Source organism: Gouania willdenowi, chromosome 22 (genome assembly GCF_900634775.1).
Source record: "Gouania willdenowi chromosome 22, fGouWil2.1, whole genome shotgun sequence".
Taxonomy (NCBI): Eukaryota; Metazoa; Chordata; class Actinopteri; order Blenniiformes; family Gobiesocidae; genus Gouania; species Gouania willdenowi.
Window position 1 is genome coordinate 9,728,430 of NC_041065.1, and position 144,179 is coordinate 9,872,608.

The 144,179-nt window shown below is 37.6% G+C and overlaps 8 protein-coding genes and 1 long non-coding RNA gene across 32 annotated transcripts in view; 4 read left to right on the plus strand and 5 right to left on the minus strand.

Moving 5' to 3' along the window:
• Positions 1-998: 998 nt before the first annotated feature.
• Positions 999-10,397, minus strand: LOC114456384 (enhancer of rudimentary homolog). The gene is made up of 4 exons (XM_028438104.1): positions 10,268-10,397; positions 9,699-9,786; positions 3,617-3,737; positions 999-1,279 (listed from the first exon to the last, which is right to left on the minus strand). Exons 1-4 carry the CDS (start codon positions 10,268-10,270, stop codon positions 1,177-1,179), a joined length of 315 nt encoding a protein of 104 aa, XP_028293905.1. The 5' UTR covers positions 10,271-10,397; the 3' UTR covers positions 999-1,176.
• Positions 10,398-15,831: 5,434 nt separating this feature from the next.
• Positions 15,832-18,904, plus strand: LOC114456317 (homeodomain-interacting protein kinase 3-like). Its single transcript, XM_028437983.1, has 7 exons — positions 15,832-15,939; positions 17,138-17,313; positions 17,426-17,617; positions 17,768-17,949; positions 18,312-18,435; positions 18,581-18,700; positions 18,788-18,904. Exons 1-7 carry the CDS (start codon positions 15,927-15,929, stop codon positions 18,902-18,904), a joined length of 924 nt encoding a protein of 307 aa, XP_028293784.1. The 5' UTR covers positions 15,832-15,926.
• A 12,994-nt stretch (positions 18,905-31,898) lies between these two features.
• On the minus strand, positions 31,899-34,300 carry msmbl (microseminoprotein, beta-like). Its single transcript, XM_028437984.1, has 4 exons — positions 34,280-34,300; positions 32,335-32,416; positions 32,112-32,217; positions 31,899-32,028 (listed from the first exon to the last, which is right to left on the minus strand). Exons 1-4 carry the CDS (start codon positions 34,298-34,300, stop codon positions 31,899-31,901), a joined length of 339 nt encoding a protein of 112 aa, XP_028293785.1.
• A 370-nt stretch (positions 34,301-34,670) lies between these two features.
• On the plus strand, positions 34,671-68,167 carry ahi1 (Abelson helper integration site 1). Of its 2 annotated transcripts, none has more exons than XM_028438534.1 (27): positions 34,671-34,842; positions 35,065-35,139; positions 37,873-37,991; positions 38,150-38,691; positions 38,790-38,878; positions 39,537-39,723; positions 41,201-41,393; positions 41,474-41,569; positions 46,774-46,959; positions 47,058-47,210; positions 48,512-48,644; positions 48,728-48,851; positions 51,147-51,376; positions 53,351-53,457; positions 53,560-53,678; positions 53,770-53,900; positions 55,529-55,669; positions 55,746-55,939; positions 56,026-56,068; positions 56,636-56,679; positions 59,785-59,899; positions 63,567-63,625; positions 63,695-63,757; positions 63,843-64,005; positions 64,098-64,183; positions 65,851-65,939; positions 67,891-68,167. In XM_028438534.1, the coding sequence occupies exons 2-27, from the start codon at positions 35,109-35,111 to the stop codon at positions 68,081-68,083; spliced, it is 3,630 nt and encodes a 1,209-aa protein (XP_028294335.1). In that variant the 5' UTR covers positions 34,671-34,842; positions 35,065-35,108; the 3' UTR covers positions 68,084-68,167. The 2 variants fall into 2 exon arrangements, with proteins under 2 accessions (XP_028294335.1, XP_028294336.1); XM_028438535.1 differs by having other exon boundaries at positions 35,065-35,143; positions 67,891-68,166.
• A 235-nt stretch (positions 68,168-68,402) lies between these two features.
• Positions 68,403-89,047, minus strand: slc18b1 (solute carrier family 18 member B1). Of its 2 annotated transcripts, none has more exons than XM_028437903.1 (14): positions 88,860-89,047; positions 88,550-88,662; positions 82,590-82,685; positions 82,434-82,507; positions 80,101-80,248; positions 77,788-77,944; positions 77,561-77,697; positions 77,373-77,474; positions 73,997-74,088; positions 71,784-71,879; positions 71,624-71,698; positions 71,462-71,555; positions 70,725-70,768; positions 68,403-68,996 (listed from the first exon to the last, which is right to left on the minus strand). In XM_028437903.1, the coding sequence occupies exons 1-14, from the start codon at positions 88,927-88,929 to the stop codon at positions 68,954-68,956; spliced, it is 1,341 nt and encodes a 446-aa protein (XP_028293704.1). In that variant the 5' UTR covers positions 88,930-89,047; the 3' UTR covers positions 68,403-68,953. The 2 variants fall into 2 exon arrangements, with proteins under 2 accessions (XP_028293704.1, XP_028293703.1); XM_028437902.1 differs by having other exon boundaries at positions 88,550-88,665.
• On the plus strand, positions 80,447-90,720 carry LOC114456257 (uncharacterized). Its single transcript, XR_003672815.1, has 3 exons — positions 80,447-80,634; positions 86,589-86,592; positions 90,710-90,720. It is a non-coding gene; the product is annotated as an uncharacterized LOC114456257 (long non-coding RNA).
• Positions 90,721-91,236: 516 nt separating this feature from the next.
• On the minus strand, positions 91,237-118,602 carry tulp4b (TUB like protein 4b). The gene is made up of 16 exons (XM_028437472.1): positions 118,458-118,602; positions 117,718-117,976; positions 114,858-115,127; positions 113,805-113,933; positions 112,015-112,176; positions 111,762-111,942; positions 111,575-111,682; positions 109,994-110,154; positions 106,619-106,843; positions 106,262-106,496; positions 99,544-99,667; positions 99,133-99,277; positions 98,387-98,480; positions 97,769-97,912; positions 94,329-97,690; positions 91,237-92,870 (listed from the first exon to the last, which is right to left on the minus strand). Exons 2-16 carry the CDS (start codon positions 117,733-117,735, stop codon positions 92,754-92,756), a joined length of 5,475 nt encoding a protein of 1,824 aa, XP_028293273.1. The 5' UTR covers positions 117,736-117,976; positions 118,458-118,602; the 3' UTR covers positions 91,237-92,753.
• A 1,729-nt stretch (positions 118,603-120,331) lies between these two features.
• Positions 120,332-122,586, minus strand: myct1b (myc target 1b). Its single transcript, XM_028438702.1, has 2 exons — positions 122,400-122,586; positions 120,332-120,962 (listed from the first exon to the last, which is right to left on the minus strand). Exons 1-2 carry the CDS (start codon positions 122,452-122,454, stop codon positions 120,460-120,462), a joined length of 558 nt encoding a protein of 185 aa, XP_028294503.1. The 5' UTR covers positions 122,455-122,586; the 3' UTR covers positions 120,332-120,459.
• A 6,289-nt stretch (positions 122,587-128,875) lies between these two features.
• syne1b (spectrin repeat containing, nuclear envelope 1b) overlaps positions 128,876-144,179 on the plus strand; it is a 157,034-nt gene continuing 141,730 nt past the window's right edge. For 21 of the 22 annotated variants that reach the window (XM_028437995.1, XM_028438007.1, XM_028438011.1 and 18 more), the window contains exons 1-2: positions 139,058-139,552; positions 140,287-140,348. In XM_028437995.1, coding sequence (XP_028293796.1) covers positions 139,477-139,552; positions 140,287-140,348 — 138 coding nt within the window. In that variant the 5' untranslated portion in view covers positions 139,058-139,476. Of the gene's footprint in view, positions 129,004-139,057; positions 139,553-140,286; positions 140,349-144,179 lie in introns of those variants that run through there. The other variant, XM_028437996.1, reaches the window with a different exon arrangement.

Here is a 144,179-nt window from a genome sequence, read left to right on the forward strand (position 1 = left end):
AACATTGACCCACAGTGTTGGGATAACAAATAATGTATAACTTGTTTTTTTTAAATTATGTTAGAAATACAATACAAAACAACATTGACCCACAGTGTTGGGATAACAAATAATGTATAACTTTTTTTTTTTTTTTACATAGTACATTTACTTTAAAAAAAAAAAAAAAAACTCATTAAAATCAGTTTTAAGCACTAGACTTGCACCATACACTGTCAACCTTAAAGTTACCAGAGTCTGGAACATTTAGATATGAGATAAACTAAATACTTCTGTCATTATTCTTAACATTAGCTTAAATTTTGACAATGTTTTCACAATGTTTACGTTTTCATTAAGTGTAAAATTCAAGTATTGATATTTTTATTGATGTATATATACATATTTGAATTTGAATAATAGTTATATTGACTTGGTTTCATCCAATAATTGCTTTATAGCCTTTGGTAGTGAGAAAATCTTAATCAAAGAAACCTAATTACAAATTGGCAGCTTTTCAAAAAATGTGCAAAAAAATATAAATAAATTTTTAAGAAAGCAAAATACCAAAACAAAGCATTAATATTTTCATGTTTTTTTTAGTATCATGGAATGCTGTGAGATTGTCCTTCCATAACATCCAACAGTGCTCCACTTTAAGGAAAAAAAGTAAATTTAAGGCATGAACAACTTTAAACTAAACTATATCAGGTGCTGTTCCGCTAATCTTCAGCAGTCAATGTCTGTAGTTTCTTCTCTTTAGGCATTTCCCTTTACTTTTGTCTTGTGGATGTAAAATTCAAGCTCAGATGGATTTCGGTGAAGTGATTTATTAAATATTGAATCAAATGGTTAATTTAGTTAATGTTCTCGTGGAGGGATGACTTTCTTCACCAACACCATTCAATTAAAAAATTTAAAATATTACATAAAAGGCAGAATTGAACTGAAACAAATGACTATTGAGATAATGATGTACAAATCAGCAGAAATATCCAGACAATAATGAAAAAATTGTATTTCTTTTTAAAAAGGGAATTTTATTAATAACTCAAACAATAAAATACAAAATTCACCACCTCCTGCATGAAAAAAAGGATCAAAACTTTAACGCAAGAACAACATACTCCAAACAACTTTTCCAAGTGACTGAGGGTAAAAATAATCCCCAGTCTTCCCTGGATCCCTTTAGAAGCTTCATTTCCCAGACTGTTGAGCCTGACGACGGAGCAGCACGTAGATCTTCTCCTTGATCCAGTCCTTGTTGTACGGCTGGTACGTCTGCGTGTCGGCTCTATACCTGAGAGTTAAACATTAGGAACTATTATCTGTGATTGTTTGAGCCGTTTCACATACAAACACATTCACCAGGTAACAAGCTAACCTTCTACTGACATCTAACTCACACTGAAGTTTTTGCCCAAGAACACTTAAACAAATGAATAATTTCAGACAAGAATAGTTTGAAATCCACCAACCATCAAACTCTTCATTGGTAGACAATTAATCTGCTACTACAGATTCAAAGAGTCATCAAAACTGGATTATAATCATAAACCACAATAAGTTGTAGAGTGAAATAAATATTGTTGATCTACAGATTTTAAAGCTGTAGCAGTAATACTAGAAGCAGTTTTATAAAACATTTCCTTCAGTTATGTTTTATCATTTACATTTATTCATGTCCAAACGCTGGCTCTCCTGCATTGCTTAGTTTACCCATTTTCTCATCATTTCATTGCCTTTGTCTGATCAGATATTATTCAATCAATCAATCAATCAATCAATCAATCAATCAATCTTTATTTGTATAGCGCCAAATCATAACCAATGGTATCTCAAGGCACTTTACAGTAGAGCAGTCTTAAGGACGGACTCTTCATTTTATGGATACACACATATGCATATATACGTATATACACATACATATGTATCCCACACCCAACATGAATTCATCATGGCGGCAAGGAAAACCTTCTGTTAATTATTACAGTCTTCCCCCAAATTGTGCCAAACATGCTTTATATGGTTAATGGAGTTAACTGTTAATAACTTCCTGTCTGTCTGTTAGCTAAAGTTGCTACACATTAGGCCACTCCTTTGCCAGTGAAAAATTACATGTTGATGCCTGATAGTGTCCCAAAATATGTTAGTGAGGGTTTAGGTTGACAGTCATTTCCACTTTAGAAGATGAAATCTGTCATATTGTGTCGTTTTACACCATATTTTACATGAGACTTGACATTTTTGTCTCTCTGACCACCGTTCGATGAAAGATTGTGTAATTGTGTGATATTGTCCCAAAAACCTGCATGTAAATTCCATGTCATATTGCAATTTCTTCTCGACTGAGTTTAAATAAATAAAATAATAATTACAGTTTTGCAATTTCTGTATGATTTTTCCCTATCAGTTTTCTGCAATCACGTAACATTGGAGGCTGAATGAATCCACGACGCACAGAGATCCACTTTTAATATTGGTGTTAAAAACATTTGAAACACGCAGGACTGCAGCACTCCATGAATGAAGCTAGACGTGTTTATGATGCTATCATCCTTCCAGCGGACTGTACGACTTTAACGATAAGTTGATCTTATGCTACACTGTGAGCCATCCATCATTTAACTATGATAAGATGTCAGGTTTCACATGTTGAGAATATACAGGGTCAGCCTCAACTGAAACAGAGCTAGAAAAGCCTGGATCCATAAAAGTTATTCTGCTGAGTCACATGTGAGCATTAGTTAATAGTGAAGCCAACTGTGACCAAGAGACAGGCTGAATGAATCTTATAGAACAGTGTTTCTCAAATGGGGCTATGTGTACCCGTAGGGGTACGCGATGGCACTACAGGGGGTACTTGAGAGACAGAGTGGAAAATTAACATATGAAAGCATTAAAAACGTGCTTTTATAATGTTTATATGTAGTTAAAATGATAATCATTATAATGACGATAGAAATGATCTTAATTAGAAAAGGAACTAAAAATTCAAAGGTCAGTCTTGATCCCACACAAGGCAGGAGATGATAAAAACTATAGAAATAAATCTATAGCAGGCACTAAATACTGTTTTTCTACTTGTTAGATTCTTTAAAATGTGTCTTAACATTCATTTATTTCATTCATTTTGCTCTATAGGTGTTTTTTCATAGTTGTAAAATGTTGTTGGATGAAAGAGGGTACATGGATTCAGAAACAAGACAAAGGGGGTACTTGGGGCCATAAAGTTTGAGAACCACTGGTACAGAACATTAGCTTAACACTCAAACAGAAATATTATTTTTAAATCGTGACAAAATTAACATTAACATCAATTTTTACATTATCCAATGTGTTATTTTCAAATGAATCAGTATGAGAAAATTTTGATCTAAATTTTGAAAAAAAAAAAGCCCCATGACAAGTGGAGATATATGATCAAAAACATGATTACAGTTCTATTGAGACTATCCTAGCAGCAATGCACATAATTCAACTGTAATGACTCAAACATTCACATTTTCTGCTGCACAAAAAGCCCAATCATATGAATATTTTATATACTGACTATTTTAATGTGTATCTGTATCATGACGACAATATAAAAACTGTTACTGTGGCTGAATGCATTTCCAGCTGTTGTCACACTTACACCAAACAGCTGAGGTCAGCCAAGTCATCGATGAAATCAAACAGCTGGCTGATGTCGTAGGTTATGGACGGACTGTTGGGATTCATCCTCTTCAAATGTTCTTCGTACATCTTACACACGCCTGTGCAGCAGAAAGGAAGTACAATAAGCCACAAACTTCACTTTAAAGCAATTTTATCTGCTGAGGACATGGAACAGAGAACAGTGTGAATAAGCAGGACGAGCCTATTAAGGAATGAGTGTGGAGGTGGTGACAGGTGAACACAGACTCCATGATGGAGGTAGTACTACTGTATGAGGGCCTGGGCTTCCACAGGGTCTATGATGACATTTCTCCTAAAGAGCACATGCATCCTAAGGTAAAACATTTAGGAGCATGAAAAAATATTTATTCATAGACACAAAAATATGCTAACCTGGCAAGAGCCAGATTGGTCTAACTTGAGTTCTCCACATCGATCTGGGGCTACGTCCAAATAGTCCCTCCTATCTCCCTTCCTATGTACTGTTCCTTCACCCCCAGAAGTGTTTAAGTGGTGGCCATGATAAAGAGCGTCAGAGTTCTCTTTAAGCTCAGGAAAATAGGCTCAATGCTTCCTTTTTTATCTCCATTAACCTAGGAAACACTGATGCATCCTTTCTACCAAAGGAGACAAACTAGTGTTGACTCACAATTCCTTGCGGTGACAACATTTAAAGGGAAACACACACCCAAAGGCTCACAGAAACTCACTATAAGTAGATTATTACGTCACAGAGTTGAAGTGCGTCTGATTGTCAGAACAAACGCGTCTCCTAACACCTTTCCTTTACCCTGTGATGTCATCTACGGGGTTATGGAAAAGTGGATAGGAAAGGAGATAGGAGGGACTATTTGGCCTCAGTCTGTGTCTAGCAAATTCTTTCGGAACCAGCGTGGGACATGAGCAGAATGCTTGAAGCTAATTGGGCGAAGCGCAGGTCCGACGTGATTTGTTTTAGCCAATCACACGGTAACAAATGATGTCGTCATGGGCATGCGCCGCAAAGACGCTGCAAACAACAAGGGTCCGTTGGCAAAAACTTTATTTTGGGATAGTAATGCTTCATTATGTCGTTGAGTTATTTTTGCCGTTTTTGCAACATGAGTATGCGCGTTAAGGGCACATAAACCATCCTCCTGCGTCAACATCTTTCTGTTTTGATTCAGAGTTATGCTAATAGCGTAACTGCGCATGCTCCAGTTTTGCTTCGGTGCTTCTTCTTCGTCGCACCCGGATATCCCGCCCTAAACCACAACACTGCCTCATGATTGGTTCGGGTTCGAAAGGCAAAGGCGGCAACAGTACACAATGTGTTCTGGTGTTTGTGAACACCAGGAGAATCCATCTGGCAGACAAGGTTCAAAATATGCAGCAACTCATGCATTTTTTTCCAAAATTTACATCTAATTTATTTCATCTGTGAAGTAAACACAAAGGTAGTCGTTTTTAGTCGTGGTTAATCAGCCCAATTTTCCGATTCATATCTGATTATTGAAGTGTCAATTGGATTAAAACCAATTATAAATAATTATCAATTCAATCTTGGATTATTGCTGATTATTGATCTTCCATGTAACATCAACCAGCTTCTGATCTATTTTACTTCCATTTGAGTAACACCTCACAGCACCTTCAGTATTGTTCAGTATATCATGATTCATTGATTCTTTTTCACCAGTTGGCCAACTGCTTTAGTGTGTTGGAATAGGGCTGGGCGATATATCGAATATACTCGATATATCGCAGCTTGTAGTCTGTGCGGTGTTGAAAATGACCATACCGTTAAACTCGCGGACTTTTTTTTTTGATTTTTTTTTTTTTTTTTTTTTTTTTGAAATGTCATTGTAACCCACGTCATAAAGAAATGTATTATATTTATATTATTTAATTATATTATATTTAGCAGAAGTAAATTTATTATAACATCTACTCTTCAGTTATTTATATACAATATTATTTCACCGCACTAATAGACTGCACTGACGTCACTCATCCACACGCACACACGCCAGCCAATCACAGACCAGTATCCTAGTATAAACAGGAAGCATGAGATACGGGAGGAGAAGGCTTGAATACGGGAAACGATCAAGCAGCAGCTGAAAACGCAGCATATGAACGGTAGCACGCACACCCGGTGCTCAGCAGACAGCACTTTACTAACTGTGCAGACCAGCGGTTGTGCCTTGCACCTGACAAAAGGAGCGATCGGCAGCAGAACGGAGGACTTTGTATAGGCGACTCAGATTGCATCGGCCAGGTTTTTTAAACCCCCCATGGATCTAAAGATGGTGAACTACCCACGGAGATGACATAGTGGACGGTGAACTGCAGGTCTACCAGAGCGGTAGGACCGCCGCACCGATCCTCTTACCAGGAACGCATGAACTTCAATCCTACCAGGGTGGTAGGATCAACTTTATTTAATTAGGTTCTCTTCCAGTTGACCAACCCAACGAACTTCAGTCCTACCAGGGTGGTAGGACTGACTTCATTTTTTGTTTGAGTGGAACTATTTTTTTTCCCCCAGGCTGTGACGCCTTATGAACTGAGCTAAATCCCAGCGGGTGAACTGGAGTCTGTTTTGAGACCACTTTTGTTTATTATTATTTTCTGTAATATAATAAATCCATGGTACTTATTTTCTATAAACAACAAATTGTCTGTCTATTCTCTGCACATCTTAGTAATCATTCCCAACTCACACTTGAACCTAGAAACTAATCTCAGAGAAAAAATTTATTAACCAACAGTAAATGTACAATTGGCTACATCATCTTAATGACAACATGCACAAAAGGGCACTATTTGTTTTAAAATATTGTAGTGGCATTATGTACAAAAAGTGCACTTTAATTTTGTGTTTTGAAATGCCATGTGAGTTGCATCCTGCACTAATGTCTTGTTTTGAAATGTCTCTGTGACAATTTTGCACAGAACGTGCACTTTCTGTTGACAATTTTATGTTTGAGCCACTCACTGTTTAATAAATACAGTTATGTCAACTTTGACTTAGTTGTGATATCCCCTTTTTTGCATGAAAGTTTAAAATTGGCATATATTAATGCAGTATGATCAAGAATGTTTTAATGTAGACATATAGAATCATCATACTGGTGTGATTTTGTGCATCAAAGTGTTAATTCAAGGGTAATGCAAAATATCGAGATATATATCGTGTATCGTGACATGGCCTAAAAATATCGCGGTATTTATAAAAGGCCATATCGCCCAGCCCTATGTTGGAACATTTAAAAGTCAGCCAGTGTTCCACCGCAACGTTTAAAACAAACACCTCCACAGTGGGACCCTCCATGCGGATCCTTATTAACCAAATATAGGACTATTAAAGGTTGTTTTTAGCTATTGTACACCAAATAGCTTGATGCACACAGGGATTTACATTAACTTCCAAAGGTCACTTGTCAAGATGTGATTTTGTTTAAAAAAAACAACACAAAAACCAAACAGACATATAGGCCTACTACTAATGGATATGTTAACTATTCAGTTATTAGTAAGTGTGTAACGTGTATGTGTTATCGTTGGAAGCTCATAACTTGTTTGTTTTACCATCAAAGACAAACAAAGTGTATCAATATTTAAGTTTTTTTTTTCAGTTTATATATAGCTTTGTCACATTCACCTCAACTCTATCGAGTGTCTGCAGCTACTAAGAACGTAATCATTTATTGATGATTATGTTTTGGTATAAAGAAAATAGATTTAATAAAAGATTATGGTGTCCTCGTGCACCTTATGTGGAATAGATTATAAAATGAATAGTAAAAGATATATTAATCATTAGAAATCAAATGAACTAATACATTTATAAATGTTTTCCTTACTTTTTAACTTATTTATGTATTATTGGCTGCAGACAGAGGGTAACCAAGAGCTGACAGAGGGTAATCAATTTTGAATTTTAAAACTAACACTGATACATTTTCTCAAGTTAGAAACAAATCTATAAAAAACTGTAAAAATAAAACTTTTTGCCCCTTCTAAAAGATTTATGTCTATTTTAATCAGACAAATTATTCAGCAGACAAAAATATGACTGAACTTTTACAAGATCATGTTTTCATTTAGCAGAAGCTTTTATCCAATGTGACGTACAACACAAGCAGTTAGGGTTCAAGGACTTGATCAACATCCCACAGTGATGTTGGATTCAAACCGGTGACCCTCTGATAACAAGCCTGCTTCCATAACCATTACACCACCACCTATGGGTGAAAGTCAGTTCAGAGGTTCCCCACCACAGGTCCTGGATCAGTACCAGGCTGTGCACCCACTGAACCCCACAGTCCCTGCAAAAAATGGCCACTTTGATAATTCTTTGATGGTTCCCCACAAGTTCTCTCATAAGGAAAACATCAAAATCGGAGCACTACACAAACTTTTTTAGTGGTGGCACAGAATAAATAGTTGACTTAAAGGTGCAGTCCGCTACTTTTATGAAATTACTTTTTTGTCATTTTATACAAAGCTGTCACTATGTAAGAACAGCTTTACATCAAACTAGTAGTTTGTGTGAAAAAAACCCCAGACTCATTGAGTCTCCCCTGCTGCTCCTGCAGCCTTTGGCAGATTGCCAGAATGCACCGTGAACAGGCAAAAAGAACCAATCAGGGCCAGGGTTGTGTTTGATGGGCTGTCTGAAAGCTGTTCCTCAGTCCCCGCCCCTTTCCGGGTGCTAGAGCGCCGTCTTTTTTACAGTGTATGGTCTGGAGGAGTAGACGATGGAATTGGTGACTTTTCTGCTTGAAAGGTAATTAATGCTGCTTGATTTATAATTGTTACACTAGAACTCTGTGGTGCATGAGTTATTTGTGTGCGCGCAGCAGCCTCTGTGTGAGCTGCTGTAAATGACAGTTTTTTTGTTGCTGCTGCTGAGGTTTGTGCACATTGAGAAAGAGAAGCGCTGCAGTTTTATGCTTTTAACAGAGCATGTTATATTACTGCGATGTTGCTGTCGGACAAACGTTAGCTTATTAGCTCCTCTGAGGGAGGGACTTTGGAAAGTTTGGAGGCAGGGCAGGAGAGCAGCGGGGAGGGAGGGATCTGAGCGTTGCGGACTGCACCTTTAACTGACGCACCGTAGTTTAGGAGTACAGATTGACAGTGACTCAAGATAGATTTGCAAAATGTTTTATATATGCGTGTTTTCAATAGTTATTTTTGAAAAACTGAATTTAGTTAGCTGAGTTTTAAAATAATGTGGGTCCCAGGGTGAGACCAGTAGAGAACCCCTATTTTACATCATCTGTGTGTGTGTACTTTGACTCTCATTTGTAGTTTTACTGCCCCTCTCTCTCTCTCCTCATTTTGTTTTTTATAATAATCTGTGATGGACCCTTTCATTTTGAAATAGCAAAACGTTTGTTTTTCTGAAGTTTGTCCAGCTTTACTGTGGAAATGTGTATGCGCTGCACATGTACGCTCTATCACTCTGCTCAGCGCGTTCTTCTCCGCCCCTGTCCCAGGTGCAATAACCGTATCCCACATGCACTCCGTCACTCTGCTCGGTGCGCTCGAACAGTTCTACCCCACCCCACATCCGCTAGGCTCGCCCTCCATGCGCTCTGTAGCTACGCGTGGCCGGACACCTCAGCACGTAACTTCCCAATTTCCTTCTTTTGGATTTTCAAAATAAGGTCACCCTACGCACTCGCACAGATGGGACCAGAAGACATTTTCACTCGCACACACTGAAAAATTTACTTGCATATACGACCGACTTGGTCCCAGTCTCGAGCCTTGTCAAAGCGAGGTATTTCTGGGCATTGCCAACCAGAGAGTTCGAAGAGAACTCGTGGGGATAAATTAAAGAAAATCACCTCTGAGGAAGACTGGCAGTTGACAGTCAAAACATGTCAGGAGATAACATTTCCTGAAAAACCTTGTCTGAATAAACAAAACTTCAACATATATTTAAAAAAAGCGGATTTTCTGAGTGAATGTCCAGGTGAAGAAGAAATATGAGTAGATGAAATAACTACAAGACTTCACAGAGAGATATTGGGTTAGTATGTCATTGGTGGTCTTCAGCTTACCTTCCATGCATTCATTGACTGATTCATAGTCAGCATATGTCCTTCCCTCTGGCCTCTTGGTGGGCTGCACCAGCAGAATGGTGTGAGACTGAAAACAAGACACCATCACACTAAAAAAAACTACCAATTCAATTGATATTGGAAAACATCATCAAACCAAGCAAGTTAAAATATAATTGAGGTATACTTTAGACTAACTTGTATTTAATGATGTTTTAATCTTATTAAAACGGTATATGTTATCACTATCGAACTAGGTTTCATGTTTCTCAACGAACTGAAAAGTTCACAAGTTCAATATTGACTAAAGCAGTAATTAAAATTAAAATCAACATCTATATATAAATTAAAATAAAATGTCGATTTAGAAATGTTGCAAATCCGTGGATGAGGTTTGTTATCACAGCTGCTTAACGACAAGTAGCACTAATGCTAACTCTAGCGGCGAGATATCAGTGATTCTATATAGCTTACGGTGTTAATACAAACACGCCACGTGGAGAACAAGTATCGTTCTGATGAAATTATGCAAATAAACAAATCATCATCATTTAAAAAACTGCACTAACCATTATTTCAGTGCCGTTTGACTCGGTTTGGATGGATTCACTCGTCGAGGACCTTCGGGACGTAGTTACCAGTGACACCGGAAGAACAACGCTGTTTCTTCTTCTTCTTCGGTGGTGGTTTTAATGGCGGATGGCACCATAGACATTATAACACGTATATAATGTCTATGGTTGGGACCACTTTGATGGAGCATTACCGCCACTCACTGGGTTTGTTGGAGCATTTGCACACACAACATAGATAGATGAAGAAAAACAATATCTATTAATGGAATAATTTTTGTTTGATATTCATAAATGAATCGAAAACAATATATGTCTATTTCCAGGTCATATTTCCGAAAATATGATAACATTTAGACTCTAATTGCAAAATAAAAATTATGAATTACTCAGTAAAGTAATGCTATGAATGGAAAAGTTTTTTTTAATGAATACAAATTCGTTTTAAAATCATTTCCATACCTTCAATTCCTTTTAAATGACTTTAAACTTTATTGCAATTTACAAAAAATTGATTCAAACTGCTAAAGCACAGAACTTATACACAATGTCTAAAACATTCCAAACGATTTAGGCCCCATTTGTGCGTAAAAACACAATTTTGATATAGATTTAATAAACCAAGTTTTGTTTTAATTTCATATGCTACTAAAATTGCTTTTTGAAATCAACTTATTTAATTACAAAAACATAAAATAACAACAAAAACACCTCAAATGAGAGGAAAATGTACAAAAGTTTTACAAATACACAAAAATGTTTCCAAAAAAGACATAAAATTTTTTTTAAAAAAAAACACAAACGAGAAAAATATTTTGGTGATTTTTAAAATCCCATTTTACCACCTTTTCCACCATTTTTTTTATAAGTTTTAACAAATTTTATCTGTAATTAAAACAAGGAATGAGGCTACATCTTTAGGATGAATATATACTATGACACAAATAATAATATTTGTAATTTTTCTTGGACACTGATGTCATGTTTTTGCTTAGAAAGCCAACCCTCCTATATCTGACCATAAAGAAACAGATAAACTCTTTTGTAGACACATCTTTGTCTCTGTAAAACATGTTCCCTCAGGATCCTGAATAAATCCACACAAAGACATATTATTGTCATCCACTCATTTTTATTTCATCACACATATCATTTTTCCACCTAAGAAGCATGAATATGAAGATTTTTAGAGAGTAGTACTCTTTAAAAAAGTATAAAACAGTTTAAATAACACATCACAATTTTAATACTGAATATTTGATTTGATAAAAGGGATATGAGGATTATATACATGATATATTTACACTACAAGTGTTCACAGGTTGAGCATTCTCTGAGCTGGAGGATCGTCTGTAATTTGGCCTAAAAACAGAATCAAGGTTTTGTTGGGGGTTAAACATTGTGTTCCTCAGCTTCAGTAACAGTTTGTCTCTGCAGAGGGAAGCCATCAGCCACACATCCAGATAAGTCAGAAATAGGGCTGTAGAGGAATAGGTTTCCAACAATGTCAGAGACATGAGCTGCATTAGGATCAGTGGAAGCAAAGCTGAGCTGGTTTGGAGAGCAAATGCTTTCAGTGACCTCAGGAGGTTGGCTCATGCTGCCAGGCAAGATGTGTTGTAGATCCCACAGATGGCCTCCTTCCTCCCCGGTGTGGGTACCACCACAACCTGGTTCAGAGATGGGCGGTCCATACATTGAAAATACAGGCCGTGGTCGCCTGCAGGACTGCCAGTCCATTGTAAAATCAGTGCAGGCCTGGGCGTAAAGGTACGGATGGTGACGCATCTGACTCGCATTCCTTAGGAAATTGAGAACAATGACAGTCCTCATCGAAGCTGAAAGACACAAGATACAGTGAGTTCATTATTATCACTAAACTTCTAAAGCAGTGGTTCACAACCTTTTTTTTGTTTTTGTCGTGTCCCCATTTTTATTTTACCCAAAAAACTTTTTTTTTTTTCTCTAAAATGTTTGTTATATTGTGTTACATTTACAAGTACATAGTATCCAGGATTAGTGCAGAAAGTAACAAGAAGCACCGACTCAGATATTTCTATATTGCATTTTATTTGAACTAAATTTATATTTGAGAAAGTGAAAATATAGAATACTGTTGTTGGAGATTGTGTGTGGTGTTTTATTTTGAAAAACAATAGTAAATTCAAAAATATAAAAAAATATCAGTTTAATCAGTAATTTTTTTTTTCAATTTAATTTTATTATTTACTATTTAGGAGGCACTAGAAATAAAAATACAACAAATTACCCCATTTAAGCAAAGACACTGATATTTCTATTGATAAGACTATCACAGGCCAAATGTATAAAAAACTAAACAACAAAAAAGACAAACGTAAATTGTTGCTGATGAAGTAGGCTACCTAGAGAGAAAATCTAATAGTGCCTTTAAAAGTTTAAATCAAAGTAAAGTTTTAACCTATAAAGCTTAGAATCTGAAGAAGCTATTAAATAAAATGCCCTCTGATTGAGAGGTTGGGGGTTCGATCCCTGTCTATACCGGTCTGTGTGTCTAAGTGTCCTTGTTCCCAGTGGTTGACTAGCACCCTGCATGGTAGCTCTGTTCCAGTGGTGTGTGAATATGAATATGAATGTGAATGAGCTGATATGTAAAACACTTTGTTACCTCTGTCTGTGAAAGGTGCTATAGAAATAAACCTTACTTACTAAAGCAACAATCAGTCACCAATTTATAGAAAACAGGAAGTAAACAAGTTTTTAAATCGAGGCTACTTACGTGTTTGGAATAGTTTGTCCATCGTTTGTTTAGCAGAAGTATAAATGTTGTTATTTCTGTCCAAAGCGCAGGTAAACGTGCTCTTATTCACAGGAATATTAGAGACTGAACAAGTTTCCACTTTCAAGATGAAAGAACAAGTTTTTAACGCTCGAGTGACGCACGTCTGTCTGTTAACGCTGAAGACACGCCCACTAAGGCATACTCCTCAATGATTGGTCCACCAATGATGCGTTCTTGACAACCCGGAAATTTATTAATTTGTGATTAAAACTATAATTATTCATGACAGAAAATAATGTATTAGACCAATAATAAGGCAAGGCAACATTATGTAGTACATTTTATCAGCAAGGTATTCAAAGTGATTCATTTTAGGATTTTAAAAATGACAAATGACGTATTAACATTTTTAAGAAAACAGCTGTTTTAGATTAAATTTATAATATGAAAGCATCATTTTAAATCAAAAGGAAATAACATTACACAATATCTGTAAATAATCTGCAGAGGTAACAAGTAATTAACAAAGTACACATACTTTGTCATCCATGAAAAAGCTACTTAACCTCCACTATTCTATAGTAATACATACTTCCCACGGGCACTGTACTAGTAGACTGACTGAATAAGGATGTTTGACGAGTATAGTTACTTTTTTACTTCAGATTGTGAAAGTCTGACAGCATGTGGTCAACGACTGCAAGTACAACAATGTAAACACAGCTGTAAAACTTGTCTTTTATTCACTATTGATTATTTCCATGCAACTAAGGCGTAAACTTTAAAGCATTAAGAAGATAAATATTTGGAACCAAAAAAATGTATTTTACTGGTCAATACTTTGTCTGTAGTCTTTCACTCTGCAAAATCATTTTGTGAGCAAAATTGACCTTAAATATTTTGTCATTTCTCACATCAAAAACAGTAAAATTAGTATTATGTACCATAGTTTAAAGTTTTTGACTGTTAGACGAATTATTAAACACACCAAGACAGTCAACAACCTTTATTAATCCATATACAGTATGTGCCACTCAGAAACTGGGAAAAGGTGTTACAAGTTGACCTCTAAAGGGAAGGTCTATATGGATCTTTCATTATTTGCTCTCTACAATGGGTTCATTGACAAAACACAGGGAGAGAAAAAAATAGATAATATGTTTGTAACAGTGTAAAACATATTAAACATACAATGTTGGGCAAGTTAGAATGAACAGAAGACTTCTGAAAAATAACTCAAATAACAGCTCAGCATATATTTCTACATAGCATTGTTTATTTATTCTCTGCTGCTCCACTTCAGTCATGTGCTGACCCAACCTGTCATTCTCTCCCAGGTCTCTTAAAAGAAGTAGAAAAACATAATAATCTAAAAGCATGATCAACTAAGGTAAACAAGAATTATACTAAGAAAATGACAAAAAAAATCTGTTAAAATTAGTATGTATCCCTTCAGAGATTACATTAATCTATAATGTTAAATATTTAAAATATAAATCACAGCATGATCTTAATAACTATGTGATAAATGCATTAAAAAGATGGCTGTTGCTGTTTTAAACCAGGTTAATTTTGAAATAATAAAACAGCTAAAGTAGCATTGAAACTCTGTTAGCCTGGTTTAAAGATGTAAATTCTTGTTTCAATCACAAATAATTTTTTTTTAAAGTGAACAAAAATGGTAGAAGAGGTGATGAAATGGGAATTTAAAAACCAAAGAATTTGATTAAAAGTGGCCAAAAACAGACAGAAAAAGTGGTAAAAATGGTTCAAAGTGTCAGTGATAGAATCCAATGGGATGAGGCAATCTAACCAACGACCACAAAGCCACAAAAAACTAAATGAAATAAAAATGTTATTATCTTTGTTAGACTTAAACTTTGTTTTTTAAGGAAAATAAAACAAAGTTATTCTGAACTTTAACATAATGATCAAAACAAGTGCAAATATTCAAACCTGGGACTTTACACAAACTGTTATTCTAGTTTCAACCCTATTATCACATCATTTTGATAAAAAAAAATACTTAGAAATGCATTTCTTAGCTCAAAAAGTTTTGACCTTTTGACCTTATAAAAGTTTAGGTGATCATGTGCATTATGTATTAGAACAGTGGTTCTCAAACTGGTGTACGAGTACCCCTGGGGTTACTTGAACACCTCTCAGGAGGTACACAGAATCATTTGTCAGTTTATTTTTTAATCATTGAAGATTTTTTTTATTTTTTTTACATGCACACATACTTTTTCCTCCTCCATCAATAATAATTTGTGGCACATTTTTAAAATACACCAAAAGATGAAGTTCAAGTACCAAAATTTGCAAAACATCAGAAATACATGAATAAAAAAGGCCTAAATTCAAGGTTAATGTTGGACGAGCCTACAGACAATAATAAATAATGTAAAACGTGAGCTATGGGGTACTTGTGATAATAAATACAGACTACGGGGTACATGGGGCAATAAAGTTTGGGAAACACTGTCATAATATACAAAGTTTATGGTATATAATATCAGCGATTTGAATAAGTTCTTAAAATGTTTCGAGTCAAATCCACTTGTCTAATTAATTTAATGGTGAAGTAAAAAAAAAAAAAATTAAAAAAAGTAAAGTACAGATACTCAAAATTACTTTAAGTACAGTACACAAATGTATTTACCTAATTTATCAACACTGAATGTATACACTGACAATACAGTTTGATGGCAGCTTTCAAGTTTGGTTGCCATGGCTGCAAGATGAAAGAGAACCAAACAAAGCCATAACTCCAGTAGCTTGTCTGAGTGGTTGTGGTTCAGTTGGACAAACTCTCTCTTGATCTAAGTGTTGAGAAGTTAAATAAGCAATATTTGTGTATTTTCAAAGTTTAAATTGTGAAGACCTGATTGAGAAATGGCTGCTGTAGGTAAGAGACTTTATAGACAAAATATGAGGATGAACTTTGATCTGCTAAGATGAAAGAAAACTTTAGTAAATCAGTAGATTTACTTAAAACATGTTACAAATGATCATTAGAAAATTACTTTAATCTGGTTTTAATATATTACAAATAATTTCCTTTAATATTTTATGGATATAATACTGTTTAGTACAGTTAGAGAGTCTTTCAGAGCCAAATATGTGTGTACTTACAATATTCATTTATTTATATCTATTATCCAAAATGAAGCAATGACAAAAAAAAAAAAAAAACTAAGCTGACAGGAGAAAAAACGTACTGAGCAACAAGAGCATCAATAGAAATGTAGATTAGATAAGATCTTTATTTATTGAATATATATCAAAACTAAAAAGCAAAAAAGAGCAAAATAATATTAGTAATAATAATTATATGCACATTTAATAATCATTTCATTAAATATATTCCTGTTCAAAAGGGGTAAGAAGAAGTTTAAAACTTTTCTAGTCCTACCTCCTTATATTATTATTTCAATAGTGGAATAAAGGTACTAAAAGTATACTACCTATGTATATTTATTTCATTTATCAACACTGAATGTATGCATTTACAATACAGTTTGATGGCAGCTTTCAAGTTTGGTTGCCATGGCTGCAAGATGAAAGAAAACCAAACAAAGCCATAACTCCAGTAGCTTGTCTGAGTGGTTGTGGTTCAGTTGGACAAACTCTCTCTCTTGATCTAAGTGTTGAGAAGTGAAATAAGCAATATTTGTGTATTTTCAAGAGTTTAAATTGTGAAGACCTGATTGAGAAATGGCTGCTGTAGGTAAGAGACTTTACAGACAAAATATGAGGATTAACTCTGATCTGCTAAGATGAAAGAAAACTTTAGTAAATCAGTAGATTTACTTAAAATATGTTACAAATGATCATTAGAAAATTACTTTAATCTGGTTTTAATATATTGAAAATAATATTTCTTAAAAATAAAAAAAAACTGTTCAATTATTTATGTAGATAATACTGTTTAGAGTGTGCCAACAGAAAATGCAACACATGCAATAAATGCAAAGACAGGACTTCACATATGAAGTGGATTTGTTCTTCAAAATTATAAGACAGGACAAAATGTCCTTGTTTATGTGAGTCTTACTGTTGAAATACTGAATACTAACCTTGTGCCCTGTCTATCACTTTGACAGAGTCTCAACTCATTTTAGGGCAGGTTCTGCAGAGCAGCTCAACTCAATATACAATCATTGAGTTCATCGGAGAAGGTGCCTTCGGTAAAGTGGCCAAGTGCCAGGTTAATTCCACCAGCGAATTAGTGGCAGTAAAAATATTGAAGGACACGTTTGTGCAAGACATGGAGGAGGAGGTGAGTGTTTGGATCTCTCCTAGTTTTGGTGCCTCCAACAGGTCTTTAACTATGAACTGTTTAGAGAATAGTGATATAAAGATGATCTAATTATGCTTTTATTCCCCTCCAGCTGTCTATGTTGAGTAAAATCAACCTACTGGATCCAGACCAGTTTAACTTGGTCAAGTTCCATGAGAGGTTTGAGTACTCCAGCTATACCTGCCTCGTCTTTGAGTTGCTGGAGATGAACTTATTACAGTTCCTCAAAACTAAACTGGGTTCTTCAATGTATGTGAACCAAATCCGCCCCATTGCCAAGCAGGTATGATCCTTTCTTATTGTTTGACTAAAATCCTATCTATGATGATGCTTGTTAATCCATTAATAAAGCTTTGAGTTAAAAGCTGATCTTAAACAGCTCCATAAGAGGAACTCCATTATAATTCTGTCTTTTCTCATCGTGTCCCTGCAGATGTTGGTAGCACTACAGAGACTCCAATCTCTGGGGATCACCCACAATGACATCAAGCCTGACAATGTGATGCTGGTAAACACTGAGGAGGATACATTACAAGTCAAGCTCATTGACTTTGGACTGGCTCATCCATCCTCCTCCACCACGCACGGGAAATGGCTTCAGCCCATGGGCTACAGGTATGAGGGTGTCAGCCTGAATGACTTCTGTGGTTTTGTAACAAACCTGTGTCATTATTAGGGGTGTAACGATTCAAATATGCTATTGGTTCATTCAGAACGATTTGATCAGAAATGATTCAGTGACTTAAAATCGATTCAGTAACTTTTTAGCCAAAAATAATAATTCAACCACTGTGACTGAAATAAATCCCTGAATAATGGACAGTACAGGTGAGGTTTTATCGATTTCTGATTTTTCATCCATTCTATCGATTAATCGATTGAATGAATGAATTGATACACCCTTAGTCATTATAGTGTTGGTACTTAGTGGTAAGCAACAGATTTCTAAAGCGTATTTCATTCATTTTGCTTCACAGGGCCCCAGAGGTGTGTCTTGGCCTTCCGTTCACAGAGGCCATTGACATGTGGGGACTGGGCTATATGCTGGCCAACCTGTACCTGAATACCAACCTCTTCCCTGTCAGCTGTGAATATCTCATGGTAGGTCATCTTGTTTTATCCACCATCCCTCCATCCATTTAATGACCCACGTGCTCTTTCTAAGGGTTGCAGCTGTTTTATACACATGTATATAAAGTCTTGAAGAACTGCCCCTAATGTGTGTAATTGTGTGTCATTTCTGCAGATGAAAGCCATGGTGGAGTATCTTGGTATGCCGTCAGAAGACCAGCTTCTATTTGGCATGCATACCAAGAGATTCTTCTGTCAGGAGGCAGATGAGTTTGGCTTGGGATGGAGGCTCCTGGTAAAACATAGTTTTTATTGTTGTTGAACCTTGACTGTTGCCTTAAACGTATCCTAATCCATTATTATTGTCATTGTGTTTCCTCAGACACCAGAAGAATACTCAGAAATTAATAGGGTGAAAGCTAAGGAATGGCCCCCATGGCGCCCCCATTTCTTCTCATTGGATGACCTTCTCTATGTAAGTATTCTCTACAATATTTGAGTTCAAATACTTAGCAGCGGTCGCTTCTTTAAAATGTAACCTACTTTATACATGCGTTTATCACCTGAAATTACTCATGGTTGATTTTTTTGTAACACTTTTCAAATGTTTTGAGCGAGAGAGGTTTGAACTTCTTCTAGGATCTACAGTAACTCCTTATTTTCTTTTTAAAAATCCAGATCTACGAAGAAGAGGATGCTGAGGAGTTTAAGGACAGGACTGAGTTCATAGACTTCCTAAAGCACCTGTTGACTCTGGATGAGGAGAAGCGATTCTCTCCGACTGAGGCTCTTCAGCATCCATTTATTAGGATGTCCCACCTGAGCCAGGATCCTGACAGCAGTGACTAGTGAGTAACTGCACTGAGGAGGCAATCACGCACATGGAGATCAACTTGTTGTTCTATTGACTTTTGTACTCATCTTTTTTTTACATTTTTCCTCTAGTCTGACCACTGCACAGGCATTAATGCCAACGGAGGCCTCACATAGTGTTACTCCTGTGAAGGATGGTGAGGCACATGTGGCTGAAGAGGCTGACGAGGTCCCACCCACTCCTGCATCCAGCCAAATCACACACATAGAGACAGATGTCCCCAAGGTCCCTCTTTTTCATGTGAATGATGACAATGAAAGAGTTCAGGAGCCATGCCAAGATCTGGGAAAAGAACTCCATCTTCCTGCAACTCAGAGTGATTCAGGAATCTGTTCCTTTCCAGAACAGTTTCCTAATCATTGTGATGAGGGTCTGGAATGTGTTTCATCAGTGAATGGACCTATGGTTGAAGACGTCCCCTTCCCCACCCCCAAGAGGTTCAAGAACATTCGGAGGTTCTTCTCCCGAATTCAAAACATGTTTTTCAGCTGCTGCTGTTCCTCCGTGCAGGAGTAATTTCTTTATTTGTACGATTCTATTATATTCTATTTTAATTATATTCACCTTCTCGTACTATTCATCCTGCTCTCCTATCCACCATGGGACTGTATGTTTTAATTGTATTATTTCACATTTTATTGTTTATAATATTGTTTATTATTTTATTTGTTTCAAAGTAAGGTGACCTTTAGATATTTTTAAAAGGCACCTGAGAAACACAATGTATTTTTTATTATAATGAATATTAAATGTCTATTTATATTTGTAAATAAAAACACTTCATAACTTACATACATTTTTAATGTTTTCATATTTTTTACCCTTTTTCCCAAATATTTTGAAGCTTTTCAGGGAAGTCCCTGACATTGTAGTGTGTTAAAAGTTGTGCAGAGCTGCTGAATGTCCTGGATCAAAATGAATAAAAGCTGTGTTCATTTTTCATAAGTCAGTAGTGGTGATGGCATTGTCCAATACCATGTCAGCCCTAAAACTACCTATGGTTATAAATAATAATAATAATAATAATAATAATAATAATAATAATAATAATAATAATAATAATAATAATAATAATAAATTATTTTATATACTTAGAATTGGTAAGACATTTGTGATTACGGATAAAACTACACAAAAAATAATAATATTGATAATTTTGACTCAGAAAACTAAATTTCACATGCTCAGTAGAATAAGCTCACCATTGATCTGAAAATATTTTAACTTCTGTTTTTTTTTGCAAAGTTTCTAAGCAGCACTCAATCCTGGCTTTATTTATTTATCTGAATAATATCAAGTGTTATCCAGGAAGTTTATTACTATTTGTGCAATAGTATATAGTTATCTTAAAAGATGCTAATACCATCTACTGGAAAAACACGTACAGTAATTTAGAGAAACCATAATGCAGATGAGGTGAGGCTACTTACACTTCATGAAAATGGTGGTGTTGGCATACAGCGTCTTCCTAAACACAGCATCTTGTGTCTGAGAACAGAGACAATAAAATGATTTAATATCAGTCCATAGAACATGAATGTCAATAAAGCACCAAATATTCCAACATTCCTGCTGGATCAGACACATTCCCAACAACAATATCAAGTGTTTTATTGTTTTTACAGGATTTACAGTTGAAAGTAAGAAAACATTAAACAGTGTAAAGTCTAGAAACAAGGAGTGTAAACACTTTTTACAATAATTATACATATTTTTATATCATTTTAATTTCATGTTGTGCCTTTTGTTTGTTTTTGACTTTCTTAAATTAATTTTTCTGAATTCATTTTTTTTCCCCCAAAGTTTTTTTTGTCCCACAGTCGGATATTTACACTATTATCCTATGTTGGTCTTTATTTTTGTTCTTAATATTCTATTATGTTGCTGCAAAATGTGCATTTCCCACATTTGGGGATCAATAAAAGACTATTCTATTCTATTCTATTCTATTCTATTTTATTCTATTCTATTCTATTCTATTCTATTCTATTTTATTCTATTCTAATAAAACATTCATAATTTGTTATTTATAATAACTAGATTCTTCACAGGAAATCATTCCTGCCTGTGGTGATCAAACTGTATAATGCCTCACTGTAACCTCACAGCTGGATTGTTGTAAATATCTGTATCATATTTGTATTATTATTATTATTAGTATTATCTTACTTTATTTTGTACTACTGTAATGTGTGTGTATCTGATCCTTATTTTCAACAGTCTTTTATTTAATTATAGACTTATATAATGTTTATTCTTTCTTTCGTCTTTATTAAATGTTTTATTCTTTTATTTGTGATTTTTTTTTAAGTGGCTGGAACAAAAGCAAATTCCCTCTGGGATTAATAAATGAATTCTGATTCTGATTCCTCTATTTCTAAATATATTTTATTTACCTATAATGTTTATTCATGCAGGTTGTCTTATTAAGATAACAAGGTCTCAATGTCTAGAGAGACTTGGACAGATACATAAATAAATGAATAAAGTAAATATTGATGTTCTAAGTAAAGAATCTAATACTAAGTGAAGGAAAGCAGCAGATACACAACATATACAGCAGGTGATATAAGTATTGACTAATGAAACATCTTCTTTATAGGCCATCAGTTGGGACTGAACCAGCTGATATTAATTTATAACTAATTACTGGTTGATTTCAGCTGGTGTCTTAGGTTTTCTATGCTTTTTTTCACCTCCCTTTCTTCATGTGTCTTTTTCACATTATTACACATAATAAAAAAATAACATTTTATGTAAATAGCACCTTTAGAAATATATTATTTACTGAAAAAAAACTGATGTGTTTTTACCCACTGTATTTAGTTTACCTTTAATAGTTATAAATATTTCTAATAAGCTCCCTAAATATGTAATTATTAAATTAGAAATATTGTCATTAGAGATATGTTTGATACAGACCAATAGGTGAGTAACATTTTAAACCAGTTTAAACAGTTTAAAAGAGTTTATTATTTTTCTATGTATGTATTAATATGTAGTTATATGATTTCTTAATCAGAAAATTGAAGCTACTGTGAAGTTGTTGTTGCACTTTTGCTTAAACCTGGATTAAAGCTTGTAATTGTTGAATGACAGAGATTCATTTACTTTTTATTTTGGGATTGTTTTATGCATTTTAACTCTTGAAGACAATCACAGCAATAAAGTTGCACTTTTGACAATATATCTGATGTCTGCAGTCATTTCAAAAATCTAATTGAAATTAAAATTTTTCCTCAAAAAATCTGATATTTTTTATGGTAAAATGATACAGCCCTACTAACAGGTGAGTTACAGATCACTGAAGCAGGTAATGCTGGTTTTAATTCAGTGTTTGTCGATGCATTAGTTCATTGTTTTTGGGAGATGAATAACTTCAGATCAGTCTAATGCTTTGGTTAATATTCTGCAATGAATTATTGACTCAAAAACCTACAATAACTTGCACTTGATTTAATATTATTCACATTATAAACCTTTGGAAAAATACAGAGACATTCAACATGCTGATCTTGATCATTGAAGTTATCACATTATGCAAGTTTCTTACAAATAAAGTGAGCAAAGACAAATGTATCTTGTTAAAACCAAATGGTGGCTTGTCAGGGTTTACAACATCACTGATCTCTATTATACCATTGGTGAAAAAGCCAAACACTCTCTGGTATACTTATATTGACCTGAATATTAAACATGTCTTGTTCATTACATTGTTTACTTCAGTGATACTGTCCTTTACAGTTTAATGAGCAGACTATTATTATTATTATTATTATTATTATTATTATTATTATTATTATTATTATTATTATTATTATTATTATTATTATTATTATTATTATTATAACTACTACATTGAGTTCAAATAGTAATAAAAGGTACCTAGAGCATATGACGAGATAGAAAGCAGACCTATAATAATGTTAATTTCCATTTTATATGCACATTTTTCGTAAATACATTTATTTTCTTGATAGTTTAATGGTGTTTATAAAAACACATTTTGTGTAATAATGATGCACTTAATCCCTGTGACTGCTGGAGTGTTTTATTAACAAAATAATGCATTCTGATTTAACTTTAATAAACACATTCCACAACAACTGTGGACGTACCATCAATAAATTACTATAATAATAGTCTTACAGCCCCATAATGATGCAGTTGAGCGACACATGTTGTTGGCATGTTTTCAGTGTACCAATATGGCGGCGGGTGGCTTCACTACTGTATGATAGAGATCAGTGTTTCATTGACTCTTTTGTTCATTGTTGTATTGCTGCGGGGTTATCCAGCTGATGAATGTTTTGAAAGCCAACTTAAGTTTTGTTTCATTGAATTCAAGGGGTTTTAAAGACAATCAGCCATCCATCAAATCCTCTTCAGCCATGGAAGTAATGGATCAGCTGGAGTTGCCATCTGCTTTAACAAGTGCCCAGGTGAGGTCATTTCATATAAGGCAGATGACAATGGACACTGGCTGACAGCTGTCATAAAGATTGACAATGCAGACATAATTCTAACAAATGTTTATGTCTATATTACTACCACGCAAAACAAGAACCTATTACAAGAAATCACAAACGTTAATTCTCAGTATAAAAGGTTGTATCATACAGACTTAATACTTATCAGAGGAGACTTCAACTTAACACCTGATGATTACTTGGATAAGTATCCATCAAAATTCACAGATACACATTTTAGTATCACTTTGATTGAATTGTGTAACACATTCTCATTGCTTGATATCTGGAGAAATAAAAACCCAAAGCTCAGACAGTACTCATGGATTAAACCTAATGGGTTATAAGATCTAGAATTGACTTGTGGTTGTCTGCTCCAGAATTGGTTAACCATGTCTCAGATGTAACTATCTCCAATGTACCGTTAACCCACCACTGCCTGTTGTACCTTAACCTAAAACCAGATATAAGTTCTAACAAAAGGAATGTGTATTGTAAATTTAATGCAGATTTGCTGAAAAACCAGGAATATTGCAACACAATTAAGAAATTAGATATGATGTAACTATTGGTAACTACCGCTGGAGATGAGAATTTTTTTAATTCATGGTCAGACAGGTTTCAATATGTTTTGGAAAGGAAAGAAACAAGACTTTGAGGGAACAAGAACTTAAACTAATACAAGATTTGGATGAATATTGTAAGAAAACTCCAATGTTGGACTCGGACAAAGCTACCTTTATAATTCTCAAATCCAAATTGGATGAATGAAGTTCTCAAAGAGCCAGAGGAGCTTTCGTTAGATCGAGAGCCAAATGGATTGAAGCAGGTGAACGTAACACAGCATATTTTTGTGGCCTTGAAAAGAGGAGACAGGAGAGGAATTTGATTGACACACTCATGATTAATGATGTTGAATGTATGGATCCCAAAGTCATTGCTGAGGAAGTTTATGAATTTTGTAAGATCTTTATTCATGGACCTCTGATAAAGACTCATCTCTCCTGGACAGTATAAAACACAACATTCCTACCATCAGCCTGGATTTTAAGGAAATGTGTGATGCAGACATTGATATGTTTGAGTAGATACTGCAGTTAAACATCTCTCCCTAAGGAAATCCCCTGGTCAGGATGGCCTCTCATCAGACTTTTACAAACACTTCTAAGAGGATATAAAATACCTTTTTTTCTTTGCCATACAAGAATGTATCAAAGCTAAATCTCTGATGAACACCATGAAACAAGGACTCATTTCACTGATCTCCAAAAGTGGTAAATATAAAAGTATTTGAACAATTTCAGACTGATAATCTTACTCAATGTGGATTATAAACTGTTTGCTCAGGTTATTGCTAACAGACTTAAAGAAGGTATTTCACAAATTATCAGTGAATCACAATCTGGTTTTCTCAGAGGTCACTCTATCCATAACAACATTAGGATGGTGTCTATAGACTTACTAGATTATTGGGACAAAATTGAGGATAATGGTTTTATTCTTTTCTTGGAGTTTTGTAAGAAATTTGACCGGGTTGAACATTCGTTTATGATGATACATTGCGTCAATTTGGTTTTGGAGACGCCTTTTATGAAATTATCAAAATATTATACAGTGATATCAATAGTTCTGTGTTGTTCCCTTTTGGTACCTGTAAATGATTTGATGTTAAAAGAGGTATTCAACAAGGATGCCCTGCATCCCCTTTACTATTCATTATGGTTGTGGAAATTCTTAGCTTTATGTTCAAAAACTGTGAAGAGGTCAAAAAATTAAATGAGATGTTTTAGACAACCCATTAGCTATAATTCAGCTTGCAGATGACACCACCCTTTTCCTTAAAAATGAGGCACAAATACCTATAGCTCTACAAGTAGTCAGTCGCTTTTCCAAAGCCTCTGGTCTTCACTTAAATATTGATAAATGTGAATTCATGGCAATTCATGACCACCCTCAAATAGCCCTGTATGATAAACCTGTTAAAGACCAGGTAAAATACTTGGAGATTACCATCTCAAAAAACTCAGAAGTCTGATTAAAAAGCAACTTTGATAATACAATGAAAAAGAGTAAAACTATATTAAATACATGGTTACAGAGAGATCTCTCCATATTTGGTAGGTTATTGATCTCTAAAATGGAAGGTCTCTCAAGAATCATTTACCCTGCATATTCTCTGGACAAACCACAAACTGTTATTAAACATATCAATCAAAACAACTTCAATTTCATCTGGAAAAATAGACGTCATTATATAAGGAAGAATGACATTGTCAAGTCTTTAGAGGAAGGTGGTCTTAATGCTATTGACTTTGATCTGATGAATGGTGTTTTAAAACTAAGATGGTTACAAAACTTTATGACTCATATGAATACTTTATGGTTTAATGTCCCTGCTAAAATATTCTCCAATGTAGGCAGCATTCAATTGCTTTTACACTGTGATTTTAAACTGTCCAAACTACCCATAAAAATATCAAAATTCCATGAACAAGTCCTACAGTACTGGAAATTAATATATAAACATAATTTCACACCCCATAACGCGCCAATTTGGAACAATCGGTATATCCTTATTAAACAAAATCATTTTACTTTAAAGACTGGGATGATCAAGGAATATGGTCAGTTTTGCATTTAATGGATGAGAGAGTGAATTTACTTAATTTTGATGATTTCAAGCATAAATACAATATTGCTTGTACAATCCAATAATTTTCTGATGTTATTAATGCAATACCACAAGCTATTATTTGCACTCTAAAAGGTTCTCTACTATACTCACACCTTGTCCCTCGTGTGCCTTCCTTACTGGTCCACTACTGCCCCTTTGTGGACAAGAAATGTAACAACAAGTTTCTCAGAACAGTGCTAACCAATGCATACTTCCCCTTATCTCTTAGAAGACGACATTTAGTACAAAGATTCACCAGTCAAAACGTTCAAAATATTAGGTGCAATTATCTTAAATTTCCTATTCCACCTAAAGCTAAAGAAGTGCATTTTAAAACTATGAAAAATATTTATCCCTGTAAAGATTTTTTACACTTAAAATGTAATATTGGTGAAAATGACTGTGTTTTTAGTACTAACAACATAGAAACTGAAGAACATCTGTTCTTTACTTGTGTTTATACAAACATTTACTGGGACAGTTTTTGTTAATGGGTTTCATGGCTTTCAGAAATACTGTCTTTGAATTATAATGATGTTAAATTCAGAACTATTTTGAAGAACAAGAAAAAAACAGTTTACAGTTAATAATCTTATCATTATGGCAAAATTCTTTGTACACAAATGTAAATTTGGTGACACGAAACCTGTATTTATTGTGTTTCTAAAAGAACTAATATCTCTGATGAACTCTTTAAAACTATGTAACTCAAAGAAGGCTGTATGGCTTTATAATAATCTAATAACTATGTCTTTTGACCCCATTGCACCTTAATGTTGTTGGTTTATACAATTGTTACAAATTGTAATGTTCTTTTTTTTCTGCTCATTTCATTTTTTTTCACGCTCTATGTGCAACTGCTCTGAAAAATGTAAACCTGTAAGTTTCATTTGTTAATTAAAAAACATAAATAAAAATAGATTAGTGTTTCAGACCATAGACAAGCGAATTAGACAATGTTTTTATTTTATTTATTTATTTATTCATTTTTACTCATTTGGAAAATGTGAAATACATGGATTAGTTTTTGAATATCTACATTTGTGAAAAGATTTTTTTTTTGACAAAAAAATAATAAAAATAATAATAAAAAAAAAACTTTTATTTCATCGCACATAATTTTTCCATCAAAGAAGCATGAATATGAAGATTTTTAGAGAGTAGTTCTCACAGAAATTAAACACAATCTTTCAAACATTCCAAATAAATTAGGCCCCATTTGTACATAAAAACACAATTTTGATATAGATTTAATAAACTAAGTTTGTTATATCTTTAGTTTTGTTTTAATTTCATATGCTACTAAAAACATGGTATTTTTATTCACTGGAATGTTAAACCAAGCTAAAATGCCAAATGACAGAAAAATACACAAAAAGACAACAAATTTAATTACAAAAACACAAAATAAGAACAAAAACACCGAAAATGAGAGGAAAATGTACAAAAGTTTTACATATACACAAAAACGTTTCCAAAAACACATACAAAAAGAATTAAAAATTAAAATATTAAATGAAATATTTTTGTGGTTTGTAAAATCCCATTTCCACCATTTTTTGGTAAATTTTAACAAATTTTAACTGTGATTAAAACAAGGAATTCAGCTACATCTTTAAGATGAATATATATACTATGACACAAATAATAATACTAGTAATTTTTCTAAGACACTGATGTCATGTTTTTGCTTAGAAAGCCAACCCTCCTATATCTGACCATAAAGAAACAGATAAACTCTTTTGCAGACACTTCTTTGTCTCTGTAAAACATGTTCCCTCAGGATCCTGAATAAATCCACACAAAGACATATTATTGTCATCCACTCATTTTTATTTCATCACACATATAATTTTTCCACCTAAGAAGCATGAATATGAAGATTTTTAGAGTAGTATTCTTTAAAAAAGTGTAAAACAGTTTAAATAACACATCACAATTTTAATACTGAATATGTGTTTTGATAAAAGGGATATGAGGATTATATACATGATATATTTACACTACAAGTGTTCACAGGTTGAGCATTCTCTGAGCTGGAGGATCGTCTGTAATTTGGCCTAAAAACAGAATCAAGGTTTTGTTGGGGGTTAAACATTGTGTTCCTCAGCTTCAGTAACAGTTTGTCTCTGCAGAGGGAAGCCATCAGCCACACATCCAGATAAGTCAGAAATAGGGCTGTAGAGGAATAGGTTTCCAACAATGTCAGAGACATGAGCTGCATTAGGATCAGCGGAAGCAAAGCTGAGCTGGTTTGGAGAGCAAATGCTTTCAGTGACCTCAGGAGGTTGGCTCATGCTGCCAGGCAAGATGTGTTGTAGATCCCACAGACGGCCTCCTTCCTCCCCGGTGTGGGTACCACCACAACCTGGTTCAGAGATGGGCGGTCCATACATTGAAAATACAGGCCGTGGTCGCCTGCAGGACTGCCAGTCCATTGTAAAATCAGTGCAGGCCTGGGCGTAAAGGTACGGATGGTGACGCATCTGACTCGCATTCCTTAGGAAATTGAGAACAATGACAGTCCTCATCGAAGCTGAAAGACACAAGATACAGTGAGTTCATTATTATCACTAAACTTCTAAAGCAGTGGTTCACAACCTTTTTTTTGTTTTTGTCGTGACCCTATTTTTATTTTACCCAAAAAGCTTTTTTTTTTTCTAAAATGTTTTTTATATTGTGTCACATTTACAAGTACATAGTATCAATACACATGTATAACAAACTAAACAAAAAAGACAAATGTAAATTGTTGCTGATGAAGTAGGCTACCTAGAAAGAACATCTAATAGTGCCTTTAAAAGTTTAAATCAAAGTAAAGTTTTAACCTATAAAGCTTAGAATCTGAAGAAGCTATTAAATAATTTGCCCTCTGATTGAGAGGTTGGGGGTTCGATCCCTGTCTATACCGGTCTGTGTGTCTAAGTGTCTTTGCTCCCAGTGGTTGACTAGCGCCTTGCATGGTAGCTCTGTTCCAGTGGCGTGTGAATATGAATATGAATGTGAATGAGCTGATATGTAAAACACTTTGTGACCTCTGTCTGTGAAAGGTGCTCTAGAAATAAACCTTACTTACTAAAGCAACAATCAGTCACCAATTTATAGAAAACAGGAAGTAAACAAGTTTTTAAATCGAGGCTACTTACGTGTTTGGAATAGTTTGTCCATCGTTTGTTTAGCAGAAGTATAAATGTTATTATTTCTGTCCAAAGCGCAGGTAAACGTGCTCTTATTCACAGGAATATTAGAGACTGAACAAGTTTCCACTTTCAAGATGAAAGAACAAGTTTTTAACGCTCGAGTGATGCACGTCTGTCAGTTAACGCTGAAGACACGCCCACTAAGGCATACTCCTCAATGATTGGTCCATCAATGATGCGTTCCAGACAACCCGGAAATTTATTAATTTGTGATTAAAACTAAGATTATTCATGACAGCAAATAATGTATTAGACCAATAATAAGGCAAGGCAACATTATGTAGTACTTTTATCAGCAAGGCATTCAAAGTTATTCATTTTAGGAATTTAAAAATGACAAATGACGTAATAACATTTTTAAGAAAACAGCTGTTTTAAACTAAATTTATAATATGAAAGCATCATTTTAAATCAAAAGGAAATAACATTACACAATATCTGTAAATAATCTGCAGAGGTAACAAGTAATTAACAAAGTACACATACTTTGTCATCCATGAAAAAGCTACTTAACCTCCCACTATTCTATAGTAATACATACTTCCCACGGGCACTGTACTAGTAGACTGACTGAATAAGGATGTTTGACGAGTTTAGTTACTTTTTTACTTCAGATTGTGAAAGTCTGACAGCATGTGGTCAACAACTGCAAGTACAACAATGTAAACACAGCTGTAAAACTTGTCTTTTATTCACTATTGATTATTTCCATGCAACTAAGGCGTAAACTTTAAAGCATTAAGAAGATAAATATTTGGAACAAAAAAATGTATTTTACTGGTCAATACTTTGTCTGTAGTCTTTCACTCTGCAAAATCATTTTGTGAGCCAAATTGACCTTAAATATTTTGTCATTTCTCACATCAAAAACAGTAAAATTAGTATTATGTACCATAGTTTAAAGTTTTTGACTGTTAGACGAATCATTAAACACACCAAGACAGTCAACAACCTTTATTAATCCATATACAGTATGTGCCACTCAGAATCTGGGAAAAGGTGTTACAAGTTGACCTCTAAAGGGACGGTCTATATGGATCTTTCTACAGTATGTCTGTTTAAAAAAAAAAAAAAAAATTAAATTGAAAAATGGATTTGAAAAAAAATGAATTTAGAAAACGGAATTTAAAAAAATAATAATTGGGAAAATGGATAAAAAAAATACTAATTCAAAAACCGGATTTAAAAAAATTGATTCAGAAAACTTTTTTTTTTTATTTATTTTTTTTACTGAATACAATGCTCCACAAACTCAATCGATGGTAACACTGGCAACCAAGAACTAAAGAAAATACATAAAAAATAATTCAGAGGTCACTTAAAAGACATATTTTAACAGCGTGTTTAGATTGGACAAATTTGACAAATGTATATGTATATATATATATTTTTTTATGCTGTCCTTTTTAAATATCTACATTTGTGATTATTTTTTTTTGTTCATAAAATTAAAAAAAAAATACTTATTTTTTTTTTTCTAACTTTTATCAAGCTGTGCACAGTGGTTACCATTGTCTTAATTATCCAACAACTGTCAACTGGACTACTAGGAAAACTATGGAAATTCCAGTAAACACAGTGCAGACAATTATATATATATATACACGTAATGTAAGCTTTACACTGACAATATTTAATTGAACATTTGATGTAACCTAACTAGCATGAACACAGTCTGCTACATTGATTTGTGTAATATGTTCTAATGTATATCAGCTTGTTCCCCAAAAAATGCATTTCATTATATATGTACATGAACGCAGCTTTAATAAAAGCTTTATTCTGTGCTTTGTTTTGCACGTGGCTCTATTTATTTATATTCAAACTATTTTAACCTCAGTCATTTTCTACAGTGAGGCAGTCAAATAAGGCTCAACGTTTTCACACATCTTTTGGTATTAGTAAATGTTAAAGAAAACTTAACAATTGGTCGTTTATTGATTCATAGTAAACACATTTCACATAATTTTTTTCTGGACAAAATAGTTGTTTCTTGATATTTCATGTTTGGAGGGAATTATTCTGCACATGTTTTTACATTTTAAGAGTGTCAAAGTAAATCATCAGTGACAAAAAATGTACCAAGGAGACTTTATTGCAACATTACCTGCCAGTTGTTCACATAGAGATATTAATCATAGATGTATTATTAAAAATACTGTTCACACTGGTAGTGATGGATCTGCCATATTTACACCTGTAGTCAATTTACATTTATAGAATATGAATAATTCTTATTCCTTATGATATTTTTCAGAGCTTTAAAAACATCTGTATTACTTTCCAACCCCTGCATACACTGGGCACATCACAGATGGATCGTTTATCTTGTGAACGATGTATTTGCATTGGCTTTTGTCAAACACTGACACACAGTCGTCAGGGAACTCCTGAGGAGTAGAGTACCTGCCATCACAGGGTTAATACATGGTTAGTTTAAAATAAACTGTATTGTGCACAAAGGTCAGGATCATATGTGCACCACTTACCCTGCACAACAACTGCTACACGTGCAGTCCATGCACTGACTGTTTCTCCAACTAGAGCCTACAGGATGCCAGGTTTTATCAGTGTCATCCTGACAGCAAGTCTTCACTGTGGGTTCAATAAGGGATCATCACAAATAACATCTCCAATCAGGAACGATGCATTGATTAAGCTGTGTACTGATGAGGATGTGTGTATAATTTAGTGATATTGTAGGATTCTAACCAGGTGGAGCACGCTTGACGAAGCACTGAGCCTGTGACAGTGACAGCACAGCACAGAGCAACAACGCCAGAGCCAGAGATTTCTGAACAAAAAGCCAATTTAATCACAGTTATTGTGGGGCGCCTATTGTAAAGTTGCACATGTTAAAATAAACAGCAACTGTTTGTATCATTTAGCAACAAAACGCATAAAAAAAAAGTTGGGAAAGTAAAGTGTCAATGTTGAATCTAAATGTTAAATAATAATTCTTAAGTTAAATTTAAATCTAAACGTTACAATTAAATTTAAATGTCAAATCTCAATATTAAATCAAAATCTTACATCTAAATGTCACGAATGAAACTAAATATTTATCCAAGATTGAAAATTAACCATTTAGATTTAGCATGTAACATTTTGATTTATCATTTGACACATATTTAAATTTAACATTTAGATATAAAAATATTCTCATAAAATAGAATGTCAATATTGAATCAAAATGTTAAATTTCAATTTTAAATATTAAATCTAAATGTTAAATATTAAATCTAAATGTGAAATTTAAAACTAAATGTTAAATATTGCAATTAAATATAAATGTTAAATCTAAATATTGCAATTAAATATAAATGTTAAATCTAAATATTGCAATTAAATATAAATGTCGTGTGAAACTAAATATTTAGCTAATATGCAAATTCACCATTTAGATTTAACGTTTAACATTTAGATCTAATATTTAACATTGACATTTTTACAAGAAAAAATATCACAAATATTGCAGTAAATCTGGTCAAAAGTAACAAAAAAAAAAATTCTCATACGTTTTGTGAATGTGGTTTGTTGCTAAATGTTGCTAAAGGTTGCTGTTTATTTTAGCATTCGCAACTTTAAAATCGGCACCCCAGAAACTATAAATATATATTTCTTACATCAAGATATACAAACAATAAGCTATATGAGTATCAAACAAAAGTGAAGAATTTGCGGCATAATTTAAACTTACCATTGTGACAGTTTGACGTCTCCAACTTAAACTGACAAGATTAACAATATGTGAGCTGAAGCAAGGACCCTCTTTTTAAGCTGTGTGTTTGAAACCTTTGGAATCGATGCTTATCGAACCAACAAAGGTCGTGTTTGCACAACTAAAAAAACATACAGGGAAAAACAAGATCTGCAAAATTTCACAGTAGCAGCAAAATTAGTTTCATATCATCATCATCATCTTGATTTATTTAACTTTAACAAAGAAAGTAATGCTCTTTGGTGATATTTAAAAACAAATGGGAAATTAGTGGTGAATGTAAAACTGAACACACACTCAAAACTTAAAACCAACCACAAACATACAACAATATAGTCCAATAAAGGATTAACAAATTTTTTTTTAAAAATGCTGTAATTTGAGGGGTACAGGGGTACGCAAATTGTCATTGGGGGGTACATGAATGAAAAATAAAAATTGGAAACTAGAATATAAATCAACCAGCACTCAGGAGCCTCCATGCATTTTATCAGACTTTTACTTTCTTTCTAGAATTAGCTTTTGATAATGTTTGTTGTTGGAAGGATTAGTGCACAAAGTGACGAGATGCATGAAAGTGAAAATATATAATACAGTTATTCAAGATTGTTTTGTGTATGGTGTTATAATTTGAATAATAATAATAATTTTAATCAGTATTTTTTTATTATTATAAATTACTAGACATTTCAGGGGACCTTACTTGAATTCCAGATGAGGTCATCGACCCCAAGATTGAAAAACAATGCATTACATCATTATGTTTTTTAAGTGTGCAGCGATAGGGGGTACATGGCTTCAGGTTAAAACTCTGAAGGGGTACAGTAACATGACTGTGAAAGGTTTGGGAGCCACTACACGAGTGCATTTATAGTTTAAATAAAGTTTAACACGTTAAAAAAAAAAAAACCCACTAAGCTCTGAAACTCCGCCCACCGTTGTTGACTTGGTAACCATCACGGCGTTGTTGCTAAAGGATGGTTTTGCGGTCCAACTTGTGATCGTTTCAGTTGGTGATCGAAGTCTGACTGCTTGTGTTTTTGATTTTAATAACGACGATTATTAAAAACTGAATTTTTTAAATTTCATTTTCCCATCGTTTTGTTAAATGTTTGTGTTTCACGGTGGTCTAAGAACTCAGATTAACGCTTTGCATAAACCTTATGTATTTATTGTTTGTACCTGATGACTGCGTCACGAGTTTGTCTATTTAATCGCACTAAAAAATATGCGTAATAATTAGTGATCAATAAAGTCATGTTTAGGGGCAAACGCTTTTATTTTAACAACTGAATCCACTGCCCGCATCCAGCGAAGCAGTGGAAAGACTACCACCAGTTGAGCAGGTGACCAGATTTTTCACGACACCAGCTCAATCAGTGCAGAGTGGCTGCTCGCTGATACTTTCAGATAGCAAATATGCGGCCGCTTAACCAAATTTGTGTTGAGTTATGCTCATAATAATGCACAGAAATATGCTGAAGTCTTCTATACCAAAGGTAGGAACTTAAAAACGCTTTCTGGATATCTGTAGCTGAAAAGCTAACTGCTAGCATGGTGAAATGTAGGTATAGCCGCAAGTTTATGCTTAAATACGTTATAAAATATTACAAAATAGAGTAAAATTGCAAAACTAATGCATGTCAATCTAGCTAATCAAACAGAGCACGGGTGTAGCAGTAGTTGTAACTTGAAATGTTTGTTGTTTTGTGTTTTTATAGATTAAAAGTTCACATCTCTGGGTTTTTCACCTTTTACCTCCACAATGAGAGACATAGCAGAATATAAACATGCCAGTAGGTAAGTACTCTGTTTAAATTACGAATTATTAATATAAGACACATCTTAAAGTAGTTATGAAGACTATATACCAATTCACCTATGACGTACACATTATTATCCAACCATACACTATGGAATATTACCTGGTAAAATAAAATAACTACTAGAAAAAATAAATAAATGCATTTCATGACTTAAGTAGTTTAATCTTGTCATAGATTTTTGTAATACGAGTAATATTATCTAATAATAAACATATCTGGCTATTTTGTCCTTGTGCAGTAGCACTACACTGTACAGCTACTGTGTGTATACGATATATCAGCATAAATAACAATCCTCTATAACAGAAGCCACAGATATTGTTATGCAGGACAATATAGCCACAAAAATGTAAGAAATTCATCAATTTATGTTTGCTTAGTTTGCGCATATACCGGTACTTTGTCCTGTTTTTGATTGTCAAGACCTTACATGTGCTTTACATCACATTATTAACATAAAAAAAAAATGTTTACACTTTACAAAACTAATGGTAGGCTACTTTAATACTCTGCATTGTTGCTACAGCACCGTTTTCCTGGATTTCACTGTATTTGGTAAGGATGTCAATTCTTCGTTTGCATACCGGACAGTTATTAAAGACACACAGCACGGTTAGCAGCGTAGCGGCTAGCACCTGCTAACCAAATGAAAAGGATCAATGTATAATATGTACAAAAAATATCTTGCAAACACACAAAACGTGTTTTACTCACACCCAACGATTCACAAACAAACCCAGTGTGGTTTGAAAATACAAAACATCATTCACAAACGAATGTATTCAGTTTTGCAAATAAGAAACATACCTATCAAACATGTCTTCAACTACAAAAATATTCTTCAAGTATAAAATAGGACATTTCATGGAAAGTTTACTGGCTTTTCTGGGTGAATCAGCAATGCAGAAAATTAGTGCCAAAAGTCACGTGACAGTTGTCATTGTTGTAGAATTGATTTTGTACTTGAAGGATATTTTATTGTAATGTTTCTTTGTATGTGTAAAGCATGCTGTACTTGGTTGATAGGAATGTTTCTTATTTGCAAAACAAAATGCATTAGATTGTGAATGATGTTTTGTATTAGTATACCGCACTGAGTTTGTTTGTGAAACTTACTTTGTCTGTGAGTAAAACATGTTTTGTAAGGTTTTAGCTGGATTTTCAACTCCATTAAAAAAAATGTTCCCAATTTAAAATGTGAAAGCTTGATAAAAGTAACTTAACCCACAAACTTTTACTCTTAATTCTGCACCACAGTTGTGCAAAAGTTTGGGCAGGTTGAATCCTCTCATCTTCTAAGACAAATGGTTAGTAAATCTTATATTTGAGCTGTTCCTTTTATTTAAATGTTATCACATAAAAAATGTAGACACCCACCCCAATCCTATGAAGCTAAATGTAAATAATTTTTGATGGATTCACCAATTATTTCATTGGTGAATGGTAAAGCTGAACTTGAGTGTCTTAGTAAAGCAATTTCAAATACTGGTATTTACAGTCTTTAGAGCCCCGAAAGTCTTCCTATTTTTTTTTTTGACTGTCTTGTGTGTATATGTATAGTCTCTAATGTTTTTTGAATCTGAAATGTTGTGAATATGAAATCAGAAACATGATTAATATAAACTTTAATCTACATTTGATCCTGAAACTCTGCACCATGGCACATTAAAGGTCCCATATCATGCTATTTTTCACTCATCTCCATTTGTTCTAAGGCACAAACAGGCTGATTTGTGGCCTACTTATGCATTTTCATGAGTGGGCATGTCTATAGACGGGACACTGACTTCCTTGCATGTCTCTGGTTTTAATCATGTACTTGCAGGTCTACGCTCCCCGTTAGCTTCTTTTATTGTGGGAATAGCACCAGGTTTCAAGGCCAACTTCTGAGTAAGTCCAGTTTCAAAAGAACCATAGTTCTGGAAACAGTCTTTGGTAAAGTGTCGCTCGCACTCAAATAGATTTTTGGTAGGTTTCTGAGGCAAGTCATCATGCAAAAAGTCCAGCCACGTTCTCCGTAGCGCTTCTTCTTTCAGCACGCCAAATATTGTAGTCACGTATTTACACCCAAAAACACACTTTCTCCAAGTTGACATGTTGGCAACAACGCGTATCAACAGTGGCAGTAGTTGATTTAGCATAACTTGGGCCCAATATGGGCTTCATACACATGCCCAAAGTGTTTTTTTAATTGATTCCCTCAATTGTTAGTTAGAGGGTGATTTGCTCCTTTCTTACTGCAGGGTGAGCCCTAACACCTCGTCCTTCACGCGGTGCTATGTATGTATTTTCTACAGTCTATGTATGTACCGGTGAACGCCCCGCCCCCACGCTCTGTCTCATGTTTATAAAGCAGCATGATGGAGTGGGTGGGAGGAGGGCGGGCCGTCCTCAGGCCTTATGTCACCGTGTGGGGAGGAGGAAGTCAGTGTCCAGTCTATAAACACGCCCACTCATAAATATGCATAAGTAGGATGCAAATCAGCCTGTTTGTGTAGAGTTGCTCAGAAAGTGACTTTTCAGAGGCTAAAACTCTGGAAAACAGGTGAGTTTGGGAAAATAAACCTCAAATACTATGTTTTTGGGGTTCTTAGAACAAATGGAGATGGGTGAAAAATAGCATGATATGGGACCTTTAACATGGACCCTTTAACTCAAAGTCAAATTTGTTTAACCACAGTCACACAGTCTTTTATTTTAAAGGTGAGAGTGCAGACCCGGTTACAACCCAGGAAAGATTCAATGAAGTCTTCAAGAGATACAATGAAAAGGACAAGAAAAAGTTGAAGAAGAAAAGTTCCGAGCCACAGGAAAATATTGCGGTGGGTAATATTTACAGTACACGAAAGTGAACTGTTTATAAACTATTTCCGTCACTTACCCTACATGCATATTTAGGATAATCCATACAAGCTGTAGGGCTGAAAATCATTTGAAGAACAAACTCTTTTTATTTGTGTCCTGCTTTTGCCTATTTTAGCTTCAAACTCTAAAAAAGGATCTAAACCTTGTAAAGGACACCGAAGATGATGAGACCATACTCCAGAACACATATGACCCTGTCCCCAGCAGTCCCCGCTACACCAAGAACAAGAGACGAGAGAAGGAGATAACAGAAAAAATCAACAACAGCAAAAACCAAGAGGAGGTTCAAACATCAAAAAGAAGGAGTAAGAGGGACCTTCCCCCGCTTCCTTCCCGTGATGACATCAGCAGTTACGTGGAGAAAGATACAGACGTCTCGAAGCCAGAAGTCGCTTTGGAGGACGCTGATAATGTTGGTACGGGAAAGAAACCAAAACGGAAAAGCAAGAAGGGAAGGAGAAAAGAGGAGACAGGAGTAGAGGATAGAGAAGATAATCTGCTTCAGGAATACCAGCAGCAGATAGCTCAGGTGGAGGAGAGGTCTCTGAAGAAGGTCACAGATGAAGAACCCAGTGTGGTCCCACAAAAGCTAAATAATGATGTCGGGAAGAAGAAAAAGAAGAAACTGAAATCTGTGAACTCAGAGTCAGATGTGGGGTATGAGTCGCTTTAACTCAATGTTTCATGTATTTGGTGTTTTTATATTTAGCAGAAATAGGAAAAACAGAAATTCTGTGCCTTTTGTGGCTTACCAGGGATGAAGAGGAAGCTGCACGTCTGGAATCAGAGGGCGGGAATGAAACTGAATCTCAAAGAAAGAAGAAAAAGAAGAAGAGCAAGCACAGTACAATACAGTTCAATTACGATTACAGTGACCAGCATTTTTTCCAATTAAAATTAAATTACAATTAATTTTTATCCTCAAAGTCAATTACAATTACATTCTTGCTTACTAAAGTACAATTACAATTAATCACAATTACTGAGCCTGAAATAAATAACCTAATAAAAGTTAGCCTTCCTCTTGTGTTAGCTTTCTGTCAGTGCCTCTTATGATAACGGGTTGTAAATCAGCTGTAAAATACATAAAAAATAAATATCAAACTTCACATTTCTTTCCTATCTATTGGTTGCCTTGTAAGGCTTCTTAATCAATGAAAATATAGGTTTTAATATTTATTGTCTGAGCCTTTTTGTGTCAGTATTCCCCGAGATTTATGTTTTTTAAAAGGTAAAATGTGGGAAAGCTTGATATGAAACATATTTTAATTATTGTTAACTACATATGTGTAGAACTGTAATATGGTTCCTCAGTTTTGCGTTAAATTATAATTGACAATTTTCATACAATTTTCATAATTGTCAAATTTCAAAGTTTTATCAATTACAATCATAATTGACTCCAACCCTGACAGTAACAGAGATTATTGGCCACATTCACTACTTTGTGCTCTGTTTATATTAATAAATCATGTTTTTTTTTTGCACACTGACAATAACAGTGGTCAAAGAGGAGACGGAGGTGGAGCCAGAAGCATCACAGAGACCAGTCTTTGATGACAGCCTCGTACTGGGAGTTTACATCCACAGAACAGATCGCCTTAGGACAGACCTGATGATCTCACATCCTATGGTGAAGATTCACGTGGTTGATGAACGCACTGGACAGTATGTGAAGAAAGAAGACTGGTGAGCAAAGACATCTCAGCAATAACCATGTGTTATTCTTCTTTACTTTTGTCCAATCATTAACCCTAACTGCTCGTCGCTTTGGATAAAAGCATCTGCTAAATGAAGTTATTACAGTACTGTTATTATAAACTTTATTTAACCAGAAGAACCATGTTATTTATTTTATTTTATTTATCTAGCACATAATTCAAAGAACACAAACAACAAACAAATAAACAAATACTAATAAAGAACAAATAAATGATATTTAATGTGTGCAGGAAGAGGCAAAAAACCCACCAGGGCTTTATTTGAAAACGTCCACTTAATAATCCATCCATTTTCTGACCCTCTTTCTCCTCTTTTCAGGGTCGTGGGGCACCTGATAATAAAACAGTTAAAAAAATTACATGCATTTACACTCAGATAAATAACATTAAAAACATACACATGGTTATTGATGACAAGATTCAACCAATATTTTTTTATTGTATGTTTTTACCAACATTAGAGGTAAAAAAAAAAAAAACCCACATTAGAAAGTAAAAAAAAAAAAACACACACAATAGAGCACACATAAGAGGTAAAAAAAAACCACATTAGAGGTAAAAAAAAAAAAAAGAATCACAATCGAGGTATAAAAAAACAAAACAAAAAAAAAACACATAAAAGGTAAAGAAACCACACAGAGGTAAAAAAACAATAGAGGTAAAAAAAAAAAAAAAAAAACAATAGAAAGACAGGTTAAAAAAAAAAAACAATCTGAAAGTTGCGGACTGCACCTTTAAAGCCAAAAAACCCACCACACGGGAGGGGAAAAAAAAAAAAAAAAAAAAAAACACAATAGAGATTAAAAAAAAAAAACCCACAATAAAGGTAAATAAAAACCATAATAGAGGTTAAAAAAGAACCACAATGGAGGTAAAAAGAAAACACACAACACAATAGAGATAAAAAAAATATATAGAGGTAGAAAAATACAATACAAAAGACAACAGAGGTAGAAAAAAAAACCACACACACACAATAAAGATAAAAAAACCCACAATAGAGGTGATTAAAGCAACCAAGTAATCTAAGCAAGATTGATTAGTTTAAACAACAGCATGACATGTTGGTGTAATAGGGCTCTAAAGTTCTGTAAGTTTGAAGTCCTTCTGCAAAGCCTTTCATGAACATGGAGCAGAACAAAGAAAACAGCAGAAAACATTTTTTTTGCCCAGTTCAAAACTGTGTAGATTGTGTAGAGCTGCCATTGGAATGTGGCTTTAACTGATGCAGTATATTTTTGCTGTTGGAAGGCTTTATCGAACACAGTTTCAGGCCTTTTTCACTGCTGTTGCTTACGTTTCAGGCCATGACAGTTTTATTAGAGATTTCTTTTGTATGATCACTGTGCACTTTGTCAATGCATAGAAATATGCAATCAAATTATCCATATTTACCCCTTATTATTTTGCTTTAAAATGAAATATTTTTGTTGTTTTGTCTTTAGCCATCGGCCTGTGGCCTCATTCTATGAGCAAGAGAACCTGGACCATATCCTCCCGATCATGACTCAGCCTTTTGACTTCAAAAAGAACAAATGCATCATCCCTGAGTGGCAAGAGCAGATTATTTTTAATGAACGCTTCGCTTACTTCGTTCAGCAGGATGAGGAATGCCCCCAAGTCATACTGTTCTTTGAAGTTAGAACTATTTTATCTACAAAATGTTTAGCCATATTTTTCACATTCTGCAGCTGATTATGAACAATGTTTTTGCCTAGATTTTGGATTTTGTAACAATGGAAGAAGCAAGAGCCAACGTTGATGTTGACATTCATGAGCGAGGATTCAGAAAAATTGCCTGGGCATTTTTAAAGGTAAGATAAAGCAGAGGTTTTCAACATTTTTCGGGTTGTGACCCCATTTTTATATCATAAATGTGTTTTTTGATCTAGAATTAGTTTTTTTTAATCATGTTTATTAACATTTGTTACAAAAAGGACGTAGCCAGGATTAGAGCACAAAGTGACAAGGTCATCACCTCAGATATTTTGTACTGCATTTGCAGAGTGTTTAAGTTATACGATACAGTTCGTAGGTGGAGTTCGAGATTCTTGCCTGGGGGGGCAAAAGAAAAATAAAATTATATATATATGCCGTCTGGAGGTTCACACCAACCACAATGTGTGTAATATATAAAATAATGCAAAAATGGTTAGTAACATAAATGATAATGTCGACTACAAAAATTCGCGTCAACGCATCATTTAATGCAGTGTCGCTTCACTATTTACATTGTGAAGAAAAATTGCACAACGGAAGAAGAACCAACCTAAAGTCTCAAAAGTTTGCGACCATTCCATTTCACTGAAAACTACTTCACACCTGAGGTAGAACTAACATCTGGGACTTGAAACTAACAGTAATACATACTATTTATGGTACTTAAAATATTTGTACCTTATGTAAAACAGTGGTTCTCAAACTTTTCACAGTCCCGTACCCCTTCTGACCTTTAAACTGAAGCCATGTATCCCCTACTCCTGCACACTTAAAAAACACAATAATGCAATGTCATACATTGTTGTCCTACCAAGAAAACATCTTAATTGTAATTTGTGGCAATGCATGGAGGCTCCTGATTGCTGGTTGATTTATATTCTATTGATATGAATGCCATTTTTTTTTTTTTTAACGTATCCCCTATGTAGCCCACTTTGGGAACAAAGGGTCTAAATAATTAAAAGAACAGATTTGTTTGATCTAAACAAAAATGTGAAATGATTTCTCATTAAAGTTGTGTTTTGATATATCCCATTTATTATACATTCTTATTTGCCTTTTTGACCATTTGTTTAAATTTAAAAATACCCCATACTTTGTATTTTTGCCCAATTTTTCAGTTGCTTTACATACAAGGGCAGGACCTATGTTTATTTAAATTGTTGTAATACCCGTAATGCTAAATGTCTACTTCCCTAGTGGTTATTGTTTGCATTTTGTATTTATATTTAGAAGTTGAGAAGTTGGGGAATTATTACATGGAGTAATGAGTGGTCTGTGACTGGGGAGCTCTCATCACGGTCATAACAGTTTAACTGAAGCCACAGAACCGTGTTAGCGCAGGGTGAGCAGCACTAAAGTATAAACTGTGTGGGGAAACACTGGGATAGCAGGAATAAGGGAGGTAAAGGTCCTCACAGATACTAGTCCACAGCCATTACCAGTAGAGGGCAGTAATGTACGTGCATGGATGCAAACTGACAATAAACCCCACACAAGAAGAAGAAGAATTTAGAATCAGCTAGTAGTACGGTGGGCTTGGAGAATGGGAGTGTTGCTGCATCAGTGTGGTCCCCTGTTCCATTCTGGCTTTTGGCAGAACCAGAGGTCCAAATGGGCCTGCTGGGCCTGGACAAGAGTCGTGTTAGTGGCTCAGTAAATGAGTTTATGGTTCTTAATAAGGAAGCTTCTTTTCACATTTTTACAGATGGGTTCTAAGGATCCAAGCTCGGGAAAAGCTGGTTTTGGAGTCTACATTATGAATAATGAAATTGGGAAAAGTATGCAAGTTTCTGATTATGTATCTGTATTCACTCGTGAGCTGTTAGCCATTTGGTGGGCTTTAGATTGGATTGCGCAAAATAAACCTGAGATGACGTATATTTATTCTGATTCTGTCGCTGCCTTATAGGCAATTTCTGACGGCCCCTCTGGGTTAGGGCAGATATTGTACAGGAGATTTTGTGTTGCCTTCACCGGATAGAGTTGATGGGGTCTGGTATTGTTTTTTCCTGGATCCCATCTCATTCAGGTATTGTGGGGAATGAAGCTGCTGATAAGCTATCCAAGGAGGCTCTTCTCGAGACGGAAATTGAATATGTGGTTTCTCTGGGGAAGGCTGAATGTGTCAGTATTTTTAAAGCTACTGTGCTTCAACAATGGCAAAGGGAGTGGGAGAATGAGACAAGAGGGAGGCACTATTTTGCTACGTACTGAGATGTACCCGTACTGGGTTATACTGATTTTAAAAAAAAGTTACATTAGGTTAACTGTTTTTTTTTTTCCCTGCAGTGTATATTATCATGTTTTTTTGGAGAATAAATTATTTATTTTCGTATTGAGCTCCTTCTTCTCAGTGTCTGATGATGGCGTGCACTTCACCATGAAGAACATTAGCTTGTCTATCATTTCTTTGTGGCGTTGGAACCTCTCCTGCTTCGTATATTGAGCAGTTGTACATTTTTGTACAAGAAAAGGAGCCATTCAGCACTCGTCAAATAACATTAGCTTTGAACCTTAGCTTTGAAATTAGATTTTTTTTTATCTCAGCAGGGCGGAAGTAGAAAAAAAACTAAGCGGAAGTAGCATAAATTAATTTTCCGGTAGTGCGCATGCTCATAACCGGTCTCAGACCGACGTGAACTCAGACCGTGACACCGGAAACAATTAGAAGAAGAAGAATAATTTAGAAATAACAACAAAGAAGAAGAAGCACCTTCCCGCGTGGTTGTGTGTGATTTTAATAGTGAATATTATTAATATCCAGCCAACAGACGGAGTCAGGCTACACTATAAAAGCGCTAAGAGTGCTAACCGAGCTAGCACCACCGAGACGCTAAAGACACGTAAATGTTGAAAAAAAGAGAGGAAATGGAGCATTATTAACCACCGCCACCACTGTCTCTTATCGGTAACCGCGCAGACAACTGGCGCACCTGGGAACAAAGCTTTCGACTGTATATGTTGTCCTCGGGGGAGAAAGATGAAAAGTTAAAGATTGACATTTTACTCCATACTCTCGGCGAGGATGCACTGGAAGTGTTCAACACACTGAAGGTTGCAACTGATGGAGATGATCTGACAATGGAGGACGTTCTTAAAGCTTTTAGAGATTACTGTAGTCTTTGGAAAAATGTTGTCTTTGAACGACATCAATTTTGGTCCAATCAGACGACAGTGGGGACATCAGTGAACAGATTCATCACAAAGCTGCGACAGAAAATCAAAGACTGTGAGTTTGGAGTAATTGAGAATGACATGCTCAGAGATAAATTGATATTAAGCATCACAGACTCTGACCTAAAAAAGAGACTGATACAAGAAAGAGGGCTAACGTTAGACAGAGCAATAGAAATAAGAGGGCAGCAGCTGGAACAGTCTGCATGTGGAAATTCATCACCAGAAATGGTCTTATTTCGAGCAGAAAAATATTGTTTTGGGGTCTTTTAACGTGTTTCATACGAGGTGTTTATCAAATGGATTTATGTTGAAATTTAACCACATGAAGCACATATATGAGAGCAAACCTTTGTTAAATAGGTTAAAGAACCGATAAAGGAGCACTGTTCCTCGTGTGTGGACGGGACAAGCTCCAAGGTGGAGTGAAGCTTTTATTTTTAGAGCTCCCAATGCTGACTGGCTGCAGTATACACTAGGTCATAAACCCCACCTCCTCAATGATAACAGATGGGATGTGGGTCAAACTGTAAAATTAAAATACTCATCACATAATTCTTTTCCAAACCTAAACTGTACTGTGATCATTAGTTAATAATTATCACCCTACATTATGTTCAAGTGCTCATTTTTTTGTGGAGTTTGTTTTAAATAAGTTATTTAAGGTTGGAAAACGGGATTTAACGTCATATATGACGTTGAATTTAATCGCGGAGGGCACAAAAGAATTGGAAAATCGATTTGTTTTCCGTGCCAGGGCGTTAAAACAACTCCCTGAAGGCAACAAAACAAACCCCGAAAACAGAGGATGTTGGGGCTGAGTCAGGATGCATTTGGCTTTTTTCAGCACCTGCTCCTCCCACAGAGAATGGAGGCCCCTCAATCTGACCCCAGTGATTTTGGAGCATGTTTTACTAATGCTGTGGAGTTTATTTTTTGTCTTTCTCTGACAAGCCTTGGAACCAACAAATAAAAGAAAAAGTGAGGAAACTTTCAATAAAAGATATTAAAAAGCATTTTGTTTACATTGAAGGAGTTCAATTTCCTCAGCAGATATGTTCTTTGCTGCCCTCGTTTTACAATCGAATCAGTGTTCAGGTCAAAATTCAATTTGCTGTCGATTGTTGTTCCAAGATATTCATAGCTGTCAACAATCTCAACATTCTCACCCTGAACGACACTAACACTGTTTGGGAAAACACGTCTGAAATCAATGGCCATATCCTTGGTTTTAACAACGTTCAGATCCAGATAGTGATCCTCACACCAAGGGACAAATTATGCCAGCGACACCAAAACTGTGTCGTCAGAGAACTTAATCAAAAATCTGTTCTCTGAAGATCTATAGCTGTCCGTGTAGAGGATAAAAAGGAGAGGCGACAACGTGAACGTGGTGTTTGGTCGTGTCGTTACGGGTTGTTTTTGTGGGACCGAAAAAATAATAATGACTGTAATAGTCTAAATCAGTGGTTCCTAAACTTTTCACAGTCCCGTACTCCTGCACACTTAAAAACAATAATGTAAAGTCATATACATTAGCCCTACAGTGAAATTTGGCTCTGAATTTTATCTATCCTGTTTGGGAACAATATATATTAATGAAAAAAAGAGTAATAATCTGAAAGCACACAAGAAAACATCTTAATCGTAATTTGTGGCAATGCATGGAGGCTCCTGACTGCTGGTTGATTTCTATTCTATTTCTATTCACATTTTTTATTTATTTTTTCCACCTACCCCTATGACAATTTGCGTACCCCTGGAGGTACCCGTACCCCACTTTGGGAACCTAGGATGTACAACATATTAAGAATTGTAATTTTTCGAAGGAATTTGGGAAAACTGATGAAAATTTTTGACCACTGGGGTCCCCCACAAACTTTTTGTATGATACAGTTATTTGATATTTATTGTGTGTAATGTGTATTTGAAAAAGAATAATTAAAAAAATGTAATAAAATAGAATTTTAATCGGTTTTTACTTATGTTTTTTGATTTATTTTTCTTTAACCAAATTACTAGACATTTCAGGCGACGCCCTAATGAGGTCTTGACCCCAAGGTTGAAAAACACTGTGCTAAATGTTGCCATAACCAAACTCACATTTTCTTTCTGTTTTTAGCTTGTGGGCACTAATGGAGTGCTGAATATTGACAGTAAAGTTCGCCTTCAGCTCTTCTGCCCTCCACACCATGCAAAGAAACAACCCAAAACAGTGGAGGTGGTGGAGTGGTGGAGGAAACACCCAAGAGTCAAATATGCATCCACCCTTTATGTGACGGTGAAGGGCATCAAACTACCAGAACATGTAAAGTTATTTACTGACTCTGTTTTATTCATGTATTTAATTTGTTTCAAATGTCTCTCTTTCTTTGGAGGCTAATGCTAAGTGTTGTACCTCTGCAGGTGGATCCTTGCATGCGCTCCATGATGGCGTTACAGGAGGAGAGAGGCAGCACCTCTTACACTGATTTACAAAATGAGGTGACTAAAAGAAGTCTAACGCAACCCAGTGAGAGCAAACCTCCCGCCGTCAGATGGTCCAGGCTTCCTGGTCAGGTATAAGCAATGCTCACACACTTCTTCTTACATGTCTATTTGCTAGGGGTGAAAGGATACACTCAACCAACAATTCTATTCGAATCCTGATTAAAAAAAAAAACTCAAATTAAAGATTTGGATGTAATGCTGCACTTAACTCCTTTCAAATTGAATTCATAGCCATAATTTTTTGGAAAAAAAACAAAATACAGATGAATTTTATTTTATCTAAACTGTCAAGAATTTTAACTAATGTATTTTCTTCTTATAACCTTCTTACAAACCTTACAAAAGTTTGTCGGTGTGTGCAAACGGTTTGGGCTTAATTTTGATCGCTATGCCACAGATCCGACCCGGGTTCAGACTTTGCACAGTAAATCAGGTGATTTGTTTCTATTAGCATGAGAAAGATGCACAAATGGACGCTGACTCACTACAGATTCATGTGCGCTCACGGAAGTAAATACTGGCTGGTTGAAAAGGGTTAGGTCTTAAAGAGACATTCGGGTCAAAGGGTTTGGGCTGTGTTCTGTCAGGCTCTGGCCTGGTTGGGGTTGTTTTCAGCCTGATTAAAGCTCTTCTCCCTTTGCTGCGTTTATGTCAGTAGCAGAGCTGACAGGAAACTCGTTTACACGCTGATGTGTTCACAGCCAACTACTTTTATGGCAGTGGCTATCCGTATGGTTGCCGTATCAATATTCCGACATTCTATCTGTACGCAGCACCCCTCATTGGCCAGTTTAGATCACCTGACTAAGAATAAACCTAACCCTAACTCTAAATGTTGCAATATAGGGTTATAACCTAACCCTAACCCTAAGACGCTGCGTACTTGTACTTCGGTAAACGTACCAATAGCACCGGGGGTTGTCCGTACGGCAACCGTACAAATAGACATTTTCTACTTTTATTTACATCCATCGTTGCACATATCACAGCAGACTCTATCAGTCAACGTCAAAACTTCTTCTATCAGGCATCACACAACGATCATGGCACATAAGAACAGTGCTGACTCAATAGAGTAATGCTGAGCCCAGAGGCAAAAATAGAAGAATGCTAAACAATGTAACCCAGTATTATGCTCACTAATTATGCCCATTATACAGACATAGCAGCTGCTTTTTGTTCAGCCGAGTGTGTGACTGAACCAAGACCGTAACGTCAAAACATGCAGCACTAAAACACACCCAGAACTCTCTATTGTTGCTGAATTAGGATATATCCTTACATTCCTACTATCCATGTTCTTGACTCATCACAAACATACATTTACATATAATCAAGTTCATTTTGAAGTGGCTTTTTTTCTGTCGCAGGTCTGTCGGATTCCTAACAAACCTGTGCTGGCGTTTCGAGGAGGTCTGATGGGTTGTTTCACTGTTCTCTTCTCACATGCTGGAACCATGCTGGCGGCTGCTTGTGCTGACAGAGATGCTTTCCCTGTTGTAGGTGAGCAACTCTCAACCCATTCACTATTTTGCTGTCGTCATGGCAGCCAAGCTATTCACACAGTGATCTCTATTTTTCTCCAGTGTATGAGATTCCCTCTGGAAAGGTTCTGGCTGCCTTCAGTGGTCATTTTAAAATAGTGTATGATCTCTGCTGGTCAAGCGATGATCGGAGCCTTTTATCTGCCTCCTCTGATGGAACTGTCAGGTATGTTCATGCATCTAAAGAAGAGGTAATGTGAATACCAGTAATCAGATGTGTGGACTCAAGTTACACGACTTGGACTCGAGTCAGAAATTTGATGATTTGATTTTACTGATTATTTTAAATGTTCTTATTGATTTTAAGCTGTTGAATGTTTTATCACATAAAGCACATTGAGTTGCCTTGTGTATGAAATGCCTTGCCTTGCCTTGTTCAGCTGAGGTTGCTAGGAGACAGTGTGACGAAGCTCTCCGGTGAATATCTAACTTGTACAATGATGTAGTGACCAACTGGTGACATGTAGGTGGCAGCAGCGCACCTTTGGATGAGAGATCACCCGTGATGGGCAGAGCTCAGAAGGAGAGAAAAAGAGTTTATGAGACAGAAAATGGCGCTACGAGAGTTGATGTTGAAGTTCCCAGCAGCACACAACAGGGACCAGATCATGTGTGGAACTAAGTGGACTATTGAGAGTGTCGCGATGGTGAGATAAAACGATAAAAAAAAAATGGTGCAAGCGCTGACACTCGGCATGTCCGGGATGAGGAGGAAGTTGCGTGTGTGGGAAGTAACGGGGAAAGACTTGGAGGAATGCCAAAATACAGTAAGAAATCCATCCAGCTCTGACATAGATAAAATAATAATAATGTTGCCATAAAAAGCCCAGTCTCAGTGTTGTTTTTGTAGTTTTATAGAAGGAAACCAATGTTGAGGTATCACTAAAGCAAAAATATAATTGCTTCAAAGTCACTAATAGGTTGTTTCAGAAAAAGCCATTTTTCTCAGCTTTTTGTCACAAACTGGCGATTTGTGTGAAACTTGCCTCTATTCAACTGCTAATTACAGAAGAATGAAACAAGCTAGAAACAAAATTATTTTCAAAAACACAAAAACAAAATTTTTTCTGATGAAATTAGAGAGTCGAATCTTTCAGAATCTGGTTTGCGATTTCAGATTGTCATAGGACCAAGTATTCTGTGGGTCAAAATGCTCTAAAATGGCTGGCACTGAATGAGTTAATTAGTAATAGGTCTGGTCAAACCCCTACGGGATGGCACTTTGATTGACACGTCTACCTTTAAACAAACTGACAGCCAATCAGGAGGCAGCTGCAAAAACATCATGCTGGGTTGAGACATGTGCGCATTAGCAGAGAAAATGATTCAAAGAGTGATATCCTTTGGGTTTAAAGATTATACCATAATTAGTAATTGATTTGGAAAAATTACACCTGGTTCTACTTCCCAGTATGATTATTGTTTGTTTGGTTTACAGAAGAAGTGGATTGATTGTTTATAAAAGCATTTTTATCAGATTATATTACTATTATTTGACAAATATGTTCTCTGTTCAAGTAATTCATCGTTTATATCAGTTGTGGTACCTTATGTACTCAGGACTTTAGTGACATGACTTGAGAAGCAGTGACTTGTTCCTACATCTGCTAATAATTCTATCTGAATGAAAGTATGATTTTCTGTTAATTAGCACCTCTATAATTAGTATTAGCAATGTTTTTTTTTTTTTTAAGTGTTGAAACAGACAACAAGCTGCAGTGATTGTTTGGCTATTGTCATGTTTGCATCATTAAGTGATGAATCTGTTTCATCTACCAAAACATACACAACGTCTTAGACTTATAAACACATAACCATTTTCTTTTCCTTCTTATTCTGTCGAGGGGTGACAGGTTAGTTGGAATAAATGCAAAACACACAAAAGGTCTACTGTCAGGTATTGTACTACCAACTGATTAGATGAATAATGTATTTGTATTTTATTAGCATATAATATAGTAATTCAATCTAATATTGAAAAAGCTGCTTCAACAGGGTGCATTGTGTTTTAAATCTGCCCAAAAAGTGTATTTTTTGTGTCACCAAGCTTCCCTCAACTCCCTCCCATGTCTAGACTAAAACAACAGTAACAATGAATTCCATTGTAGCGATTTAATCATGTTTTAGTGAAATCTAAGAACTTTTGCTTTTAATGTGTCTTCAAAGAGTCAAAAAAGAAAGTCGTTGTTACATGATACAAATGTAACTTATTTGACAAAAAGGCTAATAGAATAACTTGGAAAGTTGTGTTATTACATAAAAATTGATTGATAAATGATTCTTCATACTGTTACTGTGCGGTGCCCTTTGGCCTCTCCTACCATTTTTCTTCGGTGTTGCTGCCCCTTAAGCATTTGATTTATGTTATAGAGGGGGGTTGTAACATTAACCATTTTGGTTTAACTTCTGTAATGGCTGCACTTAACAGTGTAAAGTAATGTTTCAGTCTACTCTCCCTCAGAGAGTGGAACGTGGAGAGGCTGACGAGTACAGCCCAGAAGGTTCTTCCTCATCCGTGCTTCGTGTACTGCGCTCAGTACCATCCCACAGCCCAGAACCTGGTGGTGACGGGCGGCTACGACAGCCTGGTGCGGGTTTGGAGACTGGACGTCGGCGACGTGAATGGACAGCTACTGCAAGGGTTCGAGGGTCACGGCAGTTTCGTCAACAATGTTTGTTTCGATTGCGAAGGTAGACTTTTTTTGTTTGTCTCATTATGTAAGCCACAGCAGACTGTTTTTTCACTGGTTTGTTTGCACCAGCATTCAGACTGTAGGCAAATGCGACTGAAATGTGATTTATTTTTGCTGATATGTGACCTGTATCTGATCTGTTAAAGACAGTTTGAACAGCACAAATGCTATTTTTTTTCAAATCTGACCCAGTTCACTTTCATATGTCCTCATAAATCTGATACATCTCTGATATTTTGCAATGTATCTGACCTTTACATCATTGAAATGCAAAAAACTTCACTATTCTGTGTCCCAGGAGGAGCGGCGGGGAAATAAAACGTCTCAGAATTAGTTGTTATGGTGCTGACTTGTGTTGTACAGAATCTTTATCTGTGCCTCACACACAATGAGATGAGATTCCGCCATATTTATTTACCTCCATTAACACAGTGTATGTCCTGCTTAATCACATAGTACCTCAGGATATCTATTGCACATGCAGATCACTTAATGTGTAATATGAACAAGCACACCAAACAATTGCATTTCTTCAACTAATCTGAATTATGGATTAATGGTACAAACTCCAGGGATTTAGGACTACGCGTCTTCAGCCCGTCAGAATGCACCCTCAATCTATTTAGCGCGTTTCCCTCTGATGAATATGTAAAGTAGGCGGAGCTCATACGGGCGCAAAAAAATGGGAGGAGGGCATGCAAATAAATTAATGCAGTGGGCGCAATGCAATTTATCAAATCTGGAACTGTCTGCAGTGATTGTTTTAGCACCGAAAAATAGTACTACAAGCAGGTGCAAACACACACGCAGAGATCAGCTGCAGTAAATGTCACAAAACACAAAAGATATGGACAAAAAGGCTCCAGTTAACCTTAAATAATTCAAATAAAACAATAGTCAATATTAACAGCCACTGAATGAGAAACTAAAATGTGAGTAAAGTGTGTGTGAGGGAGATAAAAAGCTGCACACTCGCGGCGGTGCGTGCATGGAGTAGTCATCTCTTTGAACACTAGTTTGATGGAAGGCTAAACCGCAGTAGTCATCAATATTTATTTATTTTTTTTAATTGAACTTTTTTACTAATAGAAAAAGTGTATTTGTAGTTTTCATGGTCTAATGCACATGTGTCTAACTCATTTTACTCAGGGGCCAAATATGGAGCAGTTTGATCTCCAGTAAAAAAGTAATTTCAACATTACTGTGCACTAGTGTGCATTTCTATGTGTAAATGATCTATACAGTATGTAAAGTAGAGTGACCCACAACATCCAAGCAATAAATGACTGTCAGGTACTGTATCAGTCTCTGAAGGATTCGAACTTCAAAATTCTCTGATTCAGTGACTAATTTTCGAGTATTTTAAAGGAATTTTGTGTGAATATGTGATTAATTGGAGGCTAAAAAATAAATACAAATTGATAGTTCTTTGCACAATTTGTGATTTAAAAAAATGACTCCTGACATGTAATAAAAGCACAAGAAAACTGAGCGCTGCCAATATTGTGGAGGTTCATTAAATGTGTGTATTTTGTGGGACGGAGATATCAACAACTGAATTATTTGTTAATTTACACACAGTATATCTCATTTTTACTTTCTCCCATAATAGATGCTGTAAAGGGCTGGATTTGGAGTTTGACACGTGCTTTAAAGCATTCAATTTGGCGTGCAGCAGAAAGCACAAGAATTCAGAGAACCCATTAAACATTGTGTAAATTACCAACTAATTCAGCTGTAAATATTTCAACTAGATATCTCCAAAATAATACACACATTCAATGAAACTCCTCAACATTAGCAGGACAAACATTTCCCCCATGCTTATATCACATGATGGCGGTCATTTTTTATCTCAAATTGAAGAACTTTTAATTCTTCTAAAATCCTGCAATTCTCCTCAAATTATTCCACAAAATATCACCAAATCACATAAAAAGAATTTGCTTTCTATGTGTTTGTCCATAATTAGGAAGCAGAATGTTCTCAGCAGACAACGAAGGCCTGATCATTGTGTGGAAGACGATTGTAAATGACAGCAGGAAGCAGCAGCCATGTCGTCTCTGGTGTATGGAGAAGGTACAGGTTCTCATTCTTTGATTGTTTTATAGCTCCGTTTTGGCTGATGGACCTATTTTGACACGTTTAATCAAAGAATGGATCACGTTTGTGCTTCTGTAGAGGATTGATGAGAAGGACCTCAGTGGCATCCCTATCAACATGCTGCAACTCCACCCGAATGGGCGGTGCTTGCTCATCCAGGCTAAAGACAGTGTTCTGAGGATGATGGATTTGAGGATGTAAGTTTAACACAGCAATTCAGCAATAGAACATGTGTAAAACACATTAGATTAAAGTAAAAGATTACATCAGGTTTTATTGTTGTTTCAGTCTTGTTGTAAAGAAATACACAGGCGCTACAAACTACAGAGAGAGGATCTACAGCACTTTCACACCGTGTGGGAACTTCATCTTCTCTGGTAGTGAGGACGGGATGGCGTATGTGTGGAATACTGACACAGGTAGGATCGTGGTTAATGTTGAGAGGACATAAGGTGTTTTTATGGTCATCTCCACCAGGGTTGAGGTCAGTTATAAATGTAATCATGTAATTCATAATAGAGCTGGGGGGTATGACAAAATATGTATATCACAGTATTTTTCAAAATTCTACTGGTTTCACGGTATATTAAGTTTTTTTTTTTTTCATGCATATTCAGGTGTTCACAACATTTTCTACAGGTTGAGAGAGGAATTACTGCAGTAGATTGACTTAGGATGGTCTATTTTACTGTCATAATGAGTGAATATTGTAGAATAATTCCACACTAGTAGTAATACAAGTTTGCAACAGCAGTCCAATGGCTCTTTGCCACGCTAGCTTAGCTTTAACATTAGCTTGATTTCTCGCTTTAAATGCTGCATACCCAGTGGTGTGGTGGTTTCTTATGGTGAATAACGTAGCGTTTTATTTGCAGCTCCACCAGGACTTCTTTCCGCATTATAGGAATTACAAATTACGATCCTTTGCTCTCTTTTTTTGTGTACTACTGCCGAATTGCCAACATGCTAAGCTAGCCGTGCCTCCGTGTCCGTGAGTGTTGTTCACCTGTAGCAGAGGCATGCGCACGCAGGCACATGTTCACATGCAGCTTCAGAGCTTTTAATTGTGTCTTTCTTATCCATTTACACGTATGATTTACACTGTAACTAACACCAGAGCGCTCCTGTTTACCTTCCTATTTAGAAGTGCTACATTGAAAAGAGTCCGATCGGAAACGCGGTGCAGCGTAGCGTTCTGAAAATTGTGTAATCAAATACACGGGTACGACAGTATATTAAAAATTAATATAACGAAAATATATACCGGTATTCAGTATGAACCGGTATACCGCCCAGCCCTAATTGATGATTATTTACAATTATGACGTAATTGTTATTGGAAATATATGTTGCTGTTGTAACTGTAATTGAATTGTAATTGAGTTCAGATAATTGACTTTTTAATTGTAATTGGCATGCAAATTCTATTAAAACTGTCAATTACAATTTAATGTAACACAAACCTGGGGAACCATCTTATAGTTCTATGGCTTACACATACGTAGTAAATTATTAAAATGTTTTTCATTTCAAGTTTACTTGTCACTTGAGGATAGTTTTACCATTAAAAAAAAAAAAAAAAATCAAAATCGACTGGTATACTGACAGAAAAAAGGCTTAGACGCTCATACCAAATATATTATAACCTATATTTTCCTGGATAAAGAAGCCTAACAAGGGATCCAAGACATGTGAAACAAATTGGATGGTAGATGATAATTTTTTGTGTATTTTATAGCTAATTATAAACTGACCCATTACCATTAGAGATGCTAACAGAAAGCATTACATTTTATGGCGTTATTTATTTCAGACTCAGTAATTGTGATTCATTTTAATTAAACTTTAGTGATTCAGAATATTTACTTTTTACATTTACCTTTATGAAAAAATAATAATTGTAATTTTAATTGTAATTGGAAAAAAATGTTGGTCGCTGTAATCCTAATTTGTAATTGACTATGGATAATTGAAGACGTAATTGTAATTGAAAAATGTAATTGACCCAAACCTTGAATTCTCCACGGTGACTGCTTGTGATTTTCAGGTGATCAAGTGGCCGTGTACTCTGAGCTGTGTTATCCCACTGCGCTCCACGGTGTCGCATTTCACCCCTATGAGAACATGGTGGCTTTCTGTGCCTTTGGTCAGAGCCAGCCCATTCACGTCTACCTGTACGACCGCAAAGGTTTGTGTGCCTCAGACCTCAGTCTGCACGTAGCACGGCGTGTCAATGTGGTGATGGCTTTATTTCCACCCTTCAGTTTCCCAGCTGGAGATGCAGAGTTTAAGAACAGCTAGCAGGTCTGCCTCTGCTGACAACAAAACTGTGAGAACCACCCCCGACACCCTGGGGACGCCGGACACACCTGCTCCCTCAGCCATGGATCAGTTTGCCCAGGCAACCAGACTTGCTATGAGAATGCAGAGTGTTAAGGAACAACTGAATTCAGTTCTTGTAAATGCTCGCCTCATTCATCACTTTGGATTCATCGTCACATCAAAGTCATTGTAAAGCTCAACTTCTTTATTTATTTATTTTAGGAACCACGTCACCCTTCAGCCTTGGGATTCCTTCATGAACCAGGTACTGTGATGGCTGTGTGTGATTATTTTACTGTCCCCCACCACAAAGTGTGAAGGGGGATATACTGTAGGTTAGAGCTCCATCCATCTGTCCATCTGAGTTAAAGGGGACAGCTTTTCTCAGAAACTGTTTAAGATACAATAACCAAATTTGGTGTGTGGCTTCAGGATATCAATACCTTGATGGAGTTCGAAAATGAGAAGCGCACAATTATTTTTTCCGGAGTTATTGCCCTTTTTTTGTTTGTTTACTTTGTTCGAGGTGTCTTCAAAGGGGACAGTTTTTCTTAGAAACTGTTTAACATAGTTAGTAATGTTATATTCTGATGTGATAGTATTTTCTTATGTATACATCTAAGTTCTTAGATTTAGGACATTTAGGAAAAGGTTGTGAGTTATAATGACAACCAATCTGGCAGGGGATGTTGATGACTATGTCTTCTTGTTTATTTGGTTATTGAATGTGCACTGATGGGAGGGCATTCAATTTTTCTACTAACCATAAGATTCCATTGGTGTTCCTGCAGTATTTACTTTACATTTTAAAAATGAAAAATGTGTTTTGCAGATAAATCTCACACTGGGACGGGCTTTACATTGGATACTGGCACAGTAAGTATTACATTACACCTTTGTGTTCCTTAAACAGGTCAACAGCGCCAAATATTAACTATGATTTTACTTTGCAAGTAAGAAAACATACCCACGTCCCACAGAAGCCAATCATCCATATTACATGCTTATCCTAATCCTAGAGTGTGGAATGCAGATGCACAGATTTCATATTATTCATCATTATTATGATCACAATTAAATTAGATGGTTATGGCAGATCACTTAAATACAGGGAACTCCAACACTTATCATAACTAAAAGGCCTTGCCTTGTGTCTGATTACATTGTTGCCTAGTATTTCTCATTCACTGTGGATGTTTACATGTTTTGTTTGGTTAAAAACACAAAAACATATGGTTGTTTGTGACGTTCTTGCAGAGATTCTGGTTATTCCAAAGGGTCCACTTTCAAATTTAGCCAACTGACCTTTTACTACTATTGGACGTAGAAATCAATTTTCTACAGTAGTTTGTGACAAAGTGAAAGGAAATGTCTTTAAAAAGTTAATAATGTATTTTAATCAGTGCAGGAGCAATCTTAGATTTGACCTGAAATGTTACTAATTATTTTAAAGATGAATTAAACCCAGAGGATTTGGCTGACGTGGGTCTAGGCTGGAAATGAACAAAAATGCCTTGGACCACTTAGGACATACTCAGTCTGTACTATAAAATCTCATAAGAACAATCTATGCTAACTATCAACTTAATACTCACTATAGCTCTCTACTCACAATATACTCACACGTGTGCTAGTTTTTATAGAAGGGGCGGGGCCAAAACATATGTAAGAAGCCACTAAAACATCATAAACCACCATTCACCAGCCAATAGCATCACTTGATTGTAATAGCTGGGTTTCAACCCATAGAGGGCAGTCACTCCTACATTTTTACAACAAACAACACTACTTGATAGCCAAATACATGTATTTTTTTTTAGTTTGGGGTTTAGTAACTCTTTAAAGTTGTTTAGATTTCATCTTGAGGTCTGTCAGTATCTAACAAGTGGTGATAAAAATGTGTTTGTGAGCAGTGATGTTGTTATAACAATGAATAAATTACACACTCCCAAACTCATGTGGTACCTACCAGAAGCAAACAATGATGAGCTGAGGAAACACTGTAATGTGTCAGGTGTAAAAGAATAAAAAAGAAAGAAAGTTATTCTTCTTCCTTACCCTTTCCATTGTCCTACCCTGACTCCCTCTTCCCTGTTCCTTTCCCCCTTATTAAGGTGTAACACTGCCCTCTCTTTTTATACTCTCCCTTTAATAAAGTGTTTCTCATCCTTAGGGAGGGCGGGTGAAGGTCACAATTATGCAATAAAATAAATGTATTTATTTAAACTGCAATAATAAAACATGCATAGCTGTTGCGAAAACTACATGACACGTTGATCTTCGACAGCATGTGCAGACAAGGTTAAAAAAGAAAAGGAAATGATTGCATCAATAAATAGTTAATGAGTTTAAAATGTATTTATTTCATACATAATAATGTAGCCTGACTAAAGAATCCCCTTACAAATTAAAGCGGTAGATTACAAATTATAACCTACTGCCTTAATTTATAAGTAACTTATATGTACCTTTTGTATTTTACCTTAGTAAAAGGTCAGTTATTTATCAGGATATGAAACCAACATCACTCTAATAATATAATTTCAAAGTAAACCTTAGTGTCTCATAATGCCCAAGTTATTAGATCTGGATTGGGCGATTTATTGCTTTGTAATAGTTTAATGGTTTCCTGGATCTCTCACAGTCCAATATTACAACACTATAATATTCTCAAGAAATCCTAAGGGTGTAAGTATAGCGTACATGGGAGGAAAAAGAAAAAAGCTCTAGATGTTGGCATTTTATTTCTTAAAGCATGTGTCAAACTCAACGCCCGTGGGCCAAATCCAGTAAAAATGGAAGAGAAAACATGAATTATTGCATTAATTAACAAATATTTAAGCTGTAGCTATCTTTGTCCCACCAAATACACAAATGTATTAAAATAACACAATGTTGTCTATATCATTGTTTCTCAAATGGGGGTACGCAATGGCACTGCAGGGGGTACTTGAGAGAGAAAGAGAGTGAAACATTAACAAATAAAGTGTCAGTCTTGGTCCCACACCAGGCATGAGATGATAAAACTATTCAGGAGCCACTAAATCAGTGTTTTTCAACCTTGGGGTCGGGACACCGTGTGGAGTTACCTGGAATTTAAATGGAGTCACCTTAAATTTTTGAAATATAAATCTAGTGAAACTAAAATGCAGTAAAAATAAAATATCTGATCTCAAACATGATCAAAAACTAATTCTAGTAAAAAAAATGTCACCAGAATCACCAGAAATTCTGGATATCAAAATGGGGTCACGATCCAAAAAAGATTGGGAACCACTGCACTAAATACTGTTTCTTTCCACTTATTTACAAAATGAGAATATTTAGAATGTGTGTTATCACTCATTCATTCCATCATTATGCTCTATAGTTGTTTTTTTCCAGTTTTCTGAGCAAAATGTTGTAGTTGGACAAAAAGGGGGTACATGGACTCAGAAATAAGAGAAAGGGGGTACTTGAGTCAAAAAACTTTGAGATATACTGATCTATATCACATGACTGCAGTCCTATTTTATTGTAAATTGTGGAAATAACTAAATTTTTCTGAATTCCAGCATTTTCCCACAAAATTCTTCTAAATTGTAAAAAAAAATGATCCCAAAAAGTGTTGATCTTGCAGGGACTGTAGTAATATCTGTCACTTATTGCTTGGATATTGTCAGCGCCATTCAAACTGTATGTAACAGTTATACGTGGAAGTGAAAACTAGGGCACATTAGTGTTAAAATTTCACTCTTTTTCTAACTAATCTGTGGCCCACTGGAGCTCAAACTGCACTGGATTTGGCCCCTGAGCAAAAATGAGTTTGACACCAATGTCTTAAAGGGTCTGGAAACCAAAACGTGGTGTCCATTCAATTTCAAGGTGCATCAAACTTGCACCTGTATAGTGGGAGATGGATTTTGATTTGAAATCATGCAATAACTATTGATTAGTTTATGAGTACGTGTCATTTTAAAATGCTGTGTTCTTTAAAATCAGGGGTTGGATTCCTCGTTACCGCCTCCATCTCTTCCATCATTGTTCTCCAAGCTGCAGCTCTCCGGTTCCCTGACGGAGCAGTTTATCCCTCAGGCAGTTCTGACAGGTCAACACCGTGAGTCTCCAGTTATTTGCTCTTGTCCAGTCGCTGGCCTCTGTGGGGCTACGTGACACTTGAAGTTGAATGTTTCCCTTGATTACTGCTGCACAGTGAAGACCATTGGCCTACAGCAGATGTGGGCAACTGGCGGCCCAGGGGGCCACATGGGGCCCTCGGTGTAAATTTGTGTGGCCCACAAAAACAAATCCTCAAGAAATTGTAATTCAAGATGTTGGAATGAAAATGAAAGCCAATGCACAAAATATTAACAGAGCTACACAAAATAACAATATAACATGAAGGGCCTATGCTACCAATCTAGATAATTATATCCTGGATTAATCTTCATTAGCGGGTTTCAACTAACCAAACATTCCATGTCAGAGAGAAGCTGTCCTACGACGGTCAATAACAACACACTAATTTAAGCCAAGTGGTTTCAGCCTCGGTACCATACCTGTCAAGTTTTGGATTTGAAAATAAGGGACATTTTCTGGGCCGTCCCACCCGCCCAACCAAGCTCCATTATCACTTATATTTTAAGATAGGTGTAGAAGAAATCTAAAATAACTACTTATCAACCACTTACTAAATACAATTATGTGATTAGAATCTGGTAGATCGACCTTTATTAACATTGAAATGCTGTGAACATTCCTACTAGGGCTGGGTAATAAGGACCAAAACTCATATCTCAATATATTTTCTCAAAATAGTGATATACGATATAAATCTAGATAATTTTATTAAATAAAGTCTGACCAGAAAGACAATTCTGGGTTAAATTTGCTGATGCAAAATGCTACACAGGAACATTTATTAACAAACAGCTGATCAATATGTGACACTCATTAATCCATTTAACTGAGCTTTACATGTTGTTCTGAGAAGTAAAAGCAGCGACTCCTAAAACTAGTATTTTGATACATAATAAGCTATTATATATATGTATATATATATATATATATATTGAAAATAAATAATATAATAAATATATATAAATATATATATATATATTGATATATGAAATATTATAGTTTTCTATATCGCCAAAAGAGAAAACTCGATACATCTTGAATCTCGATATATCGCCCAGCCATAATTCCTAAATTATAAAACGGCCTAAATAAAAACATGTGTATATGAAGCACATGTGTTTATTTAATATATTTACAGTTTATATACAGGTCAACACATTGCATATTTATTAATTTCACATTGCTTGTCTTTAAGTTATACATTAACATTTTATTTTATTACATATTTTCTTATAATTTTTCATGCTCACTCATGTGGTTCTCTGGTATTCACTAATGACTTATTAGACACATTTATTACAGACTTTACATTCTTTAACACTTTATAAAGCAGTTTATATTTGTGGAGCTTGTGATTGGCTGATTTTTCATGGTGACTTACGTCGTTCCTTCAGCTGTAGTAGACGTTAAAATCTCAGTTATTAATCTAACAGAATGTGTAATTGTGTCCCATCCTGCTGCTCTTTATGAAGATAAATTCTCTGTCACATTTTACAAAGTATTTATAGCAGTTCTTAGTTTTTTTCGCCGGAAAGTCTTCATTCATCATCTCTGTTCTGAGTTGTTTCCGGGTTTGTTGCCGCTGTCGGCACTAATCTCGTGAGAACTGCCACTCAGGCCATTTCAGGAGGCAGTTCTCGCGAGGCTAGTGACGCCATTCAGTTCAGTAAGGAATCTTTGAATTATTATTACATTAAAATACGGGATATTTACGGGACAATAATAATACGGGACGATGGTGGGAAAGAGGGGTAAAATATGGGAGTTTCCCGGCCAAAACGTGATACTTGACAGATATGCTCAGTACGTGCGTGTTCACATAAAAGGGGTGGAGATTGCAGCGTCTGACCAATCACTACAATGGAGAAGACTGGCAGAGGGAGTGTTTTTACAATGGAGGAACAGCTAATCGTCTTTAACATCATGAATATAAATCCATGATTACAGCGAAGAGCAACAGTGTTAGTGCAGCGCACAGCAGGAGGCGGCGCTTTTATACTTGCTCAGATCTGATCCACTTCATCACTTGGTCCCGACCAGGTTAGACGTTGCTTACAGAAAAGGCAGGAATGAGAGAACTCAGGCAGGAAGCTGCTGACACTGTTAATGCGTAAAAGCGTGATATTAATCATCATATTAATCCATAAACTTTATTGCAGCACACACGTTTTTATATTTAAGTAGACCTATTTATTACACACACTGGGATGAGAGCACATTGTTTAACTGTAGTATGTTCCTGCTGATGCGGTCAGCCTCACTTTAGCGTATGAATGAATGAACTAATTAATTAATGACTTCACCCGTCTGTGCATATGGAGAGACAGGCTTGATCAGCTGACTATAGATCAGTCCATCAGATATAAGTCTATATCTTTCCTAAAGGATGTCATCGGTAAATGAAAGGACTGCATTCATTTCTAAAAAATCTCTCTCCAGTCAGCTGTCAAATCAGATCCACACAGTGACGTGTTCACACATCACCATTTATTGGACAGCTCACTTTCTAAGAGATCTGATTGGTCAGGAGGCGGGACTTTAGTACTCGCTCAGATCCTAGCCAGAGCAAAACCTGCTCCCGATTAGGCTGGTCGTTCAGCCTGAGTTACCATGGTGATTTAGCTCCGTAAGACGTTAGCGAGCCTCGTAGTCCAGCACACACTGGTTAAATCCTGGAAGTTAGCTCAATAAGAGGTCATCTAGATTTGTAACATAGGCCCGAAAAGATTTCTAAGATACACAAAATGACTCACAATACACACAAAATAACATACTTACAAAATGACTCCAAAGAGACACGCAATGAAAACAAAATCACACAAAATTGTAATTCAAGGAGTTGGAATGAACAATGCACAAAATGACAAAAAAAAAACATGGAAAGATTTCAAAGTGACTAAAATGACTTGTAAAACACACAAAAGAATGATTTTATTTTATTTTTAAGAACAACACATTTATAAAATGACTCCAAAGAGACACACAATGCCAACAAAGTTACACAAAATGACAGAAAAATACACAAAACTCCTTAAAAATGTACAAAAAAAGACATATGACAGAGAATTACAAAATGGTTTCAAAACCCCATGGGGCCCCTGAAACATATCCTCAAAAATTGTAATCCAAGAAGTTGGAATGAATATGAAAGCTAACATAATACAGACAATACTGTAGCTCCAAAAACACACAAAATGACAGAAAAATGTAAACAAAAACATGAAAAGATTTCAAAGATACACAAAATGAATTATTTTATTTTATCTTTAAGAAACTCATTTACAAAAGGACTCCAAAGACACACACGATGCCAACAAAATGACAGAAAATGATTTAAAAATCTACAAAAAATATATGGTTTCAAAAACTCACAATTTTTTTTTTTTTTAAACTCACAAAAAGACAAAAACCAAACCCTTTGTTCTTTCCTGTATTATTGTTTAGGTCAGTCATAATTTTAAATGCTGACATGAATGTTGATAATGTCGGATCAGACGATCACCTTTTTTCTAGCTTCCTGTGATAAACGCTGCTCCTCTTTAGCATCGTAGTTCAGAGCTTTTAGAAGCTTGTGACATTGTTCATAAGTGAGACATACTTATGAACGTTTAGCGCTGTGCTAATGGTTTGTATTTTGGCTTCAGGTGGGTTCAGTCCAGTCGGTCAGCGTCTCAGAGGATCATCATCCTTTAGATTACACACAGTAAGGCTCTACAGCTGAAGTTCTCCTTCTGTTTTTATTCTGTTTACCAATAGTTTCTGTTTCTGTCAGGCTCATGACTCCGCCTCCTCAGGCCTCCATGTGGACCCTAACTCCGCCTCTGTTCAACAAACAGTGAGTGTCTCCTCTAACTTTGGGTTTGCTCTCAGACTCCACATTGTCCTTTTTTTCCAAAGACCCTTTCCTGTGTTTCCTTAAGGTTGTGGCCCTTTACGACTACAAAGCCAATCGTTCTGATGAGCTGACCATCAGACGTGGAGACGTCATCCAGGTTCTCTATAAAGACAACGACAGCTGGTGGTTTGGGTGCTTGCTAAACGGGCTGCAGGGATATTTTCTTGCTTCCTATGTTGTAGATCAGAGTGAGTGGAGTTTCCAGTATATTTGAATTCAAGTGTGATTTTAAAGGGTATTAAGGATAAGAATATAAACATGAACCATGGCTTTGATGCAGGTGATGTCAACAAAGATGTGACTGAGTCAGCAGAGACAAACACGATGCTGCAGGGAGAGGCTGTTGATAGGGTGACACCGACCAGGGTAAGGACACTATTCTATATCCTGAAGCAGCAAATGTATTTTAAACACAATAGATTGTTTTTTTCTTTGAAATCTTCTCTGATTGGTCAAAATGACTTTATTGAGACGTGTAAATTTAGATTTAATCTTAGGACAGAAATTGGTGACAGTCCTCCATATTTAATCTGAGAGTAAAACCTGCATTAATAAGAATATTAATTTAGAAAGAATACAAAAAAGTTGGGTAAAGCCATCGGATAGAACTGAAAAATAAATCATTAAACCTGAGTCAACTGAGGATATAAAAAGATACTGATGTGATAAGAGGATTGCTTGATTTATTAAAAGGCTGAGTGTTTAAAACACAAATGTTTGGAGACATTCACCTTTATGGTCAGTTTCACATGATCAATAGGTTCTCTGATCATGTGGAGGGGAAGGTACAGGTTGCATTTTCATGTTTTACGCATTTAAAGAGTAACTAAACTCCAAAACCACTTCTATCTGCTGTAAACAAATGTATTTGAGTATGAAGTAGTGTTGTTGATCATATTTTATTTTAAAAATGTAAGAGTTACTGCCCTTGATGGGTTAAACCCTGTTATTACAATCAAATGTTATTTATTTATTTTTTGACAAATTGCAAGTTTACAAATCAGTAATACAACTGAAAGGGAACAAATACAAGCATCACAGTTTGTCACTTGGAGGCACAGGAAACAATTCTTCATACAGACGCAGAGTTTTTCAATCATTTTAAAGTATTCATATAATAACTCAACTCAATTAAGAAAAGAAGAAAATCTGGACAGGATATTGAGAATTTAGATTTATGAATATGGAATTTTGCCATTAATATGAGACCAATGATGAAAATTACTGATTTATTTTTTGTTTTCAAAGATAAAAACAACATCTTTTGGCCTTATTTCTATCATGTTTTTGGTTCTGTTGTACAGTATATACATTAAAATCCTTAACTGCATTTTAGAATAATCAGGTAAATGGGCAGTGGTAAAACAAATGTGGCTATTGGTTGAGAGTGGTAGCTTCTTACATCACTAACAGGCAGTTTTGGCCCCGCCCCTTCCATAAAAACTAGCATCTGTCGATGCTGCAATCCGTAGAAAATAGGTTGTATTGAAGGAATTGTGAATAGAGAGCTATAGTGAGTATTGAGTAGGTAGTTAACATAGCAGAGGTTGTTTAGATTTTATAGTATAGACTGGGCGTGTCCTAACTGCTCCAGGAGCTCCGCCCATAATCTAGGTATTTTTTAAACTTCCCCCTTGTGGCAGGACAACCAAAACCTGGGATTAGTTACTCTTTACATGGTGGTGTGGGCACTGGACAAGGAGGAGTCAGGTACTTCAACATCTGCACTCAGCTGTTCCAGGAAAATGTGAATGCTTTTATTCATATTCACAGATTGATCAATATTAATATTGTTGTATGAGAGTGAAAACAGGGATTGAGCCGATAAGCACATTTTCTAATGGTATCGTTAATAAATGAATGCATTCCTCTGTGCTGTTGAGGACTACCAGTCATCATTTTAAAACGTGATTTTTACAGCATAACTTATTTCTTTTCATTTTTTTGTGGTTAATGGATACAGTCACTTGATGAAGATCTGTGATGTATCCTGAATATCTTTTCCTGTATATTTCACTTCTTACATTTCCAAGGTTTCTGCTGCCATCAGTTCTTCAGGGGAGCTTTGCTTTCTCTCTGAGCCAACGCTCACTGACACTGAACCTGAGCTCACCAGCACCAAGTGAGTCATTTCGTTCATCAACACTTCATCTGACACTTTGGCTGCGTCCGAATAGTCCCTCCTATCTCCTTTCCTATCCACTGTTCTTTAACCCCCAGAAGTGTTTAAAGCAGAACTCAGTAACTTGTGCTTAGCGCTCCCCCTAAAGGTCCCTTTTGGTTATGTCACTGTCGTAAAAACTCCACCCCCCCACCCCCCCACCCCACAGCTACATGTGCACCTTTGCTTTCCCAAGACAGTAGCAACCGATCACATCCTTATACAACAGTGACACTATGGGTGCTTTCACACATATAGTCCCATGTGACCATTTGAACAGTATGAGGAAGAGAGACAAGTAAAATAAATGATGTGGGAGTAATATGGAGTAAGTAATTAATCTAATTTATAGAGCACTTTTCACAGCTAAAAACCACAAATTTACATACATTTCAGTATCATCCCGTCTAAGAAGGACATGGAAGAACAGTAACAAATAACACGGGAGAACTGTGGGTCGCCAAGGGTATTGGAGGCGCCCCGTATTTAGATGAAAAAAAGCAAAAAACAACGTAAGGAGAGGTGAGGGGAAAAAAAAAAAAAAAACAGATTATGAACTGATATTCCAAAAGGAGAAACAAAGTTCAGAATCAGGAAAAACCTCTCAGCACATAAGAAAAGCACAAATTGGAAATTGGACACATCCTTGAGCGTGTTGGGGGATAATGAATTGTTTTCATTACAGGCGAGCATTCTTTCCAGTAGCCTTGAAGTCTGGTCACACTAAATCCAAAATTGTGGGATCAAACAATTGGCCGACACATCCTCTCCATTTTTTCCAAGATCAATTCATTATAGTGTGAGACTTCATTGCCCTGCTCAAACCTTCAGTGATGACTGGCAGCCTTCCCAAAACGGCTGCCAACGTAATAGAGACTTTATGATAGATCAGACAATTAGCAGCATCCCTGCTACCATAGTTCCAATCATGTAGATATCCTTGACGTCTTCAACGCAAAATAGAGACAGACAGACGACCTTCCAGGAATCCTGCAAGAATCCATCGTGTATCCGGCTGAAAATGTTCCCTCAGGACATGGTCTTTTCTTTGAAAAACTTTGATAAATGGCATTAAGTGACCAGCTGACCAATTCCATAGTTTCAGTTTAGGATGAATACTGAGAGAGTCTCCATAGCAGCAGACAAAACAAGCAGGCAGATAGGGAGGAGAGAGAAAAAATGACCGCCTTTGTCAAGAAGCAGAAGAGAATGAGTGTGGAAATGTGTGATGTGTGAAGATGGATGGATGGATGGATGGATATTTGTGTGTGTGCTGCCTGTTGCCGCGATGACAGTGTGTGTGATTGCTGTGTGTTGCTGCTGAGCTGTCACTGCATGGAGTTGCTCCATTCCTCGGACAAAAGGTCTTCTTTGCCTTTTTTTTGCTGGCTCCGCCATGATATAAGTTTGAGAAAAGTGAATTTGTAGACAACCGTGTGCAGCCACGGGACTGGTCATAATCTAGCATTAGTTTATATTGGGCTGCTGTAAAGCAGCACGTCTTGGCACCGGGTTGGAGGCAGGGAAAGTTGAAGTGAGACCCCTCACCCCATAAACACTTGTATTACCCTCACAGGGACTATGAGAAGGATTTATTAAGGTGAAAAAGTGACATAGTTCTGCTAAGTGGTGGCCATGATAAAAGAGCGTTCAAATTTCCTGAGGAAAGGAGGTGCAGCTGTAGGATTATTACGTCACATAGTGGAAGTGCGTCTGATCGTCAAAACAAACGCAATCAGCTTTTCCTAACTCCTTTCCTTAACCCTGTGATGTCATCCACAGGGGTTAAGGAAAAGTGGATAGGAAAGGAGATAGGGGGGACTATTCGGACGCAGCCTATGTTTTATGGAAAACATTTGTGTTAAAATATAAAAATCATGTTTCTCAACTGAATCATGTGGTTTTCTTCTAGAACTAGAAGAAAAAAGAAGGTGAAAAAAACAGGAGTCATCACAGCTTCAACTCAGGCCACGTGTTCAGATGTTTCAGCTTCTACCAGCAGGAGCAGGAGGAGGGGGGGAGGGGGGTCAACTACCATGACGACCAGGCCACTACCAAAGAGGCCAATAGGGCGCTCCAACAGTGCCTTTGAGCCTGACACATGAACCCATAAAAACACAAGTCGATTTTAGACTTGGTCATTTTTTATTGCACAGATGTCCAAAGATTTCCTGTTCTTATATCGTCACCATTTATATCTGCTTTTAAAGTTCTCTTTAGTTAGTGTCTGTACACATTTTATTGTATTGTTTTTTTTTTTTTTTTTTTTTTAATAAAAGTCACACAGAATACATCTTGTTCAGTAATTATTTTCAGTGTTTATTATTTTAGAAGACAATTACACCATCTGAAAAATAATTATCAAGGTTTATCAATAAATATTAACATTTCATAATGCTAATTAATAAAATATACTTATCTGCCTTTATTCATAAACCTTTATAGTATTTATATTGTTGCTATTTACAAACAAATCAACATCAGTAAAGCATGAGCTTATTTTATATTCAGACATGTTTTGTTAAAAAATGTGAGGTTACTGTTTTACATTTACACTCCATTGTAATCTGTAGAAGCTCTGTACAACAATCCCTGTTTGTTATTAAGGTACGAAGTAAAACAATGTAAACCTTGACTTGTGTGATGTAGAAAATTATCATATTATACGTCACAAGGCACATTTGGCTCAAACTGCTTCTGATCTTATTGAATTCCAACTCCCAAGTTATTACACAATATACAATCTCAACATTTAGACACACAACCAACTAAAGTCATTACAAAACAACAGTTTCATCTCAGGACAGCAGTCGCATCCAATAGACATGACGGTTAGAAAACAATATAATTCTGTCGCCTTAAATCCAAGCTCTGAAATTGAGTTAGAAAACAGTAAATGGTACCAAACAAACAGAGTGCAACTTGAGTCCAAAGGAGTTTCTCACTGAAATGTTGTGTGTGTGTGTGTCAGACCCTCATTCATCCAACAGACGAGAGGCTTCATTTATTTCTGTGACACTAGAATTAAGCAGAAAACAGACAAATTAAAAACTCTTACAGTCTGACTGGATAAGAGAACATGTGACTAACCGCTAGGCCTGGGCTGATAATCGATAAATCAATTGACCGGACGATGAATAAAATGGACTCAGTTTGCCGGCCTTGATATATTGCCATATTCATGTATATTTGGCTGCAGAGGCTAGTGTTTGCAACGGATATTAAACAGCAAATAACTCGCCAGGCAATCTTAGATTTAGGTAAATCAAACCTTATAGTCCGGTAGATGGATTTCGGATTGCTACGCCGGCTACACCCAGCAGCCTGTGGAGCAGCGGAGCCTCTTACCCGTGGCGTCCGCCAGCGGAGGAGATGTAAGCGGTGTGATCGGAAGCAGAAGCGGGGATGCTGAGCGGGGCAAAGTAAGCTAAGTCTAACTGGGGGTTTCTACTGGATACGTCTCCGCTGCGCCACGGCACCGATCCGGTTTTGCCTGGCTGTCTGCTGTCCGGTAATCCCCACTGGTTGCGTTTTGAGTGCGCCATTGGGCACTACGGTTGGACTACTGTGACGTCACGAGACAGAAGTTAAAGGTACGTGTTATAAATGCAACAATAAACAGAAACAGGTCAGTGTTCCTAATGAAGGAGAACAAGAAGGTTTGACTCTGGATTTGTCATAGACACATTTTTTAGCAACAACCAACAGAGAAGAGATAAAACTGCACCAGTAAAACATGAACTAAATCAAAGTTGCTGCAGTTTACAGTGAGTTACAGTGTGAGAGGAAACAATATAGTGGATGTGATTTTGTTTTTGCAAATTATGACGTTTTGGTGATGTAGTTACTTTTCAAAATAAAACACTTCAGATTATATTTCAAGTAAATGGATGTTTTATTGCGGAACACGTGTTTAACTTCCTGTTTAGCTTCATTTGCTCTGTGCTGATTGATGCGTCGTGCTCCGAAACGCAGGGCTTCCATTTCTGGCGGAGGGCACCTGACTGCCAAGTATTTAGTTTCCCTCGTCTTTCGCCTCCAAACAGGCTCCAAACAAGGGGGTTCACCTTCAGCACCTGCATGTTTGTTCCATAGCGGAATAAACGAAGTAAACTCTGAACTATTTGGTCCATTCTGTATGGTTTAAGACTGTATGACAACGGAACAGAATGAAACAGGGAGGCGGGGCTACTAGCATGTTTGTTTACAAAAGTTCTAGCTGGATTGGAAGTGTTACCTGTTAAGGAATGTACAACTATATACCTCTGTGCCTCAATGTTTCATATTTATTACAAGTGCAATTTTGTTTTTTGAGAGCGACATGATAAACCATTTTATTTATAGTTTTGGTTGTGTGTGGTTTTGCATTTGAGGTGTTTTTTTTCTTAACACAGACGGTCTATTTTATTGTTTTTGTTTGTGATATTTATTAAAAGTGCGATTTTTTGTTAACAGAGACAGAGTCCATTTTATTTTAATTGTTTTATTTGTTTAAAATATTTAAAAGTTCTTGACATTCCAATGGTAAAAAATACTAATGAGAAATATAAGTTAATTGCATTTGAAAGGGTGTACTTGCATAATTAAGAAAATATTATCATTACATTAGTGGTTAATTTGGTTTAAAAAAATGTCAACAATAATATCGTTTATCGTCAACAATTTGTGGGACAATATATCGTCCAGCAAAATTTGTTATCGGCCCAGGCCTACTAAGCGCTAAACTGATTTATAGTAAGTGATTACCTCGGTCGTCTCTGACAGAGAGAAAACACTGCCAACATGAACGCCTGTGGACAAAGTGACCATTGAGTGAATTGTGGAACATTAATCACACACTTTGATTGTTGTGCTTAAATAAAATCAGAATGTTCCATTTCCAATATCAAATGTCACGCTGCACTGACTAGATTTCAGACTTTAGACATTCACAGCAGGGTTGGGGTCAATTACATGTTTCAGTTACAATTACAATTACATTTTCAATTATCCATGTTCAATTACAATTACAGTTACAACGAGAAAAGCACTCGGAGAGCGCAGACCCTCGTCGAGCAGCTCAAGCTCAGCCAACACACTCCGGTCACAGTAACATGGTCAACTCAGGATTACCATGACTACCTGTCAAGATTGAGCTGTGTTAACATGACTACCTGTCAACATAGAGCTGTTGACTCAGAGAACCTATGACATCAAGAAATTCCACAGTGTGGATGGGAAAAATAATAGTATAGTATAGTATATATATATATATATATTTTTTTTTCTTTTGGTAGCCAGATCACCATCAAAATTTAATCACCTGTTCCTTGTTCCATTTATCAATTTTCCTGAAAATTTCATCCAAATCCGTTCGTAACTTTTTAAGTTATCTTGCTAACACACTGACAAATTTCTAGTGCTTTGTGAGAGACTTTTCTTCATGACATGATTGTAAGCAAAGACATATTACCTCACTTTACCGTGTCTACGCTCAGACTTACCCCCAAAAATGCTAAGCCTGCCTGGATTGTAGCTGCCCACTCAAAACTGAGATGCTGCGTTATCAGCCCGCCCACAATAGGACCATAAAACATCCTGAAAAATAGAATTTCACCTTCAAATCACACACGATGCTCTGGAAATCCATAACATTTGTGACTTACCCTGTGGACCAAACTGCACCAAACAGCCCGGACACCAACCCAAGAGTGCTGAGTCCCTCTGGAAATCCTGTAGCGCTAAATAAAAGAAAATAACATTTTGTGTTGGGCTTCGTCTGGTATTCAGATTTGCATTTCAGAGAGAAAATGTGAATCTACTCACTATGCACATGTGATAATCTCGGGGAATGTGGGGATTGCCGTCATACCCAGAGAAAACCCAATTAGGCCAAGGGTGACAATGACCAACCACAGCTGACTGTAAATGTGGTCATAGCAGCACAAAAACAAATGACTGTTGGAAACTCACTTCTGTAAATACAGTATATTACAGACATTTGCAGGAAAAACACATTCATTTAGCATTAGTCTATTAATGCACATTAGCATCATTATCAAAGGTTAGAAAACCACTTTCTCTCTTAACATTTAAACTTTTTTAGGGTGTTTTACTTGGTCATGTCCTCTTTTCACGTCTTGTCCGGCCGTATTTTATAAACTCATTAAAGGACCGTGAAAGCATCCTGGGGAAGATGTTGATTTAAAAAACTGCAACTAATATTTGCTCTATCTGAGAAATCATCACACTAGGAAAAGAGAAGAGAGACTAAAGTCCAAGATGGATTGAAGGAGACCAAATACTGGTGGATTTAAAGAAAAAACATCAACAAGAAGATCCTCCTGGATGATAACATTTTCATGAAGGTTCAGAGAGGGATTTGAAAACAAAGGAGCCACTGGGAGGAGTTTAGGCTATAGGAAGTTAAGGTAAAGTTTAAATCATCTGGTCTAGACCTCATACCCTCCCGTTATTTTATTGTCATGTTCATAAATTCATGATCTGAGATATAAAATGTACCAACACTCTTGAGATCGGGACTGATTTGGTCCCATTGACTCCCATTATAACCACATATTTTGAATACACTCTTATCCTGACACATAAAAGTGGTTTTGCCAAAAATAGTAATTAATAGATCTAAACCTCTACCTTCTGATATGGCAAAATTATTACATCATATTCATTATTAATATATCATATTAATAATTGGTTTTCCTACTTATAAGATGTGATTCCTTGGAAGGGTTTAGCAGGCTCACATTCTTTCACCCTGCAATATACTGCACTTTAAATCCTTTTTTATAAAATCATCATGCTTTGACTGGACTTCATCATTCAACCAGAGTGCAAATCATGTTTCCAAAGAGGACGACCGTAAATTTGCCGTGACATTGTAAAATACAGGGAAAATAGGTTTTAGGTGGGATTTTTACATATAATTTAGAAATCAAGGTCCCAGAGTCTGAAGGAAGAGTGGAGAGGCTCAGAAATGAAGTCCAGTGTGAAGTTTCCACAGTCTGTGATGATGTGGGCTGTTATGTCATCTGCTGGTGTGGGCCCACTGTGTTTTCTAGTGTCCACAGTCAACACAGCATCTACCAGGACATTTTAAAGCACTTCATGCTTCCTCCTGTAGACAAGCTTTATGGAGATGCTGACTTCATTTTGCGCTTGTGGCGGGTGGTGCAAAATAAGTGTCAAGATGTGGTTGTTTAGATATAGTTCCACACATCATGCCAAGCTCCTTTGGAAGCACATTTTCGAGATGTAACCTCATGTTGCTAGTGGTTGCTAATGGTATGCTAACTCCATCTTACATAGCTTGCACACTACTCGCAGCTCTACAAATTTACCTTCTACCGACCAAAAGTACTTCCAGACATGGCTTTTTAGATGTGTTGGGGTTAAAATCACTTTCACTGCTGCGGTCGAGTTGGGCTCTGCACTTTCTGCCATCTTCCATATGCACTGTTGGGACCTCACGTCACTCCTGCGACCTGTCTCTGACCCCTCAAGCAAACAGCTGCGCCTGCAGACCATTGAACTATATATAAACCTACCTATGTTTTTCCCATAATATATGTTTATATATATATAATATATAAACAATAAAAAAATGTTTAGTAATATTCGAATATTAATTTTCACATTTGAATTTCAATATTTTTTTTACTATTCGAATATATATTCAAATTTAGAATATTCAATGACAGCCCTACTCCACACACACACGCAGAACTTCCTTGCTTTTATAGAGAGATTGTTCATACTTATACTCATGAGTTTATTGGCCTTTATCACACTCATCTCCTTATTGAAAGCTCCAGGTTTCCATGTTGATAATACATTTAGTTTAATAATAAGAACAATAATTATAGTTTTTAAACATCCTTTCAGCAGTGAAAACTTCATGTTTTCACTATAGCTGAACATTTTCAAGACGTATGTTAGATTCATTTATTTACCAATGTGGAAGGCATACATCTATTTTACAAAGCAAGGTATCTGTATAACATTGATCTTGACATTCTTACCTCTGGATATGAAGGAAAGGAGTGGGACCGAGCAAACAGAAACCAACTGCTGTGATCAGGGCTCCTGTCACCATGAGTACAGTCCGAGAACCCTGGAAAGAATCGACTTTCATTATAAAATATCTCTACTTCATTCAAAATCCCTGTGTGTGTTTGTTTGTTTATTTAGCATAAGCTATGAACTATTCTTCCTGGGGTGCACAGATTACACAATGACAATCAGAGGGAGTAATGGAAGTACAACCACGACTTTTACGTACTTTCCACTCCTTACATTTTATAAATGATCTTGTTACTTTTAAGACCTTTGAATATGATGCCACACTGTTAAAACATGCAAAATGTTGGTATTTTGAGCTTTTTTCTGTTAATCAGGTCCCTTAGTTTTAAAGTTAACATTTTCAAGTTTTTAAGAATGTTAAACTCAAAACTGAGCTGAAATTAATTGAGCATTTGCATTTTTTTTTTCTTAAAACATTTTATTTGCAAATATTATTTATTGTGAGTGCTAAATTCTCCAGAGTGGGATTCCATAAAGCGGGTTATGTTCAAACTCTGAGTATGTTCAGGATCAAATGAGGGAAACTCTGAGTATCCCATTCCTAAACGCGAGGTATGTTCTTCTCTGAGTATGTTACCCTGGCAACATTGTCCGTGAATTAAACCTGGTCACTGACAGCTTTTTATCAAAGGAACCCTGGGTTTATACCTGGCTCCGCCCACCTGAACACCGTTTCTGAACACTTTAATGTACCTTAACACTCACCTCTGAAACACATTAGTAACATCACACACCACAGACGTGTTCACATCATTACTAATGTTGTGTTGCTTTACTTTTTTTTGTGATAACGCCAGTTTTCTTTCTAACATTGTGGATACAGATCATTAAGTGAAAGACACTGAGAGGTTGATCTGCATTAAAACGTCTACTGACGGCTGTAGTAAAGTTCTCTGAATACAAACCTGTGGATAATATAAAGGAGATGATCATTTAAATAAATCCACTTTTAAGGCTCGATTGTTGTTTTATATTGTTATACAGTTAAATCTGTAGATCACACATCTTTGAAGTTATGATGGTGCAGTGAGTTGTGACGCTGCTCTTGGAAGTGATGGATCGCGGGTTCGCGTCCCGCTTTTTTATGACATTTTTTAGGACGTTTAGATGACTCTGGTGACAATATTACATTCAAAATCAATACAATTGATTCAATATCAAGCGGCAGTCACTGTCTTTATATCCAGCGTAATGGGAGGGCTCTTTATGCAGCCATCCACATTTTATTCATATTATTCACTGCTCGTCACATCACTGAAGCAATAAAGTGATGAAGCGACCAAAAAGTGTGACTAATTACAGGTGATTTAAGCCACTATTGTCACTGAAAACTGAACGCACCTTTAGAACAGGCTCATATTCCTCAAACACCGGGTTATTTCAATAAATCAATCTCTTCCGTTTGGTTGTCATGGCAGTTTGAGTATTCTCTGATCCATTGATGAGGCGAGTGCACGTAAGTAACCCAAGGTTTACATACTCAGGGTTGATTAACCCACTTCATAACAGCTGTAATGGAACCAGATACCCAGAGTTTCCCATCGCGGGGTATGTTGACCCAAAGTTTATGGATAGACTCAGAGTTTGTTAACCCTCCTTTATGGAATACCCCTCAGGTGTTCAAATGTAACAGATTTAACTTGTTTCCATGTACCAGTTTTCTACAAGTTCTTAAAAAAACAAATTTGCATTTGTTTTATTTACTTAAGTACATTTAGTAGCATGTGCTTTTTTTTTTACATTTACTCAAGTAAAAAAGCAACTTCAACACTTTTACCAGAGTCATTTTTATTCTAGTTTCTATACTTGAATAAAAATGAAAATAATCACATTACATCGACAAAACAGACCTACGAACAACTACAACTCAAACAAAATCAATAAGAAGTGACATAAATGTTGCGAAATATTAGAAGTATAAATAAAAAGGAGTTTTAGCTGTTAAAACAGTCCATGGGAAAACCATCAATAAATATAATAATCTTTTTTTAACTTCCAACCATGTGTGTTTCCAGGCCCTGGTTGGTCAGTCACATGCCAACTTTACCATTTATCTAATTAGTTTATTCAGGAAGTGTGTTAGTGTTTACGGGGTCTATTCTCCCATCTAGACTTAAGCACTTTTTTGAGCACCTGCAGTTACGCGCTTCTCTCCTACGCGTATTCTCCAGTCCAGGCTGCAAACACGCCCACCGCGCTTAAGTAGAGCAAAACCGTGTATTCTGTGAATGAATGCGGGCTGAAGGAAAGGAGGCGGTGATGTCATTTTTTTGGGCTGTCTAGAAATCATAGAACATGGAGTTTTCCCAACGCTTGTAAATGTCATTGAAATCCATGAAAATGATGAAGTTCACTTTTAATTTGAAACGCCTTCATTGATAAACAATGTAACAGGTTGATTTGATCAGATTGTTGCAATGTGACTGAGGATCGGCCGCATTCTTCTGTCCGGTGAGTCACAGTTAAAATCTCTCTCCATGATCATCATCATCGCTGTAAAGTGTGATCGAGTTAGATGTGCTGGAGATATGAGGAAATAACCCGGCCGCAGAGCGTCCTGCTTTAATACAGAGGGATGTTTGCAGTGAAACAGAACTATTGTCTTCCATAATACGCAGTTTTAAATATAAACTGTTTAAAGCGACCTGAGCTGAGCCTGATAAAAATATGTGTGGGAACAGTTTCTGGTCCATCCTCATCTGCATATGACAGCTTGTTTCACTCTGTAGTGGATCAAACTGTGACTTTACGTCGGCCATAGTATGAAAATAGTTGAATCACTGTGACCAACGTGGACAGAAGTCTGCGTCTGTCAGAGTTTTAATTAATCGCGCAGCAGCAGCTGAGTGATCACAGCTGCTGCTGCGCGATGCACGAGTGTGTGTGGCTTCAAATGTAACCAAGTCCATATTTCTAGAGCAATATAATGTTTCATCTTATCGGGGTGCTGCACGTATTCCACGGTTAGAAGCGCATAAGAGGAAAAGGACTTACGCACACCAGACTGCGCGTAAAGCTAGATTTAAATGGGAACACCCACATTTCAGGGCTGCTCCACCCACAGTGCGTAACTGGGATGAAGGCGTGTAGCGACTGACTTAAGTACAGGGGGAGAATAGCACACAGTCAAAAACAGCGCAGCTGCGCGGCTTTTTGGACTTACGCACATGGGAGAATAGAGCCCGAGGTGAACTACATAATCTTACACAACCGTAGCTCTCCTGCAGCAAACAAAACCCACTAAACAAATAAACACACTAAAGGAGGAAAGCCAAGGGGAAAAAAGCAGCTGTGCACACACAATTTAAAACTTACAGGATATTTATCTGTGAAGTATCCCATCAGCGGCGATGCCAGACAATATGGTAATGAGAGGCCGAGCATGATGAGTCCCACATAACCATTTGACAGATTGAACTGATGGATAAGATACACACAATAAGTGATACATGTAACACACTTGAGCAGATTGATTTTAAATTTTTTAAAAAGGAGGATCTTACCGTCTTGATTGCATAGAGTGACAACGTGGCATCCAAAAAGCCAAGACCTGCGCTAAGCGTAAATATAACGTAACAAACCAAGACTATTTTCCCATGGGTGAGAAGCTTAAAGAATGACTCCTTAGATGGATCGGCCTCTGTGTGAAGATAAATATACGTCGGGAAGAAATGGCAATTAAAAACAAGTGGATATAAATATTGAGTAAAATTGTGTTTAAAGCGGCTACCGATGGTTGGTAGAACGTAAATGTTGAAAGGAACCATAACACACAGCAAACATCCCAGAAGCAAGAACGGAACTTCATATCCAAATGACTGGTAGAACCAGCCTCCAACTGGGGGTCCCAGTATCAGACCGAGTCCAGTGAAAATCTCCAAACTTCCCTATGCAGAAAGGAAAAAAACACCTTAAAATAAATGGTTATTATTCAAACAGTTTTAAGTTTTATCAACCTAAATACTGTAAGGTACTTTATTGCATATTTGTCAAACTTAATTCTTTCATTTTTCCAATTGTAAAGAAAAAAATTAGGGAAAAAGGCACAAATAGAAATACTGGTTTTCTCCTGTTGATTGTTTTATATTCAGAGGAAGACAATGATCTACATTTCCTAACTACATTTAAGAAATTAAAGTAAATGCCGTCCACACTAATCAATTAGTTCCATTACATTTTGTGTGCGCTCATATCCTTGTTAAGGAATGTTTGGCTGTAGATACTTCTTTGCAAACTAGAAATCCTGCCTTTTTGACATCACAAACTTTAAAAGGTCCAGTATTCTGCAATTTTTCACCCATCTCCATTTGTTCTAAGAACCCCAAAAACATAGTATTTGAGGTTTATTTTCCCAAACTCGCCTGTTTTCCGGAGTTTTAGGCTCTGAAAAGTCACTTTCTGAGCAGTTCTGAAATCGGGCTGTTTAGCGGCCTACTTATGCATATTCATGAGTGGGCGTGTCTCTAAACGCTGACTTGCCTGCCTCGCTCTTTTACAGGGAGATCAGTGATCACCAAAGCAATTTTATTTGTGCTATCCACACAGTTATTGTTTTCAGCCAAAAAACTGCACATTACAGTAAAACACATGGATATTTAAGAGACTATTGTTATTTTGAGTCTGTCTCAGCACTTCAGGGTGTGTTTTTATCTCAGGAGCAGTCATTCAAACTCTCACTGGAGTACTAAGCTGATAAGTCACTTTCTCCTCCTCCTCTGCTCTTCTAACTACAGGAATAGTGCAATTAAGGTGCATTTGTTTTGTTCAACTGCCGCGTCGCATTGTGTCACAAACACATCACACCAGCAATACGAGGCGATATAACAAGTCAACGGGTGGAGTTACTAGTGGAGGAGAGGGCATTTTCTTTCCCAATTTGGCTTGTGACATCACAAACTTAGAAAATTTGAAACTGAGCATTTTTTTCCGTGTTGTAACACTTAAAGAGACCACAAACGAACGACTGGATGGTTTTATTTCACATTTTGTGTGCCGGTGGACATTCAAGTTACCTCATATGTGATCAAAAAAACTGCAAAAGTGGATTTTTGCTGAAAACGGCAGCCGCAGTGTGTTGATGTGTTCCACTGCAACGACCAAGTTAAATTCCTTGTACTGTTCTAAACTGTACCTGGCAAATAAAATTCTTTCTGATTCTGATTAAAACCATCAGCATATGCAAAGTGGTTCACACTTAGAGCTGGGTAATACGCACCAAAAGTCATATCTTAATATTTTTTTTTATTTGATTTGCTAATTTTTTAAAGGAACAATGCATATTAAAAACAAGAAAATGCTAAAAAAACAAAAACAAAAAAAGTGAATATGCAGGATTGTAGCCAAAGCTAATTTCCATCTTCAGTCCCCCTGCTGGATCAAAAGCCAGCCACCTTACCCACACACTACATCCGAACTGACCCTCATATACTCTTAACCGTTGGCATCCAACATTGAAATGACAAACATGTATATTCACTCATACTACAAAAACATGGCATACTCACAAAATACAAAAATCATCTATTTAAACATCTAAAATACCAATATAATTGCAGTTCCTGTTATTTCCGGATGTAGAACATGATTTACAAATCTATAAAAAAGACTTATTTTGTATTAGAGATCCATTCAGGTGAGTTTCCTGTTTTTCCAACAGAGCCTAAAATCCTCAATTCGTTAATGATAAAATTAATTATAGTGTGAGTTTTTCATATCAAAATGAAACCAAAACCTAACCCAGTAAGTTGCTTTACTTAATTGAACAATGTATTCACCATGAACAAAATATCTCACCACTGACGTTCCACCCAAATAATTACTACCGCATCCAGTAGTTTATAACATTTTAGCAGATACTTTAGCATTTTGCTGTTCAATATAAAATGTGTTGACAATCTGATGGTCTTGGGAAGCCAAGCTTTAGTTAAGGCTGGAGGACTTCTAATTGTTCAGGGCGATACATAACAACTGAATGCTTTTTTTGTTTTCTCGTGACTTCGGCTTTTTAAACAACAAACTAGTCAAACAAGGAATGTCTACTCACCAAAACAGTTGCCACATTGTCTGGGAATATTTTTGCAGTCATGGCAAACGTGGAGGTCATAGCACCAGCAAAGCCCACAGCATCGATGGACCTCACTATGAAGCACAGAGAAATAAAGACGGGTCCTGCAGGGACTCGATCCAGTAATCTGCACAAAAAAGAAGTCCAGTCAAGAAAAAATAGCTTGACTGCATGGGAAGTTACCATAATAGCAATAAAATGACTATGGATTAGGGCTAGGAGATACATCAAGATTCAACAAGATACTAAATCTTGTAATCTTCTATTACAAGATTTTGTAAAAGAAAATTACAATATTGCCTATATCTTTATATGCACTTTTTATAGCTTATTTTGTATCAAAATACTCGTTTTAGGAGTGGCTGCTTTTGCTACTTCTCAGAAAAGCATGAAAAGCACAGTGAGAGGATTTCTGAGTGCTTCTTAATCCAAACCTTCCCCTAAACAAGCCACACTACAGAACTCACTCACACGTTCTGTCCATTATAGCAGAAAAAGACAAAAGCAACACATGTTGTGCAGCATAGTGTGGCATTTTGCATCTGCAAATTAAACCTAGAATTGACTTTCTGGTGAGACTTTATTTAAATTAAAATTATCGTGATTTATATCGTGTATTGCCATTTTGAGAAAAAACAACAAGATATGAGTTTTGGTCCATATTGCCCAGCCCTACTAGGGATATAAATGTAATACTGACATACATGGGGAAATGGTAAAGATGAATACAAAAGTCCCAGCTACTACCGGTACTTTAATGCTTCCATTCTTCTTCATCTGAAGTGTTTAGATTAGGGGTGTCTACCAAGATTTCAATGTCTCCCTGCTCCCACACAGTCTGCTAACGAGCCTCTCAGCTGTGTTGGAGAAGGGACACATTGAAAACCTGGAGGACTACCGGCCCTCCAGGACTGCGTTTGGACACCCCAAGTTTAGACGAGAAAACAATCAAAACCTAAACTTTGGAAACAGGGCTTCATTACAGCCGAGCACTGCAGTGTTTAGTAAATATTATTAAAATAACCATTAAATGTGTGTATAGTTGATATGGCGGCTTTCAGCTGTGGAACAATGCATACTACAGAAAGTGGTAAAAATAAATAAATGACCTTCCTAGCTTCTACTACTCGTGTGTTTATAGTTAATATTAAATAATAGGTTTTGGGTTTTTTTTTTTCAATCTAATATTTTTTTCTTCTTAAGAAAAAGATCAAAAATGAGGAAAAAAAGGGAATAAAGGGGAAAAAGAGGAAAGAAAATGATTAAGGAAGGCAGGATTGTAACCGGAGGGTCGCTGGTTCAAATCCACTGTGAGTCCATCAACTCTAATACGCTTACAGATCATCATTGCAAATAAGAACCTGTGTCTTAATAACTTATCTGGTTAAATAAAGTTAAATAAATAATAAAATGAACAAAAAGACAGTCATCTACATCCTGATTGGTTGTCATTATAACTCACAACCTTTTCCTAAATGTCCTAAATCTAAGAACTTAAGAAAATATTATCACATCAGAATATAAAATTACTAACTATCTTAAACAGTTTCTAACAAAAGCTGTCCCCTAAGAAGACACCTCAAACAGAGTCCAAAAAACGGAACAAGGGCAATAACTCAAAAAAAAAAAAAAAATTGTGCGCTTCCCATTTCCGAACTCCATCAAGGTATTGATACTATGAAGCCACACACCAAATGTGTTTATCCTATCTTAACACACTTAACAGTTTCTGAGAAAAGCTGTCCCCTTTAATTCGGACGGACAGATGCACGGCCCATTCCACACTTTGTGGTCAGGGATAAGAAAAGGTACACAGTGCTAACAAACTTCCCAATATCTATAATAACAACATCATGTCTTTACTCCCCAGATGATTCAACAACAATCTATAAATGTATCAGGTAATTACTGATACCTTCTGATATCTTTAGACAAAGCAAGGCAAATGTATTTGTATAGTGCTTTTCATACACAAAGCAACTCAATGTGCTTTATATGATCAAAAAGTTCCACAGAAAACTTTCAACAGCTGAAAGTCTAAAGAACATTAAGGTCGGCAAAAAAAATATTTTTTTTTAAATCATCAGTAAAACAAATGTTTTACTGTTCTTATTAAGAACTACTTCCTGTTGCTAAAGCAAATATTACAAACCAAAGGCTTCTCTAAGGAAAGTAAAAGACAATTTTTGCATTAAAAGTATAAAATATCAACATGCCTATACTCCAAAGCATGTAACATAAGGAACACTCTTTAAAATCTATTTGTATTTATAATTTGTTTCTGTTCTATCATATAAAGAATCATGACTCACCCAAAGAGAATGGTACATCCCGCTGATACAAAAAGTCCTGCAATAAGCATGAACTTTGCACCAATTTGGACAATCTGTTAATAAAAGATTAAAAGTTAATTTCACCTGAGGAGTTACACATCATAAACTCAAAGCCGGTGACAATGACATACTTACATATCGCCCCAGGATCAATGAACCAATCAAATTGCAGACTGCATAGGAACCAAATATGAGGCCCACCACTGTCTGACTGGCACCTTTCTTCACTGCCTGTGTAAAAAAACAATCCAGAACCAACATGATGTAAAATACAAGAAAGAAGAACTTCATCACAATTAAATAAATGTATCAGGTAATTACAAATATATATAAAAAATCTCCCATTACATCACATAGATTAGATACATTATAGGGGAAATTACAATACTTGGACTGAGGAATGTAAAACTAAGGAGTTGAGCTAAAGGATCCCCTTAGGCTTCAGAAAGAAGACATTTCTAGAACTTCTAGAATTGTGGACATAAATGAATGTTTTTGAAGGATATTGAAGCTGACTGGGAGATGGTTCCTTTGGGTTCTCGTGAGTAGTTTATTATATCTTTATGCTAGTGTGTATGTGCTGACCTCTGTAGACTCTTAGTCAGCAGACAAACTGATGACTTCTGATGTTGAACATCAAATAATAAAGGAGGGGGCAACACAGTGGTGTAGTAGTTAGCATATCTGCCTCAAAGCTAAAAGCTCTAGGGTTCATGGGGTGGACACTTGGGTCCTTTCTGGGTGGAGTTTGCGTGTTCTCCTTGTGCTTCGGTAGGTTTCCCACGCCATCGACTGAATCAAATGTCTAAATTGCCTGTTGTGCTGAATGGGAGTGTGAGTGGCAGTGACAATAGCTAGACTATGACTCATTAAAATCAAATAAAAATCAATACATGTGAACAAAACTTATATCAAATGTATTTATATTTCCATTGACTAAAATCCAGTCAGAACTTATGAGAACATCTTTTTAAAAATGCATAAACTCTTGTATATTTCAGTCAACTAGATCTGTAACAGACTACTAATACTAATTCATTCAGTCATTTAGTTGACTAAAACTAAGCTGAACTAAGTGAAATAGTCCTGATGACTAAATTTGGACTAAAACCACATTGTATTTTACTCAAAAGACTGACTAAAAGTAAATGATATGAGCTTTTAAAATTAACAGTGGTGGTGAGAAGGGGAGATACGCACCAGCAACCCTCATAACAACCTCTAACAGGAATAGGTGTTGAGAAGATTAATAAATGAATAATTAACTAATGAGGTTGTAAAAATGTGAACAAGAGTCTTTGCTTTAGTGAGATAAGTTTTGACCCTGGACATAGAGGATATGAAAAAAAATGTGTGTTTCAGAACTTTAATGTTCCGGTACTCAATTCCTTAGTTTGCAGTAATGTTCTAACCTTCCCCTTACGTCTGACAACTGTAGAATTGAATTCTGTCTTAATACGTAAACTTTAAAGTTCTGCTGCTGGTGGTGTGTAAATCTGTGAATGGGTTTGGTCCAGTTGTTATGATGCCAAGAAATGGAACAAACTGCTAGCAGAGCTACAGTCAGCATCCAATGTCAACGTTTTATAATCCAAGTTAAAGGCACTTCTTTTCTCTGCCGTTTATGACTCAGATGTAGATTTTTTATCATTTCATGGTTGATTTGATGTTTTTATTGTTGATTTCAAACTCTTGTTTAATGCTGATCAATGAGTTCTGTTGTGCTTTTTAATCACGTAAAGCACATTTGCTCTACCTTGTCTTACATCTTTAACAGAAATCATGACGTCCAAAGGAACGTGTAGAATGCACTATGTTGCAAACTACATGTAAATGTCCTTAAACACAAAGACATGTAATTTTGCAATCCCTTACAAGCATTGATGAAACAAAAGCTAAATGAGCCATTATAGCAGCAAAGGAGCATTTCCAAAAACCTTGTTATTTAAAATTCAATCATACAAACAGAAAAGACAAGAGAGACCAATGTCTAAAACTAAAAAATGTGACATTTGTTGTGTTTTGGTTTGACAGTGGCTATCCGTATGGTTGCCGTATCGCTATACCATCATTCTATCCGTACGCAGCGCTCCTCATTGGCCAGTTTTAGGTCACATGACTAAGACTAAACCTAATCATAAATCTAACCCAAACCCTAAACACTGATGCGATATAGAGTTATAACCAAACCCTAAGACGCTACGTACGTGTACTTCGCTAAACGTACCAATAGCACCGGGGGTTGTCCGTACGGCAATAGAATACAAACTAAATGATTGAGTCTAATAAAGAAAAATACAATTAACTGTATTTTAGTAAGATCAGCAGGCTGTATCTGATATTTTTTTGACTATTTAATGACAGGATAACTGTAAAAAATAAATAAATAAATAATAATATAGAGTGCAGTGTTTCATCTTGTTTGCTTGGTTTTGCATAAAAACTGTACTATTTCTATAAAAACCTGACATTGACTGTAACTTTAATAAGCGAACTGTCAGTGAACCAGGTATTAATTTACCTGAAATAAAACTGGAAAAATAATAATAATAATAATAATTAAAGCCGCGAGCGGCGTCATAGGTTCCGATGAAGCGGCCGGGGGCGGTAACCCACGGTCACGTATACCACTGTTGGGGACTTGGGAATTGGCCTGGAGTTGTAAGCGTTTTCGTATAACGGCGTAGTTATGGCAAAGGATTTTCCTGTGTCATGATAGGCCCCTCCCACTTTTCACAGCCTGCTCTATTTGCCATAGCAATGTGCTTCCATCTAATAAGATTCATCGTACAGTGTTTTGAAGTCAACACGACATATCGTCTGTCCGCTACAGCTGCTCGTGTAGGACGACCACAGAAGCGGCGCCCTCTGAGAACGCAAGGCATTGTGGGTAAATTGGTCATCGTTTGTTGTTTAGCTCTGGACAGTGATCGTGTGTATCAAATATGAAGCAGTTTGAACTTTGCACTCTAGAGTTATAAGCGTTTTCGTATAACGGCGTAGTTATGGCGAGGGATTTTCCTGTGTCATGATAGGCCCCTCCCACTTTTCACAGCCTGCTCTATTTGCCATAGCTATGTGCTTCCATCTAATAAGATTCATCGTACAGTGTTTTGAAGTCAACACGACATATCGTCTGTCCGCTACAGCTGCTCGTGTAGGACGACCACAGAAGCGGCGCCCTCTGAGAACGCAAGGCATTGTGGGTAAATTGGTCATCGTTTGTTGTTTAGCTCTGGACAGTGATCGTGTGTATCAAATATGAAGCAGTTTGAACTTTGCACTCTAGAGTTATAAGCGTTTTCGTATAATGGCGTAGTTATGGCGAGGGATTTTCGTGTGTCATTATAGGCCCCTCCCACTGGCCATGATGGGTAATTTGGTCATCGAGCGTTGTTTATGGATGGACAATCATCGTGTGTATCAAATATGAAGCAGTTTGAACTTTGCATTGAAGCGTTATAAGCATTTTCCTATTATAGCGTGCTGATGGCGAAGGATTCTCCCGTGTCATTATAGGCCCCTCCCACTGATCACAGCCTGTTTTTTCTTCCATAGCAATTTGCTACCCTCTGTGTAGGTTCATCCTACAGTGTTTTGAAGTCAACACGACATATCGTCTGTCCGCTACAGCTGCTCGTGTAGGACGACCACAGAAGCGGCGCCCTCTGAGAACGCAAGGCATTATGGGTAAATTGGTTCTCGAGTTTTGTTTATGGCTGTACGGTCATCATGTGTATCAAATATGAAGCAGTTTGAACTTTGCATTCTAGAGTTATAAGCTTTTTCCTAGAACGGCGTCCTGTAAATGCTAACCGTGTACATGACCTTAAATGACACCGGTCAAAAACACAAGGCATGATGGGAAATGTTTCAAAGCAGTCATGACCAAGCTTGGGCACATGTCCTTTGTGTGAAATTTGAAGCTGATCGAAGTTTGTGTGTCAGAGTTATGGAGATTTGGAATTTTTTGCGTGCTAACGAAAATTAGCATTGCAGTTTTGTGGCGGCGCCACAACCAAACCGTGACAGATACGAAAATTCTTTCGATAACTTTTCATCTTCAATGGGTCCTATGTGGTGTTGCCAAGTTTTAAGCGAATCGGATGAATCCCCTCAGACTAGTTAGCGCAGATGCGTTTCGAGGGCGAAACGCCATTTTTGACCTTTGACCCAAGATGGCTGACTTCCTGTTTGGTTTTGGGCGGGGTCACAATGTAACTTTTTGCTCATTCTGGGGCGAAGACTACATGTGGCGATTTTCGTGCAAATCGGTCAAACCTGGCGGTCGTGTGGTTCCATCGTTTGTTTTGGCGGCTAAAACGCACGCTACGCGTGCGTTTTCTGTCCGTTTTTTTTTCACGCCACCAAATTATCAAATTTTTTGCCAGGCCTGAGGTGCGTGCAAATTTCGGTGAGTTTTCGGGCATTTTTAGGGGGTCGAATTAGCGATCAAAGGCGGGCGGGGTATAATAATAATAGGAAATAAAAGCGAAAACAATAGGTTCCTCTGTCCCATTCTGGGACATCGGAACCTAATTAAAGCCCATTAAATAACCTCAATTACCTTTTTTACCAACCTTTTAAAAAAAGCAAAAACAATAAGCTTACCATGACCCTGAAAAAAATAAAATCTATCACATATACAGTACTTGCTTGAGAAGCAGTTCATTAATCTGTCTTTCTTTAAGCAACTTTCCAACACTGCATATAAGAAAAATATTAATAGGGATGGTAATAGTGCAATAGTCCATGTGTGGTACAAAAGACAAAACAAAAAGAAAAACAGGAAAAATGATCAATTATAAATTATTGATGCTGGAAAGTAGGGCTGCTCAATTATAGAAAAAATAATAATCTTAGTCATAATTGAAATCACGATTATTCAAACGATTATTTGTCAACCAAAAAGTTGTTTATTTTTTGTACAAAAAAAAAAAAACAAAATCTATTCTTTAAACATAAATAAAATCCTTCAAACACTAAATCAAGTATGTTCACTTTTGCACTAAACAAAACACTTCTTGCGCGTGATGTGTCTTTGCTTTAGATCTTCATCATCAAACCCAAAGTCTTCCCATATAAGAGAATTTGACTTGACTTGCTTCTTTACTGCTTTTCTCCTGCCATGTTTCCAGACCACAAGCAACAACTTTCCTGGTGTTGGCCTGTGGGCTAGCTTTGGCTTTGAGAGGGGCGGGGCGGAGGGGAGGAGCTTGCAAAAATGTGTGACAAGCTTTATTATTTGTAGATGTCCTAAATAGTGCATTTGTTTTATTTAGCGAATAAAACATGTAATATATATTTATTTATTTATTTTTTGTTTTTGATAATCGGTTTTTCTCAATTGTTATTTTTGTAATCGTTGGGTGTAATAATCAAAATCGTATCTGAATGTTGATTAATGAGCAACCCTACTGGAAAGGCAGTAAAAAACACAAGCGTTTAAAATTACATTTCATTCTTTCATTTGTTTTTTTCGAGCAGGGACAAGAAAACAAAAAGCAAAAGGAACAAATATATATATATTTGTGTACAAGAAAATTCCAACAGAGAAAAACAGAGATGTTTAAAATAATACATAAGATCAGCTAAAAAGGGAGTGGGAAGAAGAAAAGACTTATTTAATCCCATCTTCATTTCCTAATCATACAAATTTCACCGTATTGCTTCTGTTTTGACTTCTAGAAATACACAATAAAAGAATAGGAGAAAAAAACTGACAAACTCATAATCAGTAACTTACATACAAGACTTGGACTGGCACAACAATTGAGTTTCACATGATTATTTGAAGGAATTCCTTTTCAGCCAGTTGTGATTTTATGAAATAATAATCCTGGCATGCCTTCATAGGCTTAAATTCTTAATCCCTTAGACCATTCATACCATAAGAGTCAAACCACACCATAAGTAAACCTGACCTGTAAGTGCTTAACTCATAATCATGGTTTAGTGTTTTATGATCAGCCTGGAATGAATGAATGAATGAATGAATGAATGAATGAGTAGAAAATAAAAGAGCCTTTTACCTCTAACCTCTGCAGCAGCAACATGTGATTTTCACCCCATGATGTGTGCCTTCAGCAGCTTACCTCAGTGGGGAAGAATGGGCCCAGTATGGAGTAGCAGATCATTGAGCTGAAGTTAACAGAAGCCATTGATATTAAGGTGAGGATCTGCTGTCGGGTCATTCTAGGCCGAGGAGCTGCTAAAAACACAGAGAAAACTATTCGTTATCAGCACTAACTTTCTAACACAATAAATAGATAATAAACCTAACAATCTAGAAAAAGCAAGTTGATGATTTACATTAGGAATAAAAGTTGAATTAAGTTACGTATCCACTATAAATTCAGTTTTAAAAGCTCATACAAAGGTCAGAATAGCATGCAGCCTACTCACCCTCTGTGTGCACGTCCATAGTGGAACTATTGGTTTTAATTTGGTTTTCTGCCTCGGAAAACTCCGCCATAGCGAGGTGTTAAAGGGAAAGACGACTGCTGTAAACACACGCACACGCCCACGCTCGTGCACACGCTCCGGCTGCCCTAAACTCACCGAAAACACACGTGTGGCGTTTCCTTGGTGACGTCAATTACAACTCAAAGCTGATTCCTTCAAAATAAAAGCATTTGACACCTGTGACGCTCTGAGTTTATAATCTCACTACGTGACCGATGCGTACTGAGATGTACCCGTGCTGAATTAGCCATGCACAGAGATCGTTGTACTAAAAAAAAAAAAAAAAAAAGCTTAAAACATCACATCAGTCGACCATCGATAAAAAAATCGACCAATGATAAAAAAAAGAATAAATAATAATAATCAAAAAAAATGTCATGATCAGATTTATATGAATACAACAGCTTATTATTGTAAAGTTACAATAGGTGAACTGTTATTTATTGCAATGTATATTATAATCATGTGGGTTTTTTTTTTTGGTTTTTTTTTAATGGAGAATAAACTATTCCTATTCGTATTGAGATTGCTGCATGCGACACCTACTTTACTCAAGTTGTTGACTGAAATTGTCTATCAGATTGCCATGCTGAGCTTGCCATGGGAAATTAGTGAAAGGAAGAATACATTCTTAAAACGTATATTCCAACAGTTGCTTTATTTTTTATCCAAACAGAAAACATGTAATAATTATTTTAAAAAACTGCATAGAATAAATTATAAAACATATTTTTGTACAAACACAATACATGTAATAATAATTTTTAAAAAAAAAAACAACTGCATAGAACAAATTGTAAAACTTATTCTTTTTTTTTTATACAAACACATTGCTTTGAAATTGAATTTGCATTCTCAGCATAACTCACAGGGGAACTAGCAAAAATTATTTTTCCGGTAGTGCGTAGTGAGCTACTTTATCGGTCCTGAAAAATCCAAAGGGATACCAATTAGAAAAGCACTTGTTAAATACTAAAGGGCGTGGCTATTGATACGGAAACTAATCTATTCATACGCAGTGCCCCTCATTGGCCAGTTTAGGTGACGTGAGAGGTGCACCACGTGACTTAAAGTTCCGTCAGTTTTATTTTAGCTCATATTCATTTTTAACTACCCCGCTAACCCTTTTATTTTGGCCCTAACCCCAACCCTATCCCTAACACCCTAAAATGTTTATTTATTTTTATATATTTATTTTCAAAGGTGGAATTTGCCATGTTAAATATGTTAAAATGAAAAAATATATATGACAAAAGTGGGATTTGAACCCAAGGCAGCGGAAGGAAGAATTCTTGAGTCTGGTGTCTTGGACCACTCAGCCTTCCTATTTTACTAGCTACTATGTACGTACTCTATTGAGTACTAACCACATATATCATATGTTTTTCTTTGCAAGTTTGAATCCTGGAAAGGAAATCAGATTTTAGACAGAGCTCATCGGTGAATAGAGCTCCTGAGGGCCCCTCACATGGTCCATGTGGGCTACCTGGTGCCCGCAGACACCATGTTGGTGACCCCTGGGTAGATAGCAAATTACAAATAGACAAAGCCTCTGTCACATATATGCAAAGAGTACTGATATCTCCAAGTAGAAGTAATGTTACTTGATTGAAATTGTAGTCAAGTACGTACAAGTAAGTCATGCACAAAATACTAAGTACAAGTAAAAAGTAGCTCAAATAAATAGTACCCAAATTAATAATTGGTAATAAATCTTGCCACGGTTCACTTGCATACAGTAAACATGTATAAACTGAAAAAGGAAGAGACAAAATCTTTAAATCTTAAAGTTGTGTGTCTAGTCGTGGGTTTCTTATCCCATCTTAAAACCATCACTTGTGTAAAATATGGAATGCTGTGTCGGCTCCAGCATGTAAAACATAAACCTGTAAAAATAGGGCTAATACATTTATTACACAATTTCCATTACTTTTTGAGCAAATGACTATCTGTAAGTAATATTTATCCACTAGTAACCATTAAATACTCTCAAATAGTATATACAGTACATTGAAGTCATGGGGTGCTGTATAGACACATTATAAAAGGTGTAGACACAAGATCACATTATTGCACTCATTTAGTCCTACTGACAATGTAGAGCATCTATTTAAACTAATATGTTCATATATTTGGAATGTGGGGATTAATAAGAATAATGCTAATAATAATAATAAACTTAGATAGGCCATAGATGTGGAAATTAATTAAAAGATGTGACATATTAAAAAAAAAAACAAAAAAAAAAAACACACACACACCAATCATTTGAAACAATAGGATTTTTATTACTCTACATTGTTCCCAATATATTGATTTTTTTTGTAGACCTACAGTCAAATTATTTTATTCCCCTCACAAAACAAGAGAGTGAGTGGAAAAACAAAATCTGGCAGCAAAACGAAATTGCAATATTACTGATAAATTACATACAAGCTATAAAGTGGCAAGAAGAAGATCAATGTCTGACCTGTTTTAAATTTCATCCCTTAAAATATTCAAATAACTAATTTCCAATGTTTATCTTACTACATTAGCACCAAATGCTTGAAGTTCGCCACATGAACATCTGTCCAGAGATTCCAGCAAATGCTGTGACATTTGCAAACCTATGTTGCCTTTTATTTTCTACAAGCGGAACATTAAAAAACTCTTGGCACAATGTTGAAGGTGAGAAACAAAACTCTTGAAATCTGCAACCATGGAGCACATTTTCTGAAGCATATAAACAAAGGCAGGTCACTTACTAAATACACAGTGCAAGCAGCGCTCTTATTTTCGTTTGCAAGTACATCGTTTCAGTGCAGGTAGCATTTATTGCACACAAGCTCTATGTAAAGCACAACTGACTTCCAAAAACTACTTCACATTCATTTGAAAACTTCAAGTAGTGTCGTAAATACCTGGTGAAAACGTCAAAACTGATGAGATTCTTTTATTCTAATAAAAACGACTTTGGTGGATGAGACCAACATGACATCATTCTTTTTTTCCCCCAGACTATATCTGCTGTGTAAAACTCACCAACAACCAAGACAGATTAGTTCAACTTTCACAAAATGGAAAAAAAAATTGCACTTTTCACCTTTTTGAGCTTTGCAAACATAAAAAAAGGCATTATCTATTTGTATGGTGTTTGAATAAGGTTACAATAAAATTATTTTTACAAAACTTTACAGAAGTAACAATTGGATATAAAATATAAAGACTATGACAAACTTGACTCTTACTGTGGCAGACATAGAATAAATGAATTTCTGTATGAAAATTTCAACAGAACTAACATAATGTAGAATACATAAATAGAGAAATACAATTAATACTCAAATAATAATATTTAAACGCAAGGTAACATGTATGGAATATCTAATAATAATTCTCAAAAACTATATTATTCTGTGTTTATTCTTTAGTCTGTTTTATATATGAAATTTAATACTCATCGGATGGTAACAAAGGGCAGGGAACATGTCTTTGGCACTATAGATGGCCGTAAACATCCAAACTCCTTTTAAAATGTATAATTTTATATACAAGGTGTACATTTTTTTCGATCGCAAAAATGTATTTCATCTATTGAAATGAACACTAATTTTGTAAGGATTGTATGATGATAAATCAGCTGTATTACATTTAATATGAGCTCAAACTTATACATCAGGTGAAATTCATAAACATTGCTTGAGACTGGCATCGCCCTAAAAATTCACATATAAATACCCTGCATGTGCCAGACCATCTGAATTCTGTATCCTGTAACATTCGGAATTACAGACCACCACACTGTGATGTAAGAATTTAAATGTGAAAGTAGAACACTAGATGGGGACGTCTTCATTTCAGCCTCTGCGTTACATTAGCCAAGGCCACAGCAAAAGCCTGCACTGCTGAGAAAGGATACTGGAAATCCAGGATGTAGGCATTCCCATCAATTCTCCCAAACTGCATCACCTGAAATTAAAGAACATAGATTAGGATCTGTGAAACACGATTTGTTCCTCATTCTGTTTCTGTTTCTTGGCTCAAGTAGGAAGTGCTCATGAGCCCAAAGATTCTTCCTCTACTGTATGGTTATTGAGTAAGTGACATTCTAGGGTTAGTTAACAGTTATGGCCCATTTATTATTCATAAAGGACATTTTTGCTTCGAGGTTTAATTTATCTGTAAGTCTCTGGAACCAAAGGGTGCGTCCGAATAGTCCCTCCTATCTCCTAACTTATCCATGACCGTGGTTCAGGTGGTCTTCCGATCGAGCGGTTGGGGGTTCGATCCCAGTTTATGTGTCGAAGTGTCCTTGGGCAAGACACTGAACCCTAAGTTGCTCCCAGTGGTCGACTAGCGCCTTGCATGGCGGCTCTGTCCCATTGGTGTGTGAATAAATCTAATATCTAAAGCACTTTGTGACTTCTCTGTCTGTGAAAGGTGCTATATAAATACATATTACTTACTTACTTACTTACACTTTTCCTTCACCCCCAAAAGTGTTTAAGTGGCGGCCATGATAAGGAGCGATCAAATTCTTTAACAACTAAGGAGAGGAGACTCAATGTTTTCTTCATAACCTCCTTGAGCCTAGGAAACACTGATGCATCCTTTACCAAAGGACATGAGATAATGCTGCCCCACAAATCCTTGCTCCAACAACATTTAAAGGGACCCGCTCATCCGAGCGTTCACGAAAACTCACAAACACTGAAAGGGACGCAAATCATGTAAATTACCAATGTAATAATATTCCTTGAACAACTTTAAATAATCTAAAACCTGTATCTTATGGTACGCAAGCCATGTATCAGATTATAACTGACATAAAACAGAGGACTCTGTTGTTCAAGAAAAAGCTATTGAGACATTTTTAGCCACATTATGTTTTATTCAAAATAATTCATATTTCTGAGTGGGTGTATGTGAGCAACCATTCTCAATGTGACGTTCTTTGAGTTTCACTATTGTTCCTGGTAGCCTCTTTTTCTTTGATTTTAATTCAAACCTTGTGATTTGAGATTATATCAGTGGTTAGAGGCACAGGGGAAAGTGTTATAAATGTGCTTTTAGTAGTACAATTTCAGAAATTTGTAGTTTTTTCACCACGACAGATGTCACTAACCTTCACCGCAGTCGGATTATTATGTATCCTTGTAGAAGTGCATCTGATTGTCAAAACAATGTGATGGCCTTTCCATAACTTTTTTAGGAAGTCTCCATTTTCCTTAACCCTGTGATGTCATGCACAAGGTAAAGGAAAAGTGGATAGGAAAGTAGATCGGAGGGATTATTTGGACACAGTGATAGTTTTGTTCAACACTTAGCTAACCCGTCTTCCACATTCCACATGGAAGACCTCATCTGCTGTTCCATTCAGATATAGTGTATTTAAAATAAGGTAGTAAAGACTGTGTTTCACATTACCTGTCGACCATCCAGCTCAATCTGAAAATTCTTTGCAGACTCCTGGGTGACTCGGCCTCCAAAGTCCAGCTGGTACACTTGGGTGGCCTCGTTCCACAATGGCTGTTTATTGGCCATAACATAAACGAAACCCTGGCTGCCTAAACTTCGGTCCTCCCTTTCGTTTGCCTTGCGGCACTTTATCTCTTCAAGCTCACTTGCCATGCGCAGGCTGCGCTTGTTCTTCCAACTCTTTTTACTGCTCTGGTTCTGGTTCATGAGCTCATCGCCACTGATAAACAGTTCAGGTTCACTTTCTGAGCTGTCCTGAAACTCATTTGTAGTCCTGCTCATCTTCTTTGTTTTGTTGAGTTGTTCTCTTTGTCCCTTAGGCTTCTTCTTCTCCCGACTGCTCAACCTTGGGCTGGAAATCAAAGAGTTAAAGTCAGAAAGTGCACGGCCCTCCTTCCTTGATTTGCCCTCAGAGACAGTAGACATGTTAGCTTCCTCAGCCCTGCTGTCCAGTCTTTTGCGGCTCTTCTTGTTGAAGCGCTCAGACTCCTGAGGGACAGGGCTTTCATTCAGGGAGGATGGCTCTGGAAAGTTGTTGGCTGACTCTGCAAGATCTTCAGAGGCACTTTTACAAGATGGCAACTCAGTAGGTGGAGGAGGAGGGGGAAGAGGAGGTGGAGGGGGTGGTCCAGATGGAGGAGGAGGTGAAAGAACTGGCTTTTCTGAAATCTGATGAGTCTTGGTTGGGAGGGGAGGTGGTGGAGGGTCTTGCATAGGTGGTGGGCATGGGTAGGGGTTCCAGGGGTGTAGGCTAACGGGGTGAAGTTGGAGACCAGCACAGGAACTAGCTCCTGGATAAAGTGGAGGGAGAGGGCAGCAAGCTAAATTTGCCAGGTTTGGGGGATAACCTGGTGGCAAGACTATGTTGGGTTCCTGCTGTGCAAAAGGGACATGAGTGACCCCTTCATTTGGAGGACACTGTGGTGGAGGGTTCTGTAAGGTCTGAAGAGGAGGCCCACTGTGATTGACTCCTGGAGGAAAAGTTGCGAGTGATATCTGGTAACCTGATGGGAAAGTCAGAGTGCTTGTGCTAGGACTGGTTGGAGGTTTTGTTGTAAGGACAAAAGGAAGCCGAGTGACATCAAAATGCTGCGCTTGACTGATAATAAGTGAGGGTGGCTTATAAGGTCCAGGTGGGGGTGGTAAAATTGTTTGTTCTGGGGTGAGCCAGAACTCCTCTGTGGTAGAGTTGTCCCACTGGTATGGTGGAGGGCGCTTGACTGTCAAGCTAACATCACCAAGTGTGAGCTGACGAACTGACTTTTCCAGGTGACACCGCTGATTTATATTCTCGTCTTCAGTAAAAGCAGAGTTGACGTACACTGTTCTGTCTCTACTGTTGTCAACTGCCCCCAGAAGACTATATGATGACTGAGATGCCATGGGAGAGGCACTTTTTGAGTGCACTATGATAGTACTGTGATGTGCACCTTTTCCTGATGGGAATTCTTGCCTTACCACTGTACCACCTGCAATGCCGCTACTCGAGGTCCCACCCCCAGTGACACTGACACTGGTGCTGCTGCTGTTACTGCTACACTGAGTACATGTGTACAATGCAGCAGGTATCCTTTGCTGGTAATTTAGTGCCATTGCACTGTTCATCTTAGCTTTAGTTGGTAGGGTTCTTGAGCTCTCCATCATCTGTGGCACTTTGAGGCTCACATCTCTCCGGTCACGACGCAAAGTGGCATGAATCAGACTGTTGTCGAATCTTTCAACTCTCTGAGGAGGAGGAAGTGTAGCTGTTACTTGATTTGCTGGGTCAGGGTAAGGAGGAGGGTCTCCACTTGGTATTGAATATCGAGGGACAGACAAACGACTTAGTGTTGCTGAGCTGTAAGGAAGTTGAATCTTTTTGTTTTCGGAGGATGTGACTTTTAGTGTGGCCGATCCCCCAATGCCATGGGCAGCGTAAGCATTCTGGTTGCGAATAAGCCGCCTACGTGGCCGACAGACCTCTTCCACGTTACCACTGCTGTCAAAAGTTGTGATCCTTTCATACCCCAGTGGTGTTGGGTACTGTAAGGTGACCGGGTGAAGCAAAAACTCATCTTTTTTGAGACAGGGGTCTGGAGCCAAGATACTTGGGCTGTCACAGTTTGTGACTATTGTTTGTGGTGTTGCAGTGGCTGTAGTAACAGCAGCAGCTGCAGCCGCAGATACTACAGTCCCTGGATAGGGAGGAGGAGGATTAACCTTTCTCATCTGAATCTCTATAGATGCATCTGAATCAATGAATGAAGGAGGTAAACTCCGTGGCAGACTTGGCTTTAGGGTGTGTCCATGTTCCCCTCTGTTAATCCCTGGCTGAGTGGTTGGAGGGGGGAGTTGAGGGAGTAGGTGAAGCTGTTGCAAGGCAATGGTTGGATACCCAGCTGGAGGAGGAGGCAGACCCATCTGCATTTTAAGCTGCTGCTGCATCTGTTGGTGTTGTCTTTGCATCTGTTGGTGTTGTTGCTGAATCTGTTGATGCTGTTGCTGAAGCGCCTGCTGTTGCTGCCTCATTTCCTGGATCTGTTGGCGGATTTGCTGCTGCTGTTGTTGCATTTGTTGTTGTTGGTGCTGCATTTGCTCATGCTGCAACTGAATCTGCTGCTGCTGCTGTTGAATCTGATCTTGATGCTGAAGCTGTTTGTGCGTCACTTGTGTGGTTTGTTGCATTTGTTGATGTTGTTGCTGCTGCTGCTGATGATGGAGTGTCTGCTGGTGGTGCATCTGTTGCAGCTGCTGTAGTTGCTGCTGCTGTTGTTGCAGTTGCAGCTGCTGCTGCTGTAGTTGCTGCTGCTGCTGCTGATGTTGCTGATGTTGCTGGGACGGATGTTGGTGCTGCTGCTGTTGCTGCTGCTGTGTGTGATGATGTGTTTTCTGTGGTTGTAATGTTTGCATTTGTTGGGATTGTTTGGACGAGTGCTGACGAGGATGTTGTGAATGAGGTCTCGGTGGGTGGGGCTGCGGTGGGAGATGGTGTGGGGGAGGTGGTGGAGGCAGAGTACCAGGCAGCAAAGGACCCATCTCCATTGTATTAAAAATCCCCTGTCCTGCGTTTGAGTATCTACTCGGCAATGGGTATGGTGTTGGATCCTGGCAGTGATCGGTGACAGGGACTGAAGTAGCTGCAGCTGCGGCAGCAGCAGTGGCCGTCGGATTGGTCAGGACATCAAGTTGGATGTTTTGATTGGCTAAAAGAGACTGTACAAGGCCAATACTCTGAGTGGGGGACATTGCTTGGGCTGGGCTGTGGATGGGTGCAATAGGAATGTTGACTGTACAAGGAGGATTGTCCCCTGCCACTCCTGACGGCCCCATCACTTCAATTAAAGACATAAAACAATCACTATAATAATATCAACATATTTTGAAGTTAAAAACATTGTCCTGGTACATGCCTGGTAGGTCATCCTCATCCTCGCTGAACACATTAGGGTTAAAAACAGGGAGGCTTATAAAGTCATGGGAAATCTTTCGCACTTCTGGAAGGTAAATGGTCATCTGTCTGGGTTGCAAGTGGAGTAAGCTTGTCTTATAGATAACTGAAAGAGAAAAGAAAGCAGAATATTAAGAATGGAAATAACAAATTCTAATTTAATCTACTTAGAACTGATGTCATAAGCTTAGTAGGTTTCTAATGACAACTATTTAAATACTTTTTTTTAATGTTATGTAACATTTCTAACCATCCTTTTCCGTGTTTGTTGAAATAAACATGTACATTTTACTTACAGATTGACCTTTTATGCATCCTAAACCTGTTTCAAAAGTTTAATTAATAATATGTGGAATATCTCCAGCTTGCATCGTTTGCTATAATTCAAGAATGTCTATTCAACTCTTTCAGTAACACCTCAAACATTACATATTGTGCCTCCATCAATTTTTTCAAAAAAATTGAATGCCTAAAATCAATAATGTAAATTGTTAGCAAAGTTAACATTTATATAAAAATGTTTTACATAATTTTTCTTGATCATTTACGGTACACAATGTAATGAATCTTCATGTTTTACCTGCACCAAGGTTGGCTGGGAGGAAAGATGCCAGTCCAACAATTTTGAACTTTGTACCCCAAATGTTAGACGTGACTTGGGCAAGATAATTGTGCTGTGAAGGAGCAAATATTCACAGATCAAATAATTGTATACTTTACAAGGTATAAACTTCACAAACCAGTTTACAGATTTGATAGTATACTATATATTAGTGGTGGGACGATATTGCGCATAATTAAATCTTGCAATATTAAAATGTCATGAGTAGTCTGGTCAGGGGCTATGAGTTGTATCAGCTGCCTTATTTTTCCCTTCAGATTTGGACATAAATGTCCATTGTTGTTGTTGTTCTTCTTCTTCTAATAGACTAAATGCACCAGAGACATATTGCCACCCCCACATGTCAGCAAAGTGTGTATGAATCATAAACAGTCTATGTGAAGAATGGGTGGATTTATTTTAAAATTTAAAATGTCATGATGATGATAAGCCTTTATTAGCAGTGTGGCACAAGTTTTTACACTTTAAAAGGAAAAGTCTCATTTCATTGTTTATTTTTTATTTTACATTTAAACTTGAACATCTTATACAGAGTTCAAAATCAAATAAAATGTTAATTTTAAATAAATAAAAAGAATTTGTCTTATCATAAGAATACGGTATCATATTGATCTTGTGAGCCCAATATTGTGCATCATATCGTATCGTGAACTCAGTGTATCGTCCCATCGCTAGTATACAGTACATTGTTAAGACTTTCTAACCTCAGCAATCCCATCCATGGAAAACTCTCGCCATGTCATACTCGGTGATCTTACTGGAGGTTTTTTTGTTGGTAACCTTGGTGACCTCTGACCTTCCTGATTGGCACGTGAAAGTTTGGGAGATTTTCTTGATTCTATGTTTAACCTTTAGAGACAAAGGACATTTTCAGTCATCATCTGTATCTGCAGTAGAAGCTAATTTATTTCAACACTTTACTTTTAACACTGCATTATAAACATGAGAAAATCTTAAAAGGAAATTCATAGTATTTATAAAAGATAAGGTCAGTTTTGCTCTTCGATGAATGAATAAATAATGTTAATTATTAGCTTCTGATATTACGTGCTTCTAATTCAAATCTTTAGTAAGGACAATATTATTCATATATTATTATCCAGCAATAAGGTGACCTGTTTCCTCGAGATAACTTTGGAGACTTCTTCCCGACCCACTCATCGCTCAACTCAATGTCACTGGAGTCGGAGCAGTTGCAGCTGTCTGTGTAAGAGATCATTGGGTTGACGCATACGTCATCTAGGAAAAAAAATAAAACAAATAAAATGAAAACAAATAACTACTAGACAGAGGATCTGCAATATAAGACAAATAGATTTAGAGACTATAGATTATGCTGCATAATAATACAGTTTTAATTATTTAATTTTTTTAGTTTTTTTAATGTACACAGCAAAAAGGTGCAAAAAATGATCATGAGTTGTCTCCAACTCAGTGGCTCAAGTAATGCTAATTAAATGACGCATCGACTCATTTTCTTAATCGATTTAGTCAATTTGATTGAAGAGTTGTTGCAAGCCTAATGATTTCGCGAGCAGCTGACAAATAAGAAGTAACATAGCAAGCTTCAATCAAATCCTTTAAAGAAGAGTTTATCAACTTGTCATGCCCTCTACCTCTGGCATCTCCTGAACTGGTCCGTTGGCACCATCTGGTGGTCTCCATGCCTCACTGTCCAGACTACTCAACTCTAATCATCAGGATTGCTTCCAGCTGCGGCGGGGAGTGGTCACACCACTACTTAAGACACCGGCAGACCACAAACCGACGCCAAACTGTAAGCATTGCAGACTCTGACCCTCTCAGCCGATGGGATCTCTCCTGCTTCCTTCCCACCTGGAACCATCATCACCGCTGGAATCCCTCAGCTCACTCCACCCTTCAGCTGGTTCTTCCCCACTCCTGTGCCAGGCTCCTTCGTTTCGGCCGCGTTGGCTGCAGCTCGAGCGTCTCTGTGTTCCTGCCCATTTGGGGTTCAGAGGTTTCCTTTGTTAGTTTAGTCATTCTGAGTTTATGCCTTTAGACCTAGGGTTCTGTTTTTTCATCAGTAGTTTCCTGATCGTTTTTAGTTAATCTTAGTATTAGGTCTCCCTCAGTTTGCTCAGCACTTAATTTCTCCACCACCCCACTTTGGGCGCTGGTAGGTTTTCTGTTGTATTCAGTTTTTGTGAAATAAATCAGTTAATTGTATCTGTGCCTCCTGTTGTGCTGTCTGCGCTTGAGCCTCAGTTCCGTTTCGTGACAGTACAGTTTGGCCATAATGAGCTCAGCAGACCGCACTACAGATGAGGCCTCAGCCGCTCATCATGCTGTAGTTAGTCATGACGCAATTCTAGGCCGGCATGATGAGCTACTCAAGACTCTCGTGTCTAGCGTTAAAGCTCTAATCAGCCAAATGTCTCACCTTACTGGTCAGCAGTCCGTGTTAGCATCTTCACTAGCTGCGTCAGGTTGCCAGCCTACCCCCATTAATGCCCCCGAGACGACGGTTGTAGGCTCTCCCTCTGCCCTGGCCACAGTAGGCCGTGAACCCACGGTTCCGGTTTCTGAGCGCTATGCTGGAGATCTCGGCTCTTGCCAGGCCTTCTTGACTCAGGTTTCACTCGTCTTTGAGTTACAACCGACCTCCTACGCGTCCGATAGGGCTAAAATCGCATATCTAATTGGCCTTCTACGGGGGCCTGCACGGGACTGGGGAACAGCTGTGTGGGAGAAACAGGGGGAGATCTGCACCTCCTACTCCCGCTTCTCTGCAGACATGAGGCGCGTCTTCGATCACCCAGTTCGGGGGCGAGACGCTGGAGATCGCCTCATGGCCCTGAGGCAGGGGGCCCGCAGTGTTGCAGAGTACTCCGTGGAATTCCAGGCCCTTGCAGCTACCAGTGGGTTCAACGATCCGGCCCTCCAGAGGTCATTCTATAGGGGACTGTCCGAGGCTCTGAAGGATGAACTCGCCACCAAGGAGGAGGTGGGCAGCCTGGAGGCCCTAATCTCCCTCGCCATCCGGCTTGACAATCACTTGAGGGAGAGGCGCAGAGAGCGCGCACACTGGAGGGACTCAGCACCCTCCCGCCGACTGAGTCCCACTCTCCAGCCTGCTACGCCCACACCGTTCCCTGAGGCTGCCTCCGAGGCCATGGAGGCACTTCATTGCTTCCTGCCCCAAGAGACCAGCAAAAAAGAGGGCTCACTCGTGACAAGGAGTCTACGAGTGAGCCGGACTGCTTCCACCTCCCCTCATCTGCTACAGCTACCCGCTACACTCAGCTACCAGAACCACTCACTTTCTGTGACCGTGCTGGTGGATTCTGGGGCCGAGGAGAACTTCCTTGACTCGGACCTCGCCAGGCAGCTCCACATCCCGTCGATGCCACTGGATTATCCCGTAGAGGCCCGTTCTCTCAACGGCCTCCCCCTGGCCACGATACGCCGGAGAACAGTTCCTGTCACCCTCCGGTTAGCAGGTAACCATCACGAAACACTAACTTTTCACTTGATGGAGCATTCTCGCCCACAGTTGGTGCTGGGGCACCCCTGGTTGATTAAACATAACCCCTCTATTGACTGGTGCGGTAGCCAGGTTAAGTCCTGGAGTACTGGGTGTCATGCTAACTGTCTCCGTTCAGCCCCATCCCCTGCTCCTGTAAATCCCAGACCAGATCCTCGGCCTCCAGACCTGTCCGGCGTTCCTGAGGTTTACCATGACCTAGTTCCAGTCTTCAGTAAGGAGGATGCCCTATCCTTGCCTCCTCACCGGCCCTACGACTGTGCCATCGAGCTCCTGCCCGGAGCCACCTTGCCCTCTGGCCGTCTGTACAACCTCTCTAAACCCGAGCAGGCTGCCATGGAGACTTACATCAGGGACGCCCTGGCAGCAGGTATCATTCGGCCCTCCACTTCTCCAGTAGGTGCGGGATTCTTTTTTGTAAATAAGAAGGACGGGTCCCTGCGACCCTGTATTGACTTTCGGGGCCTAAATAATATAACCGTGGAGAACAAGTACCCTCTACCTCTGATAAACTCTGCCTTCACCCTTCTCCACGGGGCCAAAGTGTTCTCCAAACTAGACCTGAGAAATGCTTATCATTTAGTGAGAATAAGAGAGGGAGATGAGTGGAAGACGGGTTTTAATACCCCCCTGGGACACTTTGAGTACTTAGTAATGCCCTTTGGCCTCACGAATGCTCCCGCCGTCTTCCAGAACCTGGTTAACGATGTGCTCCGGGATATGATCAACCGCTTTGTGTTTGTCTACATAGACGATATCCTGATTTATTCCAGAGACCAGGAGGAACACGTCCGCCATGTCCGCTTGGTTTTGGAGCGCCTGTGGAAGAACCGCCTTTTTGCTAAAGCGGAGAAGTGTGAGTTTCACATTACTACTGTATCATTCTTGGGTTTTGTCATCTCCCCAGGACGTGTGATGATGGACCCGGCCAAGCTATCGGCTGTCTCCGAGTGGCCCCAGCCAGAGACCCGGAAACAGTTACAGCGTTTTTTGGGCTTCGCTAACTTTTACCGCCGCTTCATCCGTGATTATAGTAGGGTGGCAGCCCCTCTCACAGCCCTGACCTCCACCTCAATTCCCTTCCAGTGGACCCCCAAGGCCGAGCAAGCATTTCAGTCCCTCAAGGTACGCTTTACCTCTGCTCCTATCCTTGTTCAGCCAGATCCCCACCTTCAGTTTGTGGTCGAGGTGGATGCATCTGACTCCGGGGTTGGGGCCGTACTCTCCCAGAGGACCCCATCTGACCAAAAGCTGCATCCCTGTGCCTTCTTCTCTCGCCGCCTGACCCCAGCAGAACGGAACTACGATGTGGGGAACCGGGAACTGCTGGCGGTCAAGCTAGCTCTGGAGGAGTGGCGTCACTGGCTGGAGGGGGCAGAGCACCCATTCATTGTCTGGACAGACCATAAGAACTTGGAGTACATTCGTTCAGCCAGGAGATTGAACTCTCGGCAGGCCCGCTGGGCGCTGTTTTTTGGTCGCTTCCAGTTTTCCCTCACGTATCGCCCGGGGTCCCGTAACATCAAGCCGGATGCCCTGTCTCGTCAGTTCTCCTGCGACGAACCCTCTGGTGACCCTGAATCTATCCTTCCCCCTGCTCGTCTTGTCGCCTCTCTAACCTGGCAAGTGGAGGATCAGGTCCGTCAAGCACAGTCCCAACAGCCAATCCCAGGTAACTGCCCGCCTAATGTTCTCTTTGTTCCTGAGTCTGTGCGTACCCAGGTGCTCCAGTGGGCTCATACCTCTCGCTTCGCCTGCCACCCTGGGGGCTTCCGGACCACAGCCATCCTTCGGCAGAGGTTTTGGTGGCCCTCTCTCGAAAGGGACACTCGGGACTTTGTCGCCGCTTGCCCCACCTGCTCCCGGGGCAAGACCCCTTACAGACCCAGCTCGGGTCTCCTTCAACCACTCCCGGTGCCCACTCGGCCTTGGTCACACATCGCTGTGGATTTCGTCACGGGGCTACCCCCCTCTGGAGGTAACACGGTCATCCTCACCATTGTTGATCGTTTTTCCAAAGCAGCACACTTCGTCGCCCTTCCCAAACTCCCCTCAGCCAGGGAGACGGCATCCCTCCTAGTTGACCACGTCTTCCGGTTGCATGGGATACCAGCAGACATTGTCTCGGACCGGGGTCCACAGTTCATCTCCGGAGTCTGGAAGGCCTTCTGCGCTGCCCTAGGGGCCACCCTCAGTCTCACCTCTGGCTTTCACCCCCAGTCTAATGGCCAAGCGGAGCGGGCCAATCAGTCTCTGGAGACGTACCTCCGGTGTCTGGTCTCCTCCAACCCCACTGCCTGGGTTGAGCATCTGGCCTGGGTGGAGTATGCACACAATTCACAGATAAACTCTTCTCTGGGGATGTCTCCTTTTCAGTGCTCCCTCGGCTATCAACCTCCGTTGTTCCCCTCCCAGGAACAAGAACTCTCCGTTCCCTCTGTACAGACCTTCGTCAGCCAGATCAAAAGGGTCTGGGACAGGGCCAGGGCCAGGCTTATACAATCAACTGAGAGGATGGAGCGGCAGGCCAACCGCCGTCGCTGCCCGGCACCAACCTACTCTGTGGGCCAACGAGTCTGGTTGAGGGCCAAGGACCTCCCTCTGAAGGTCGAATCCAGAAAGCTGGCACCCCGGTTCATCGGTCCCTTCCCCGTGGAGAAGATCATCAGTCCGACAGCGGTACGTCTCACCCTTCCCAGAACTTTGAAAATTCACCCCACGTTCCATGTCTCGCAGGTCAGGCCCGCCAGGGACTCCCCCCTGGCTCCTCCTGTCCCCCCCCCCCCTCCTCCCAGGATGGTGGATGACTCGCCCGCCTACTCGGTTCGGCGCTTGCTGGATGTCCGCCGCAGGGGTCGCGGCCTCCAGTTTCTCGTGGACTGGGAGGGTTACGGGCCTGAGGAGAGGAGCTGGGTCCCCCGCAGTCAGATCCTTTGCCCTGACCTAATCAGGGATCTCAAGCGGCGGCGTCCTGAACGTTTTGGTCGTGCGCCTGGAAGCGCACGTAGGAGGGGGGGTACTGTCATGCCCTCTACCTCTGGCATCTCCTGAACTGGTCCGTTGGCACCATCTGGTGGTCTCCATGCCTCACTGTCCAGACTACTCAACTCTAATCATCAGGATTGCTTCCAGCTGCGGCGGGGAGTGGTCACACCACTACTTAAGACACCGGCAGACCACAAACCGACGCCAAACTGTAAGCATTGCAGACTCTGACCCTCTCAGCCGATGGGATCTCTCCTGCTTCCTTCCCACCTGGAACCATCATCACCGCTGGAATCCCTCAGCTCACTCCACCCTTCAGCTGGTTCTTCCCCACTCCTGTGCCAGGCTCCTTCGTTTCGGCCGCGTTGGCTGCAGCTCGAGCATCTCTGTGTTCCTGCCCATTTGGGGTTCAGAGGTTTCCTTTGTTAGTTTAGTCATTCTGAGTTTATGCCTTTAGACCTAGGGTTCTGTTTTTTCATCAGTAGTTTCCTGATCGTTTTTAGTTAATCTTAGTATTAGGTCTCCCTCAGTTTGCTCAGCACTTAATTTCTCCACCACCCCACTTTGGGCGCTGGTAGGTTTTCTGTTGTATTCAGTTTTTGTGAAATAAATCAGTTAATTGTATCTGTGCCTCCTTTTGTGCTGTCTGCGCTTGAGCCTCAGTTCCGTTTCGTGACACAACTAATGGGTAACTTAGAACCTCAAAAGGAATCACAGACCTATTTTCATTCAGTGGCAGTAAAGTAAATAAATGTAAGAATTTGAGTGTATTTTTTTATTTGGATAGTGGTTTGTTCAGTCAGGATCACTTTAGTCAACTTGTTTATTAGCATACAGTTTAGATTTGGCGGTGAGGCTCTGTTCTGGGACCTCTCTGCACTTCCACACAGCTGCGTGGAAAGCCCGAAGGGAGCTCCCCCTCACTCTTCCATGAGCTACATGGAAAGGCATATGCAGAGAGAGCGGTCAGCATGACCCCCTGGAACAGAAGCACAGACGTCAGATGGCAACAGGAGACACTGTTTAACTAGACAGAAGAGAAGGATCTGGGGTAGGGGTGGGTTGCAAGGCGTTTTCGGACTAAGTGTGCAGAAGTAAGCGTGTTGCAGTGGGTTAAATACAGCACCATGATTAACTCTAACCAATGGGAAGCATAAAACATGGTCAGCTGGATGATTAACTGAATTAGGGGGATGACGCTGCTAGTTGTTAAGAGCTACTGTCAGATGATGGGGCTGGGCTAGCTTGACTTTTGTGCCTGCCTGAACTAACGCGATGCTCAATTTATTACAGAAAGATGATGGAGTTGTGGGTCCCAAAGACTTTAAGTCTAAACCCACCTGTCTTTCCATCAGTTTTTGGATCCATAATAACAAACTCAGGCCGTAGTTTACTAATACGCCTTCCTTTAAGAACAGGCACCAGTCCTCCCAGATATTCCAGGTATAGAGTGTAGCATGGCCCGCCCGCCTCAGGGCTGTCCTCTGCTCGCTTCATGGTGCAGTGGAGCCTCTCATTCCCAGATGTGGGATAGCTGACAAAGTCACGGATGTTGTTTGGGTCAGGAATAGGAGGCTTGAACAAAAGAGAAGAACCATTTCTAAAAGGAAGACAAACCGTGTTGACCAGAGCTAAATAAACAGCGTTCAGGGTTTATCATCTCCTTTGAGAAAACTTTGCAAACAAAATGTTGGTACCTTGATTGTGGGGATGAATGCAGAGGTGACATAAGAGCAGAGCAGAGACGGCATGTTGAGTTTCCCCACGTCTTTCTCCTCCCGCAGAGCGCTGGCAATGCCTTGTTGGCATAAGAGCTGGAGACTGGCAACCCTGTGCTCCACCCGTACCACATAGAGCGCCGGCCCACAGGCAAGGAACAGGCGGGAGTCTCTGTGACCCCAACAGATGGTGGTGATGGGCCTCTGAAATCACATCAAACCACAAACAACTGCTGCAGCAGCACATGATGTACACGTTTCATCAGGTTACCTGGTTCAATCTGAGTAAGGAATGATAGTAAATTGATTTGATTATTTTTCACCACATAAGTAGTCGCAAAGTGAAGCGCTTCAGATAATTATCCACTTCCATAGGTGCTAATCCTTGATTGGGATCAATTTAATATTTAGTGCCTTGCTGAAGGACACTTATTCACAGAAAAGCCTAGGAATCGAACTTGGAAGAAGACGCCTCTACTTTCTGAGTTATGCACCAAATGCTGGTGTTTTTAATTCGTTATTTAATTGTTCAAATAAAATTTACATTTGTTTATATTTATAAAACAAGGAATATCTGTCTGTCTGTCTGTGTGTGTGTGTCTGTGTGTGACTCAAATTTCTTTGCGGATCAGGCTCAGATTGACCTGAGACTTTCAACATGGCTGTTGCTTGGTTCAAACGTGTGCAACGTCGGATTTGTTTGGACAGCAATAATGCCGTTGATTAATTATTTCATAAAATTGTCCACTGTCACCGGAGCAGAGCCACTAGAGTCACATGCATGTGTGTGTGTGTCATTCAGAATTACATTTGCATTAAGAATTAGGTGTTTACAAGGTCAGTTTATTTAAATTGTATAAAAGAGGAATTAAAGCTCCCATGTAAACGTGAGTGTCTTAAAGTGTTTCTCCGGGCATAACTTCATGCTGGTGCGTTACTTTTCGCCAATTTATTCATTTCAATATATGAAAACAATAGTTTTCAATCTACACATTTCACAACAAACCTAATTGTCCCTGATGTTCCAACTTCAAACACAACCTCATTTGGCCATCCATGAAAAAGCCACTTAACCTCCCACTTTTCCACATACAGTACTTCCTACGGGCACTGCACTAGTTCACATAATTTACATAATTACGATGTTTTTTTTTGTAGAATCACAAAGTTTTGTGGATGACCCTTTGCTAATATCGCAGACATTGGTATGATTAAAATTTTAAGTGAAATGAAAACTTGCCTTTTGCATGTATGCACAATTACGATGCAATGCAGAAGTGAAACATAAATGTATTTGCTTTGAGGCAACAGCGCCAACCACCGCCCACAATGCTGCCCACTGGTTTATTTATACCACCCAACCAGGCCCCCTCCTCTGTATAAATGTCCACTGCTTGTGCTTGATGCTTTCCAGTACCTGCCACTGCTTAAAGCTGTGATAGAGCCTCAAAGATGCTGATTACCTTCATACAGCTTAACTTAACCATGCACTACAACAGGTTAAATAAAAATATAACGAGAAATAAAAATGTAGGTTATTGGCAGAATATATCCTGGACAGAGTGCCAGTCCATCGTAGGGCAACACACAACCACACATTCACTACAATGGGTAATTTAGAGACTTCAATCAACCTATCAGTCATGTTTTTGGATTGTGGGAGGAAGCCAGAGTACCCAGAAGAAATCCACCCCGCACGGGAGAACATGTAAACTCCACAGAAAGGACCCAAGGCTCCACCCTAGGGCTTGAACCCAGGACAGTTTTGTTGTGAGGCGGATGTGCTAACCACTAAGCCATCGTGCACCCAGAACGTTATATATTATTTATTATCTATAAGTAATTTAAACACATTTAATAAAGACGTCCCGATCCGATATTGATATCGGATAGTGGTCTGGAATATTTACCTTCATCTAAAATATCTGATATAAGCACATTGATTTTTATTGGACTTATTTGACAGATTTATTTTTCAGTGGTTCCCAAAACTTTTAACAGTCCCGTACCTCTTCAGACATTTAACCTGAAGCCATGTACGCCCTACTCCTGCACACTTAAAAACATAATAATGTAATGTCATATACAACGTAGCCCTACAGCACAAATCTGGCCCTTTAGACCATCAAATTCAGCCTGCAGGAGAAACTTAAAAAGACAGAAAAAACATAAATGATTGTCCAGATTACCAAATACTTCAGATATCTAAATATACAATTTCAATGTATAATCTACAATATTTGGAGAATCGCAATTTTGCCATGCTTTTTTTCCATGACTGTACTCATTTTAAATTTAAAATTGTTCAAAAAAGTCAATTTTCCTGCAACTGGTCTCAAAATTAATGAAATTTGAAAGAGAAAATCCAGCAGGGACTGATATGTCATTTATTATATTATTGTTGGTGCTTTACATACTTTATGAAATTATGTAAGAGTTATACGTTGCGTAAAGTACAAACTTGGTTTTATTAAATTATAGTATTCTCCTGTTGAAGGTTAAAATGTATGTAACATTTTAACCATTTATTATTAACCATTGGTTAATAATAAATGGGTCCGTTTTTCACATGTCTACTGTTGCTGACTATTGTTTTCTGATTGAGTAACATCATCTGATCATGCCTTTTCTAACATTCAACACAACAAAAATAATAATAAAAGTTTGTATTATATCGTATCAATATCGGCTGCTATATCAGTATTGTATCAGAAGTGAAAAAGTGGTATTTGGACACCCTTAGTATTTGAACAGCTCAAGTTATCTTAAAGTGTAACTTAACCCCTGCTTTCTCCTGATCAGGTTTTATAGTATAGACACGCCCAGTCTATACTATGAAATCTCCAATGAACAATCAATGCTATGCTAACTAGCTACTCATTACTCAATATACCTCTCTATTCACTTTTCTATCAATCCAACCTACTCACCACAGATTGTAGAGCCCACAGGTTCTAGTTTTGATCAAAGGGGCGGGGCTAACAGTGCTTGTTTGTGACGCAAGTTGGTCCCAAAATGTCACATGATTTTGTTCTCAGCCAATAGGAAAAATATATTGTCATAGCTGGGTTTCAACCCATAGAGGGCAGTCACTCACTCTGACATTATACAACTAAATATGCCAAATTGAAATACTTTGACTGAAATGTTGAGTGTTGGACCAGGATCAATAAACATCACTACTTCATACCCAAATACATTTGTGTTCAGCAGAAAAAAGTGCTTTTGGGCTTTATTTACTCCTTAAGCAAAAACATGTGTAAAATAATAAAAGAAAAAACGCACTTTCACTCTTCTAGTGACTTCTAGATACTGTAGTTGTTGTGTGATGAGCGTGTCTCATAGAGGACAAACCTGTGCGGGTGTTTCCAAAGTGTAGATGTGTTCTCCTTGGATATTGTAAAACTTCACCAGAGCGTTCCTCATGATGGAAGCACACGCTGAATCTGACGGGTGTCGTTCCATGCCGGCTACAGCCAGCAGATCTCCCTGTGAGCACCACTGAGCCTCAACATCTGTAGAGCATCAGAACCAATGTGTTATAGATCACCAATAGTCTTCACTATAGGGCTGTGCCATTACGATCCGATCATATGAAGTCGGGTTGTTTTGTGTTTGTAACGACCAAATTCCATTTGGTACTACCTGATACAGATTCACAGAAAATCAAACGGTACCATGTTTTGGGACATAAATGCATCCTTTTGACTGTGAGGGAGTGGAAAAGTTGGCTATTTCCATGCAGGACCTGAACATAACATTGCATGCACTAGAGCGTCATGGCACCGCTTTTAAAAATGCGATGCAAACTGAGCACTTACAGATATAAATGTGAGCTAAACCATTTCATTTAGTCCCTGAACAGCAGCTGTGTTGACCACAAGAGAGATGGAGATAAAGCTGCAGAGGCAGACCACACTGGGACTACGTGAAGTCTCCATTAGCATTAGCATTAGCATTAGCATTAGCATTAGCATTAGCATTAGCATTAGGAGCAAAGCCATATTTCCTGACTGTGGCATCGCAAAACCTGCTGTTGTTTATAGACCGTATTTACATGTGCACAGTGGAGGTGGATCACACACACATGCATGTACACACACGCGCTTCTGTGTCACCACAACCCTGAAATGAACAGAAGTGTCCAGTATAAAAGCGAAAGTAAACGGTAGGGCATCGCTCCGCTCTAGCACTCCGGCGCTCAGTCGCTTCGCTCCAACCGAGCTAATAGGTTTTCATTTTTGGGCACAAATGTGAGTGAAATACTATAAAACTGTGTCACGTAGTGCAAACTTTGGTGTAAGTGAGACAATAAAACAATGCAATGGGAGTATCTATAGAAAGTTTCATCAAGACAATCACGTCATTGATTGGATTGGCGAATTAAGACATTACAGCTAATCACATTAATTGCATAATATTGGCCTATCCGATTGGTGTAAAGCCTAACAGGAACCATATTACAAAAGAAAAACATTAGCTTTTTCAGTTTATTCAATCTGATCTAATACAAAAGCTAAAATATTCAGTAAAAATAAATAAAAACTTCCAAACAAAATCCTCAATGAGGACAACATATACGACTGGACCAACAGACTTTTATTGAACTGAGTTGCACATGACACTAGAACTAAAATGTACTCCTCCTCCTCATCTTCCTCTTCTTTTCCTTCTCCTGCCTTAGGTTCTGGCAGGCTGGACGTAGCAAAGGCACATGGATAGCTCGCAAAAAAAAAATGATAATTTTTTTTTCTTTAAATCTTTTTTAACGCGACGAGAAAACTCGTTGAGTATAATCTAGCAAGATTTCGTGGAACAAGATCTCGTCACACCCCTATGATTGAATCTTAACATGTTGCATTGTGATTAATATAATAATCGATCTAATGGCACACTTCTAACTCACTATGACGGATATATAACACAAGTTCATACCTTTCAGGCCTGAGTGAATTTTGGCAGGAGAGAGGTCGTCGTAGTTGTTCATCAAACTAATATCTCCTGATAAGAAGGTGACGGTCAGCAATGGCTTGACTCTTCGCACTAAGGGGAAAAAAAGCACATATAAAGGTTACCAGCCAGCAGAGAATGTATCTAAGCTCCAACATGAACCGGTTTGTACCTAAGGGCAGAACATTGTCGTCTGAGTCGGTGTCACTCTCTGTGCTGTCCTCTACTAGGAAATCTGGGCAGTTCCAGGACATGCTGACAATCCCATCAGACTCATGTAACAGAACATGAGCCAGCATCCGTCCGTGACAGTCCATAACTATCACCTGACCATCGGCCGTCCCAAACAGGACCTGAGAGGAGCAGAAGGACACATGTGACTTTAAAGTTCCCACGGTTCAGCACACGTGTACGTGTTACAGTACCTGCTGATCATCAGGTGTCCAGATACCACAGGTGATCTGGCTCTCCAAGTTAATCTCAGAAGACCAGTGTCTTTGCCCACTGACTGATCCAACCAACACGAAGCCATCCCTGTATGCGATCAGAGCCTGAGTGCCATCATGTGACCAAGTGAAGTCACTCACCTAGAAGAAACAGCGTTCCCTTTGGATTAATACGAGGGAGACCATCTGTGTGAGGCAGAATCTATAGTGTCATAGCTTCTCAGTTTAAAGACTCAAAAGTCTTTCTAAGTTGAGTTTACAGGTTCTCCTTAAGGGAAAAAAATATTGTTTGTAACTGCTCAAAAATGTGTGTGTTGTAACTAAACAGAATACATTTTCTACAAAATCTATTCTAAAAACATTACTGCCTGAACACTCAAAATGATGCAACAATGCACAAGAAAACTACAAAAAATATACGAGAATGACAAAAAAACCAACAAAAAACATCAATGACATCAAAAAAACACAAAATGACAACAAAAAAGCCCAAAATGAGAGGATAATTAGTAAATGATACCAAAAACACACCAACAACACAATAGTAAAGTTCAGATTGATTAGATTCTGAATGCTGACATTATAATCTAGATTCTACATAAGATTAGAATCGAAATTCTGACATAAATGTTGATAATGTAGCCCTCAGATCAGTCAATTACATATTTTGGCCCCTGCTGTTTGTATGAGCTCTTAGGCAAGGCAAGGCAAGGCAAATTTATTTGTATAGCGCATTTCATACACAAGGCAACTCAATGTGCTTTACATGATAAAACATTCAATTGTTTAAAATCAATAAGAACATTTAAAATCATCAGTAAAATCAATTAAAATCATCAACAAACACATGACATCAACACCATGACCAAAAATCTTCCTCTCAATCATATGCAGTAGAGAAAAAAAGTGCCTTTAACTTTGATTTAAAAATGTTCACATTGGATGCTGACTTCAGCTCTGCTGGCAGTTTGTTCCACTTCTTTGCAGCATAACAACTAAAAGCAGCATCACCATGTTTACTGTGAGCTCTGGGCTCCACTATCTGACCTGTGTCCATAGATCTGAGAGACCTGCTGGGTTCATACCTGACTAACATGTCACTGATGTATTCTGGACTAAACCCATTCACAGATTTATACATCAGCAGCAGAACTTTAAAGTCTATTCTGAGGCTGACTGGGAGCCAGTGTAAAGACTTTAAAACTGGAGTAATGTGTTCTGACCTCTTTGTTCTGGTTAAGACCTGAGCTGCAGCGTTCTGAACCAGCTGTAGCTGTTTGATGCTCTTTTGGGGGATTCCTGTCAGAAGACCATTACAATAGTCCAGTCTGCTGGAGATAAAAGCATGGACCAGTTTCTCCTGATCTTTCTGAGCCATTAAACCTTTCACTCTGGAGATGTTCTTTAGGTGGTAGAAGCTGTTTTTGTGATAGATTTGATCTGACTGCTGAATGTAAGATCTGAGTCAATCAGAACACCAAGGTGTTTGACTCTTAAACTGAATATAGTTTTAATCTTTCATCTCAGACAGATATACCGGTACGTTTAAGTATTGTTACTCAGGCATAATCTTTTAGTGTGAGAAAATACAAATGATGCTTTTTAACATCCACATTTTAAACATAGTAGTTAAACCCTACGAGGCAATTTTACTGTATCTCCATTTGTTTAATATTATTATTTTTATGCTTTTCATCCAACTATTTGCTTGGAGTAAAATGCAGCATTTATGAGTGTTTGTGTTGCTGTGTGTGATGTACAGAGCTCACCTGGGCTCCTCTGTCGTTCACTAACTCCACAGACCATCTTCCCTCATACTGGATCCACACAAAAATACCTCCCTCCATATCACAGGTGGCCAGCTTCTGGAACGGTTCATTCCAACGCACCAACACCACCTGTAAACAAGATGATCAAACAAAGAGAAAACTGGTGATACTTACAAGCAGACAAGTGCTGACATTAATCTAATCAGACAAATGAAATTTAGATTGAATGCTGCCTCATATTGCTGCTGTAGCTGTGTTTGGAAGGAGCCATAGGCGGAGTTTGAGATTCTTACCGGGGGGGGGGGGGCTAAAGAAATAATAGAATGCCTTGAGATTTGTGGGCAACATATACAATAATACAAAAATCATTAGTATCATAATTGATAATGTTGACAACAGAAACTTGCGTCGACTCGTCGTTTTAATGTTGTAAATTCATGATAAAATCAGGCCGGCGGCCGCTTTCTGCCTCATTTTTGCTGCAGTTACCAAACAGGAACTGGTGCGTGCAGTGTTGCTTCACTATCTACATTGTGAAAAAGAATTGCACAACAGAAGAAGAACCAACCTAAAGTCTCAAAAGTTTGGGACCCTTTCACTGAAAACTTATACTACACACCTGTGGTAGTACTAACATCTGTGACATAAAACTAATAGTAATATGTTAGAATGAAAGCAGCAGAAAACTGTTTTTTAAAAAAAAAATCTCAATCATGTAACCTTGAAAGGAAGACGATGGTCACATGACTCAAGCGCCAAAAAATAACTTGCATTTTTAAAAGAACAACAAATAAATTCATATATACTGTATATTACAGCCACTGTGTTTAATGACACTTAAAACACTTATATTATGTACATTATATTAAGAATTGCATTTTTTTTAATGAATTTGGGAAAACTGTAATGAAAACATTTGACCACTAGGGGGTCCCCGCAAACTATGCATATAGAGCCACCAACCTTTAAATACTTCAAAACACATTTTTATGCATCAACTTTTTTTTATTTAGCACTATAACATATTATAGAGATTATGAAACCACACTATACCTCACTGTTGTGGCCTCGCAGATTAAAATTGATCCTCTGGGGTGTACTTCTATCTCTCCTGCAGTGACTGGATGTAAAGGTCACACCAACAACTCCTCTCCCGTTCCCCGTGGCTAGCCAGCCTTCCTCGTAGTAGCGTCTGCGACACACCGGCTTGTCCTTCTCGCTCTTGGGGACCCGGCCTTTCCAAGAGAGGCAGAGAATGTTGGAGTCGCTGCAGAGGATGGGACCATGTTCCACGGCCGCCAACATCCCTACTGAGTGACCAGGCTGGAGAAAAACACATGAGGAGAGATATGGAGAAACTGGTCCATTCATTTCTCTTTAAAACTTTATACTTTTTGATTATTTGCTTTTGCCTGTAAATAAATCCAGACAAAAGAGGGCGCTCAAAGTGTCAATGGTTGTTCTGTTTCTACCCCCCCCCAAAAAAAAAAAAAATCATCATCAAATCATTATTTTGACAGGACAACTGTCATAAGCATGAATAAGGTGTCATGAAGGCTTTCATTAAGTGTCGTTCGCTAAATTATGACACCTTTGGAGCTATGTTGGCATTTTTTGGGTTAGGGTTAAGATTAGGGGTTAGGGTAACAAAAGACACTTAATGACAGCCTTAATGACACCCTATTCATGCTAAGCGGATTAGGGTCAATTTTGATGGAGAAAGTAATTTTGGGGAAATCAAGAAATTAAATGGAAATGCCAAGAATTGTGATAAAAGTTGAAGGTCAGCTAATTAATCAAATCTACGGAAGCTGACGAGAGCCATTTCACCATATATGACAACAAACAGCAGATTGTGGCCGTCTACAAAATGCTGTGTATCAATGATACTGCGTTAAACTATATTTCAAAGTTGGGTTTAACAAAGAGATTATTTCATTTTTAGCTCATAAACACGGCGTTGTAATCTCTTTAAGGACTTTGAAGAGATATCGCCAAAAACTTAATCTGTTCAGAAGGAAAAATCAGTTAGGTTTGGAAAAGGTGGAGCATTCAGTCCGTCTGTGGCTAGTGAGGCGCGAAGGAAACAGATTAGGGCCAGTTTTGATGGAGACTGTTGTTGTGAATTGACTTTAATAGCAAACCTTTGACTTTTACAAACAATATTGTATTTTGAGTTTATTTTCAAAATTTCGACTTTCATCTCATCTTTTCAACTTTCATCACAATATTGTATTTTGAGTTTATTTTTGAAATTTCAACTTTAATCTTGAAATTTCAACTATATTCTCAACATTTCAACATTTTTCTTGATTGGCCCAAAATTATTTTCTCCATCAAAATCGGCCCTATTCCTCTTCCGTGGAAATCTAAAGAGCGGATGCACACTGTGGCATACTAACGTACTACACATTTTAATATCAGACTTAGTATGAATAGTACGTTATAGGGATGTAATGATTAATCGTAAGGCAGTTAAAAATCGATTCATAGGAATCACGATTCACCTCGATACTGTGAAAATTGAATCGCAGTACTTTTTTTAAACAGCAGAAGTGTTGGAGGCGGGCAGAATCTGCTAATACTTTCTTTCTGGCCGCCTTCCACTTACTTTTAAACATGTTAATAAATGATTCCTTACCACTTTAGCACCGAAAAAATATCTGTAAGATTACGTGAATATCTGTAAAAGTCACGTTTTCCTATTAGCTCTGTCTGCTAGCATAGCATCTTTTCTTCACTGGAAGACATCTGCATGCCAACCACTGGGTTACCAGCGCCCTCTGCTGGTCCAAACAAATATCTGACCTAAATACAGTGAAATTACTGTTTTGGTTTTTTTTTTTTTTTTTTAAGTCCAATTGTTAAGGCACAAAATACAATTTCAGTTGCACTTTTAAAAAGAAAAGGAACTATTATGCAGTTTTGCATTGTTTACTATAGAACCAGAATTTAAATTAATAGGCTTCTTCTTCATTTGTATTATTCCTTTATTTATTTCATTCAGGATTTATTTTTAGTTAAATTGCATTGTTTTGAATAGTTTATCAAGGGGTTCTTTTGACAATTAAAAATAAAAGGAAAATAGTATAGTTTTTTATAGTTTTTTTCCCCAAAAAACTGAAGGAATATTTTTCAGTCCCATTTTGTAAAATAAATCGTGAGAGAATCATATCGTGAACCCAGTATCGTGAAATCCAACAGGATTAAACAGCCTTTACACAAGTACGATGAATCACTATGTGTGCAACGGCACTGGTAAAATCACCATGGCTGCTGCTCATAATGTTCTTGCTGTTGTTCTATTAATCACTGTCATTGGAGCAGCTCCAACACTTCATCCCCACGTTACGTCATCACAGTTTGACAGAAATAAAAATTTCAATTACAGGACGAGAACAAGTTTTACTTGTTCTTTGGTTGTTCATTTGTTCCTTTCACATGCTTTATGTTGACACAAAATGTTCACTTTTTTTTTTTTTTTAATAAAGAAGCTCAGTAACACAAAAGCTGTCAACACACAGCTTTGCAACATTTTTCAATACAAGCGTTTTTGAAAATATGTGAAATGTATTCCCGAGTATTAGTTTATATAACTGACTGCTGACAATGTCTTTCTCTGTTGAATCCAGCAACTGTCCAAGATATACTGAGGATGGATGGATGGATGGATGGATGGATGGATGAAAGGATGGATGCTGATCTATTTGCAGTAAAAGTCATCATTTTGGAAATGAGATTTGATCAATTTCAGTTAACATTGCTCTTTTAGTATCTATGTGAAAATTAACTTGTCCCATGTTTGTGCCACTAATTGCATTACCTGCAAACATTTAGGGTCTGGTAATGTGTTTTTTTTATTTTATTTTTTTTAATATTTAGTATGTAAGGTGTAAGCTGCAAATGAAAATACCTCATAGTTCCTGGACATGTTGAGTCAAATTTCCTCCGTTTATGGTTTCCATATTTCCATTCGCGTGATGCATTAACGGTCAAAAGCTTACACAACAGTCTATGGATAGATCAAATGCATCCTAGGTCCAGATGATTTTCAGCTCTGCAGTCACTTAAACCTTGTCGTTCTGCACTTCAGATTGTGCCATGAAAACGATGTGATGCTTCTTGTGATGCCAGTCGCCCATCCCTTGTCTTCCTTGAGAGTTGTGCAATCCCTGTTGCAGCATTGGGGAAAAATAAAATAAAATACAATAAAGATGGATGAAAATTCAACAAGTAAAGCAATATGAGAGATGCGGAGCTCAACAAGGGAGTGTGTGTTTTAAATAGCTGCTTTGTCATTCAGAGCATCAAGCTGCATGAATTCACTGTTTCTCTGTCTCTATGCAACAGCAGCTGCAGCATCAGCATCAGTGGCATCAGCATCAGCAGCACTGCATTAGAGAGCAGGATCGTGATGGTGTCGGTGCTTTAAAACCACTATCATCAGCATCACCTCATCCAAGGATGGGAATTCATACACTCACATAAAACAGAGCTTAAACACAGGTTATCAGATAAGCTAATTCTATTAAATAAACGAATAAATAAATAAAAATACATCACATTAGATCAGAAAACACACGTATTCAAATGAGAGCATCTTAACAGACATCTCTGATCACCTTCCTCTATATAAAGCGCTCCTTATCCTACCGATAGAGAAATGACATCAAACGCTCCTCATTGACAGTCCGCAGTCTGAGCTCTGCTGGCTGGGCTCGTGCACTGCAGGGAGGATCCAATAGGAGCTCAGAATGAAAGACACGACACGGCACGAGCTGGACCGGACGCACCTGACACAGCCGCGCGCTGACACACACGGTGACGAAGCACGCACGGTGCGTTGGAAAATGGAAAACCAACCAGGTCACTTCAGTCAGTGCGTGTGGCTTTAAGAAGCGGGTTGCCATGACGAAGAAAGTACGGAAAACGGACGGCAAATTTAAAGTAGCTTTCGAATGAAAGTCTCGGTAATATATGAAGAACATTACCAGTCTGTCACAGCTGCCACTGTGGAAAATTGTATGAACAATATAATTATATTGTACAAACTTGATAGTATTGTTTGTACAATGTAATATATATAATTATATATATGATATAATTATATATATATATATATATATATATATATATATATATATATATATATATATATATATATATATATATATATAATTTTGCATCAGTATATTATACAAACAACATAATTATATTGTACAAAAGTGAAAATGTACAATTCATTTCCAAAATATAATTACATATTGTACAAATGGGATAGAAATATCGTATATACATGATATTGTATACAACATAAATATATGGTTCTTACAATAAAAAACATATTGTTTATACTATATCATCATATTCTTCATTATAATTATATGGTGTGTTCAATATAATTATATTGTTTGTACATTATATCAAGTATGTGGAGCATAGCGAATCTAAATATATTTTTCCCCTCTGGCAGGTCTATGCTTCCTCATAAACCCCAAAAAATAGAGACCTGACATTTTATTATGTCTCATTAGGTTTGAATAGTGTTTCCCACCACAGAGCAGAGCAGTGGTTTGGTGCGTCAGTCTTTTTGCCTGGTTGGCACAAGTTTGATTCCAGCAGTGGACATGGTGACATTTTTGTTCTGTGATTGAAAAAATAAAAAATAAAAAAAAAGCCAGCAGGAAGACTTTTCTATTATTGTCTAACCCAACACTTTGTCTGTTAATCTGTCTAACTTCATTGTTTAACTTCAAAACAACTCTACAGCTGATCTCAGCCTTGGCTAATGTTTATACTGTAATTCTGTCCAATACTGCAGAAAAATTAGGCAGAACGTGATACTTTTGAAATAATGAGATATAAATATGAGCCATATCACGTCATCAGGGTTAAATGAAAAAAATTTATTACTTCCTCCAAGGAGGTATATTTGTGTTTGTCTCTGAACAGGCATGCTAATCAGATATGGGATATGTATGTATGTATGTATGTGTGGGTCTAATTAAACATTCAGTCAGTCTGTGGCTATTGAGGAGCTAAGGAAACAGATTAGGGTCTGGAACACTCGGATGGACTGGTCATTGGTTCACGGCTCAACCAGTCTGGGACATTTGGATGGACTATCCTTCTATCCTATTCTGTTTGCCCTTCTGTTCACTAACCCCAACCAGTCAAAGCGGATGGCTGCCACCTCTGAACCTGGTCTCGCTGGAGATTTTGTTCCATAAAAAGAGGGAGGTTTTCTTCCCACTGTCGCTAAATGCTTGCTCATGTGGATCTTGTTGGGTTCTTTTCTTCTTTCGATGGACCATATATTTCATTAAGCGCACTGAGATGACTTTGTTGTAATTTGTGCTATATAAATAAAGTTGAGTTGAGTTGAGTAATTAAATACCTGTTATCAGTACAGGCAACAATCAAAGAGGACCATTGAACTCTAAGAAACTCTTGGTGATCTTTTCCTTTTAGTGTTTAATGGGTATAACAATGAGTTAACACAACATTAAGTGATGACATTTGGCAGCTGTGCAGTGTCTAGTTTTTAAAATACATTTTCATTGCTCAATATATAGTTTGGGAGAAGCTCTGGAGTCTTTAGTAGTTCTGTTTATCTCTCTCGTTACAGTTCCTATTGTGTCATCTTTTGACATCTTCAAGTGCAAGTCTCCTCAAAGGCATGAATGACGGTGTTGTATGGTGGAGGTGGTGTCTGTGAGGGCAGGAATCCTTTCAGCCCGTTTCCACCCAACCAGAAGGAATGCCTCTTGTTTGGCACAAGGGACGTTGAATCAGACGAGTTTGAAGCTGTTGTGTCCTCAGGCAAATCCACCTGAGTGTCCTCTCCCATATCCAGGCAAGGCCTGCTCTTTTTGGACAGTGGACGAAAGGTGGAGGTCTCTGCAGTGGGTTTACTCCCTAAAGGCCCCACTGGCTCCAGTGACGGCTGTCTGTACACGCTGAGGAAAGTGCTTCTGTAGAGGCCCAGCTGGCTGCCCGTGGAGTCTTGTGTTCGTTGGGGTCGAGATTTCTTTTTGGTGCGTCTGGTGATCTTTGCTGTAGCTTTACGTCTGGATGCCCAGGTCAGCAAAACATAGACCAAAGCTCCCAGCATCAGTCCAACCAGTATGGATAAACAGAAGGCCAGAATCATATCACCTGGAAACAAGAAAGAAAAAGACTTTAATAATGACTTGATACCTTTGGCAGGACTGCAAATATGCAGCAATTTGAGCTTAAGGCGGCCATAGATTTTTTTGTGGGAAAAAGAGCTAATTCAATATTAATGTGCCCTATTTTGCACTTCCACGTATAAAGTAAATTGTATATCAGTCCCTGCAGCATCTTCAGTTACATCTCCCGGATTTTGTGAATTTGGGGACATTTTGTGGAATATTTTGAGGAAAATTTACAGTTCTTTCACAATTTCAGATTAAAAATGACTGCCGTCATGTGATATAAGAAATGGAAAACTGAGCTCTGCATTGTGGATTTTAGTAGAATGGTTGTATTTGGAGGGTCTCTACAACTGGATTAGTTGGTCATTGACAAAATGTTTCATGTGTTTTCTATCATTTTTACTTTCGCGAGCGGGCCAAAGTTGATGCTCTGAAGGGCCGGACTTGGCCCCCGAGCCTTGAATTTGACATATATGGGTTAGGGCTACCCTTACCATGTGGAGAGATGCATCAATGACACAAAACAAAGTCTGATAGGTTTGCCTAAGGTGTATTGATTTCTGTTTGCTGAAATCTGCCAAGCTGGGCACTGTTTTATAATTTGTTTTAATTATTAAAAGATCTTAAACTGTACTACAGCATTTAATGACGTGTTTACCCTCAGATCATCACTTGTAAATAGTACAGTATATTGCTTTTTGTATTAAGGACATCTGCACAGAACCACATGCACATTTTGTAATTGTATTTTATTAGACAATAATCATACACTAAGTTATTGTTTAGCAGCAGTGCTTATTCTATGACTTAGGACTTAAAAGTTGCAGTTTTTCACAGGTATTAAGCAATAATTATAAACAAACTTTGCACTAATGCTTCACGGAATTTAGAGGCGACAACAGTTTGGTAACACAGCACTTCATCGTAACCAACGAGAATATCAGAATACATACTCTTTCTGGATCATTTTTGATGTAGTACTTTGTAACAGCTACTTAGAAGTAAAAAAAAAAACTATATATTCTCAGTATCACCTTCATCATCTGTGAAAAACGTGTAAATAAACTAGTAAAAACAGTGACCTAGTAGATTTGAGGAAAACAAGATCTTTAAGGAAGATATTGAAGATGATCTGAGTATAAAAATGTCATAATCCATGTAGTGCAGTTTTACATACAATATTGAATGTTGTAAAATCATATAAAATTTAACTGTGATCATTTTTCATCTTTAAATTGTATTTCAAATTAGTAATTTTAGCCTGCTTTCCAAAAATGACAACAAAAATGATGTACAACTGAATGTATACATTTATTTTTCTCCAGTGTTGCTCTGATACTGTAGCTCTACAGCCGTGGGAATAATCTCTGTCCCCCTACATTAAAGAAAAACAAGGAAAAGAAAGGCACAAACTTACCAAGATTAAAAGATTTTAGTACTTCCAAAAGTGGATGTGTGTCATTATGTGCCATAATTCCACCTTAAGCTTCTGTTAACTTCCACTCTGTTCCCAGTATTAAAACACCAAACTATTTCCAAGACAATCTTTTTGCTTTTTTTCCTCTTTGCAGTGCAGGAAACTTTGCTGTCATGCTTCCTTCCCTCTCTGCTTCAAAATTAGCCAATGCACTGCTTATCTGCGTGGGACATAGCACTGGGAAATAGGCTGGTTTCCTTTTGCATCACTTCCGTGGGATCAATAATTCTAACCAAGACCATGCCTGTAATGCTTTAGTCAGAGTGGAGGGTTGTATGGAAACTTCTGCAACAATCAGGGTGACACAATGTGGCCCGAGCCCTTGTGTCAGGATCATTTCATCAGTAAAAGACAAATGAATAAAAGCTGAGCTTAAATCTAGCCCTTTCTCAGTCACTTGTGCTTTCAGTTTAACTACACGGAGACATTTTCAAGTTTCTTTGAAGACTGCATGGCATCCCGCTCACAGCCTTTGTGGGAATTTCCTTCAATTGTTGGTGTTCCTACCTCACTTTGACCCTATACAGCTTTCAGCAATGCAGACGCCACAACCAAACTCAAAATGAGTCATATTGATGAGTGAATATTATATGACTTAAAGAGTAAAAAAGAACCAAAAACTATATTATCAGTATTATTAATATTATAATAATAATAATAATAATAATAATAATAATAATAATAATAATAATAATAATAATAATAATAATAATAATAATAATTAGGGGTGTTGAAACATATTGATTCAGCGATATATTGCGATATTACGGTGCGCGATTCTCATTTTTATTTTAAGTTGTTGGCACATGGCATTTTAAAGCCAATGTTTTCAGTGTAAAATATGCCAATAAAATATATTTCATACATAATGTTCTCATGAAGGTGTACACATTTACAGATTAGTTGTTTCTTAAGTCATATATTTAAAAAAAAAAAAATCACAATAATCGCGTTATACTTTAACATCGGGATATATTGCATCATATCGTATCGTGACCTATGTATCGGGATACAAATATTATTACCAGATGCCAGGCAATACACACCCCTAATAACAATCATAAATGTTATATTATGAATCTAATTTGAATATATTATCTGTCATTAAAATGTATTATATTTTTTATATTTTTAGTGTGTGATTCTGTTTATTATTAATTCCTGTAATTTATAAGAAATGCAAGTTAATTTGTTTTATTGATTATCATCATAAATCATAGATCAACTACAAACTATGGCTTACACAGTTATAAAACTTCCAGCAGGTGTCGCTAAAGGACTTTTTTTGGTGTGGCTCACAAAATATGCCACAATAAAAATGATACATTATGCAGCACTAATGATTCACTTAGGTTTGCACATATTCATATTTTATACAGTGCTTTGTTTTATTTTAATTTATTATAGCAAAAGTTGGAAATATATAATTTCAGCTACTATTTACTTATCACTCTAATACTTTATGAAAAAAATAGGAGAAAATCTTAATTTTTGGAGCATCTTCACCTCAAAGATGTAAGGAAATGTATTAATTGTTAGGCGAGGCAAGGCAAATTCATTTGTACAGTGCATTTCATACCCAAGGCAACTCAGTGTGCTTTACATGATCAAAAAGTGCAACAGAAAACATTCAACAGCTTAAAAATCAATAAGATTTAGGCTCATTGAAAGGAAAGCTCGCAGTTAAAGAAGTGATCACAGGTGTCAATTCCAATTGTTAGGCTTGATTTGGCCCAGTTATGTTTTATCTGGACTGGACTAGAATAATTCAATCATTTTAGCACAGGAAATAACATTTTAACATGATTGTGCACTTCTATATCATTTATACATGTCATAATGTAGTTCAAGCACGGGCAACTGGCATCCTGGGGGCCACATGTAGTGATCGGTCAAAGTGTTAACGTGACTCTAGAAGTAAATGAACAAAATGACTCCAAAAACACACAATATAACAGAAAAACATACAACCCAAGAGCAATAACACACAACATGAGAGACAAATACCCTAATTGATACAAAGAACACACAAAGAACAGCAAAAATACACAAATTATAACAAAACCACACAAAATGAGAAAAAAAAAAAAACCCAAAACAAAATATTACCAGAAACACAAAAAGACAACAAAACAAAATGAGAGAAAAATAGACTATATGGCACCTAAAACACACAAAATGCCAACAACATTTACAAATGACGTAAAAAAACACAAAGTCATAACAAAAAATATATAAAATGGGACAACAATTTACAAAATCATACTAAAAAACACACAATTGAAAGTAAACGCACACAAAACGACAACAAAAAATACAAAGACAATGACAATGATGTTCAATAAATGACAATACGTGTTCCTTTTTCCCCCACTGTATATATATACAGTATATATATATATACTGTATACAGTGGGGAGAATGGGAATTTAGGGATTATTTTTGCATTATTGTATATTTTAGTTATTTTGGTATTAAATTGTTGTTTGTCCGAAATACTGTAAATAAATGAAAAATGAATGAAAAAATGAGAATGAAATTAAAATATTTGTTGTGTTTTTTTTTAAATTTTATATATTTTAGAATTTAGTGAATTAATTAAAAAACATTTTTTAATGTATGTCCCACAGTCTTATATTTGCACTATTATCCCATGTTGGTATTTATTTTGTTCTATATGTGTGTTATTCTATTGTGTTGCTGCAACGTGTGAATTTCACCTCTGGGGATTAATTGAGGTTTATTCTATTCTATTCTATTCTATTCTATTCTATTCTATTCTATAATGCTCAATTTGGTCATTATTCTAAATGCTGACATGATAATGTGGATAATGTGGCCCTCAGATCAGACAATCAGACTTTTGTGGCCCCCGCTGTGATCAAAGTTGCCCATCTCTGTATTAGATGATAATTTAAAGGAAAACACAAGAGTTTAAAACCACTTTTTTTTGTCATCCATACTTTAAATTCCAACCTTACTATGACTCTACTTGTACAGTAGCCTGTGTGTTCATTAATTGACTCCATTGTGCAGTGAATGAGAGAAACGCACAGGAAGTGGAGCGCACGTGGCCGACCCCTCCTCAGCCGCGCGTCACTTCAGCACGCTTCTTTTCTGCGTAACCAATGGCAACAGGGCAACACACTCTTACACACACTCACACACACACAGAGAAGTTATCTCGCTCGGCAGTGGCAATGTGCCAAGATGACTGTGGATTTCACTGCTAGAGAACATTCAGCAATTGGTGCGTAAACGGAAGTATTTCTCTTTTTTTTGGTTTTGTGGTAGTTTTGTGACTTCCTAACGTGGAAGTGGCGATAAAGATAACGTGACGCCATCTTTTTTTTGGTCTAAACTTGTCTGATGAATGCATTTAAGAAGAGAATACATCACCACTCTAAAATATCTGCGTTCCAGGTGGATTTACAGTGTAAGTTCTGCACACTAAACTGTCTGAACTGTTTGAAGTAACTTTTATCAGTGGTGCCATATTGTCTTATCCTCTAAATGTCAGTAATAACCTGCTTGTCTATGTGCTACTGTGTAGTGTTATTTGCTACCAGCTGTGAATCTTAAAATTCTCGTAAAACTCAATTCATCCTCTTCTCAGTCTGTAAAATGTCTCATAAGTAGGCTACAACAGGATAAGCTTTTTGTTTGTTTGTTTGTTTGTTTTTAATGTCTGACATTGTGTACACAGAATAATAGATTTTAGGCTTTGACTTTAATTTTCATCCTTTTTGGTGTTTTTGGCCTATAGGGCGTGTTTCCCCCATGCATTTAGACTGTGTACTACTTACAGTATATAGGGGTGGGCGATATGGGAAAAATATCATATCACAATTTTTTCTTTGTGAAATCACGATCACGATTTTATCACGATTTTCTTCATTCAAGTCATTGACACTATTATAAAGTTATTTACCAATGGAACAAACCAAATCACCTACCGTATTTTTCGGACTTAAAATTCTTTCATTTTCTCAAAAATCGTCAGTGAGTCTTATAATCAGGTGCGCCTTATGTATGAAATTAATATGTCAAAATGTTTTAGTACAACTTTGGTAAACTATGAAGCTGCACCGCTTGATGGATTTTTGGCGCTTTAGGGCTACCGTAGTCAGGAGCCTTGTGGAGTGATATGTACCAGTACTGTGCTTTAACATACTGAACTGAAAAAGTGAGTGTATTGTTCTGTATTTTATGTGTTAAACCTGAACAATGTTGAGAGTTATTGTTAATGAGTTCAATAAAGTTTGACTTATCTGACTATTTTGTTTCGCGTAATGAGCCTTAATAATAATAATAATAATAATAATAATAATAATAATAATAACAACAACAACAACAACAACAACAACAACAACAACAACAACAACAACAACAACAACAACAACAACAACAACAACAACAACAACAACAAACTGGTGCGCCTTATAGTCCAAAAAATACGGTACTTAAAATCATCGCCCTAAACGGAAAACAGGAATAAAAGATAATTTAGCAGAAGGTAATTTATATTGTATGAAAACAATTTATCAAACTGGTTCCTAGTACAATTAACATCAAACAAAAAAGCTGACAAGTTATTGTAGTCACACAGTCGTTTTACTTTGTTTAACTAAAGTGGTGTAGCATTAGCATTAGCATCAGCATTAGCAACATTTGCTACATAACAAGGCAGCATATCAGTCTAGTGATTTCTATTTGTTATTGAGGTAACACACTCATATTAATAAAATCCTACTTTAAACAGTGTATGAACCCCTCACTTCACACAGTTTAGACAATCATATCCTTTACAAGATAAAACATTACTGCTTTGGTTACATTAGGCCTGGGTGATATGGACCAGTATTCATATCTCTATAATTTTCCTCAAAAAGGCAATAGGTGATATAAACCATTTATTTATTTTTTCAATAGTTTTACAAGAAAAACAATAATGGGTCAAAGTCAGTGGAGAAAAATGCCACAAAGACCCTTTTATTAATCACTAGCAGCACAATATCAATATTTTGTATCACTTTTGACTTTTTCCTTCGTTGAGGCTGAAATGTGATTAAATTATGTAGTGTTGCTTTTTTCAGGGAAGCCCTGAGTTGTTGAAAGTAGTTTTTAAAGTAAATCACATTCAGGACACTGTCTCTTTAAGAATGTGGAAAACAGCCCCGTTAGCTACAGCAGCAGCAGATCTCTGCTACAGCGTTAGTTAGAGAAGAGAAACACATGCGGTGTTTTCTCAAACATATTTCAGTGCTTCAACACTCAGAACTGATGGAGTTTAACAGACAGACAGACATCTGCACTGAGCCTCTGACAGACAGGAAGCAGCACAGCTAACTCTGTGTCTGTGCCCCGTTTAAGCGCTTAAGCGTTATGCTGACATGCTGACTAGCAAATGGTGTGATTTGGCAGAGAAAAGAACCATTGGATGTTCTGTGTGTGGACCACAGACATATGACACAGACACGGCACCGCAATGGTTAAAATGTGAACTACAGACGGTTCTACGATCTCCGTGATTTGGGAGATCGTCGTCATATGTTGTAATCCTTAACGATCTAATATCGTCAGATCGCACACCCTTAAGGTGTGCCAATGATTTGGTAACACCAACTGTCATAATATTTGAGTTGCAAATATATAAGAAATCGACTTTCGGGTTTTTTTCTTTTGGGGCCCCTTGCGGCCCCCCTGGGCCCTAAATCAAAAATCGGGCTCGGATAGATTATACCTACCAAATTTCAGCCCAATTTGTTCACGAATGACAGAGGAGTAACGATTTTAACTAGTGTACACAAGAAGAAGAAGAAGAAGAAGAAAGTGAGTGGCGTTTTGAGTGTGGTAGTCTGGCTTAATAAAGTGCAACCAACTTCCAAGCTAAAATGCATTGAGGAGTGAGGTAGTTTAACAAGGTCTGATGGTGCGTTCACTGACAGCTAGTGACTGGGTGTTTACATGCTATGCACATGTCTGCGTAATTAAATGTTTTTTTCCTTAAAAAACATGATTAAAAAAAAATCGATTTTGACATTTTTTTGGATCGACACGATAATCGCGTGGTGAAATATTGCAATATACTGCAGAATCGATTTCTTCTTACATCCCTAATGTTTATGACTTCATTGATCAATAACCTCTTATTCCAAAGAGATGGAACAGCTCTGCTTGTCAGGCTTTTAAAACAGCACTAAACAATATGTTGATCAAACAGGAACTATGCATTCATTACTCTCCCCTTTCACAGGTGGCGAATAGAAGAAGGGCCTTCATTGGACAGGGAAGCTGCTTGTACCCACATGAAACCTGAGAGTCAGTTGGAGCTGGTCCTGCAGTGAAATTAGAAGGAGACAGTGAGGGAGGGAGGGAGGGAGGAGCAGAGGGGATGTCCCACTCAGGACACTAGTGAAGGATCCATAAGTCCCAGCATCACTGAGCAAACCAGGGTCACACGCAGCAGGAGACGAGATGGCGTCTCTGAGGCACTATGGCCGAACGTCTGCAGACATCACCAACGTGATGCAGAGGCTGCAGGGTGAGTGTCTCTCCTCTTCCCTTCCCTCATCTCACAGCTGCTGCTGCTGCTGCCTCCACTGCTGCATGGTGTTATTGTGCTGATTCAACGCCTGGGCTGCTTGCCCATTTTAACTTTACCAATGTTCCTCCTATAGCAGGAGGCTGCGATGACTCACACACAACTATGTGACTATGAGAATAACTATTTGTGAGTGCTTTAAAAAACATTGAGAGGACATAGATCGTACAGTATGCCCATTTATTTAAGTATGTTTAAAGCAGGCTAACATTTTAACTTGTCATCATTATCATTGTCTACATTACCTCATTGTTAGTATTCCTTTATAGAGCATCCTCTTTACAGTATAAGAACAAATCATGTTTGTTCTGGTGGAATTCTGGGAATATTGCCATTATTTGGAGGCCTCAAAGTGACTATGAAGGATACATGATTTCAGACAGTTTCAACACAGACATATTTGATCAGTTCCTCCATTATTATTTTTGGTTATAAACATTACTTCCTCCCACAATCCAAAAACATGACTGTTAGGTTGACTGAAGTCTCTAAATAGCCCGTAGGAGTGAATGTGAGTGTGAGTGGTTGTCTCTGTGTTGCCCTGTGATGGACTGGCGCCCCATCCAGGGTGTACCTCTGCCTAACGCCCAATGAGAGCTGGAGATAGGCACCAGCAGACCTTGAAAGGATGGATTGATGATAAACATGATTAAAAAAAACATGTTGCAATGTGGTTTATTGACGTAGAACTGGGTAATCTTTTATTTAATAGCGCTCTAGCCTTCTCTCATTGTGGTTAGCCAAATGTTTACATGACATACGAGTCCTTTAGTTAGGGCTGGGCAAAATTAATTGATTAATCAAATTTTTATTTTGCAAATTCGAGTTTTAAAATTATAATTTTTTCAAAAATAGTTTAAATTATTTTAATTGTAATTTTTCCCACCACAGTTTTTTTCGGACTTTTTCGCATTCCAATGTGAGCCCGCCCCCTCTTTGTTTACATTTGTTTACCTTTGAGTAGGCTATATGTGTGCCACAGACATGTTCAATGTTTTATTCACACTATGCTGAGATGCTAAGGGAAGAGTTTATTATTTTTTTAATTGTAATGTTATATGTTATAAAATATGTAGTTATATATATATGTAGATTTCTTAATCAGACTCATTTATTTTTTATTTTGGGATTGTTTTATGCATTTTAACTCTTGAGGACATTCACAGCAATAAAGTTGCACTTTTGACAATATATCTGATGTCTGCAGTCATTTTGAAGTGCATTAAAAAAATTTAATCGAAACTCGAATTTTTCTTTAAAAAAATTGGAGATTTTTTTTAGGCAAAATCGCTCAGCCCTACCTTTAGTCCTCCATCGTCCCAGCCTGTAGCGTCATACAATGAAGATACAGTGAACACAACTTAAACCTGACACCATCCTGTCCTTGCTGGAATTGATTCCAGGGGTTTCTTTTTGTTGAGTGTTTCCCTTTTTGTTGCATTTGGCCAAAGCAATCACCGGAATCTTCTCATTGGTTTCACCCTCTCAACGTTACTCTTGTATCGCAACCTCCTCTTCTGTGCTTTTGATATTTATCCCTTTAATTGAAATGCAATGTTATGCTGAGAAAAAAGATAATGTGATAAGATTATGCGTTACTATTGAACAGCATGTGAACATTGTTGTGAAAGTCAGTCATGACTACAAAAACAATAATCTAGAGTAGGGATCGACGGATATGGTTTTTTTAGGGCCGATGCCGATACCAATTGTTTTTCATCAGCCTTAGCCGATGACCGATACGAACTGCTGATTTTCTTGAGCCGATATTTGGAGCTGATACTACTTTTGCTCCCTCAGTTTACATCATCAAAATTACACGATGATAACAAATGGCACAAATCTCAATTTTTTTTAAAATGGAACATTTATTGAAATTAACAAAGGTGAAGTAGAAAAACATTTAACAAATATTATAAACAGTTGATGTAGAACAAGTAAAAAATATTTCTGCTCTCTGTAAATAATGCGGATCGGCGAACGCAGCAGCCTGCATCGGCCGATGCCGATACACGTAAAAAAAACATCGGCCGATAATATCGGTCTATCACTAATCAAGAGTTACTTTGATAAAGGCATGTCTGTGAAGGTTGTTAGTGCACTGATGTAAGTGATGAGGTTTGGCCTAAAAGGCTGGAATGGTGGTGTATTTTTTTTTAAATAAGGGATGGAAATGGAAAAACAGGCAGATGATGATAGAAGGAGGATTGTCAGTAAGTGATAAAGTGCAGATAGTCAGGGCTGCTTCGAGGAGCTTAGATAAATAAATGGAATGTCAGTATCGTTACAGCTCGCAAACGTACAACAAAGTGATACACGATATTATTGGCACCTTATCGCACGATATTGGCTTGAAAATGAAGTAATGGACATCTGCCATTCTGCGATATAAATAATTAACCAATAAAATAACAGGCTTTTCTCCCCAATCAACCCATAGACATCGTATATAATTATTATTCATAAATGCCTCATCCCACACCTACGGAGGTAAGAAGCACTAAATAATAGGGGTGTCCTGATCCGATATTGATATCGGATATTGGTCCAATATCAGCCAGAAAACAAATATCGGATTTTATTGGACTGCATGTAAAATCTCTAATATATATTATAATATATTCATTCAACTGTAGAATACTGTAGATATAATGTTGAAGGTAAAAATGTATGTAACCAATTGGTTAATAATTAATGGGTCAGTTTTTCTCATATCTACTGTTGCTGACTATTGTTCTCTGTTTGGGTAACATCACTTGATCAAGCCTTTTAAAACATTTCACACAACAAAATAAGTAATAAAGGTATTTATGATTCATGCTGATATCGGATCAATATTGTATTGGCCAATACTCAAGGCTGCACCATCGGTATTGTATTGGAAGTGAAAAAGTTGTATCGGGACATCCCTACTATATAATCTCAAAGTAGAATTATTCACTGAATTTACCGATTTTGGAATGGTTAGATGTTTTCCGGTACACTGTATGTACAGTAGCTATGACAGAATGCTTGGATCTTGTAAAAATGCAGTTTTTAACACTCAAATCCAACATTTAAGTAGGTAAGTTGGTAGTAAACTGTTCTAAGTAGGATAGGCTGCAAGTATCTTCATTGTTTGGCTCAAAAACAATCGTCATAAATAAATATGACATGTTTTACATAATGACATAAGTTGAAGTATTTTTCTTATTTTGCACAAATAATTATTACTGATGTTACATCATTTTTAGCTTTGTCTTATGTCTGCATTCTTCAGATGGCCGACATAATAAAGACCATGCAGCAGAATAATTCGGAATGTTTATTCCACTACAGAAACTAGACGATCTCTGCAAACAAGGTGTGTGTGGAGAATAAAATCGTATCGAAATCTGCTAAATGACATCAAATATTGGCCAAACATCCACCGCCATGCATCACTAGTACAACATGTAGATAGAGGAAGTCTTACAATCATGAAACCAATCACGTGTTGGCTTTAGAGAAACGGGCAAGGCTGACATGCCCAAATATAGTCCCCGTTTTGACACTGAGCGTGAAGTGACTAAAGTGATGCAATGCATAAACTGATGTGTCATCATGTCACATCTTGAATACGTTCCTTTACACGTGGTTTTGGGTTGTGTTACTGTCTGTAGCTGCCAAGCAGAGCGATGGTGAGGCTCTTTCTTTGTCAAATGCAGCTTCCTGTCATAAAAAGCATCCTGCAGAGTGTGTTGTTCCACACTTGCTTTAAAGAGAGCAACAGTCCATCTTTAGGGATAAATTATTGACAACAGGAAAGTGTGTAGAGTTGTGAATACACACTATTATCAGTGGTCTACCTCGGGCATTTAAGATTGCTTTTAGATGGTCTCTTCTAAATATATAAATCATTTTCATTCAATTAAAGTATATTGATATTCTCAACTTGTTGCTGTATTTCTCGCTTTGATGTCCTGGTCACATGATATTGATGTGCATAAACTACACTTCTGGGTCCAGTTGATGCTGGATTATGGGTCAGTAAACGAATATCAGATTTTGTCGGATTGCATCTAAAATCACAGATATAAACTCACCGATAAAATTTTCCGCTCCAGCACTTCTATCCATATGTGACTGTGGTTCACACCCCAACAAAGTAACATCACTTGATCAAGCCTTTTCTAACATTCCACACTACAAAATAAGTAATAAGTAAGTATGTATGATTCGTGCTGATATCGCATCTGATCAATATCGGTATCAGCCGATACGCAAGGCTGCAATATCGGTATCATATCGGAAGTGAAAAAGTGATAACGGGACATCCCTAGTTGGAAGCAACCATTTCTAAGTTACTTTGCATTTTGAATTGTAACATGCAAATTAATCTACTGCATGTTGAATTGTTTCCCAATTTAACATGAATAAATACATTTTATCTACATGGTTTTTTTCTTTCTGCTTTTTTTTTTTTTATGATTTTCTGCTGATTTTCGTTACACAAGTTTTTTCTTTGTTTTATGATCAACCAATAACTTTTAAAAGCAACCTCAACTGAAAGTTTTTTCTTCCTTTTTTTTAAATATCCTTTTTAAATGCATGTTCTTACTAGGGCTGGCCCAATACAACATTTTCATTTCCCATATGATACTGATATTGCAGCCTTGCATATCGGCCGATACCGATACGGATTCGATATCAGCATGAATCATACATACTTTTATTACTTTTTGTTTCTTTAATAAAAAAATAATAATTACTTATTTTGTAGTGTGGAATGTTAGAAAAGGCTTGATCAAGTGATGTTACTCAAACAGAGAACAATAGTCAGCAACAGTAGGCATGAGAAAAACTGACCCATTTATTATTAACCAATTGGTTACATTAATTTTAACCTTCAACATAATATCTACAGTATTCTACAATTGAATAAAATAAATAAAAATTGGAAATTTGAATCCAATATCCGATATTCATTTTCAGGCTGATATCGGACCGATATCCGATATTGATATCGGATTGGGACACCCCTAGTTCTTATCGTACATATTACGCCCGAGTTACTTTTTGTATTTTGTATGAGAAAGCTAACACTCTATGGGTACCAGTACATTTACATTAACCTTGACCTTGTTTTCGTTCCTGAAGAGCAGTGAGGGTTGTTGCCTTGGTAATACTGACCTTTGATGTTTTCACCTTCCCCACCAAATACAGCAACGTGTTATGAAAGTGAAACTTCATTGCTTTGCCTCTATTACCACATTATTCAGGTTAATCCAAATGAAATACTGAGTTTGAACAAAATGCCTGACGTATTATCAGCTCTAAACCACATATTAATCTAATATAAATCTGTTTAAAATGTTGGGCGGTGAGGGTTGGGGTTAGTGGTACCTACAGTATTTACTAGTTTGGAATGGCCCTACAGATCACCTGCACTACCTCCTTAGTCCACCTGGGGACACTATCACATCTAAGATATCCATGATTGGTTTTTAAAGGACATCACTACCATAGGCTTAAAATACAAGTTTGAGAATATTTTTAGTTTTGAATCTTTGAATACTCAACAGTATTATATTGAAAGTCCAGCTTTATTGTGTTTGCCAGTCCAGGGTGGAGTTATTCCACCATGACTGAAGGGCTGTACGTTGTCAGCTGTAGGAGAGGCTTTATGTCTACGATGTCACTAACAGCTGCCTGAGACATCATACATTCTATTTTTCACTTTAAATTCAGCTCAGCTACTTCCTGATGACTTCAAACACGTTGCACCAGGAATTGTTTTCAGGGTTTTTGGTCATTTTTAAAAAAATTTGTGATCACAGTGTTGGCATCTGGGGTTGTCAAAAGAATCGATAGTTCAAAAAGTATCGACACTAAAACATTGTATCCGGATACAATACTCATTTGCAAAAGTATGGATACAACCCCCCATTATTATTATCTAAGCTGTGGTTCTGTTAATTGTTTCATCATGTAATACACATTATTCTTGCATTTTTCTTGTTAATAAAAAATAAAAAAAAACTTCTATAAAATGGGCTTTTGGGATCTTTTTTTTTTTTATCCCCATGTTATCGAAAATGATATCGAGTACCAAATATTTTCCAGGGTAACGGCATCGAGTTCAAAATGTGGTATCGTGACAAGCTTATTGGCATCAAATCCTTAGAGTAAATAATAAGTTCCTTGTGTCAAGCAACTCAAAGCTAACGCTCAAATCCTCCACAGTCTCATTTCTCATCCTGATTCATTGTTGATGGCCTGTCAGCATTAAACTAAGGCTCTCTCGGACTAAGTGGAACAACAGAGTGTGTTTGCTTTTACAGCGCTCCCAGGTGACCAACCGTAGCCTGCCAAGCCAAGCACCTTCCATACAACCTCACTGAAGGTATCATTCTACCCTATGATCCCCTTAAGTACCTCATTACTCTGGTGAATCAAGGACGCTTTAGTGGCTTGATGCACTACATGTTGTTTTTTCAGTTGTAACTGACACTCTTAGCAAGAATCAAAACGAAACCGGAGCCCCTAGTTAGCCCCACATAACAATAATAATAATAACAGCATTTTCCTTTGTGCATTGCCTAAACATCAAAGTCAAGAAAAACCTGTGGCTTCACTTCTGAGCAGGTGGCATTTTTAGCATAATATGTAATATAATATAGTATAATATAACAACTGTTTTACAGGAAATTTACTTTGATCTGACGTGTCAAGGAAACATCAAATCGATCAGCAGATGCCTCTGAAGAAGAATGGCAGTTGACAGTCGAAACATGTCAGGAGATCAAAGTACATTTCCTGAAAAACAGTTGAAAAAATGAAACCTTAACATATTATTCAAAAGGAAGACAAAATAATTTGCTGGAATTGTTACGCGAAAGTCAAGAAAACATCAAAGCGGTCAGCAGACACCTCTGAAGAAGACTGGCAGTTGACAATCGAAACATGTCAGGAGAACAAAGTACATTTCAGAAAGAAGACAAAAAACACAAAAAACTTGCTGGAAGTATTTTTTGCTATAGCTAATTTTTTTAAGGATGAAACTTGGTTTTGATAAAGTTCTCTGTCCTGTCTTTGTGAGGGCAGTTCTTTATGATGCAGTTTTAAGAACAAGAAGATAAGTTATTTTTGATCAGGACTAACATTACCAAGCAAAAAAAAAACAAAACACACATGAGGAAAAGATTCATGTGACCCACGGCAGATACATTTGGGCCTATTACCTCACATTACCTCAGTGTTAAGACCACAGCATTAACAGAGGGCAGTTTGAAAAAAAAAAAAGAATCATGTGTTTAATGTACTTGGGTTTCATTTTTTAGTCAAACTTATTGTAGGAGTTGTGTAGGAGGGGCACTTCTTTCTCACAGTGTTCCATCTTTGCAATGCCAAATATTGTTAATATGAGAAATGGTTTATTCCAGTATTATTTGCTTAATTTTAGTCATTATCACTGCAGAGATGACTTTCCATCTTTGGCCGTGTTCAGATGGTCGTCTGTCCCATAAAATATTTTTGGAATTTCATTAATATCTCACCTAATAAGTTGGAATGCCTGTAGATGTCTTTTATTAAATGCCACAACAATCTGAACTCAATTCTATAGATTGTTTGCTTAAAATTGAACTGTTTTATAATAATAATAATAATAATAATAATAGTACATGAATTAACTGTTAACATTTATAACCTATCTCTCCTCTGAACCTTTTTGGACATGGAAAAATAATACAATCTTTATGTATCGTTTTCTCACTGCGTTCTGTGTCCTGTGCTTGGCATCTTGGATTATTTTGTTTGGAGTTTACATGTTCTCCTTTTGCATGATATTAGATTTTACTTTATTGATCCCACAGTGGGGAAATCTTACTCGTTACAGCAGCCAAAGATTAAGAGTAAAAGCAAGAATTTACTACAGTATATATCTATGCAGAGGGGAAATTTAACAGGAAAGATGAATAAATAATATTGCACATGATTACAGTACAGTACAGTTACGTATAAATAATATGAAATAAGTGAGGGGTTTCATTATATATTGGATAAAATTGCATAAGGTAGGAATCATTTTGTAAGTGTACATTTAAAAAAAAAATTGTGAACAGTGAAAGTGGGTAAATAGTGCAAGTGGAGAGACGGGAAACCACATGTTCAGGTTGTGCTGGTGTTGAGCAAACTGCAGTGACACTGATGTATAAATCCTTTGCTGTTTGTTATCCCTCACACAGTCCAAAAACATGATTTTTAATTCAATTTGAGTGGTTTTGTGTCTTTCCTTTCTTAGGAAAACGTACAAATACATTAAGTTATAAAAACAGAGAGGTTTGTGCCAGACTCTAGCTTAAAAGCACATTTCCATCTGTACCAATTGGGGGGAGGGGTCACGATGGAATATATACAGTGCAAGTTATATACAAGATGCATTCTACCTGTTAAAGGAATATATCCAATAACGGTGATTATGAATATAATTTTATGATCACTAACTGATACAATAAAACTTCCTGTTGGAATTCAAGTCAGTCATACAGCAAAAATCAGGTTGAAATAGGTATAGAAGTTAGAGAAAGTAGGGACATGTTTTGTCAGTTTTTTGTGTGTTTTTTTAATGTATGAAGAAGACAATATTGGTAAATACAGTTTAGAAGGAAAATATATTGGTGATGCTGAGATCCTGGAAAAATGATAGAACATAGACTTCCAATTTCCAACTAGTCACTTTCAGAATAAAAGAATCCTCTTGGGTGAGAGGTAAAATGTCCAATTATGCCTCCAGAATAAACATGACATACTGTATAAATGACTGAGAACCATTACAGACAAAGGCAAAATAAACATTTATTACCTTTCACAAACCACACATCTGTCTTTAGTATGGAAATCCTCATCGAGCATATCAGACAGTACACTGGACTTCTTTTATATCATGTGTGTGTCAAAGATTATTCCAGTTTCCACCCAAAGTCTACTGTACTCCTGCTCATATAATGTTTTCTTCTAAATCTGTACTGTTGAATTTGTTGTCAAATTGAACACTTAAACATAAACCAAGATTTTTCTATTTGTTTTGCATTATTTTAGGTTTTATAATTAACTCTTTGTTCTCATCATGGGCTCAACTTGTCCTAACAGAGCGGAAGAGCAGTTCGTGTTTTCTCTAAAAACTCCATTGTTCTAATATTCACATCTTTCGACATCATTTTATGACCTTTTGATGTAAAACGTAGGACATCACGCAGCTTTTCTGGGCCACTTCCACAGCTCTCTATAGAGCAGTATTTTTAGAACAACAACCTCGGGCCTATTTTTAGTGCACCAGAAAAGCTTTTAGCATCTGGATTTGAAAGAAACTGATGATTATCTAACATGGAGCATTCAGTTACTGTGCGTGTGTGTGTGTGTGTGTGTGTGTGTGTGTGTGTGTGTGTGTGTGTGTGTGTGTGTGTGTGTGTGTAAAAAGGGGAACCCCTGTGTGGGTGTGTCTGCTGCTCTGCGTCACAATGACCCAGACGCTGGGGGAGCAGGTGGTAAATGCTACACACAGGCCTCTGCATTAATTATTAAGACTTGCTGCACCATGGTGCGCTTTGTATTGCAGTCGCTTAATTTATTTCTGCTTTAGCTAATCAATGAGCCTGTGGGGAGTTAAAACATTATGACAACATTAAGGGCAAACACACTAACATTGATTTCACTGTTATTTGTTGTTGTTGACTTTACATACATAATGCTTTTATGTGCCATTTTTAAGGAAATATTAGGTAGACCTGACAATTCACACAAAGGCAAACACACACACGCACACACACACACACACACATGCACACGCACACACACACACACACACACACACACACACACACACACACACACACACACACACACACACACACACAGAGCTTAAATCAAGGATAATGCAGCCAAAGCTGTGACATCACCACCTCCCTGATGCTGATTGGTTGAGCTCCATGTTGAGCATCCTCCAGCCTGAGATGCTACAGTCAGTGCGGGGGCTGTGCACACACACACACAGGCATGGCTTCTCTGGTTGGGAAAAACACAAGAAGACGGAAGGATGGGATTGTAACTCAACCTCTCGGATAGACTTTTTCTTCTATTCTTTCAGTGTGTGTGTGTGTGTGTGTGTGAGTGTGTGTGTGCGTGTGTGTGTGTAGGTGTTGTGTGCATGTGTTTGAGTGGGACATTTTCATCTCAGCCTCCAGCAGGGCTTTTCATGCTTTCACTGGGAAACCAGGAACCCAGATCTGTTGTTCTTCCTGCTGGAAAACAAGGGGTTGAAAGGCCAGCTGTGTGCTGCTGACTCAGCTTTTTCCACTGTGGATTGCCTTTTCAAACACACACACACACATAAAAGGCAACACACATGCACCGTGGAACTAATGAGGGATTCTGAGCTGGAGAGTGGAGCATAGAATGGCTCACTTTAAGGATGCATCTGTCAGGAAGACGTCTTTGAATTTGGTGACTGGATTTTTTCAATATCTGCGTGGTAAGTAGGACAAAAATCCATCGTTATCATCCAATACTTGGACTTAGGCATCATGTCAGAGGCTTGTTTGGTGAATCCCTGCCTTTTCAGGTAGAGCAGCTGTGTGCGTGTGCTACATCTGTGTGTTTCGCTTGAGTGGGCATCCCCTGTGCATCAGTTATAAAGCATTTGCCTGTGGGTTAACATGTTTCCTTCAATGCTTGCATGGTCATAGGTTTCCTAAACACGTGACTCTTGTATATATCTCTCGGGGTGAATGTTTAAAAATGGCTACTCCATGCAGTGTGCAGCACTAGCCAACTGGTGTTAAGAATCCATCCTTAGCACGACAGCACAGATAATGCAGGGAAACCAGGGAATTCAGCTTTATGGATAGGAATACACACAGGCAGCTAAGGACGAAGGCTCTGCAATGCTATATGCTATTAATGAACACTGGGGGAGGTGATGGGAGATGTGCAAATCATTCCCACCGACTCAGTATCTAATCTCCTTGCATGACCTCTTTTCAACATCACGTCTTAGAAGCATCTATGACGCTCACTCTGGAAAGCTGCTTTTAATCACATTCCATACATTTAACCAGTTTAGGAGTTATGCATTTTTTCATGCACTGCGCAGCAATTTATGAAGCTAAGAAAAAAGGTCTCACGCATTAGGTCGGTTTTACGTCCCTGTTGCTGCTAACTTGTTTGATTCTACATGTTGTCAATCATTGTATTGTCTATTTGCAGATGAACAAGAAGCTGTACAGAAGAGAACCTTTACAAAGTGGATCAATTCACATTTAGCAAAGGTAAGTAATACATTTCTCTTCATGCAATCAACTTCACCGTTTCATTTGACAAGCTCTTATACCTGCAGTAGGTCATTATCAGAGCGAGCATTAGGGTTGGATTCTTTTTTCTTTAGTGTACAAGCTTTTTTTTTGGCCAGTTGTATTTCAGACCAAAGCATTTCAGTACAATTAACTCATTCAGTGCCAGTCATTTTAACTGATTTTTGACTTATTTTTAAAGACCCACAGAATAATCAGTACTATGACAATCTGACACCTGAAACCAGATTCTGAAAGATTAGACTATATTTTCATCAGAACATTTTGTTTTGTTGTTATTTAGTTAGTTTTGTTGTTAGTTGCAAGTTTCACACAAATCGCCAGTTTGTGACAAAAAGCTGAGAAAAATGTCTTTTTCTGAAAAAACCTATTAGTGACTTTGAAGCAAATTTTTTTTTTTTGCTGAGATCGGACTTTTGATGGCAAATTTATTATCATTATGCTATCTGGGTCAGAGTTGAATGGATTTATTACTGTATTTTGGTCGTCCTCCAAGTCTCTCCCCCGTCAGTCTCCACACACGCAACTTCTTTCTCTTCCCGGACATGACGAGTCTCACCGCTTGCCCTGTTTTTTGATTGTTTTATCTCACCAATGCCACACTCTCAGTAGTCCACTTAGTTCCACACATGCTCTGGTTGAGTGTGAGCTGCTGTGAGCTGCTGGGAACTTCAGCACCATTTTCTGTCTGTGTAAACTCCTTTCCTCTCCCTCTGAGCTCTGCCCATCATGGGTGATCTCTCATCCAAAGGTGCGCTGCTGCCACCCGTTGGTCACTACATCATGGTACAAGTTAGATATTCACCGGAAAGCTCTGTCATCACACTGTCGTCACACTGTCTCCTAGCAACCCCAGCCAAAAAACACAATTCAAGTCTATAGACGTAGATGGCACTCCATGTTACTAAACCAATTCACGTCGTGATGTAGTGACATCTGTAGACGTGAATGGCACTAAATTAGTTAAAAGTAGTTATTTATATTGACTGTAGTCTTAAGGACTCAGACTCCAATCTGGTATAATGGATACTTTGTTTACAGTATCAATTTGCTGAATATATAACATGAGAGAATGACAGCACCCCACAAAATTTAAAAGCTTGCAGAAAAAAATTGCCCTGTCACGTGACTTTGTAAAAACCCTAAACACTAATTGTCCAATATTGAGAATCATAAACTATGTTTTCCACATTGCATTATAAGCTTTGTGTCCATATCATCATTAGGCTACTTTCATATATCACGGCAGACCGATGGAGACTAAAAGCCATTATCAGAACTGGCATGCAAATCAATGCTGGGGTTCAGTGCTAAATGTAGGCATCACAAAACATGACTAAATAGGTTTGTATGGAACTGATTGAGGGGCGCACAATGGTCTTGGGTTTAAGCCTTGGGGTGTACACTTGGGTCCTTTCTGTATGGAATTTGCATGTTCTCCACGTGCTGCGTTGTTTTCCTCCGGGTACTCCAGCTTCCTCCCACAATCCAAAAACATGACTGTTCGGTTGGAATCTCTAAATTGCCTGTAGGAGTGAACGTGAGTGTGACTGGTTGTCTGCCTGTGTGTTGCCCTGCGATGGACTGGCGCTCTGTCCAGGGTGTGTCCCTGCAGGAACAAGCGGGAAAGAAAATGGAGGGATGGATGGAACTGATTGAGTTAGTGGAACTGCAGCAGGATAGCCGTGTTAGCTCAGGTGGCAGAGGATGAGACTCTTAATTTCAGGGTCTCTGTGTTTTAGCGTCGTGTTAAAAATACATTGGCTTCTACATATTTAAAAAAAAAAATAACTTTTTAACATTGGAGGTTTCAATCATCTGTATTGTTAGCTTATATAGTTTAATTTGTAGTTTATAACAACACATGTTGGACCAAAAAAGTGGTCCCTTATCTACTGTACGTCTCTTGAATAAGGTATTGACTTGTTCTAATTCATTCAACAATCAACAAAACTAAAGAACTAAGCTTTCGGAAGTCACAGAGGATTGTCAAATGTCACCTTTTCTGATCCGGTAAACTTGGTTCTGTGCTGTGTTTGAGACTTACATGTGGCACTGCATTAAAGAAAACTAGTAAATTGCTTACTTCCCTGTTTTGTCTTCATCATACATCTTCCACTGTCACTTCCAGGCTACATTTCTGTTATGCTTAAACTTGTCATTCAGGGTTGTAGATTAAAACAAGTTCTGCTGAACTACGGTCGGGCCCATGGCCCGCGCCGAATAGCACATACCACATTCCCGAGAATTCAGTAAAATGACTCAGTTCCATCGAGTAAAACAAATGAAATTGTGCAACGTAAAATTGTACTCTACGTTGAATTGCCTTTGAAACGACATATCACACGACTGTTTCGATAAATTTAGAAATTACCCCAAAAGGGGTTAAATAGGTCTCTTGGAGGCTGTTGACATCTGCTCATAGAATATCCATGTGAAATTACAGCCCGATTCAATGAGCATTAATGGAGGAGGCGCCCCTGTGACTCGTACGGGGTAACAGAACAGTCTAGACAAACAAAATTTAAGACATGGGCTTGTTCTTTTTCACCAATATTAGCTTGTCCTAATTTTCTGGCAATTGAGACCTTTGGACATTGACTATGTCTCTTACAGTTAAAAATACATGGTTGCTTTGGACAGACAAAGCAGAGATGAAAAGCTATGCTCCATCCAATATTTGTGATACCACTCAAACCATTGATGATTTATCTATATGTGGTGTTTTAATATCACAATATCTTGTCACCCAATATATCGTCCCACACCTAGTAGTTTGTCCTGCTGTCTATGCGTCTGTACGGAGCCATTCCTGCAGTGTATGTGAATGTATTTCTGGCAATATGGGCAGGGACAGTGATGCACTGTGCAGATGGAGAGGAGGAGGGGGAGGACAGCCCCCCGTTGACATTGTTGGCATGTAACATTAACACACGTAAATAACAAAGCACCAAATGAGCTCAAGAATACTAACACATCCATTTATTTCTCAAGTGTTATTTTTACCACTGTTGGGTCATATACAGGTACATCTCAAAAAATTTGAATATCATGAAAAATGTTTTTGGTCGCTCATTTCAGAAAGTCAAACCCATATATGATATAGGCTCACGACACAGTAAAATATTTCAAGTCTTTATTTCTTGAAATTTTGATGATTATGGCTTACAGATAATGAAAACCCAAAACTCAGTGTCTCGGAAAATTAGAATATTACATAAGATCAATAAAAAAGGATATTTTAAACAAAATTGCAATTCTGAAAATGTATTTCTATGCACTCAATACTTAGTTGGACCTCCTTTTGCATGAATTACTACATCAATGCGGCGTGGCATGGAGGTGATCAACCTGTGGCAGTGCTCAGGCGTAAAGGAAGCCCAGGTTGCTTTGATAGCAGCCTTCAGGTCATCTGCATTGTTGGGTCTGGTGTCTCTCATCTTCCTCTTGACAATACCCGATAGATTCTGTATGGGGTTCAGGTCAGGCCAGTTTTCTGGCCAATCAAGCACAGTAACACCGTGGTCATTGAACCAGCTTTTGGTACCTTAGGCAGTGTGGGCAGGTGCCAAGTCCTACTGGAAAATGAAATCAGCATCTCCATAAAGTTTGTCTACAGGAGGAAGCATGAAGTCCTTTAAAATGTCCTGGTAGATGCTGTGTTGACTGTGGACGCTAGAAAACATAGTGGGCCGACACCAGCAGATGACATAACAGCCCACATCATCACAGACTGTGGAAACTTCACACTGGACTTTAAGCAACGTGGATTCTGAGCCTCTCCACTCT

Excerpts from the sequence above, each read along its gene's own strand:
- tulp4b (XM_028437472.1), bottom strand. Across the intron at positions 111,683-111,761 it reads CGACAATGTTCTGCCCTTAG|TGCGAAGAGTCAAGCCATTG; the intron begins GTACAAACCGGT and ends TTTTCCCCTTAG. Across the intron at positions 99,668-106,261 it reads AAAAACTGATGGAAAGACAG|ATGACGTATGCGTCAACCCA; the intron begins GTGGGTTTAGAC and ends TTTTTTTCCTAG.
- LOC114456384 (XM_028438104.1), bottom strand. Across the intron at positions 3,738-9,698 it reads AGTCAATGAATGCATGGAAG|GCGTGTGTAAGATGTACGAA; the intron begins GTAAGCTGAAGA and ends TCTGCTGCACAG. Across the intron at positions 1,280-3,616 it reads GCTGACCTCAGCTGTTTGGT|GTATAGAGCCGACACGCAGA; the intron begins GTAAGTGTGACA and ends TTTAACTCTCAG.
- msmbl (XM_028437984.1), bottom strand. The coding sequence starts at position 34,300 with ATGGTTACCAAGTCAACAACG. Across the intron at positions 32,218-32,334 it reads CGTCAAGCGTGCTCCACCTG|TGAAGACTTGCTGTCAGGAT; the intron begins GTTAGAATCCTA and ends TTGAACCCACAG. Across the intron at positions 32,029-32,111 it reads TGTAGCAGTTGTTGTGCAGG|GTACTCTACTCCTCAGGAGT; the intron begins GTAAGTGGTGCA and ends CTGTGATGGCAG.
- LOC114456317 (XM_028437983.1), top strand. Across the intron at positions 17,314-17,425 it reads TGCAAGACATGGAGGAGGAG|CTGTCTATGTTGAGTAAAAT; the intron begins GTGAGTGTTTGG and ends ATTCCCCTCCAG. Across the intron at positions 18,701-18,787 it reads GCTTGGGATGGAGGCTCCTG|ACACCAGAAGAATACTCAGA; the intron begins GTAAAACATAGT and ends GTGTTTCCTCAG.
- myct1b (XM_028438702.1), bottom strand. The coding sequence starts at position 122,454 with ATGGCACATAATGACACACATCCACTTTTGGAAGTACTAAAATCTTTT. Across the intron at positions 120,963-122,399 it reads ACTAAAATCTTTTAATCTTG|GTGATATGATTCTGGCCTTC; the intron begins GTAAGTTTGTGC and ends TCTTGTTTCCAG.
- ahi1 (XM_028438534.1), top strand. The coding sequence starts at position 35,109 with ATGAGAGACATAGCAGAATATAAACATGCCA. Across the intron at positions 41,570-46,773 it reads TTGCCTGGGCATTTTTAAAG|CTTGTGGGCACTAATGGAGT; the intron begins GTAAGATAAAGC and ends TTCTGTTTTTAG. Across the intron at positions 63,626-63,694 it reads CATCCTTTAGATTACACACA|GCTCATGACTCCGCCTCCTC; the intron begins GTAAGGCTCTAC and ends TGTTTCTGTCAG.
- slc18b1 (XM_028437902.1), bottom strand. The coding sequence starts at position 88,929 with ATGGCGGAGTTTTCCGAGGCAGAAAACCAAATTAAAACCAATAGTTCC. Across the intron at positions 82,508-82,589 it reads CATTGATCCTGGGGCGATAT|ATTGTCCAAATTGGTGCAAA; the intron begins GTAAGTATGTCA and ends TTTTATTAACAG. Across the intron at positions 71,556-71,623 it reads GGTGCAGTTTGGTCCACAGG|GATGTTTTATGGTCCTATTG; the intron begins GTAAGTCACAAA and ends TCTATTTTTCAG.